This window comes from Camelus ferus, chromosome 6 (genome assembly GCF_009834535.1).
Source record: "Camelus ferus isolate YT-003-E chromosome 6, BCGSAC_Cfer_1.0, whole genome shotgun sequence".
In the NCBI taxonomy this organism is placed as follows: domain Eukaryota; kingdom Metazoa; phylum Chordata; class Mammalia; order Artiodactyla; family Camelidae; genus Camelus; species Camelus ferus.
Window position 1 is genome coordinate 3,463,741 of NC_045701.1, and position 142,072 is coordinate 3,605,812.

The following is a 142,072-nucleotide window of genomic DNA, read 5'->3' on the forward strand; positions in this document are numbered from 1 at the left end:
CACATCCTGCCTGCCGTCTGCCGCACACCGTGGGGTGTTGCTCCAGGACCTTGCTTCCCTCATCCATTAAACCACTGATGTCTCTGTTGCTGACTCTGGGCTCCTTCTTCAGCCTTGAGGCTGGGTAAGCACAGGGCTGGCAGGCCTGAGGGGTGCAGCCCAACTTCATCCTTAGCATCCTTGAGGTGCTGTTTGCCGGTGACATGGTGCAGCCAGAGCAGCACCCACAGTTCTGGCTGCTCAGCGATGCTTCAGTGTGGAAGCCACCATTGGCTCTTAAGCCTCCAGAGTTTGGAGTAAATGTGGGGCTGGGGCAGGGTGGGGGTAGGTGTGACCGTGAGTATGTCTCTGTGTGTTTCTGACCTGGGTTCTGGTTTTATTTGCCTCTGTCTTTCTCAAGCAGGTCATGCCTGTTACTGAAGACACGGGGAGGGTCGCCACAGGAAGCCCCTGAGCTACTGGTTAGTTTTGGAAGATTAGAACAATGTTTTATTTTGCGTAGCACTTTAAACATCTCCTTTTTGCATCCATCCTCTCATCTGCTTCCCATCACACCTTGTGAGGCAGGCAGACAGATATTTACCTCCATTTTCTCACAGAGAAGATTGCCATGGGAGACTGTCTTCCCCCGCACCCCCCCCCCCCCATTTCCTGGGACCTACTGTTTTCTCAGTCCCGGCCAGGGGCTATAGGACGGGTAAGACAAAGGCTTTGGCTGGGGAGGGAAGCTTCTAGTCTGAGAGGAAAGCCAAGCCACAGGGATAAGAGTAACAGCTAGCAGACCATTTGAAACCAGGTGTGGTGACTTAAAATCACCACGGTAAGAGACTGGAAAGGGAGAGTCTGCATCTTTTCCTTTTCCAAAATAGTATTAAAATCAGCTTGTTGAGTGCCATGAAAATTCCTCTTGAAGCAATAGAAAAACTGGAGAGAAAGTAAACAGAAAAGTAGATTGGAGATAGAAGCAGAAATTAGTGAGGAAGGAAAAGATACGCTGGAGTGGAAGATAAAACTCCAAAGGTAGTTCTCTGAAAAAGAAAAATAATAAAATGGAGCACAAGATTTATAAGATCAGAAAAATAGAAGGGATAAATGATGTTGGGAATGAAAAAAGGGACATAGCAGTAGAGATACCAGAGACTTAAAACAGACTATGATGCCCAACTGTGTGCCAATAAATTTTAAAACTGCAGAAAATATATTATCTATGTACCCGTATTTCTCTTAGACTGACTCAAGAAAAAAAAAATAGAAAACCTGAATGTCTATAACTAATAAAGACATAAATCCCTAGCAAAGGGTCAGGCCTAGAGTGAAATTTTACCATTTGCAACAACATGGATAGACTTGGAGGGGGTTATGCTTAGTGAAATAAGTCAGTCAGAGAGAGACAAATACTGTGTGTTATCACTTATATGTGGAATCTAAAAAATAAAGCAAACAATTAATATAACAAAACAGAAACAGACTCACATACAAACTAGTGGTTACCAGTGGGGCGAGGGAAGCGGGGAGGGGCGATGTAGGAGCAGGGAATTAAGAGATTCAAGCTAGTATGTATAGAATAAATAAGCAACAAGGATACACTGGACAGCATGGGGAATATAGCCAACATTTTATTAATAACTTTAAATGCAGTATAATCTACAAAAATGTTGAGTCACTAAGTACACCTGAAACTAATATAATATTGTAAATCAACTATCTTAATTAAAGAAAATGATATGACCGAGTTCGGCTTTGCAGTGGACTGAATATTTGTGTTCCTCCCACGAGTTTCCTATATTGAAACCCTAATTCCGATGTGATGGTTTAAGAGATGGGGTCTCTGGGAGTAATTAAACTGTAAGGGTGAAGCCCTCATGGATCGGATTAGTGCCCTTGCGAGAGGAGGCCACGGTGCTGTAAGGACACAAGTCAGCTAGCTCTTTGAAACCTGGGAGGGAGGGCCCTTACCAGAACCAGAATCACGTTGGCACCCTGATCTCAGACTTAGAGCCTCCAGCACTGTGAGAAATAAATTTCTGTTGTTTTGAGTCACCCCGCTTATGCTATTTTGTCACAGCAGCCTGAGCTTATCCTAGGAAAGCAAGATTGGCTTAACATTTGTAAATCAATCAATGCCATTCACCACATTAACTATTTAAAAGAGAAAAGGTATATATAATCATCCTAATAGATGCAGTAAAAACTTAGTAAACTGAGAGTATAAGCAAACATCTGATAAAAAAACACCACGAGAAAAATACTCAATGGAGGAGCATTTAAAAGCAGTCCCTTTAGCAGGGGAGGGTATAGCTCAGTGGTAGAGCATGTGCTCAGTGCGCATGAGGTCCTGGGTTCAATCCCCAGTACCTCCATTAAAAAAAATTAATGAATAACACTAACTATCTCCCCCAACAAGAAGCAGTCTAAAGTCAGGCATAAGATAAAGAGGTTCTAGTTCGCATTGTATTTAATACCAACACTGTATTTGCTAACTGCTCAAAAAATAAAAGAAAAATGTATAAATGTCAGAAATGTAGAGGTGAAAAAATTGTGTAGACAGAAAGTTCAAAATAACCTATATACAAATTATTAGAGTTAATGAGAGAGTCAAGTAAGGTTGCCAGATATGAGATCCTATACAAGAGTCAACTGCATTTCTATGTAACAGGAGTGCACAGTTAGGAAATGAAATTTTAAAAATTAACAAAAGGTGCAAGATCTTTAGTAGAATATTTTAACATGTTATTGAATAATAAAGAAGACCTAAACATATGGAGAGACAAATCATGTCCATGAGTAAGATGAAATTCAATTCTAATTATATACAGATTAAATTCAGATCCAATAGGGATTTTCATGGAAATCAACAAGGCAAGTCTAAACATTTTCGGAAGAACAAAGGATACCACTTACTCCTGAAAAGAAAACCAATGAGAGGGACTAATCCTACAAGATTTCAAGTCTTATTACAAACCCAAAGTTATTAGAATGTGTGATATTAGCTCAGGGATAGATAAATTAGAGCCATGGAACAGAACAGAAAGCACAAAATGTTTATGGCATTGATTGTGGTGATGGTTTCACAAGTCTGTACTTAACTCCAAACTCATCAAGCTGCGCTCATTAAATACCAGTCAATAAATAGCGCTGGATGATTGTCAATCATTGGGGAGGGGGCGGCAGTTACATAATGATCCATACTTCACCCTGTTTACAAAAATTCAGTTCCGGATAAATCAAGGATTTAAATATGAAAGGCGTAACTTTAAAAAATAAAGAATTCCTTTAATAACGTGAGATAGTGAATTTATTAAATAAAACACACAAAAAGTACAAATCAGAATAGAGATCAATCTGACAACCTTGGAAGTAAGACCAGTTCACCAGGAGACCCTATAAAAATGGACAGGGAAGCCATAATCTGGGAGGTGAGTGCAACCATATAACTAACAGAATTACTAAAGTCTTCAGAGTCTGGCATGTGTAAAAAAATTATAATTACGTAGAAAAGGGCAACGGGGCAAAATACAAGTACAGGCATTTCATAGAAGAGAAACCATGAATGATAAAAAAAAAAAACTCAAAAAAAAATGTTCAACCTCATTAGCAATCAGGAATATACAATAAAACTACTGTAAGATATCATTTTATGATTACTAGATGGGCAAAAACTAAAGTCTGAGCATACCCAGGGCCAATAAGGACGAGAAGCAATGGAAACATGCACACAGGCCATTGGTGGAAATGGAAATAGATACATCCTTTTTAGGGGAAATTACACCCGGCTACCCTAGGTATCTGCAATTTTATTCCACACTTGCCTTACACAAGCTCAGAAGAAAAGAAAAACCTATATTCGTGAAAGAACAAGATTTGTAAACGCTCACCTGTAGGTGTACTACAACACTAAAATAATTGGTTAGCTTTATGTTAACAAGTTGAAACAAGATTACTTGAAACTTTCTTTTCTGGAAAAAAAAAAAAGCAAAGCTTTAAGCTGTAAAAGTTGCACTATTAGATATGACATATTATGTCTTATTTTTGAACACTTCTAAGTAGCCTTACCGAAGCAAGGCCTCAAAAAATTAGCTTAAGACTCAGAGTTGTTCCTCTCCACGGAAATCTTTAGTAAAAGGCGAAAGATTTATACGATCTGAAGAGAAACCAGAGTATATCAGAAACCTTTGTAACACAAACCTCGGGTAACAGAAACTCCTAGAACACTGATAGTGGCTAGTTAACAACAACATCCGGTGCCTGAACAAAAATTTCTTGATTACTCTGTAAATAAAGGATCTAACTTGAGAAAACTTAAGTTAGAAGAAAAATTTTAATTTTGCCATTTTAAACTTGTACTGTGTGCAGTGCACTGTGGGTATGCAAATACAGAGAGTACGCGTCCTCAAGTAAAGAACTTGATATTCGTGCAGTGCCTCTGCGTCACCATTAAGGGGCGAAGCGGAGGATTGGCTGCCTGGGATCTAAACGCCGGACTGAGCAGCGACTAAGGTTTTTTGTTTTGTGCATTTGTACGTCTGAGTTTGATTTCTGTTAAAGACTGTGTTATTAAATTGAAAAAAAAAACCAAGCAAGTAAGTGATTGACACAAAATTGAAGACGTTGGTTCCTCTCTTCGGTGGAGTGAGGGCGTTCAGGGGGTTTTTAAAAGTTTGACAATTTCCTTTTTCTTAAGCTGCGTGGTGGGCGCGCGGCTGTTCTGTCTGTTTTGTACGGTGCACGGCCAGAATGTACACTCTAGGATATTCTGCCGTTGGAGAAAATTTTGTAGCAGTGTCCTGTTTAAAACTGGAGCTTGCGCGCTCGGTCTCAGGTTTCCTGCTTCACCTGATGCTACTTTTGGAGATGAAATCCTGTATTCCAGTTTCAGACTTCGGGTCTCATCCTATGTTTTTAAAATGAGCTGTGTAGTCTCTGAGACGCTCAGATACCGGCTCTGACCAGCCTACGCAGCCTCCTCCTTAAGGATTGTGGGAACAGAACCAAGAAAGGAAACTGCGGCTTTTTTTTTTTTTTTTTTTTTCTGGCGGCTTGTGTAAATATTCCACTTCCAACCTTGACACCGTCTCTGAACTGACACGTTTGTTTTTCATTTTGCTCGTTCTTTTGCGAACAAGTCGATCATGTTTGACATATACTTGAGTTAAACTTGCCTAATATATATTTAAAACAGCTTTTGGGGATATAATCCACTTACCATACAACTCACCTATTTAAAGTGTACAATTCAATCGTTTTTAGCGTAGTCATAGTTTTAGCAGTCATCACCACCACGGTCTAATTTTAGAATATTTTCATCACCCCTAGAGTAATCTCTGTACCCGATAGCATTTCTTACCCATCCCCCATCCCCCAGCCTCTGCCAAACTCTAACCTACTTTCTGTCTCTAAAGCGCCTATTCTGGACATTTCATATAAATGGAAGCAAACAACCTGTGGGTTTTTGTGTCCGGCTTCCTTCAATGAGCATAATGGTTGCAGGATTCATTCACACATACATTTGTTTTAATACTATTGAATTCTTGCTGTATTTCACCATGTAATCGGCAGTTAAGAGACCCACGGAGATGTGGCGTTCCTGCCCTATGATGATAGCTTGACCTCACAGGGCTTGGCCAGAGGCTAAGGCACTGAGGGGACGTGAAAGGAGCAACTCTCTGAACACCTTAAAGAGTGTTTCCGTGCTCCTAGGGTAGGGAACCTTTGGTCAGCTTCATTCTGGAAGGGATCCTGGGCAGCTTTCACTGATTGGAGAACCACAAGGAAGGTTAACTTTGGCTTTTAGCCATTCCAGACTCCATAGAACATCATGGAGTTTCCAGGTCTTCTCAATCCAAAGCCTGGACTTACTTCTGATTGTAAATATGGGGTTTGAGGGGCCGGTATAATTTCATTGTTTACTGTGTCTGCTACTTCCACTTCTGGCAATAATTCATACTATTATGTAATATAAGACATACCTAAAAAATATAAGACATAAAAACCTTTATTGGAATTTTTTGATTGAAATTGTGATTTATTCTTGTCTTCTTCCTGACTAAAGGGAAAGTTTACTACACTTTATGGTGCACGTGGTGCTTGTTCCAGGGTTTTGGTTGGTATTTTTCATTGTTAGGCAGATGTTAAAGTTTATATATATCTATGTATCTGTATCTATATCTAATGAATGGATATTTGAGTTTATTAAATTTTTTTCTGCATTCATGGGATTATTATCGAATGGGTTTTTTGTTTTTGTTTTTTGGGTCTTTTTTGCTCTAGTCTCTTCCAGTGGAGGTCTACGTTAAGAGATTAATGTTAAATCAGTCTTACCCGTTCTTACGGATTGCTCTCTGGTTCCTATTTGTCGTGTGGCCGGATCCCAGAGGCCACAGCTAGGAGTGGCAGGTCTGAGCGTTCGAACACCTGACCCTTCCATATTCTGCAGTGGAGGGAGCTGCTCGAGGCTCTTGTTTCTTGCTCGTTTTTCCTGCAGCCTCTATGTTGGCCACAAGGCGGGGGGGACTGCTTCCCTTTAGTGCTCAACTCCTGCTACAAGGCTCACATCTTTTAAGGTCAGGGATTCTAACGTCTTGCTCTCAGACCTCAGCGAAAGAATTTTGAAAATCTATTCCTTTTGCACATTTTAAAGATCATTACAGCTTTCGTAAGATAACTAGCGATACGATACGTTTAAATAGATGTAAAGGATGAATATTGTGCATTGTAAATATTGATAGTCTAAATTGTTACATCACTTTAAATTGTAACCAGCGGAAGATAAATACCCAAGGAATTTGATACCAACCATCATAATTTTTAAAAAGTTTTTACATAATTCCTTTTGCTTCTTGACCTTGTTTTTCCACTTCCATTTCCCCAAGAAGTTAATAGAATTGTATTTTTATACCTGAAAGTATTTTATTGATCATCCAATCGTATTTTTCTATGACAAAATAAGTACATCAATTGAATTTTAAAACTTTTTTCACATCTTTTGAACTTAAATTTTATGCACTAATGTTTTTCTTGTGGATTGACATTACAATTATTAGCACATGCTTGGTCAATACAACATAAATATATTGCAAATATTGATAATTATTAAACCTACAAGTGTCATTTTACTGGAACTGCATCTCTTGATTAGATGGATGCATATTACTTATTGCTAGAGAAGACAAGGTTTAGTTTCAATGCTTTTTATTCCCATTTTTATAGCTGTGACCTAAGAAACATTTTCCCATAAATCAATAGATGGAAAGGGTTTCAACAGCGTCACTCACTACTGCACTACTGTTACCAAAATGAACTTGGGTCCACTCATCCATGCGTAGTAAAGCCAGTCCACTGACACGTGGTTGTGGTGAAGAAAGAGTGCAGTGCTTATTGCAGGGCGCCAAACAAGGAGTCCAGGAGGCTAAGGCTCAAAAGACCTGAACTCCCCAAGGCTTTCAGGGAAAGGTTTTAAAAGACAGGGTGAGGGAGAGGGTTGCCGAGTATGTGATCAGCTCATGGACATTCTTCTGACTGGCTGGTGGTGAGGTATTGGGAGTCAACATCATGAACCTGGTTCCAACTTTCCTACTTGCTTGTGGGCAGCATGCAGTTAACTTCTTCCACGTGCTGGGGCTGTCAGTATCTGCAAAAGAGTTCAAAGACTATGGCTCAGAATATTATTTGCAGCTCTTGGGGAGGAACTAAAGGTCCTTGACTTTATTTAATGGCTAAACTATTCTTTTGTTTTGCTTGACTGTTTTCCTTTGTTCCTGCATTCTCTCACTTCTCTGATTAAGTTTATTCTTTGGAACTCAGGGAAGGCCTAGAAGGCTAAAGTTTTTCTACAAACAAGAGGCAGGCAGAGGACATGACGGTGTCTGTCCTGGGAAGGCCCCGTAGGGTCCTACTGGGTTATACAACCATATAATGAACTATTAGATGTTAGTGGTCTAAGTCCTCTTTAAATTCTGTTGTAAGAACAGATTTGGAATTCTTTAACTTTACAAAGGAATTTGTTGTCCAGACTCATCCTCTTCTTCACAATAGATGCAAATATTTAAAACTGACATTTTTGGGGAGCCCAGAAAGTTTTTATATCCTCCAATCTGGATTTCTTTAGGGTGCACCTGGGTAAGCTTTAGGATGGATGACAGGAAAACCTTTATTTTGCAAAGTAGAAAGACAGCCAGTAAAAGGGAGGCAGGAAAGGAGTCCTCTGTGGCTCTCCCGAAATCAAACATTCACCCTGGCCACTGCTCCTTATGCCCCGGGCTCAGCCCAGTCTCCCTGCGGAAGTGAGGTGGTTCGGTGATTCCTGCCTTGGGGTGTGGCTTCTTGCCTAAGGGAGCAGTGATGGGAATGACTGTGTTCTGTGCTGTCCAAAATGGCAGCCACAGCTCACATGCGACTGTTGAGGGCTTGAAATGTGGCTAGTGCCTCTGAGAACTGAATGTTTTATATTATTTAGTTTTAATTTATTAAATGTAAATAGCCAACAAGGCTAGAGACTACCGTATATTGGACAGTGCAGAGCTAGGGATGCAGCAGTGTCCTGGGCTTGGTTTTTCACTTGACCAAAGGACTGGATTGTTGGGTTTTTCTCTCACAGGGACGAGGAGACAGGAATCAAGGAATCTGCAGTTAGGTCAAAGCATCCCTAATCTATAGCCCCCACCTGCATGACCTCCCCCTGCTCCATACTCCAGTATGGAGGACCCCAAAGGCAAATCTTGAGACATTTGAAAGCAAAATCTTAAAGCAATTTGAAGAATTATTGGGGCTGAACGGCAACATGGATGGTGATCCCAGATCCACTCCTCTGACCTTGTGCCCTGCACCACTCTGAGCATCCATTTCTTCTGGGGTTATATGAATTGTTTTGTCCTGGCTGTCAGCCTTGGAGGGAAACAACCCAAGAAGGAGAAAGTGGGCAGGAGCTATCGTCCAAGGAGAGACAAGGCAGCTGAGCCTGCAGGTCAGGACAAAAGCAGTCCAAAGTGCTCTGGGTCTGTAAATGGTCAGGAGAGCACATTTTGTGGCTTCCTACATGGAGTGATTATGAGGGTGAAACTCGGTGGTGAAGGTGAATGTAGTGGTTAATTTTATATATCAACTTGACCAGCTAAAGGATGCCCAGATAGCTGATAAAACATTATTTCTGGGTGTGTCTGTGAGGGTGTTTCTGGACGAGATTAGCACTGAATGATTAGAGTGCCAATGCTGTGGGCATCATACAATCCATGGAGGGCCCAAACAGAACAAAAATGGTGCTGGAAGGCAAATTAACTCACTCCGCTGGAGCGGGGACATCCATCTTCTCCCGTCCTTGGACTGTGGCACTCCTGGTTGTGAGCCTTGGGCCTTGGACCCAGACTGACTTATACCACTGGCTCCCCAGGTTCTCAGGTCTTAAGGTTTGAATTGGACCCCACTGGTTTCTGGGCCTCTAATTTGAGGACAGCAGATCATGGGACCTCTTACGCCTCCATAACTGCAGGAGCCAATCCCTTATAGTAAATCTCTTTCTATACAGCCCATTGGTTCTGTTTCTCTGGAGAGCCCTAAGACAGTGGCCCTCCTGTTAAATTCTCTGAGGGAGGAAGGAGAGTAGCCTTTATGTGCAGAAAAGTTACAAACTTCTTACAAACTCTTCCCAAAATAAATAGGATCAAATGCTAAACAATCAGCAACTCCAACAAATTAGTGGCTCAAAAAAAGGGAGCATAAAATCCTCAATTTTAAGTAAGATTACTTTCCCTGAAGCAAAGCCTAAAATAAAGTGTATGGGGAAAATAATGTAAAACATCTCAATAATTACACTCTCACTTCTAGAAATTCTAACATTCTGGAAAAATCTGTTGGGTTAAATAGACCATAGCATTGAAATCAAAGTCAGCTGTTCTTATTAATGGCGTTTCTAAAACAAAAATTTTGTACCATATATTGCTACACTTATTCTCAAGCTCAAAAACAGAAAAAGAACCAACCGTTTAAAAAGCAGATGAAATCTCAACATAACAGTTCTTAACGTTGGGTAAAGTATACTAACAAAAAAGCTCAAAAATTAACAAAGCCAAACTGCTAACCACATATACAATACACCAGCAGTAACTACTTAAACTTTATATCTTTCTTTAACACAACATATGTAGCCTTGTCGAAACAAGGCCTCAAAAAATTGGTATAAAACTCAGAATTGTTCCTCTCCACGGAAATCTTTAGTAAAAGGCGAAAGATTTATGCGATCTGAAGAGAAACCAGAGTATACTTCGTCAGTTCCTTAGCTCCGTATTCTAGTAACTACAACTCCTACTGCACTGATGGTGGCTATTTAGCCCAAGAGTTACTGCCTGAAGAAATTTATTCAAGGAATTCTGAAAATAATATTATCATCCTTATAAAAGTCAAATAAGAAAGAGATTTTTTTTTTTTAAAAACTGGAAAACAATTATGCTACTTGCAGTGTATTGTGGGTATGCAAATGAGACCCGAATAATCGGCCTTTGGACTCCGGAAATACCTTGGTTAGTATTCAAACAGTGCCCTGGGGCCACCTTTCAGTGGCGAAGGAGCAGCTTGGCTGCCAGGGATCTAAACTCTGTCCTGGTCAATTAAAGACATTCTGATTTTACCTATTCGTATATTGGGACTTTGACTATGATTTCTTTTAAATAAAGGAATTTCTCTGATAGTTGGGGCCGGGGGCAGGCCATGAGGATACCAAAGTAATTGTTAATATAAAATCCAGGATATCTCTTAAATATTCTGTACTTTTTGTGGCTCCTGTAGATTTTTTAAATTACAATTTATAATTGAGTATTGCTGATATATAGTGATGGAGTTGAGTTTTATTTATTGCTCTTGGATTCAGCAGTCTTAAACTCCAGTTCTAACAGTTTATAGATTCTGCTGGATGTTGTAGGTACACAAGCATATTACCTGAAAATGACAACTTTGTTTTTTTCCTTATACGTCTTGTACTTTTCACTATTTCTTTCTCTTGTTTTACTTATCTGGCTGGGAACTCCGATAGAGACATTGAACTTGAGACCATAGTGGCTATCTTTTTCTTGTTCTAGCCATTGCTTTCTCTGGACCACTGGTAAGTGCAAAGTTTATTCTAGACGGGCAGGGCTTCGTGGTCAGGCATCTGTGCAGCTACATTGGGCCCTGTGCCCTTAAGGCCCTGGCTCTGCTGTTGCCTTCATGAAGTTCTTAATTTTTGAACAAAGATCCTGCGTGTTCATTTTGTACTGGGCTTCAAAAATTATCTCTTAGGTCACTGTTTTGATTAAGCCAGTTGCATTCTATTCCTAGTATACTGCATTTTTTTTCTTGCAGTATAGGTGGACATTGAGATAATCATGTTTTCCCTTTTAATATATTAATGTGGAAAATTAAACTCATCGGTTCTCTATCATAAATTATCTCTGCATTTATATCCTAAACTCAATTTAGCAATAATGTATTTTTAAAATTTTATTTTTAATTTTTTTGTAGGGGACAGGTAATTCGATTTATTTACTTATTTTTTTAATGGGGGTTCTGGGGATTGAACCCAGGACCTCGTGCATGCTAAGCATGCCCTCTACAACTGAGCTATACCTTATCCCCCCATTATGTATTTTTAAATAGACTTTCTTTTTTAGAAAAGTTTTAAACATACAGAAGAATTGTGAAGATAATGCAGAGAGTTCGTGTGTACCCCACACCCAGTTACCCCAGTCATTAGCGTGGTGTTATTAATATGGTATATTTGTTATAGTTAATGAATGAATAGATCATTGCTTATTCAGATTTCCTTAGTTTTTATCTACTGTCCTTTTTTCTGTTCAAGGATCCTACCCATGATAGTACACTATATTTAGTTATCCTGTCTCCTTAGGTTCCTCTGCGCTCTAAGTTTCTTAGAGTTTCCTGGTCTTGATAATTCTGACAGTTTTGAGGCATACTGATATTTTATAGAATTTCTCTCTATTGTGATTTGTGTGATGTTTTTCTCATGATCAGACTAGAGTAGTGTGTTTTTCAGAGGAAGGCCGTTTTCATCATCTCATTTCAAAGATACATACAATCAACATGATTTATCACTGTTGAAATGATGACATTAATCACCTCCAGAGAAGGCAGATAGGGTAGAGTTTGAACCAGTCACCAATGACCAATGATTTGATCAACCATTCCTAAGTAATGAAGCCTCCATAAGAAAAAACCCCAAAAGGATGGGGTTCAGAGAGCTTTGAGGTTGGTGAACACATGGGGATGGAGGGAGAATGATGTGTCCAGAAAGAGCATGGAAGCTCTGTGCCTTTTCCCACATACTTGCTCTAATCATCTCTTTCATCTGGCCGTTCCTGAGTTATGTCCTTTTATACTCTAGTAAGTAAAGTTTTTCTGAATTCTGTGAGCCACTCTAGCAAATTAATCAAATCCAAGGTGGGGGACATGGGAACCTCCATTTTATAACCAGTTGGTCAGAAGCATGCATGACAACTGGACTTGTGATTGCAACAAAAAATTATGAGACATGCAAAGAATCAGGAAAGTATTACCCATACACTGGGAAAAAAGCAGTCAATAAAAAATTTCCTGTGAAAGCAACCAGATGTTAGTTTTAATAGGCAAAGCCTTCAAAGTAGCCACTATAAATATGTTCAAGGAACTAAAGGAACCCATGATTAAAGAAGTAAAGGAAGGAATGAGGACAATGTCACATCACATTGAGAATATTTTATTGATAGAAATGAGATAGAAATTATTAAAAAAAGAAAAATCAAAATGCTGGAGTTAAAAAGTACAATAATTGAAGTGAAAAATTCACTAGAGGGCTCAGCAGTAAATGTAAACTGACAGAGGAGAGAGCCAGCAAACTTGAAGATAGCTTGATAGAGATTATGTGATCCAATGAACAAAGAGGAAAACAATGAGGAATTAACGGAGCGTCAGAGAAATATGGGACACCATTAAACACATCAACATATGTGTAACGAGAGTACCAGAAGGAGAGAAGAGAAAAAGTAACAGAAAAAAATATTTGAAGAAATAACATTGGAAAACTTCCCAAATTATAGAAAAACAATCATTTACACATACAGGAAGTCCAATGAATTCCAAATAGAATACATTCAAGGAGCGCCACAAATACATCATCCTTAAAATTACAAAAGACAAAGACAAAGAGGGAATCTTGGAAGCAGCAAGAGTATAACAACTCATCACTTACTCATAATAGCCCAAATGACCATTCACTGATGAATGAGGTGGCATACCCATGGCATACTATTCAGCCATAAAAAAGAATAAAGTGCTGATACATGCTGCAACATAGATGAACCTTGAAAGCATTATACTAAGTGAAAAGAACAAGTCACAAAACACCATATATTGTATGATTGCATTTGTATGAAATGTCCAGAATAGGCAAACCTAAAGACCGAAAGCAGTGTAATGGTTATTTAGGGCTAGGGTAGATGAGAGTATAGGGTGGTGATAGCCTAAGTATATAGGGTTTCTATTTGATGTGATGAAAATGTTTGAAGTTGACTGCAGTGATGATTGCATGTATATGTGAATATACTCAAAATTACTAAGTTTTACATTTCAAATGTGAATCGTATGGGCTGTGGATTATATCTCAATAAAGTTGCTTAAAAAAAAAACAACACAGTGACAAGATTCTAGATAACCCAGTTTGCTTTCAAATGTTCTCAGACTCTGAGAGTTGTACCCCTGGAACATGGGTTTTATCACTACGATTCTCATTTCATGTGTGAGAAAACATACTAAGTGAAGCAAATTTCGAGGCCAAGGAGCTGGCCTGATCCAAGAGCCCACAGTGAAGAAGAGGTGGAATGAGGGATGGTTCCCAGGTCATTTGCACCTGCTGCTGTGAGCTCTGCCTTTCTGGGCCTGAGCTTCGCAGCTGTGTTAGGGTTCCTGGGTCCCATGAGGCCCCCAGGACTTTGGGGGCATTAGGGGCCTTGTCTGAGGCCAAAAGGCTCTCAGACACTCTTTGATGCTTCTGGACCAGTCCAGGACTCACAGCAATGAGAGGATGATGGGGACTCCCGGAAGCAGCCAGCCCTCATTGTCTGGCCTGGGAACCTTTGTGGGCGCTGGGCTTCTTCCAAAAGTCATACGTACAATCCAACAGCAGGGACCACTTCTCCTCTGAGGCTAGGGTCCTGCTCAGCTTGGATGCAGACGGTAGGGAAGTTCCACTCTCCGAGGATGCTGGAGTGTGGAGGTGTGGGCAGGGTACTGAGGGGCTTCTTGGTGTGGGAATTAGCAATGGCCTATGCTTAGGTTTCTATGTGACCATGAGGCCAAAATGTGGGGTTTTCTTTAATGAGGTTGTGAGTTGGAAGAGGGGATGGGATTCTAGTCCCTTCCCTCCAGCAAAGTTAGGTCAGTCTCCCCTCTGCCCTCCCCCATTACTTGTATCTCCAGCCTCCCTCCAGGGCCCCAAAGGAGGATCTTGGCACGTATTATCTGAGACGCCAGAGACTTAAGCAATGCAGAGAATGCTGAGGCTGAACGGCTGAGGAAAGGTCTTTTGGTTTTCAAAATCTCAGATTCACACCATCTGGCTGTGGGACTTTGGGCAATCATGGCAGCTCTTAGTTTCCTTGTGTGTTAAATAGCTTCTTCCGCACAGCCTATTTTGGAGGGAAGCGAGTCAAGAGGGAGGCAGTAGGTAGGAGCAATTCCCCAGGAGAGCCAAGTAGGCTCAGCCCGCGGAGCTGTGACAAAGGCAAGTCCAAGAGCGGGTCGAAAGGGCGCCTGGGTCAGCGTCTACTCGCCGCTTCCGTGAGGACGGTCCGCCGCGGCGTGGCGGATTCCGCGGGGGCCGCTCACCTTGCAGCGGGGGACCACTTGGGTGGGGACGGGCGGACACACCCTGCGCCCGGGATGGGGCGGGGGCGGGGGCGGGCGCGGGAAGGGGCGGGCCCTCGCCGCGCTGGGCGGAGTGCGAGGCCGCGCCGGGCGCGCGGCGGCGGGGAGGGCTGGTAGGCCCCGGCGCGCGGCGGGGCGCGGGAGTTCCTCCGGCGGGGAGCGCACGGCCAGCGGACGCGCACGGCTGGCAGGACGCAGGCAGCGCCGAGGGCAGCCGCGCGAGCGCCGGGGCTTCGGCGGCGCGGGCCAGAGGTGGGGCAGGAAGGCCGGCGCCGCGCCGCAGCCTCGCCCGGAGCGGGGAGGGAGCTTGGCCTGCCGTCCTCGCTGGAGGGGTGCCCCCACCCAGGCACCTACAGAGGACACGTGTCAGTACGTTGTCGTCTCATCCCGTGTCACAGCCCCTCGCCCAGGCCTGGGATTCCCCGGTCCGCCCGGCCTATTATCCCCAGGCCCAACCCTCCGCGCTGACCCGGGATCCGGGCCGGGTCCCTCTCCTCAAACGGCGCGTCTCCCTGGGCAGGGAGCGGCCCGGCGCCCGCCGAAGACATCCCCCAGCACGTTCTCACCCCTGTCATCTCGTCCCTCTGCCTAGCCCGCCCCACGCCTGGGAACCCCGGCCCCCTCTGGCCCATTGTCCCCGGGCCCAGCCCAGCGCTGACCGCAGGCTCAGCCCCATCCCCTGTCCGACGCGTCTCCCGCGGCAACGCGCCGCGACCCGGGATGCAGCCCGCGAGCTGGGCGGCGGTCAGGGAGGCGGCGGGCCGCGACGTGCTGGCCGCCGACCTCCGCTGCAGCTTCTTCGCCTCGGCCCTGCAGAGCTACAAGCGCGACTCCGTGCTGCGGCCCTTCCCCGCGTCCTATGCCCGCCACGACTGCAAGGACTTTGAGGCCCTGGTGAGTGTGCTGTCCCCCGGCGCTGTCCACGGCCACGTTCTGTCCCAGGCCATGTTGCCTGTGGAATTCGCGTTAGTGAACGTGCCAGCGCCTAGACTTGACATTCCCAGCCTGGCCTTGGGGAAGGTTTCCAGGAGCTAAGAACACTCCCGGCACCCTAATGTTGACCCTCCCAAGGGACTTGATGGCTGCCTCTTGTTAATACAAGTGACTCCCAGGGGTGAAGTGAGAAATTCAACAGTTGCACAGGCCTCCACAACGTTTTCTAGTGTGGCCAACAAGAGGATGTTGATAAGAATCAACTTATTCTGCTAAATAGGAAGTTATCTATCCCTTTGCAAATAATTCGACACCAGAAATCCCCAAAGCCAGCTGGACCTCTATCTTCAGATGAGGTAACATGTGGGCAGTACTGCTATAAATTATAACATACGGACAGTACACAAGTGAGCTGTTATTTCTCTGATGATTCAGGACGCACTTAATTTCTTGCAGAGTTCACATCAGGGTCAACATTCCAGATATCAGTTAACTTTGTAATCTAAATGGAATTACCTAGAAAAATGTAACTTAAAAGTTGATTCTGTAAGAAATACAAAATTGAAAGCCTGTAATCATTATAGTCATTAAAGTCAGAATTAGTACTCAATGACTTTCAGAGAAAACTCCAGGCCTACTTGGTTTCATTGGTGAGTTCTACCGATCACTGAGGGAGTAAGTAATTTCAGTTTTATACAAATTCTTCCAGTGTTGAAAAATAGGTTAGTGTAATCTGATACTAAATCTCATAAGGATGATAGAAGAAAAGAAAATTATAGGCCAGTGTCACTCAAGAGTATGAATATGGAAATTCTCCATAAAAAATTAGGATCCTGAATCTAGCAGTATATGAAAAGAATACTTCTTATTAATAGGTTGGGTTTATCCCAGGAATGCAAAATTAGTTCAACATTAGAAAATGTCTTAATGTTATGAACCACACTAACAGAATGTTAATCGTGTTTAGAATTAACATGTTTAGAATTATCTCTGATGAGGTGGGCAGTGTTGGGTTCCCTCTTTGCTATCACTCAGAAGGTCAAGGGACAATGGCCCAGCCTCCTGGCCCCTACCTGGTCCATTGCAGCTTAAGCAAGGGATGTGTCGAGAGCATCTGAGGCCTTGACCACAGTGCGCAGGGGTTTCAGGGACAGGGAGTAGGAGGTCGGAGAAAGAGGGAAACAGACTGACTTCCCCTGTGGTTTGTTCTGCAGGTTTAGATACTCAATTTTGTGAGTTTGTGGTATCAGAGCATTGGGGATGTAACTTCCTCCAGTTTTGTCAATGGATATTTATGGAGCGCCTGCTCTGGACCAGGTGCTAAGGATACAGAATGAAAGACTCAAGGGGAGGTTAACAGTCTGCTCAGCTATAGTAGGGAGTAAGCCCTTTATCTACAACATGGAAGCCCAGAGCAGGGACCCCAGCCCTTGGCGGTGGGCTGGAATCGGGGAGCACTGACCAGGGGTAGTTATGATGCCATGCTGAGTCCCTAGGAACATGGAGGATTTCAAGGAGCAGAGAATAGGAAACGGGTATTTCAGGAGGATGGCAGGATAGTCAGAAAACCAGGAGCTCACTGAGAAGGACAAGTCTATACTTTAGGGTGGCTTTCGTGGGGAACAGGAAGAGATGAGGACAGCCGGAGCAAGGAGGGCTGGCCATGTCCTGCTAAGATGTGTGGATTTTATCTGTGGGTTGGGGAGGGCATTGGTGATGTCCAGGGTGCATTTCTGAAAGACCCCTGTGGTGGCAAGGGTATAGAGAGGCAGTAGACAGAGGAAGAGAGATTGGGGTCAGAGGGACCAAACTCACTAGAGATGATGCCCCACCACGTGCTTTATTAATTTTTGCCAAGAAATATCCAAATGGACTAGAATGCTCAGTGTGTTCTCTTTCTGCTGGAAGGTCGTCTTGGGAAACAGAAGTCAGGTTTATTTGATGAATATGGGATAAATGCAAAAGGAGCTTTGGAATTGTTTCGATTTTTTTCATGCTTTTGAAAAATTTTGTTTTAATTACACAAGTAATATTTAAGTATATTCTTGTTACAAAAAATCCAAGTGATACGAATAAGTACCAGCGCCCCTGATAGAGCTCACCCCATCCCACATCCCTCCCCATAGGTATCAGTGCCCTCAGTTTGGGGCATACCCTTCCTCCCATACCTGTACTCCCTAAGGAGAGTGTCAGCAATCCGGGTGGCCCCGAATAGCCACCTGCTCTGTAGGGACAGGCTGTCCCGTGCACAGGGCTCATGGTGCCAGTTTTAGACAGTGCACACTTTCTCTCGGGGGCCACTGGAGAAACACAGACAGATTCTTACCACCCCATCCTGTTGCCATATTCCTTACTGGACACCGTTGTTAGGGAAACTAGCCCAGGCCGCACAGATTCTTGGCTGTCTGTAGCCATGGCTTTCAGGGGCACTTTCTGAGAAGGCGGCTCAGCGGGCAGGGCCTGGCACGGCCTCTGGGGGCATGCGCACGTTCTTAGGTAAACACACTTCAGGTTTCATTTTACCACATGTTACATGAGTTACAGAAAAGCTGCAGAGATCTTGGCATCTGAAACTGTCTCTCTGACTCAAAGGTTAACTTTTAAAAGGGAATCATATCTGGACTCAGCCTTCGGGATCATTTTGTGGTTCCCTGAAGGAGGAAGGTACGGAGCTGTTTAAAATGTTTCTCATTTTCATTTGTTGAGCTAAAAGCACTTGGAAGTAATGTAAAACAGTGTATCGTTCTCAGCCATTTAAAATTAATTTTCTCCACACTGTGAGGTGTCACAACACACCTGTAGCACATGTGTTGCAGTTTCCAAAAATCAGAGCTCTGGCTTGAAGTACTTTCTGGACTGTTGCTTTCCTGAGACTGCCCACCGCTGAACCATGCTCTGGGCTGTCACTTGACTCTGGCTTTATTCTGTCCCAGCTCCCAAAGTCCCAGATCGTCTCTCAGGTGCCATGTTTTGAGAACATTTCTTTTCTGAGTCAGCACTTCGATTTCACTCTAGGAGTTCTTTGTATTCGCAGTGTCTGGCCTGGGACCAGGTACTTTTCAGATGTTTGAGGAATCAAATTGGGTATGTGCTGATTGGCCAGGCTGAGCGTTTCTGACCTTGTTCCTTGGGACAAGGGTTGGCTGAGCTCTTATCAGGTCAGGGAATCTGTAGCATTCTGGGAATGTCCTATAGCCCTCATCTTCGGCCCCCCCAAGCTTCAGGTTGAGCTAGCCCAGTTCACATTCCTGAGTCACAACACAGAATCTTGTTACTGGTGTCACAGCTGTAAGGATTTTTTGTTTTGTTTTTCCCCTAGGACGCACCATGCCCTGGTTCTCCATTAGCTTGCAGCCCCTATCTGGGGATGGGAGGCGGGGTAGGAATGGCTCCTTTGTATTAATTCCTGCCCATGGCCACCCAGAGCATGGTTGAGGACCAGCAGCATCAGCATCACCTGGGCACTGACCTGCCAATCAAGATCTGCACGTTAACGAGGTCCCTGGGTGCTGGTGTGCAGAGTGAAACCTGAGAAGCACTGCATCTGGCCCGTCCTATTCCCACGTACTGTTTTGGGGCCGAACTGCTCTAGTTGACTTTTCCTGGTTCTGGTCTCTGGGTTGCACTGCCTAGACAAGCTGACTCCTCAGTGTCTGGGTTAAAATGTGAGTAAGCTGCTTACCTGACCCCAGGGCCTGCCTGTCCTCCCCAAGCCATCCCGTTCTTTGTACAGACAGACTCTCCTTCATCCCTCAAGATGCAGCTGGAACCTCATCTTATCCTGTGCCTCCACTTCCTTCCTCTGGGTTCCTACACAGTTTTAACAAATTTGCTCTTATAAATAATGCTCTGGTAAACATCCTTCTACCTTAATCATTGTTTACATTGCTAGTTATTTTCTTGAAATAAATTCCAAAAGGTGAAATTGCTGGCTCAAAAGCTAGTGAACCTTTCTAAGGAAGACTTTTGATGCTTATTTCCAGACTGGAAATGGAATGTTAACATTTGCTGGGGAGATCATTCTTTATAAGGGTTTCAACCTCGGCTTGCATAGAGCTTTCCTTGGGAAGCTTTGGAAGATACTGACATCTGGTCTTGACCCCGAGAGATTCTGGTTTAATTGGTCTGAGGTGGAGCCTGGGCATTGGGGGTTTTTTGTTTATTTGCAGAGCATACGTAGTTTAAAATTTTTCCTACTGATTGATTTGATCATTTTCATGGGTGCTTGGTACCCACCTGCTGGTTAGTGAGGGAATGGTAACAATCAGATTCAGTCTAGTCAATAAGGGACCTTTAGGGACATTCTTGTATCTCAATGTACAATTCTCAGTCTCTTGGATTACCTTTTTATTCTCAAAGATGGCATTTGAGGAGTGGGAGCGAAAAAGTATACAGACATAGGTATGTGATGTGACCGTCGTTGGGTATGTGACTAGAAAGATGTCTCAGCATAAGGGAGGGTGATGTGGAACCCAGGGTGGGTCAACCTCCCAGTAAAAGCTATTTTCTCCCTTCCCAGCTGTCCCAGGAATGCCGGCCTTTCCTCAGCAGGTTGGGTCGCAGTAGAGAGGGAGATCTGAATAACAGTAACAGTAATATAGTACCTTACACTTGCACAATAGCAATGGTACTTAGTACTTGCCTATTCTGAGCTTTTTTTTTTCACATGTAACTCAGTTAATCTTCCTAACAACTCAGCAGTTACCATCTCCATCACCATCAGCCAATCAGTATATGTGCTGGTGGTAGACCGACCACCCTCCAGCCCCCAGGTGATGCTGGCGTGTAGTCAGGGTGGAGAATCACCCCTTTAGAGGGTTCCCATGGTGATGCTTTTTATGTAGAGGACTCTTATAAAGTAGACTCTCACTCCCATTCTATTTTAGTAAATCTGGATTTTCATACCTTAGGTTTGTGCAAAGCAAGGTAGGTGTACCTGGATGTAGCGGTGTAACTGTGCCATCCGTCTTTCCCACCGTCATCTCAGCAGCCCACCCCACTGTTCCAGGTGCCACTCTATCAGGTCCCAGAGGTTGGAGACCTTGGCTGTGCCTTTGGATCACTTCCTTCTAGCACCTCCACCCATGGCTAGTAATTACAACCTCTGGCATCTTCCTAGGCAGGAATTTTTTTCAGATGTTCTTTCCTGCTGCCAGCCCTTCTAGGACAACATTGCTTAACATCTAAACCTGAGTATCCCCACCTTTTCCTGGTGATAAGAATCACCTGTGTCAAGTTCCCTAACCAGAGATTCTTGGGCTGCTGCCCCAGGAGATTGTGATCTGGATGGTTGCAAAGTCTCCACTGGGCTGATTTGAAGCAGGGAAATTGAATTGTCTCCTTCTGAGGTCATTGGCCCTCTCTCTTCTCTGCTAGCCCCCTGCTGGTTCCCTGGCCTTGGCTTCTCAGTCACCCTAACCACCTCTTTCCTGAGACTTTCTTTCTCGAACCCCTGTGACCGCCCGGCACTGCCCACCACTCAGAACTTGCCCAGGCTCAACAGCCACTTCTGCAACTGAATGCTTCCCTACTGCTCAGAGCAGGGGCTGTGAAGTGTGGCCTGTGGGATGACTGGTTTTGTTTGCCCTCTTATCTTTTAGAAATTGGGAAATTTTTAAAAAAAAAATGCAGCTTGCTGATTTCTTTTAAAAACAAAGGCTCCCCAGCCTGGGTGGAGGTTGCCCTTGGGCAGAAAGCAGCTGGAGCTAGGGGTTGGTGGCTGGGCCCTTTGCTAGGCCAGGGGTCTCCAGTTCAGCAGAGTCCTCACCACTCTTTCCTAGACAACCTCTTACTCATTTCCATCACCTCTCTGGCCTTGGGAGCATTTGAACCCCGGATGACCCTTTGGGACTGTTCACTGCGTCTTTGTGACACTCTTTCCCACTGGGAATGCTCTCTCTCTCTGCTTCTTAAACTCCCCCCGTCACTTCAGGGCCCACTCCCATCCTTGCTTCCGTAAACCCTTCCCTCTGCCTTCCCCCGAGCCCCCAGAAATGCCTGCCTTCTTCCTAAACACTTTCTCCTCAATCTGTTGATAAATGCGCTCCACTATCATGAACTGTGGCTCGTAAGTCTTGTCTAGATGGAGAGCTTTCTGTCTCCTGACGCTGCTCCGTACTGCGCATGGCATCCATCTTTCTCCCTGCCTTTGACAGGGCTTGGGCACAGCCAGTGGCTGTCCTTCTTGCGTAATTCAGGAAACATGCCCGAAGCTTCCCAAGCAGCCTCTTAAAGTTCACCTGGAATTGCTCTTTTGGGTTAAAATACGCAGTCCACTACTAAATTTCTCCACTGATTTGGTAGGAGAGCATCACAGAGAATGGACTCGAGCACAGGGGAGGAGAGACCACCTGGCTTCATGTCCCTGCCCTGCCACTGAATAGCTGTGTGCCCCTAGGCAAGGTACTTAACTCACCAAGCTTCAGTGTATCCATCTTTATTTTTATTTGGAAATTTAAAAATTTATTGAGGTATGACTGATTTACAATATTATATAAATTTCAGGTGATTAAGTGATAACATACAGTATTTGTCTTTCTCTGTCTGACTTATTTCATCCTCCAAGTACATCCATGTTGTTTCAAATGGCCACATTTCATTTTTTATGACTGAGTAGTATTCCACAGCACGCGCACGTGTGTGTGTGTGTGTGTGTGTGTGTATACACACACCTGTCTTATTTATCCATTCATCTGTTGATGGGACCTAGGTTGCTTCTATATCTTGGCTATTGTAAACAACACTGCTATGAATATTGGGGTGCACGTATCCTTTCAAGTCAGTGTTTTCATTTTCTTCAGATGCATACCCAGGAGTGGTAGGTAGCTAGGTAGATGCTAGCCATTCTGACAGCTGTGAGGCGATATCTCATTGTAGTTTTGATTTGCATTTCTCTGACAATCACCTTTAAAACAGGCTGTCGTGAGGAAAATGAGACGCTGCTTGTGCAGCATTTAGCCCAGTGCCTGGCACATAAGGCCTCAGCAAATAGTGGCTGTTACTATCTCATTCCGAACTTCATGCCAGACTCCAGGCTGGCCTCTGGGGCTCTGGGATAAGTAAGATGTGGGTGGCCCTCAGGGAGTGTTTGTCCCAAGCAGATTTGAGATGGCTCCAGAGAGTCAAGTAGCAGTGTAGGATTCTGCACTGAGCACCAGGGGAGCGCAGAGGTCGTGTGTGGTCAGGGAGAGGGGAGATGGCCTTGCAGACTGAATATCATGCTGGGCAGCTGCAGAAGCACAGTGGAGGAGAGACATAGTGCATCGGGGGAGCAACGTGATGGAGCAGGTGGGAAGTTTTGTAGCCAGAGGTGCTGTTAGGCCGACGCTAGACGAGATTCTGAAGGGCTTTGTTAAGGGGAGGGTTGCTAGATAAGCAGGTAAAAAATATAGGCCACCTACTTAAATTTCCGTTTCAGAGAAGCAACAAATAATTGCTTTAGTACAAGTATGCCCTAAATATTGCATGGGTTATACTTATCTTTAAAAAATTGTTGCTTATCTGAAATTCAGATTTTTTTTTTTGAAACTCCAATATAACTGAGCAGACTATTTTATCTGGCAACCCTACTTGGGTGCCTGGACCTCAAAAAGCCCTGCTCAAATGCAGAAAGGTTTTGGTCATAAGAGGAAGAATCCTGTTAACTTTTTGTAGCAGATTAATTTTTTCAGAGTAGCTTGAAAAGTGAAATGGGACACGGGGGAGGTCAGTGGAGGGGTTAAGAGTGGGGACAAAGAGGGCAGCCCAGCAGGACACACTGGGGGCCCTGGAAGAGGCCTGGCCCCAGGGGAGCTCAGGTGAGGATTGGGCCCAGCTCAGTGTAGGGAGGGCTCTCTCCCACTTTCACAGACGGAAGCCCTGAGAGGGGCCTGGCTTGGCTGGCGGTCCCTTTGTGGGGCTCCCTGTGCCTCGGTCTGGGCTGTTGACAAAGGCTGTGGCTCGCAGGTGGGATTGGAAAGCAGTGATGGAAACAGTGGTCATGGGAGAGAGAACTCTGCTCTGGCCCTGGCATCACACGTGTGGACCAGGAGTAGAAAAGAGGGTCAGGGGAGGCTGAGGTGTACCTGAGGGGACACCATTTGGAATACAACTCCAGGTACCGTTAGTGGCTCCGTGATTCCTATAGAACAGAGGCCAGAGTCCCCGAGAGGGTACAAGGCCCTTCACAGGCTGATCCCAAATCACCGTCTTGCTCCTGCTCCTCCTGGCAACCCCTCCCCCAGACTCTAGGCTCCAGCCACACCCAACTGTCTGCAGTTAATGACAACAACCATCATGGCAGTCCCACTAACTTAACACCTTCCTGTGCTCTAAGCTCTGGACTACTTTGTTTATTCTTTAATTTTTTTGAGGGAGGGGAGAGGAGGTAATTACATTTATTAATTTTTAGAGGAGGTACTGAGGGGGAGGGGATTGAACCCAGGACCTTGTGCATGCTAAGCATGCGCTCTACCGCTTGAGCTATACCCTCCCCCCTGTACTGCTTTAGTTTGATTAATCTTCACAGAGAGCCCATGAAGTGGCTATTGATATTATCCCAATTATGTGTTTGAGGAAACTGAGATAGAAGAGGTCAACTCAGCCAGGTCACACAGCTAGTAAGGGGTGGACCTGGGCCCCCTGGAAGGAGAGCCCACACAGTTAACCACCTCGCCATCCATCCACGTCCCTGTCTACACGCTGCACTTCTGTGCCCTTGTATGTCAAGCCCGGTCACAAGCACCTGCCCCTGCAAAGCCTGTCCTCACCACCCCCTTTTCTCCCAGCCCCTACGCAACACGCGTCCCGCCTGGTCCCCTTAGTAGTTTGTATCCATCGTTGTTACAACAATGAGTAGTTTTAAGTCATAATTATTTACCTTTCTGCCTCCCCACTGTGTAGCAGCAACACACGTGGAGCATCTACACACCCCTGTTTTTTAATTGGATCCTCCCTGATGGCCCACAAGGCATATAGAGATAGTATTATCAGAAGTCTGAGGCTATTGGCTGAGTCTTGGAAAATACAGACAGGAATAAAGCAGCCCTGAGATATTTCTGACTTTCAGTTACAGGGTTAAGAAATAAAGCCCCTTTCCATCCCCACAGTTGGCAACAGTGAAATTTCTAGAAACATGGAAAAGAACCACTGGTATTCATGAAGTACCAACTATATCCCTAGCAAAGGTGTGTCTTGGCCAGGGAGAAATGCAAATAAGAAGAAAGGAAATAGACATGCAGCATATAGACCAGGCCCTGTGATTCTGTTACCTTCTCTAATCTTCCCGACAACCTGGAAGGAGATGGTAGGGTTCCCGTGTTAGGAGATTGAGGCTCAGCCAGGTCTAGTGCTTTGCCTAAGGAGCAGGGATTTAGACCAAGGTCTGTCCACTCTTTCCTCTACATCCAGGAAACAGGAGAATTTGAAAAACGCAAGATAGTCCTTGGTCTCCAGGAGTCCTGTCTACTCGGGGGAGAGGGTACTGAGGCTGAGTGCTTTAGGGGTCTGGAGGACAGGGGTTGCCTGGCTTGGTAGAGGTGGGGGAAGGGGCATTCCAGGGGCCAGAGTGAGCCAAGTTTGGAGGAGGTATGTTCACAGATGGCACCAGTCTGCAGTGGCGTTTTAAATGCCATGCTGCAGAGATTTAATTTCTAGCCACTTTTAATTTCTAAGCAGAAGCTCCAAATACCTTGTAAGCTATCTGTTAGTCTAGGTACCCAGTCCCTTATCAGAAGTCCTGGCACCAAATGTGTTTCAAAATTCAGACTGAAATCAGGAAGCTCTGGGACGATCACAGCTCACAGCAGGGTGTGTTGTTTCTGCTGAAGTCCTTGCTGTGGTCCACAGAGAGGTCCAGGAGCTCGTCTTTGCCCCTAATAGTGACAACTCAGGTGTAAGAAGATGAGATTCACATGGGATGGAGCAGGAACTGCTCTGGTCTAATGAAGCCCCACATTCCAGGGACAGAGGCAGGTCCCTCTAGTAAGAACACCACAGATCTAGCTGCCAGGGTCCTTACAAAAAGTCACTCGGAAGCCTCAAACCATGGATCCCCCACTTACGGTTTCTTCCAGTCCAGATGTAGTTGACCATGCTGGGTCATCTTTACCATAAGCAATGTTGCCTGGTTATGTAGGTAGTTGCTTTAGTACCTTTGTCTGGTCTCAAGGGAACAGGCTAACAGGAAGTCAGTTAACTCATGCTGAAGGAAAAAGGCTTTGGTAGCCCTTTGCTCACACGTGTATATACCAGGTATGTGGTAACATCTGCACCATCCCTGCAGCAAAATGTATCAGTAGTAACACAAAGTGGGATAAATAAAGATTAAACGAACCTCACATCGGTTCAGGTCAGGTTTTGTACCAATTCAGTTACAGAACAACCTTTCAGTGTTCAGAGCGTTTGGAGCTGGCCATTATTGGAAAAAGATCCTAAACTTGTGAATTTCCCTCCTAAGAAATCCCCTGAAACATGAAAGAAGTGCAAGTTGCCTGCCTCACCACTAGAGGGCACCTGGTTATTATCATTTTGTCCAGGATCCTTGCTAATGGAGGTTTTTCCTCACTCCAGCTTGCAGATGCTAGCAAGTTACCCAACCTGAACGAACTGCTTCAGTCCTCCGGAGACAAAGACAAATGGGCCTGGGACCTGGTGAGCTGGATTTTGTCCTCAAAGGTCCTGACAATTCACAGTGCAGGGAAGTCAAAGGTGAGACTTTTTGGTCTGTAGGATCACAGAGTCTGAGCACTGAAAGGCTCTGGAATATCTTTATGCAGCGGAATGATCTGGGCAGCTTGTTGAAAATGCGGATTCCTGGACCTCATCCCCAGAGATTCTGATTCTCTGTCTAGAGTGGGGCCCAGGAACTTGCACACTGGTGGTGCAAAGCCGTGTTCTCCCTCGTACTAGCTGTGCAACGTTGAGCAGGTTACTGGGTGTACGTCATTACCTCAGTCTCCTCATCTGTAAAATGGGGATAATAATAGAGAATTAAATAGATTTTCTCACTTAGAACAATGACTAAGGACTCAGTGAATGTTGGGTATCACAGGCACCCCAGGTAATTCTGGTAAGGGTGGACCCTCGACCACAGCTTAAGAAACACTGACCTCATCAAGCGGTCAGGAAACAGAGAGGCAGAACCCGAAGGGGTGGAAATCCTCAGACTCTGGGTTCAAATCCCAGTCCTATCTGTTGTTATTGAGTCTTCTTCTCCCCACTTGTAAGTTGAGAACATTGACAGTTACCTCAGAAGGGAGCTGTAACAGAATATGTGTCATCCCCCCAGTACAGTTTCTGGCACAGGCCAGACATTCCATGATTTGGTTTCCCTTGCCTTGCTGGGATCTCCCAGGCACAGGCTGGGCTGACAAGGGTCAGATTGTAGGACCGGCAGATCCCTAATCTGGTGTTCTTTCCTCTAAGCAGCAGCAGGGGTTTTGACTCTACTGAACTTCACTTAATTAATCAATTTTAATCTAAGAGCATTTGATGTTATAAGTTCCTGCTAAAGACAAAAATCCTCCCTAAGTGGTATAAAATTTGGTATCTTGCTTTCTGGTGTCAGGGACACCCTCCGTCTGCACTGGATGGTAAGGTAAAGAGCTCTGGAGTGCGAGTCAGGAGACCCGTATTCAGGTCCAGGCTGGGCTGCTAACTCCTAGATGATCTCTGGGTTTTACTTTTGTCATTTGTTAAATTGAAATTTATTCATTCATTTATTCATTCTTCATGAGGGCATCAAGTGCCTACTAGATGTTGGGTGCTATATGTAAAGTAGATAAGGCAATAGCTACTTGACTTTTGATGATAGGCCAGTTAAATTCCCTTCAAATACTGAGTGTTGGGACCCAGGATTATCAGCTTTTTATTGTGCCCAAGTAAGGACAGTCTAACTTGTATCATAATTTTTAAAGGATGTTTTAATACAAAAAAAGGAGGATGGTCCTGACCTCAGACTAAAGGACAGTTCTTCCAAAGAAGGGCTCATGGCATCCTTACATCCATATAAAAGTATTTGTTAAATTGCCGTTATTTTTGTCATTTAATCACAACCCGGAGAAAACTTTACCACAGACTGGCTTTGGTCTGTGATTTACTGTTTGGAAGTCTTGGAGATGGTGTGCTCTCTACCCTGAAGAGGATTATTACCCTTTAGGAAGGAGCTTACCCTTCTGTATCAGTTAGCTTTTGCTTCATAACAAACCATCCCCCAAATCTACTGGCTTAAAACAATATTGATTGCTTCTCATGATTCTGTAGGTTGGATTGGGTGGTTCTTCTGGGTGGGGCTGGCTCACCTGGGGCTGATCCAGGGTAGCCTCCCTTACATATCTGGGATGGCTGCTGTGGTTGGGGCCTTCCTCTATGAGGCTGTCATCCTGTAGAAGGCTAGCAGGGCTTGTGAAGGGCTCCCAGCAGCCGACGAGGAAGGCCAAGCCCTTTTCAAGTCTCTGCCATGTTTACCAAGGTCCCATTAGCCAAAGGAAGTCACATGGCCAAGCCCGGATTTAAGGGGTAGAGAAATAGATTCCATCTCTTGATAGAATCTTGGTGGAATTCCACTTGCAAATTCACATTGCAGAGGGGTGAGTGGACAGGAATGGGAGGAAAAAGTTGTGGCCATTTTTGTAATTTATCATACCTTTCTACCTCTCAAAATTTTTGTCAAGATGGAATGCAGGAAATAGATGTGAAAGTGTTGGGAAAATTAGAAGTGATCTTTAGTTAGAAGGAGCAATTCACGCTTCTCAGTTAGCCTACTGGAGGGAAAAACATTAGGGAAAAGCAGTGTTGAGTTATAAGCTCTGAGCTTGTTTATAAGTTGTTTTTATTCCCAGGAAACCGTTTGTCCTCATGAGCGGGACCCACAGGAGTTAAGCCCAGGGCTTTAGGAGGCCATTTTGGCAGCACATTTTACCAGCTTCTCAAATAAAATTGTGACTTCCTGCATGTTCTCAAGTTTGAAAAGATCCAGAAGCTGACTGGTGCCCCTCACACGCCTGTCCCCGTACCGGACTTCCTGTTTGAAATCGAGTACTCTGACCCAGCCAACGCCAAATTTTATGAGACCAAAGGAGAACGAGATCTAATCTACGCCTTCCACGGGAGCCGCCTAGAAAACTTCCATTCCATCATCCACAATGGCCTGCACTGCCACCTGAACAAGGTGGGGCCCAAGTCTGCCGACTTGGGGCACAGAGCTGGTGGGGTGGGGGTGGGTGGGTTGGCCAAGGCCTCGCCACTCAAAGTGTGGTCTGCAGACCAGCAGCAGCAGCATCGCCTGAGAGCCTGTAAAAATGCAGAATCCTGGGCCCACCTGGACCTTCTGAATCAGAACCTTCAGTTTAACAAGATCTCCAGGTGATTTCTATACTGATTACCGTTTGAGAAGCATCAGTTTAAAGATGGTTCCCAGCCTTGGCCACACGTTTAGAGTCACTTGGGGAGCTATTAAAAATCCCAATGCCTGGCTGCGTCCCTGTCTGATTACATCAGAATCTCTGCCAATGGGGCCCAGGCATCAGTATGCTGTCAGAGGTCACCAGGTGATCCTAATGAGTGGCCAGCCCGTGCTCCTCAGCATGGTCCCTGGACCAGTGGCGTCTGCATCCCTGGGAGCTTGTTGGACCTGTGGCATCTCAGGCCCACGCCAGAACACCTGATCAGAAATCACCCTTTAACAAGCTCCCGGGTGATTTATATGCATGTTGAAGTTTGAGAAGCACTGGCCTAGGGGGCAGTCCAATAGAGTTGGCCCCTGGAGAAATTGAGGGATGTGCCAAGGAGAGGTCCTTTTCCTCCCTCCTTGAGCTCCTTTCCTCCCTTTTTTAGGAGCCAAAACGGTGTCAACCACCCATTCTTTGCAGGCATTTATTTTGCCCCTCAGTGAAGCGTAGGAAGAAGAGTACAGACGAGCCAAAAAGACTACCTTTGCAGCTCTGCCATCCTTGGCAAATTTACTTAATCTCCCAGAGCCAGTGTCCTCATCTGTAAAACGGGACACTGTTCCCCACCTTCTGGTATCCCGAGAGGACTGAAACCGTTCATGTATGCAAAAGGCTCTTCCTGTACTTAAGTACTGAGGAAGCAGTGGCTGCTTTTAGAGGATGGAGAGGGAACTTGGCGTGGCTGGAGGGCTGAGCTTTTCCGCCAGCGGTGCCAGCCTCTGCCTCGTCTGTGGGGCTGGCTCCACCAACCGTGGACCCAGTGTGGCTGATGTAGCCCGAGGCTGGAGAGACTTTTCCGACACGACTGCAGCTAATTAGCACAGTTGGGTTTTGCTGAGGATGACGGGCTTGGTTACACTGGCTCTCAGCTTATTATTGCGGCCAGGCTACTGGAATCCAGGGGGCCTCTGCTTTACCCCAGAGCCGGCCTGGAGAAGTTGCCTGCGGATGACAGCCTTGTCACCAGACCTTCACTTCAGTGCCCGAGGGAGTTTGCTGCTTAGAAGCATCTCATCCGAGTCCTTTGGAGATGTGGATGCTCTTCTGGCCTCTGACTGGGTTTTCAGTGAGGGGCTTTACTTGAGGGAGCCTCCCTGCCAGTTGAAGCTATGAGATTGTGTTCGTTTAGAGATAACGCCAAGTTTCTCGCTGTGGTCCTCCGCTGCTTAAGGCTCTTGAGTCTAGGGAACGGTGTATACATGGCAGGCATCAGCAGAGAATGGATGTGGGGTCAGATGAGAGGACATCCGGTGTGCTTGGAAAAGATCTGTGTCAGCTTTTGAGACAGGGGGACACTGTGTAAAAAGGCCAAGCCAAAGCTTATCTCATTTCCCCTAAGCTTCACTGACCCGGCTTAGAATTGGGGAAGCCTGGTGCCACTGATTAAGACATTTCTCAGTTCCCAAGTGGAGAATGTTCAGTGAGCTTTTTGAGTCCATTCATCGTCTTAAGATACTGACACTGTGGCCCAAGGATAACAATTGAATTTCAACTTGTATCAAATTCCACCCACCGGTAGTAGCTACCTCGTGTGTCGTGTTGAGAAGGATTCTGAGTCAGTATAAGTGCCACGATTGACATTTTTATGTCGGCATCACGGTTGACTGTTGATGTCTGCCATGGGCAAAGGGTGTGTTTACTGTGCCCACTGTAGCCTCAACGTGCAGGTATTTTACCTGAGATTCTCTCGGCTGGCATGCTTCCTTGTGGAGGACACCAAGTTAGCACCTACCACCAGGGACCTGCCTCCTAGAATTTTGGACATTTGCTTGGTCAACACCAACACAAAGAGTGCAGCTTACCCTGCCCCTCATGTAGACCTGCCTTATTTGGTTCCAGTTTCTGTCTGAGAGCTTTGTTTCTTTTCCAAGTAGTGACTCAGATGACTTCTCCCACTCAGGTGCGACCCCTCCCGGTACATAAGGGCATAACTTTGCTTCTGCAAGCCCGTCTGTGTCACCATGCTTAGCACATTCATGCAGCAGGAATTACCGCCGGGCTGTGACATGAGAGCCGGTGATGGAGTGCCCGCTGTGTCACGTGCCAGGCGTTCTGCATAGTGCTTTGTGTGTGTCAACTCACCGGGCCCTCACCGGGCCCTCACCCACGACCTTGTTATCGCCACTTGTAGATACAGAAACCGAGACCCCAAGAGTTTATACAGCTGGCTACCTTGTCAGAGGCATAGGCACGATTCAAACTTGGACTCATACCTATGTTTTTCTTTCTCAGCCGCTGGAACTACTAGTTTGCCAGGTTAGTCAGCCACATCCCAGTCAGTTAACTGCTGTCAGCTTGGAATGTGTTCTGTAATAACCCTGTGACGATGTCATGTCATTATTTGACGTTATGCCTTTTGCTGGGGAAAAAAGGGGCTTGACGATTTTATGTTAACATATATATATATAAATCTGTTGAAGAAAGACCTGTGTTGTCTTGCTGCTCCAGCTCCGCGTTCATACAGCCCTTTTTCTCTTCTGTTGACCTCTGCCGTTCCAGACATCCTTGTTTGGGGAAGGGACCTACCTCACCAGTGACTTGAGCCTGGCCCTCATTTATAGCCCCCATGGCCACGGGTGGCAGCGCAGCCTCCTCGGCCCCATCCTTAGCTGCGTGGCCGTGTGCGAGGTCATTGACCATCCAGACGTCAAGTGCCAAACGAAGAAGAAGGGTGAGTGAGCATTTGGCCCAGACCCAGGCTGCCGGCCTCTGAGTGTCAGGCTCTTGCCTTTGGCCCAGCTGTTGGGTGGAGCGTGCGTTGCACACCAATGGGTGGGCTGCGTCCAAAGCAACGTAGAACAAGGCATAAGTTACTCAAGGAGTAAGTCGTCTCCTTAGGGCCTGAACACACAATGGAAAGGACATCCCTTACTACAAGGTAGTCGGGAGGGCCGGGTGAGGGTGCTGATGAGGTCCTCGGGGGCAGCTCAGAGGAAGGAGCAATCCCGGTGGGTCCAAGCGCTCTGACAAAGCATTGGGCTGGAGGAGATGAAAACGAGTATGTGAGGCCAGAGCACAAGCTCCTCGAAGACAGAAACTGGGTCTCATTCATTCTTGGGCACCTGGTGTCAGCACGGAGACATTCAACATACATTTGCTAAACTGAAGGTAAAGATGTGGGTCCACACCCCGTCCCTCCAGGCTGTCTGCTGTGTGCTGGAGCCCCCGGAGGATGTGAGGGGCATCTGAGGCCATGGGAGTAAATCCCGGGCTCTCCAGGGAGCGGATGACGAGTGGGCCGCCTCAGTCCACTCCCTGGATATGTCCCTTACGTCTTCGCCCTGTGCGACCCCCTCTTCGGCCTTTAGAGGCAGAAGAGTCACAGAACTGTGGTTCTAATCCCCAGAGCTGGCCTGTGGGTTGCACTGAGAAAAGGAGAATTGAGAAAACCGTCTGTTCCTGGCGCTAATGTAAAACAACTGGAATCCCGAGGATCGAGCCCAGGTCTGACGCCACTCTCCCAAAGCAGAGCGTGTGAACGTTCGCATTTATGATTCCTGGGAAGTGTGCTTCCAGGGTGACATTAAACATCGGGACAGAACCTCCCAGAGTCTGCTGTTATGCAGCTTTGGTCTCTTGTGGTTTTTTGTTGTTGTTTTTTGGTTCTTTTTGGTAAAGCTCATGTTATTAAAAGAAAAGGTTTTGTTTTGTTTTGTTTTGTTTTTTAAACAAGTCTTGGTACAAAGGGTGAGAGATAAGTGTTCTAAGAAGCTCAAATCCAGGATGGTTAATTTAAAATGCCTGCTAAAAGGCTCGTTTCAGACCAAGTCCTGTTTCCAGTCTCATGCTGTTTTTTTGTCATGGCCGTCAATCTGCTTCTTCCCTCTGCTTTCCCTACTCAGTTTTGTTTTGTGTTTTCTCTTGTATCCCTTATATTTTCCTGTTCCTTTTTCCCTCTTTCTGTTGTTTTTTTTTTTTTTTTTAGGGGGAGGTAATCAGGCTTATTTTTTATTTATATTTGGAGGAGGTACTGGAGATGGAACCCAGGACCTCGTGCATGCTAAGCATGTGCTCTACCACTGAGCTATACCCTTCCCCCTTTCTGTCCTATTTTTCAGTCCTGCTTCACGTACACACACGGGGCTTCTCCAACCTCAGGACCAGGAGGCTTGACCTGTTCCTGTTCAAATTTTGCTGCTTTTATTATTGAGTTTTTCCCCTGTGAAGTTGTGCTTTCTCTCCTTTTTCAGATTCCAAGGAGATAGACCGCAGGAGAGCGAGAATCAAGCACAGTGAAGGGGGCGACATCCCTCCCAAGTACTTTGTGGTCACCAACAACCAGCTCCTGCGAGTCAAGTACCTGCTGGTGTACGCACAGAAGCAGCCCAAGAGGTGAGAGGGACAGTCCCCGCGTGGGTCCAGGAGGACGACTGAAGGCTGGGCTCTTAGTTACCAGCACCCCGTCTCCCCCAGCCGTAGACGTCAGCATGTACAAAGTGTATAAAGCTCTCTGCTCTATGTGAGGGGTATGAGGTGATGAATACAGGTCGAATGAAGTGTGGTCCTGGCCCGAAGACTGTATATTCTAGTGAAGAAGAGCTTTGTTAACACAAATAACTTGAGGGACTGAATGAGGCCAAACTGGTTGCCACAAACTGTGAAGCCCCTCAGCTGCCCAGGTTTCTGAAACCCACTGACTGGGGCAGGGCAGTGCCTGGGTCTGGCTGGGATTATGTGCTGCCCAGCTCAGTCACTTCCCACAGTGGCTGTCGGACCTCCCCCTGCTCCTCTCTGGCCCTGAGATGCCTCATCGTTATCCCTAAAATGAGTGTGTTGAGCCCAACAGCAGACGAGGCCCCTCAGCTCCTAAGGACCGTGGTGGATTTGCCACCCCGTCTCAGCAGTGTGGTGCTGGGGGCTGTGGCAGGGCTCTCCAGGTTTGGGGGTCACTTTGGGATCTTGCTGCATTGTTGAGGTCGATGGTAGAGTTCCTCGTGGGGCTGAGCAGCAGGTGAGCAGGTAAGACAGGAGTGGGTTATTTTTAATTCTCTTGACTCCTCCTCATACACACCAGTGGTTTCCACGCTCCAGGATTTAATAAACCAGTAAAATCCTCCCTCTCTTAAATCTGGGAAATCTGTACACGGTTCCTGAGTTTGGGGGACATTATCCTTTGGTCTGAAATCATCTGGCTTTTTCTACTTGAAAATTCCATTCCTTTCCCACTCCTTCCTGGAGTGTCTCTTCAGTGCACACTTGGATGGCTTAGATCATCTCCCAGCGGGCTGGAGAGGATTTCCCTCACGCAGAACGATATCTGTACATGTCTGAAAGTGAAAAGCCTTCTGCTAAATACCTTGCCATCTGCTGCCATCTGGTCAGACACCCTTAACGAGGTCATTCTTCTGGATACCAAAGCCTCGCTTAAGAAAAGATGGGTTATAAAAGGTACAAGAGGGGCTATAAAAAAAAAGATCAGGATGAGCTCATTGCATAGCTGTCTTTGTACATTTAAAAAATGTTCTGGTGAAAGGCGTGTCAGCACCAGGGCAAACAGCCCCAGACTTTTTGAGCAAAGGAGCACGCACGAAGCTTCATTTCATGGCTCACCCAGAGGATGAAATTCATCATTTCATCTCCTCTGAGCCAGGAGTTGTTGCATACACTTAAAAAAATGTTTTTCTCTTTGTGCCAACATCATTCTTTCTTCCTCCTGAAGCAGGGCTTCAAGCCAGCTCTCCTGGGTTTCCAGCCATTGGTTTACGGTCATGATATCCCTGTATCTGCTGCTGCTGCTCATAGTGAGTGTCATCAACTCCTCAGCTTTCCAACACTTTTGGAATCGTGCAAAGTGATAATCTTTCTGGGCCTGGTGTAGGGGCCACCTCAACCACGTGCCTTAGGACAGCTCGTCCCGTACCTCCCGTGTCCCACATCCAGCCAGGCTGAGCCTGGGGGCCGGTTGGGGACCACAGGACAACGTTCACATGCCATAAATGTATCAATTGCCTTTGATGATGCTCTCAGCCATGCTCTGGTCAACAGGGGCTGCTGGCCCCTCACTCTTAGGTTTTGGGGGAGATATCCTGTCTGCTCCTTCCTAAACAAGTCTTAGGGAGGTGGCTTTTTTTTTTTTTTTTTTTTTTTTTTTGCCAGGGCCAAAGGAGAAGGTCCTGCTGCATTTAAAAACAAAGTGTCCAAGCTGTCAGTGGGATGTTTACAATCGCTTCTGGCGGACGTTGGCCCTTTCTCTAATGCCTTCTGGAAGGCGGAAAATGTGTAGTGGGGACTATAAATCACTAGGCAGTTGCCTTGTTTTGACTTGAGACACCCAAGAGGAACAGTCATGTTTCTCATAAAAATTGGTGGGATCGTTTTGAATTCCTTCAGGCTTTGTATGTGAGTGCAAAACACTTTTCACAGTTTTCTCAAATCAACAAACAGCGTTCTGCTGCAGCTGTAACCCCTCCGCCCCAATCACGGATGAGAAAGGAAGGAGTCAGAGACCTGAAGAAAAAATACGAACTTAACAATGAGCAACTCAAGTCGTCTTTTTCTAAAAATTACCAACTGCTGATGACAGCTGAAACGGAACCAAATGTTTGTTTTCTGATTTTTTTTTTAATATATATAGCTATTTGACAAATTCGTCTTTGCGAGCTGAGTAAAAGGGGAAATTTCTAAACCTAGAGCACCATTTGGCCAATGTCCGTGGCCTCTTTCCTAGCTCTATTTTAGAGAAAAGGACTTGAGCTGCAGGCCTGCCTCCTGCTCTCGTTCTCACGAAGCTGCCTTGATCGCGGCCTGTCGGCCACAGTGCCACACTGCAGGCCTTCTCCTCTGGGCGGCGGCCTTTGAGATACAGGCCTCCCTTAGTGTGCCACAGATGTGTGTGGCCTGAGCCTCCCTCACAGGGGTCACAGGGCTCTGGGACTCAGCCTGGGCTTTAGATGTGCAGGAAAAGCCTCTGACTGCCCAGAGAGGGCGGTTCCACCTGCTGTATCCTCTGCCCCTCCTTCCTGCCCCGTGTCAGCCCTCACAGAGCCCTGTCTGATTTAGGGGGGAGATTTCTGTAGAGAAGGTGGAAAGTCATATTTCTGTAATTTGTAAAGTTGCGAAAAAGCCACTATCGTGGTTTTTACATTGAATATTGGAACATTTCAAAAATAATAAAGGTATTTTCCTAATTTCCAAGTTGCCTTTGTGACTGCTTTCAGCCTCAGCATGAGACCGCTGTGTATTCATTGCTGTGAGAACTCATCCTCTCTTCCTACCTTGTTCAAGGTGGCTGTTTGCTGGACAGTGTTTATCTCCAGGATATCTGTAGGCATTGGATTTCTAGTCACTGATTTACCAAATATGAGCACCTACAGCGTGCCAGGCACTAGAAATAGGAGCAGGCTCAGGTCAAAATGCCCCTGCCCTCACGGAGCTGACAGTCTAGCCAGGTGGGCAGGTGGACAGACATGCTCCAGGAGTGAGGCGGCATTATGTGGTATTATAATGGAATTTTGGAAAATACTTGGCAAGGAATCTTAACATGGTCTGGGGTCAGGAAATGTGGAGGCAAACCATGCAGCAATGCAAGGCACCTTCCACGTACTGATTTCTTTAATCCTTACAACAGATAAGAAAGGCAAGTCCCAGAGAATAGCTTGCCCAAGGTTACATGGCTAGAAGTGGCAGAGCTGGGAGGTGACCCTGGCAGACTGGTTTCAGGGTCATTTTCATAACTACCATGCTGTCCAGCCCCTTGGGCGTCCCAGGAAAGGTGATGTTGAACTGAAACCTGAAAGAACAGTCGGTGTGAGGCTAAGAGGTGCAGGGGAGTTTCAGGCAGTGAAAACGGCACACGCAAAGACCTACAGTTCCTGCTGGAGAAGCTAAAAGTAGGATGGTCATGAAGGAAGAGGCTGTGGTGAGAGGTGGGCGGGGGCCAGATCATAAAAGACCTTAAAAGCTGTGGGCTGGGGAAAGCCCTTAGGTTTCAAGCAAAGAAGTGATGTGATCAGATTTGGTTCACAGAAAAATCGTTCTGGCTGGTGGTTGGAGAATGGATTTAGGGTTATTTTGAGGATTAAGAGAACTGACAGTTAAAACAGCCCAGCACAGAGCAAGTAGCTGATATGTTTCAGCTGCTATTATTATTCTCATTATTACTTGCTTTTTAATGGCCCAGCAGAGGAGAAGAGCATGCAGAGGAGAGCGAGCAGCAAGTCCCAGGGACAGCTGAACAGTGAGGTGTCACAGAAGTGAAAAAGGACATGGAAAGACTTGATGAGCAATGTCAAACACTGCCAAGCAATCAGGATTGTTCCTGAGAAGCGTCTATTGGGTTTACTGAGTTGGAGATCATTGGTGAACTTGGCCAGAGCAGTTTCAGCAGAGTTCAGTGGAGGGGATGCAGGCAGAGTCCACCTGCACAGGCGTGAAATATTGTGTGCAGTTTCCAGGGGTTCTCATGCAATATTTATTTAAAACCCAATGCCCTTTTTCTGAGGTTACACACACACACACACACACACACAGAAAAGAGGCAATGCAATACCTGATATGACTGTGGGGCAGGTGCGGGGCTTATGAGGGGGGACTTGAGGACGGATGAAGAATGGTCCTGTCTTCCAGGAGCTGCCTGGCCAGTGGGGGCCATCGGACAGGTACATTTTGATATGGGGGGAGGAAATCTCTGGAGCCTAGAGGGTTGGCATGGACAGGAGGGAAGACTAGGACAGGGCCATATTGTGACTTCCACGAGCCCTGGGCACTTTATCTTTTATACTTTATGACTGTGTTGGTATAAATATGAATGCATTACTATTATGTACCAAAATGTTTTCTTCCACTTAAAAGCTCATTTTCCCCCCTTCTAATCTTAAATGGAAGAAAAACATTTTTGTAATGAAGACTTCAGGCCCTGTGCCTACTCTGCCGAGTGGATGAGACAGCCCTGGACTGGGGTTATAGGAGACAGTGTGAGATCCCTGGGTACCTGGGGATGGAGAGACAGGAAGGAGACAAACCCTGAAGACTTAGTTCTATTTTGCACCAATCCCACATCTAAGGCAGACCCCATAGACCAACCAGCTCAGGAAAGGGCAAAATTGGGTTCTGGGTGTTGAGAGCTCAGTGGTTCATGCTGCAGACACCTTCACGGAGGAGGAAGCATTAGTCTCTTTGCTGACAAACTCCCTGTGGACCAAGAGCTTACCAGGCAGCTGATGGCAGAGGAGACCAGATGGTGGTTCAGGTGGAGCCACCTCACATTGGAGCCCCAGCTGCCTTGGTCTTGTCAAAGCAACCCCATCAGCCTTCTGTCACTAGTGTCACTGTCAGGGGCACAGTTTTGGGAGGTGGCAAGTGGACAGGCTAGGCTGGGAAGTGCCAAGAATCTCATGAGCTGTCAGCTTCCACCACAAAAGGAAGGATTTTACCCTGTGGGCTTTTGGATAAGTGTGCATGTGTGTGTGAGAGATGTGGTTCACTATTGTTTCTGATTAATTCATTTTATTATACACTGATTGCCTGTAAAACCAGGGGTGGGTGGGGAGGTTGTGATTTTAAAAGCCCAATTCAGATCTTTCTCTTTAGAACATGGCCCATGCATCTGAGCCCATTCCTGCCCAGGAGGTTTGTGTTGGCTTGGAATCAGCCATATTCACCCTCCCCATTGCCATGGTGATTCTTGGTAGGGGATGGGGTGGGGGCTGGATTCAGCTCCCCATAAAAAACCCAGGACTAGGTCCCTTCCACAGCCCCCACCAGTCTTTCCCTCCACTTCCCTCCTCTCCACCCTGCCCCACCTCGTGAGTTTTCCATCTCTTGGCCTTTGTTTGTTTTTACTTTTGTGAGTCTCTCCCCTGGATGAGATGGGTTTCTGTTTGTTTCCAAACTGTCTGGGGCTATGCACCATGGAGACAGTGTCCTGGCCTGCCTCTAGCCCTGATCTGGTTAGAATAAGCCCCTCTCCTGTGCATGAATCTCCAACCCGACATTTGGAACATCCAAAACAAATCATGACATTCTGAAATAAGATAGAAACCACCATCTCCACCCACTCCTGCTGGCACTCTTATCCACCTGGAAAGGATTTTGAGAAAATTTCCAGTGTTCTACTGCAGTGCCCACATAGTACAGCCCTGAGAAGGGGAAGCAGCATTCACTGAATACCTACTGTATACCAGCCACTGGAACAGACTTTGCTTGTATTAAAAATCTGATGGTGAAGGTGACATTTCCTGCACTAAAACTCAACTGCAATGCTTAAGGGCAGGGCCCAGATCATGTTAGTATCTAAATAAACCTGAGCATCTAAGATATGGCGGATACTCAGGAAAAGTTTGTTGAGTGAATAAATGAAAGTATGCAAGAAACTTCCTTGCCATAGTAGAGAGAAATGGCTAAATGTCAGCAAAGGTGACTGAAGTCAGACTTGAGAAAAAATTCACTGGCAAGCCAGTGTGGATGGGTGGGGGTTTCAGAGAAGGTGTGGACATTTGTTGCTTGATTTTAGGAAGTCTCTTTTGCTCTCTGTCACCAAAAATATGTTTTGGGAGTCGAGTCCGGTGGACAGGACAGAGTCTTTTAAAAGTTTTATTGAAAAGGCCCAGACTTAAAATACAAATGGTTCTGAGAGAGATGAAACTATTGATTTGATGTTTATTCATACACAAGTGTAAATGACTGATGATGAAGCCTTTCCTAAGAACAGGTATTGGTAGGAGTTTTGAAGGTGGTGATGGTGTAGGGGAGGTAGTGGTGAGAGAGAATCACTGGAGATTCAAAGGTAGGTGGAGCTTTGACCATGTGACAGCAGATGGGGAGAGGGCTGAGGCCACTAGAGTCAGTCTCCCTGCCCCAGTGAAAACAGCCATGTAGTGCTGACAGGCCTTTCCAGCCCTGGCAACATTGTTCATTTCAGTCAAACTGCCTGCTAGCGGTCAGGAAGAAGGCCAAGTCAGTCTGAATTCCTGGGAAGTATGGTTTGCAGACCGGTTTAAAGATGTAGTTTTACCATTCGTAAGGTAAGTCCAGGCTGTCCCAAATGGGCCCATAACACAGAGGTTTGGACCCACTGATTTCCTGTGTTTGACATCTATTGTTCTTGTCGCCCCCAGTCTATTCTCTATCCTGGTACCTACCAGTGCTCCTCTGTGGGGAACCAGCCTCTCTGCGCTGTCGCTGGATCTCGCTAAAGCCGACCGCCCCTCCCCCCACCCCAGGCGGTGAAGCAGTGGCTCAGGCCGGAGCCAATCAGTGAGTCACATCCTCCCCTCTGCCTCAGTGATTGGTTCCGGCATGAGCATGTGACCCAATCAGAATCCACAAGGAGACTTGCTGGGGCTGCTGAGAAAGAGAGTGGCTTTCCTCTTGCTGCCATCTTTGCTGCCGCGTGAAGCCGCAGACTGACGCCAGCATGGTGGAAAGCAGAGCCAAGAGAGGAAGAGAAACAGTCCTGGTGGTGGTGTTTGAGTACTGAATCCAGTAGTGCCTAAAGCCAGACTAATCACTTAAGTGACAGATAAATTCCTCTTTATTAACAGAGTTTAAATTGGATCTTGTTGTGAGTAAAAAAGGAGGGGGGAGTCAATAACTTAACACCCATTGTCATCCCGATGTTCCATTATTTTTGGTGTAAACATTTTATTAAATATAGAAATATGAGGTTTTGCAGACGAGTGAGTCTGGATTGATGAAGTTTGACTGTTTTCACCCCTGGGCTCTAACCACAAGGTCACTCAAACCCGTGCAAAATGAGAATTGGGCAAAACACCCAAAAAACCAGCATGTTCTGGGGCCTTCTGTAGCCTCAGCATCAAGGTGCTTCCTTGGGTCACCTTGGTCTCCTCCCTAAAGTCTTCTGGCCTGGGGTGTCCCAGAGCACTCAGGTAGAGCAGCAATAGGTGGATGTGACCAGGTTGGGGTGTTATAAACTACACTGGAGGGTTCTGGCCTTCAGGAAAACCGGAGGTTGGGTCTGTAGCAGTAGAAGGAGTGAGGGAGAAAGGCATTACCATTTATCGTGCCTCCTGTATGACAGGCATATTGAAAGAATTATTTCACCCTCACAATATCCTTTCAAGGCAGATCTATCACCTTTATTTTACAGGAGAAAAAAAGGCTTGGAGAGGTAACTGCCCAAGATGAAAAGGCCTGAAAGAGGCAGAGCCAAAGCTGACCCTAGAGCTGAAATCATAAGAAAAACAGGTAAATGCAAGGCTGAGCAAAAAGGATCTGGGCTGGTGGTGTTGGGAGGCTGGAGTGAGCAGTCCCAGTCCCAAGGCGTGCCAGATGAGCTCCCTTCCCAGGCCAAGACTCTTAGCTCTGCCATGTCTCATAAGCAGGGGTACCTGGATGCTGAAAGTGGGACCACGGAAAGTCCTCCCCCCACCCCCCCGACACCCACATTATTAATGAGAGCTCTGGGCTCAGCTCCATCTGCCTTTCCAGTCCCTTCACTGCAGACCCGGGAGGTGAGCTCAGAGGCGCACATGGCACTGAGTGTGGGGCAGGGAGGGGTGGCCTCTCCCTTCCATCCCCACTGCCTGCTCAGAGCTTGGGTCATCAGCCTGTTCTGATTAAGTTGACTTTTTCTAGGCCTTGCATCCAGGGGCTGCCAGCAGCCAATCCCCCTGATTGTCTGAGATGTTCCCGACATCAGAGAATAAACAGTCTCTCCTGTCCAGCCAGCTGCGCTGAGCAGCATTCCTGTCTCTCAGCCCGCTCAGCTGGGTGGGGCTGCAGCCCTGTGTCCACCTCCAGCAGAGGCCTTGGGGACCTGGTGGATGGCTGGAAGGGGGAGGGGAGGTGGCCATCTGTCTTCAGACCGCACAGGACATTCCTGTGCCTGCATCTCCATTTTGCTCCAGTGCCAGCACCTCAGCCTCAACCACTCCTGGCACAAGCTCTGTGTTTACTATAATGATTCTGTGACTTAAGAAGAGGTCAACACCAGGCCACCGTCCCTGGGTTTGGAGCCCCTTCACCCTTGCCCAGGGGCTGCCCAGGGAATTTGAGACTCCTACATCATTCTAGCTACATCTGAAGGCATCACACCCATGTGGCTTATTTTACAGCGGTGGATGCAGCGAGTCAGCTTAGAAGTGGGACTAGACCCTGGGTCTTTCTTGCAATCCACTACCTTGAGATGCTGTGGCTAGAATGACGTGAGCGGCTCTGAATGAGAGGGGCGGCCCCTGTTTTTGGAGAGGAACAGAGGTGTTTTCATCCTACGCCTGTTTTGGAGATCAGGCTTGTGGCCGAGCTATTTCCTGAGGAAGCAAGGCCTCTGGAAAAGCACTGTTCACCAGCCCCTCCTAAATCATCCTGTTGGAAGTAGAGCTGGGGCAGCAGGACCTGAGTGGGGCTGTGCTACCGTCCAGAGCCCAGTGCCCAGTCTAGGCTTGGCCAGGCTGTGGGAGGTGGCCACAGCCGGAGGGCAGATTACTTGGGAAGGGGGAGCCCCCCCAGCACACACCATCTGCTTCTCTACCCTAGGGCTCTGGCCTGGGACTGCGGGGGAGGAGAAAGAACAGCCTTTCTCAGCCAGTCTGCAGAAGGAATTCCTCTAGGAGCCCCTCTGGCCGCAGACAGGAGGGGGAGGGAGACAGACAGTGTGGGAGCCCAGGGCAGCCAGGGGGTCTCTGTGGACAGGTGGCTCACTCTCAGTCTGTCTTGGGCCTATGGCTTTGCTTAGCTGCATGTGTCAGTGTGGATTCGTGTGGCTGTTCTGTGTTTGTATGTGTAGGTGGCTGCATTTCTGGCTGGAGTTGGGTTCAGTGGGAAAGTTGTCCTTCTGTGTTTGTCTGCATGTGTGAGCTCATATATGTGGGTATCTTCAAGGCAAAGTGTGGGCTTCTGTGTCTTGGCATAGATGAGTGGGTCTACACCTGACTACATGTGTCTGTGGGAGTACACATGTGAGCATTTAGGTTATTTTGGTGTGAACATACACCTGTCTTTGTAGATGTGACTTTAAGCATGTGTGTCTTTGGGAGTGTGGGCATTTATTTGTCAATATGTTAGTGAGTCTCTGAAAGCATGTATACTTGTCTGTTTATATTTGTGCAGAAGGATTCATTCACTCAATCTTTGATTCATTCTTAAAGTGATTTGCTTATTTACTAACAGACATCTTTAAAGTGCTTGCGCTGTGACCGGCCCCACACTGGGCACTGGGAATTTAGAGACGTGTCTCAGGCAGCTTCTAACACTTGAAAGACCCAGGGCAAGAGTACAAATGAGGGCTTATATCCATATGTCTAAATATTTAAATGTTATATAAAAGTCAGAACAACAAACTGCTAAATAAAAGACTCAGTCCTAATACCTGGAGGGCTGGGTTTGATTTTAAATTCCTAACTCCTCCAAGTTTTGTGCTGGAGCTCAGCAACACAGAACGAGTGGCTGCTTCCTCTCCTTCCCCATCTCGGCTCCATCCTGTACCTCGAGGGGACTTGCCTGCATGTGTGACTCCTCACATGTGTCCAAACTCCATGCATGCACTCCACCCCTGGGCCGCCCTTTGGATCTAGGGGTGCCCATAGCATTGGCAGAGTCTGCCCAAATGGCTCCAAGAAGGAAATCATGGGGTCCCATGTACCTAGAATGGGCTGTGGGCTCCTGGTGGACCTATCTTTTTGACCCCAGGGACTTCTCACCGTGTGGGGTGCAGTGTGACCATCTAAAAAGTAGATCCCGTGTAAGGGCCCTTCTTGCTTGTTTCCTTGTGGAGCTATGTCTCTGCATGTCTGGCTGTGTGGATGTCTGGGTATGGCTATGTATGTGTTTCTCTGTTCATCTTTGTCTTGTCTTCTAGAGGGCAGAGCCCACAGGGTTTCTCCCACTCTTCCCTCACCTGGCTTGACTTAGGCTATGAGACAGGCTGGGGTGGTGGGAGGAACACTGATCTAAGTCTGAGTCTCTGTCGTGTGCTCAGCTCAAACGCTCTGTGATCTGGCCTCAGTTTCCTAATCTGTAGAATAGAGGGCGGTATGGCCAAGTCTTTAATTTACAGGCCTTGCTTGGTTTACAGAAGGAGTAATTGATTCCCTGAGTTAATTTCTCAGTGTTCAAATTGGGAATGCCTAATTGTAGAAGGTCTGGGTTCAGACAGAACCAGGTTTGAATCCCAGCTCTGCCATATATGAGTTGTGCCTCCTTTGGAGTTACTTAATCTCCCTCGGTGTTGTGAGGATTAAATAAAATAACACATGTAAGCATCATACAGGGCTCACAATAGATGTTCAATAAACATTAACTTCTGTCCTGATCTGAGGTCTTTCCAGCTTTCATACCTTACAAATTCTGGGTTAGTAGACATGTTGACTAGTTGAATCATTGGAACCACATGTTTAGGGAGTTCTGGAGCTGTGTTCGTTGGGGGGGCGGGGGATAGGGACAGTTGGGTGAGAAAGTCTGTCTCTTTCTTCAGTGCCTCTAGGAAGCTGCCAACCCAGATCTGTGTGTGAGCCACTCCCTCCACCACATTCTCTGATGTGGACCCTTGACATTTTCGCAGTCTTTCGTAAAGCACTATGAAACACAGATTCAATGCCCTCTTCTGACGTGATTCTGCCCCGAGCCCATCCCTGGTGCTGCAAGATGCTGAGCTAAGTAGGATCAGGTCACAGGGAGGAGCTGGGTCAGGTAAGGCTCCCTGACATGTCTGGGCCTGTCTGAGCAGCCCCAGTAGTGGGCAGATCCTGCTAGGCAGAGGGAGGGCATCTGTCTTCCATGATTGATACTCCTGGGAGGGCATCACTGCTCCTGGAGCAAGTGGCCTTTGGGTCCTGGAGCACTGGGGAGACTGAGGAGACCTCCATAACCCCTGTCTCCTCAAGTCTTCTTGAATGGCTAAGTTCCAGCAGGAATAACACAAGAGAGTTGGGGGAGAGCAGGTGACAGCGCCTCTCAGCCAGGGCGGTTGGGGGTGACCATCTTGGGAATCCCCTGGAGCCTGTGAAAACTGGCAGCTCTTAGGCTCTCCTGAAATATCCCTGACCCGCAGGGAATGAGGGAGGGGTCTAGGGCCTAGCCAGGGTTGCTGAGTTGAGAAATGCTCTGACTGTGACCTCAGGGTGGCTGAGGCCCTGAGAGAGGCCTTCAAGGAGAGGGTCTACCCTTGAGGTCATGCTGACCATCCCTCTGACCTTCCCCACACACGGGTGACTGAGACTTGGTTTGATGTTCTCCATCTCCAGGGATTACAGGGGAAGTGCGAGCAACTAAACCTGCAAAAGGCCTTCTGAGAGTCATTGTGATCTCCCCTCACCATCGCTGGGTTGCTCTGTTTGGGGCCAGAACTGGGAATTTTCCTCTTTAAAAAAAAAAAAATTGAAAACAAGGGCACAAGTGGGTTGAGTCCAAAGAAATTTGTTTAAGGAAATTTCTGCTTCATGCTGGCTAGGACAGGGAATGTCTGGTCAAAGAGCTGCTGACGGCCAGGGTCTCTGTGAGTAAACAGACCGCCTCCGACGGCTGCCCTGAGCTCATTTCCCTCGGCCGTGTGTGAAGAGGATGATGTCACTGGAGCAGGGCCTCCTGGTCATGGAGTCTGCCAGTGAGCAGGATGGGGGCTCAGTGATTGTTGGTGGCCTGGGTGCTGCTGCTCAGTTATTGCAAACAGCTGCCTCCCTCACCAGAGGTTCTGACACCCTCCTACACGTACTCATCTGTGATGAGCGTCCAGCCACATCCCTGACCCCACAGCCAGGGTGTTCCTGGGGAAACTTTGGATTAACTGTGAAGTCTCCAGCTTCTGTTCGAGGCCTCTTCCTCACCCAGAGAGCCGGGACCCCTCTGGTCTATGGAGAGGGACACCTAGGATGGGTTCAGTTGCACTGAGTGGCTCCCAGAACCACAGGCCCACGTCCTACCCCCATGGAGAGCACCACTGCCTGTCTGCTGGGGCCAGACAGCCAGGTTCAGTAGGGGAGTTTCCATGAGCAGAGGGCCCAGGTCAGGGGAGGTTGGGAGGTGGGGTGGAGAAGAGGCCACAAAGCCCTCTCTGTGTCTTCTGCACAGGCTCTTAAGCACAGCAGACACCAGGTAAGGTTTTTATGGGGTTTGGAAGCCCTGCAGCAGAGTTGTGGAGGATCAGCTGCCAGAGATTGGGTCAAGCTCTGTAGCCTTACCCCTGTTTACCCTGTACCACCCTTGCTTCACCTCCTGGCTGGGCAATTGGGAGCAATGAGCCTCCAAGTAGACAGGTGGCCAGAAGCTTTCAAGGGTAGGCCTTGGCTTTTCATTTCTTTGTGGCCCCCAGAATCCAGGGCTGACTTCACAGGGGACTCTTCAGTCACACAGACCTACCCCACAGGGGGAGTTGTCAGTTGATTTTGACAAAGGTGCCAAGGCAACTTTGGGAAAAAAAATAGCCTGTCAACAAATGGTGCTGGAACAACTGGATATCTGTGTGTGGGAAAAATATGAACCTCTACCCTCACCTCATACCATACACAAAAATTAATTCAAAATGGATCACAAACCTAAATGTAAGAGCAAAAACTATAAAACTTCTAAAAGAAAACATGGGAGAAAATATAACTTTGGGTTGGATAAAGTTCTCAGATATGACCCCAAAATTGCTAATAAAAGAAAAAGGTGATAAACCAGACTTCAGTAAATTTAAAACTTCTGTTCTCTGTAAGATACCACTAGGAAAATGAAAAGATGGTCACCATTGGGAGAAAATATTGGTAATACATATGTCCAACAGAGGACTTGTATCTAGAAAATATTTTTTAAAAACCTTTTTATAGACCTAGAATACATGGAGAAAGAATTTGTATCTGGAATATTTTTTAAAATATGCAGCTCAATAGGAATACAGAAAAAAATCCAAATTTTTTCAATATGAGCACAACTTGAAAAGACACTTCTCCAAAGAAGATATACAAATAGCAAATGTGAACATGAAAACATGCTCCTTGGTTATCAGGGAACTGTAAGTGAAAATACAATTACACATCCACTTTTAGGAAAGCTAAAATTAAAAGACTGATCTTACCAAGTGTTGAAAAGCATGTGAAACATATATATACATAAAATATTATAACACTCCTGCCCTGCTGGTGGGACTGTAAAATAGTGTAAACACTTTGGGAAACATTTTGGCAATTTCTCAAAAAGTTAAACAAACATCTCCCCCTTGATTACTCTTCTAGGTATTTACCCAAGAGAGATGACAGCTTAATTCCACACAAAGTCCTATATGTGAATGTTTATAACACCTTTATATATAATATCTAAAAGCTGAAAACAACCCAAATGTACATCATCAAATGAATGGTTAAACAAACTGTGGCACATCCATACAATGGAATACTACTCAACAATAAAAGGAACAAATTACTGATATAGTGAAAAACATGGAGAAATCTCAAAATAAGCCATATAAAAGAGAGTATATAGTATACTGTTCAATTTATATACAAATTCTAGAAAATGTAAACTAGTCTATAGTGACAGAAGACAGATCAGTTGCTGCCTGGGGATGGGAGGTAGGGGAGGGAGGGTTCAATTTCAAAGGAGCATGAGGAACCTTTTTAGGGCAATAGGTATGTTCTTTATCGTACTGATGATTTCATGGAGGTATACATATGTCATAACTTGTCCACTTTAAGTATATAGTTACTTGTATGTTGACTGTACCTCAATACAGTTATTTAAGAAACTACAACCTGATCTAATTTTTTAAACTCACTCTGGCTACTGTAAGGAGAAGGGACAGGAGAGGGGATAAGAGTAGAAGCTGGGGGTTGTTAGGAGGCTGGTGCAGTCATCTGGGTAAGAGATGCTGGTGGCTGTAGTGAACATGGAAAGGAAGAGGAGTGGACAGATTTGAGAAATATTTTGAGACCTAAACAACAAGACTTACTAGCAGACTTACAAGATATGAGGGAAATAGAGAAATAAATCTAGGATGGCTACCATCTACTTCCAACTTAAGTGGATGGGGATGCCTGGCCGGGAAAATTTGGGGATGGAGGTGGGAGTGGACCAGAGTCTTCTTTTCATCTGCATGAAAAGATGGCTGAACTTCATGTGAAGACCCTAGGTGGAGATAAAATTTGGAGGATATTAGCAAATAAATGGCCTTTTAAGGCCACGTGAAGGGATGAGCTCACATAGAATAGACAAAGAAGTCTGAAAATGGAGCCTTGGGCGTTCCAACACTTGGAGGTTCCCTGAAGGAGCCACTAAAGCTCAGCAGGAAGGAACAACTAAAGAAGTCCTCAACTCTATTAATTTCTTTTGGTTGCTCTAACAAATTACCACAAACTGGTGGCTTAAAACAACCAGAAAGAAATTTATTCTCTCAGTTCTGGAGGGCGTAATTTCACAATCACATCACTGGGCTGAAATCAAGGCATCAGCAGGGCCGCATTCTTTCTGGAGGCTCCAGCTTCTGACAGCTGTTGGCATTCCTTGACCTGTAGCCTCATCACTTCAGTCTCTGTCTCTATCACTCCCCATTACTTCCTCCTCTTCTGTCCATGTCAAATCTCCCTCTGTCTCACTCTTTTAAGAATATTTGTCATAGGATTTAGGGACCACCCAGAAAATCAAGGATGATCTACTCTTCTCCAGATCCTTAACTAAATTATGTTCATATATGACTTTTTTTCCCCCAAATAAGGTGACATTCTCAGGTTCTGGGGATTAGCATGTGGACATATCTTTTGGAGGCCACTATACCACTGTACCAACTGACTGGCAGACTAAAGTGACTAATTGAGTAATGCAAAATGGCAGGACTTCCTGCCTGGGAAGAGGGACCAAAGAGGTCAAATACAGGGTGCAGGAGCCTAGCCTAGAGACACAGAGCCTAGCCTGCTGTGGCCTGGGCATGTGTGGGTGAGTCTCATGGAGAGGGGGAGTGCTGCAGACAAGAGTCTCCCAGTCCTTCCAGACCTGACTCAGCATCTGGCAGGGGCCACCCACACAGGAGCCAAAGTGATTTTTAGATGACAGATATGTTCATATCACTCTCCAATGAGTTACCCTTCAGCAGCTTTCTGCAGCTTTAAGGCCCGAAACTAATATTCTCACTTGGCCTGAAAAATCTGGGAGCCTGGCCCCAGCCCACCACTGCAGCCTTGTCTTACACCACCCTTCCCTGCTATCTGCCTCCAGACACACTGGCTGCCCCTCAGGCTACCTCGCCTCCTGCCCTAGGGCCATGGCCTAAGGTTCCCTCTGCCTAGAAGGCTTTCCCTCAGCTACTTTCATGGAATTAGCATCCACTCATGCTTCAGATCTCAACCCAGATGTCTTCTCTTCTTCAGGGAATTCATCCTTGGGTCCCTGGTCCAGGTCATACAAATGTGTAATACAGTTTCTCATGGTGGCTCCCTGTACTCATCTTCCAGAGCACTGTCAAAGTTTACAATTGTGTACATGTTTGTAATATTATTTTATTAGCATTTATCTCCACCACTAGACTGTAAGTACCATAAGGGCAGGATTTGTGTAACTCACCCAGTCTGTTGCAAGAGCCTTGTCCAGTGCTTGGCACACAGAAGGGACGTGTGGTGGTCTTAAAACATGTCTGCACATTTTTTGATACTCTTCCCATCAAGACGTAGAAGAAGTCCTCAACTCTATTGACCTCCCGTTAAATGCGGACTGGTCTAATAACAGAATGTGGCAGAAACAATACAGTGAGATATCGAGGCCTAGGCCGTGGAAGGTAATATGGTTTCCTCCTGGTGTGCTCTCTTCCTGAATCCTCCCTTTCAGTACTCAGCTGCTATGCTGCGAGGATGCCCAAGTCACGTAGGGAGGACACACATAGGTGCCCTGTCAGCTAAAGGCCCCTCTGAAAACTTAGCCTACAGCCACTATCAACTGCCAGACATGCACTGAGGGAGGCTTTGAGATGATTCCAGCCTCAGCTGACATCTGATTACAACCACATGACAAACCCTGAGTGAGAATTACCTCGCTGAGCCCAGTTACTCTTAGAGCCATGAGAGATGAGAAAATGAATGATTGCTGTTATTATTGTATAAGTCACTAAGTTTGGGGATGATTTGTTATGTAGCAGTAGACAGTAGGAACAGGATCCAATAAATACTCACTGAATGAGTAAATGTGGAGAGGTCTGGTTGACAGAATACTGCCTATGCTTTAGTCTGTGTAAGTGCTGGTTGACAACTGTCAAGTTTCTCCTTCCCTAAGAGGCCCCGGAGACCCTGGAAGACCCAATTCAGAAACTCAAAGGTCTGTACCCCTCATACTCACCCAAGAGAAGGCTCTTGGAAACTCTGCTCAGGGCAGAGAACATGGCGTGGCCAACAAAAGTTAACTTTGGCAGGAACCTCAGAGAGCATTCACATCATTGGAGAGTCTTAATCTAGGGCCCGTGCATGGTTTCAGGGGAGCAAAAACATAGATTTCCTCTGTGTGTATTTTTCTGGGGAGAGGGTCTCTAGGCTCTAATTTTTATCAAATTTTTTTAAGGCCTGTGTCTCCCAAGTGTTAAAAATCACTGATTTAGCACAACATTCTCAATTTCTAGGTTACGAAACAGAACAGTTCATTTCTGGTAATAAGGTAGACGAGGTACACTAAATAAGCTTCCTTCTGCAAACAATTCTGGATAAGATGAAAAAACCAACTTTGTAAAAATACTCTGATGAGCTGGCAAGAAAGTGAGGAATACTCAGGCCAAGAAACTTAAGAATCCGGAGAGGTAAGTTGAGCTATTTTATTCATTCATTTGTTTATACCGTGGATATATATAGATAGATCACGAGATCTACCCTCAACAAAATTTTAAGTGTACAGCACAGTATGGTTAACTATGAGCACAGTGTTGTACAGGGTAGATCCCTAGGACTTTTTCATCTCAGACAACTGAAACTTTATTATTTTTATTTTTTAACTCAGTAAACTTGAACTTGGTCTCATAGGGGTGGGGTGATTTGAGAGAAACCAGTAGTGTACTAGTAAATGACTCTCCAGCAAAACAAAGTACCCTGTTTTTGTGTTTGCTGATTTCCATGGGGTAAATACTCCCACCATGACCAGTTTCAAGCTCCTGATGATACCAAGAGGGCAGGCGCAATTCCTAGATATTTGGTGGTTCTGTGCTGGTAGGAGCCAGTTCCAGCACACGACTGAGAGACACTCAAGGTGGGAAGTCTAATAAGACCTTCCCCACGAAAGATTGGGACTTTAGAGAATGATTAACCAGAGAGAAGCACCACCACCTCCAAACAGACGGAAGAGAAAAATTCCCACCTTTATTTCCCTCTTCTCAGGAGAGAGTAAAATAGCCCCTGCAAATTCAGAACTATACGCTCTACCTATGTCATTTGAAGCCCAAATGCACACTACTTAGATGGTCTGAAAAATGTCAATCCAGCATTTAATTTAAAATGGGCTCACTCTGGTAACACCATAAGCATCTGGTAAATCAAATGCAAACAAACACTCCTGGAAAAAACCTCTCCATCCCAAGCCTCAAGGATTCCCACAGAGGAAGCTCCAAAGAAATAAGTAGCTCCTAGTTGAAAATTACAAAACACTCAAGGAAACCACAGATGGTGAAAATAAATCTGCATAGACTCAGATATTAGAATTATCAAATAGTATAAAATAACTGTTTATAATGCTGAAAGAGTAGAAAAGAGGCTTGAAAATTTAAGCAGGGAACAAGAGACTCTGAAGAAGGACCAAGTATATTTGAACAAGAAATAGGGTGTCCCTCTAGAAATTTAAATTATCACAACGAAATCTACAAATTCAAAGGTTGTGTTTAATGGAAGTTTATACACAACTGACTCTATCAGACACAATAAAATTAGAACTGGAAGATAGACCTGGAGAAATTCTCTAAAATGAAGCACAGAGAAATTTTTTAAAAAATGATAAATATGAAAGAGTAGTTAAAAGACATGGAGGATAAAGTGAAATGGTCCAAAATACATATAATCAGAGGTTCCAGAAGGAGAGGAGAGAGATTATGGGACAGAAGTAATATTTGACTAGTTAGTGACTGAGACTTATCCAGAAATCCATCAATTCATACATTCAAGAATCTCAGTAAATCCTACAAAGAATCAATAACAAGAAATCTACAAGTAGACACATAGTGCAAATGCAGATTACCAAAGACAGAAAGTGTTAAGAACAGATTGTTTTCAAGGTAGTGACAATTAGACTAAAACAGCTGATTTCTTAATAGCTGGAAGATCGTAGAATTATATTTTCATTGTGCTGAGAGAAAGTGACTTTCAACCAAACATTCTAAAACCAATGAAAAGATATTTTAAGAGTAAGAAAAAATAATGACATGATGAGATGACAAAAGCTGTATTTGCCACCAGCAGAAAGAAAGTGATGGAGTGAAAGACAAGAAGAAATGCAGAGCAGAGAAAGTGGTACCTACATGAGTTAAAGCAAATATTGTATAAACAATACTAACAATGTCTTGTAAACTTAAAGATAAAATTCAAAGACATAAAAGCAGTGGTATATGAGCTAAAAGAGCGGTGATTAGAATTAGTTCCAAGTTCCTTTTTTATTTAAGAAAGATTTAAAGATACTGATTAACTTTAGGCTTAGACAAAATGTGCATATTAAAGTTTCTAGTATAATCACTAAGAATAGCAAAGAAAAGGTATAATTTGCAAACTAATAAAGAGAAAAATGAGAAAAAATAATCAAGAAAGCAGGAAAGAACAGAAAAAGAAATCAAGAAAAGGCAGGGAGAATACAAAATAATAGGGTAGAAATATATGTATACACACATAAATATATAAATAAATATATAAATGTATATATCAGCATTTTAATAAATGTGAATGGACTAAATGGTTCAGTTAAAAGAAGGCTGCCAAACTAGACAAGGCAAATGTATCCAGCTATAAGCAGTTTACTTACTTATTTTTGTGGAGGTACTGGGGATTGAACCCAGGACCTCATGCATGCCAAGCACGCACTCTACCAGTTTAGCTATACCCTCCCCCAGCTTTTAGTATTTTTATGGGTGGGAATTTTAGTCTCATTTTATAGATTAGGAAGCTTGAGAGACTTGGAGAGGTTAAATAACTGGGATAAGGTGCTCCTCCTCAGAAATCTTTAATGTCAAACTCCACTGCCTAACACAGTCTTCGACAATCCTACTTGTGGACAACCTTAATGCCCCTTAACTTTTTTTTAACTTCCTGGAGACCTCTGGTCCAGTCTTTTCGCCCCTTCTCATCAGGCTTCCTCCTTTCCCAGCCTGAACCTCTGGAGGGTCATTTGAATCCTTCCCTCCCCAGTAGCTCTGATTCACTTGCTCCCCTGTCTTCCCAGGCTCAGCCTGTCCTTGAATCATGCATAGAGCCCACCTTTTCTGCTCCTGAGATTGGCTGGCCTGCTGAGCCCTGCTCCAGAAAGATGCCCATCTCTACAAATTCTCCCAGTTCCTGAATCCCATTCCCCTCATGAATTCTGGGATCTTGCCCTAGATCTATAAAACTGTGTTCTCTTAGCTCCTTCTCCTTAGGCCAAGAACTTGCTCAAGTCTCTTCCATTCTACAAAGGATCCTCTCGTCCTCTTTCTGGCCACCGTGTAACCCTTCATTCCTCTCCCCATCCAAGTTTCTCCAAAGAGTAATTAACAATGTCTCCACTTCCTCACCTCCTGTCCTTCCTCATTCTTTGTAGGCTGGCTTCAGCCCCCAACACCCCCCTGAAACTTCTCTTTCTAACATGATTCAGAATCTAATTATCAAGTCCAATAGGTATTTTTTCAGTCTTATAACCTGGGCTCCCCAGGCTTTAATAGCCTTAGGATATAAATGGAGCTACATGAATAAAAATGAAACAGTAAGCACCAATTCCACCTGTTGTTTGCATCCCCCTGCTGAGGTGGGTGAGGAGCCCCTCTAGCCCCTGCAAAGTCCACCCACATATTTCTGACAGTCCTCAGGTCATTGATCCTGTGGACTCACAAGCAGCCTGATCCAGTAGGCAGGCCAATGGCCCTACCTTTCCCTGCCTTGACTGAGTCAAAGAGCCCTTCTGAGGCCAAAGCTGGAAGGCTACCACTATGGAGGGGGAAATGTTTCTCTTTGCTTGGTGAGTTCCCAAAGTGGATTTGTTTGCTCTTTGAAGTCCTTTTTATTTTTTTCATTACACTAGCTCCCTTGGTGGGTCTCAGACATGAATGAGTCCAGTGGGCCAGATTAGGAGGTGAATCTGAATGCAGACTCAGAAGTGAACTCAAATTCGTCATCCTCCCACTCCCCTGCTTCCCCCTGGCACTAAAGCGTCTCCTCTGGGTCAAGTTCATAACTTGAGTTATTCCCTCAGTGAAGCAGGCCTTGCTGCTTGGCTACCCAATGGCCATTCCCCCTTCCTTTTGCTTAACAGCCCCCTGACCTTTCCTGGGCATCCACTCTCCTCTGAGAATGACTTTAGGGGACGTAGGGCCTAGCCCCATGGGGAGAGTCACCATTAGTCTATTGTCATCAAAGTTGTCCCAGTTCCTCCAGCTTGGGATTGTTTTAAGCATGGAATTCTTCTAAATCTTGTCCCATTTCCCTGAGGCTGAAAAACTGAGACTCATGTTTATTAAGTTCAAACAATGTCTTCAAGGTAAAAGCTGATCTCATTGCTTAGAGTCCATTGCCCCTAAATTCTAGCTTTTGTTTCTGTCTGGCCTGAGTAGTCCTTACTTCATTGCCAGCCAGTATGGGTTTTCACACAAAATTGCACTCCTTCTTGGCTTGTTCCCCTTCCCCTACTATCCTGATTCTTCTTCTCCCTTACCAGTTTCTTCTGGGGACATTTCTTTACTAAGTCACTTACGTGTGAATCTTCATCTCAGGACTTTCTTCTGGGAGAACCTGACTTCGACCTACAGCATGGGTTCCTTTGTGAATCCGATGAAAGTTATGGACCCTGTGCCCAGAAAAATATACATACATATGTTTAAAATGTTATACCTTTTGCTCTCCCCCCCCCCACCATCTGTGGGCCCAAGATTAAGAATTCTGGACACAATGATCTTTGGGGAACCTCCATACCTAACTTTGCCGTGTTCTCTGTCCTGGGTGGGTCTGAGCTGAGCTTTGAGTTTATGAATTGGGGCTTTCAGGAGTGGGGCATCCAACATCCCTTTGTAAATTTCTTTTCTGTTTAATTAGTCAGCATCAGTTTCTGTTGCTCTCAACTAAGAATCTTTCTTCCTTCTTTTTTTTTTTTTTCCCAATAGTTCAGGGAGGTAATTAGGTTTATTTATTCTTAGAGGAGGTGTTGGGTATTGAACCCAGGACTTCACGCATGCTAAGCAGGTGCTCAACCACTTGAGCTATACTCTCCCTCCTCAACTAAGAATCTTGGCAGAGACACTGCCACGTGCTGCATCTTCCAGCACCTCCTGACTCCTCATTAGCAAAACCTCCACACATACTCATTTTGCTGATGCTGTCTTCCTTGCCCAGAGTGCCCTTCCTCTTCCTTTTTGTCTAATTGCCATTCATTTTTTATACTCAGCTATCATAACACCTCCTCCACGAAGCCTTCCCTGAGACTCACTGTTGGGAAGATGTCCCAGAGGGACCCCAAGACAGGTGGCCCACACCAACCCATGCAGTGGTCTCATCGTTTTGCAGGGTCCATCTCCCTATCTATGGGGTAAGTTCCTCAAAGGTTGGGGCTGTGCTTTATTGTTTTCTATACCCCCAGCACCTATCTCAGGGCCTGGTACATAGCAGAAGCTCAAAGTATTTGCAGGAGGAATAAATGAATACAGGCAGTTTATGGTGGAGACAGGGTTTAATTCTCTACCTTAGACAGCAGGGCGAGGGGGCAGACTTGTTGAGACTGGAGTTTTTCCTAACTCATAGTCCCCTGTTCCCCCTGCTGAGGCTGTGGATGCTTCTCTGGAGGCCACAGCCCAGCTCCAGTGTCCCAGAGCCTCACTGTGCCCCAGTGCCTACCTTAACATGCCTTCAGTTGGAAAATGAACCTGAGCAGGATGGCACTCCCTGAGGTGGTGGTCGTGGCCTCTGTTCTTCCTGGGCTTCCCTCTGGTGGGGCCCAGTCTGGCAGCTAAACCGTCCTCTCCTCCTTCCTGACTTCTGTGCTGGACCCCCACACCTCACTCCCCATACCTCCTTCCCTCCCTCTCCCTCCCTCCAGCCAGGAGCCTAGGACCTGGGCTGTGAGTAAAGCCCTGAACAGGGTCTCCAGCGACCAGAGGTGCTGAGGACCAGCAGCCTCCTCTCCCCATGGCCGAGGTCTCCCAGGGTGGTCTAGCCCCCTGGCCTGTGTCCTGCCCCACTGCAAACCTGGGCGGGGAGGCTGAGGGCTCTGGCCTTGGTCGGGGAAGTTGGACTGTGGCTGTGCCGCCCCCTGGAGAGAACCCCTCCTCCTGCCTTTGTCCAAGGCCAGGCGCATGGGGCCCAGGCGCTGGGGGGTGAGCGTGGCCACTGTGAGAAGTGTGTTATTTCCACCCGCCCCCCACCCCTCCCCAGGCGCCTGACTCTCCAGCTGTTTTCTTCCTCTGGGCTGTGGAACCTTCTGCAGATCCTCTCCCAGGACGAGGAAAGCAGATGTCGCTCTTCCCCAGCAGGCCCCTGAACACCCTCCCCCTCTCCCCACAGGGCACCTGGCTCTCTCCCTGCTTAATTCTCCAGTGACTGCTGCCCTTCACTGCAGCTCGGGGGTCGGGAGCAGGGTGACCTTGGCCCCCAGCTCCACTCTCTGGGCTCAGGGCCTGTGTCTGGAGAAGGGAGGCTCGGTTCCCCTGGGGAGGACCTGGCTGCCCAGCAGAGGGGTCACCAGGCAGGTTTGCTGGGGCCTGGCCTGTGTCTGAGGAGGCTGGGGGCTCAGAGGCCTCTGTCTGCAGGCAGGACTGGCTTGGAAAGTCACAGGGCACACGTGCAGGGCCCCTCGCCAGCATTTTTGAAGTGCTTTCTCTCCACCCGGATATATTCAGGAAAATGGGGTGCAGTGCCTTCCCTCATCAAAGCAGCAGTGGCACCTGTCAAGAGTCCCTTTAGAACGCGCCTTCCTTCCCCATCAGAGCAGTGGGTCTCAGCTGCGAGAGAGCATCACCTGAGAGCTTTTAAAATCTACCGATGCCCAGGCCGCACCCACACCAGTTAAATCAGCATTACCAAGGGTGGGCGCGGCAGGGTGTGTTTTAAAGCTCCCAGATGATGTGAATGTGCAGCATTTGGGCGTCACAAGGACCCTGAAAGAGGTTGCTATCATCATCCTCACTGTATAGGCGGGGACCTTGGGCTCAGAGAAGTGAAGCCACCTGACCGGGGTCAGAGGGCAAGTGGGAAGCGTGGGACTGGAGTTCTAGAGGGGCCAGGACAAGCAGGTGGTGCCCTTCTGGCAGTGGATCTGGGCTTCAAGTGGGGCTTCGAGTGGGACCACGAGGCCTCAGACCAGCCCGGGAGCTCGTCTCCTCGGGCTGGGGAAACATTTCTGCCACCTCTTTCTCCAAAGTGCTGGGCTGGGCCTCCTTTAAGCCCCAGAATGAGGTGGGTCACCTCCACTCACCCTGCCCGGTTCCTCTCACTGGAAAGGCGCGCCCTTTGGTCAAGGGGAGGACGCATTTTTGAGGTGAAATACTGTATAACAGCCAGGAACGGAAAATATTAAAAGCCCCTGGGCGCCAGCAAGGTTCGCGCCAGGGCCAGAAAGTTCAGGAGAAAAGGAGGAAGTCTCCCTGTGGTGGAGGCCCTGGGGTGGGGCGGAATCAGCCAGGCAGTCCACACCCTGTATCCCAGGCTGCCTCCATCTTCAGGGTTAGAACAAGCCTTGCCTGGGCCTGGGGAAGGTCCCAGGGTGGTGACCCCAAGAGGAAAGCCCCACGGGTGTATTAGGTTTGATTTACCCTGCACTGCAGAGGGCATGGTGGGCGTAGGGGAGTGGGCCATTGAGGGGGCAATATCTTACTGGGCGCATGGGAGGCCAGGCCAGCCCAGTCCACAGACAGGTTCTGAACATCCCAGGTGCTGGGATGCTGAGGGTATGAGACATGATCCCTGTCCTCTAGGGGTTTCACCATAGAGATGGGGCAGGCAAGAACACAGACAATCTAAATAGAATGTGCTGAATGCTCTGCTGGAGGCGTGCATAGGACACAGGGCTCTTAGAAGACAGGAGAAGGGCAGTTAGCTCAGTGCAGGGCTACAAGGAAGGGTTCCTGGAGGAGGTGATACAGACTGAGTCTTGCTTACAAATAGATATTGTAAGAATGTTCACAAAGCTGGAGTATGGGTACCTGCCCTTAGGAGCCTATCTCTGTGTGTTTGGAAATCAAACACAGAGATCTAAGCATAGGGACCCATTCTCCCTGTGGGGCCCCTGCCATCTCTCCCTTTCCCTCTGACTGTCACATGCACACCACGGTACAGACACACTTGTAGTCACAGACAGTTACACTCAAACACATACACGTGGCCAAGGTAGTGGAGAATGTACTTGCATTCTTCTGGGGAGAGAGCTGTTCCTGTAAGCGAAAGGCTTTAATAAGAGCTGGAGGTAGAAGATGAGGCCCCTGGTAAGCTGGGGATCTGCAGGGAGGCGGGTGTTAGAGGCTGGGAGAGCTGCTCTGCTGAAAACAGGAAGAGGGGTCTGGAGGGAGGTTTAAGGAGCAGTGGTGGCGGGGGAAGAGGAGGGAGCTCTGGAGCCTCACCCTCTTGTTTTACTGTGGAGGAAACTGAGGTCCAGAGAGGGAAAGCAAAACGCCTAAGGTGACATTATACTTGGGGATCAGAGCTGAGTGCAGGCACACACGCGTCACAACGTGCCCACTCAGGCTTGCACGCTCCCTCTTGCACAGCCACACATGCTACACACTTGCAGAGGAGGCACACAGGCTGGGCTGAGCAGCTGGTTCAGCCTGCTTGTCTGCTTCCCTCTCCCACTGCAGCCCTCGGATCCTGAGGCCCATAGTGGGAAGCAGAACATTCAGGAACTTGGGGTCAGGCTGACTGTGGGTCTGCTCTGAGCATCCCCTGGAGGCTAACCTGAAGCAGGACAGGAGGTTCATTCCCAGGACTGACTCAGGGCTGCCCAGGTGTCAGGGGTCAGGGCTGGGGCTGCATCCTCAAGGGAGGATGTCTCAGTGTCTCAGGGCAGAGCCAGTGGCTTCACATCTCAGTGAGATGCCAGGGAGCCTACTGGAGGCAGACAGGAGCCTAGATGTGGCAGGAGACTTGGGCTCCACCCTGGCTCTCTCCCTCCTTCCATGAATGGCCTTGGGAAGCCCCTTCCCCTCTCAGGGATCGACAAATTTATGACATTGAGCCAGGTGCTGGGGCGGCAGAGATAAAACACAGCCCTTGCCTTTTAGAAGCTCACAGTCCAGTGAGGGAAGACAGCATTTCCAGGTGGAACAAAGAGCTCTTCAACTCAGGGTGAGACTAATTGGGAAATGGTGAGACTGGGGCCAGGGCAGCTCAGAGGGTGGAGAGAGCTGTGGGCTGGAGAGCTCAGGGCATGTGTCTGCCTGTTTGAGATATGAGGATAAGCTCCCGTATTGTGCTTGTAACCTTGAGGGTGCCACCACACCCCAGATCCCCTCCTAGGCATAATTGCACATCCATCGCTCCCTACTTAGGGAAGCACTGTTATTGTGGTATTTGGCTGGGAGTGGCCACTGATTGGCTCAGACTGAGTGTCCGACCTAAACCCAGGCCATCCATCCACTGGCAGTTGACTGGTGGAGCAGGGCTTCTTGGGAAAGGCTCCACCCACTAGCTGAGCCAATCAGAATGACTCCTGGTGGAACGTGAACTAGGAAAATGCAGGAGATGGACCCACGAGGAGCAAGGGGCAAGCGGGGCTGCTCCATAGAAGCAGATACACCACAGACTCCTGACTTCGGCATCTTTACAAGCCTCTTTTTTTCCAGAATGGCCTGAGTGAGTCATGGTTCTTGTTCTCTGAAGTGCATAACCAGTTAAGGAGCCCCCTCACATCCCTGGCATGCCAGAGAGCAGCCAGCTCTCTCCTCCATCCTGCATGAGAGGCCACTGTGAGAAATTGGAAGAGCAGAAGATGGGAAATTAGGAGACTCAGCCTGGGTTTGAGCCTGACTCAAGTTCCTAAGCTTCCCCAAGAGCCAGGTCTTGGCAGAAGTCTGTTACACCTTGCACAGAGTGCTTTCTCCTTCACTGGTTACGATCAGGCGCAAATGAAAATCCACAGCAACTCTGACAGATGAAAGCAGCCAGAAAAGCAAAGGCAGCTGCTGCCTCCTCAGGGCATCCTCCCGCTGTTTGATGGAGGCTGATTAGTTGGGTGTAGAGGATCCAAAACCTCTCTGGCCAAGGGGTCTCAGGAGAGATATGAGAGTCTTTGGAAAGGAGGGGCAGTTCTGGACCCAGAAATGTGCTTGACAGTCTTAGTCTCCTGGGGCAGTTCTTAGCAGACTCGTGTGAGTCCTAGGGAGAGCAGAGGGGCTATATGTAAAAGCTAACATCACTGTTCCCCTGAAAAATCTGTCTTATTTGGGCATACGCAGTCCTGTTTTGAGATCAGGCAAGAGAGGCATTTTTTCCTGCTATGCTTCTGACCTTTGTGCATGGAAAAAGCTCTAGGGTGCTGGCACCAATGCCTTGAAGACCCACTGTTTAAAAAAAAAAAAAAAGGCAGGGGGAAGCTGGTCAATGGAGAAAAACAAGTCTTTTCAACAAATAGTGCAGAAACAATTGGACATCCACATGCAAAAAAAATGAACCTTGCACCATGTGCAAAAACTAGTTAAAAATTAATCCTAGACCTACTGGAAAAACTGAAAAAATTCCTAGAGAAAACATGAAAGAAAATCTTTGTGACCATGGGCTAGGCAAAAATTTTTAGATCCAACACTAAAAGCACAAATCCGTGAAATTAAAAATTGATAAATTGAACTTCATCAAAATTAAGAACATCTGCTCTCCCAAAGACACTGTTAAGAAAATGAAAAGACAAGCTACAGACTGGGAAAAAGATACTTTCAAAACACATATCTGATAAAGGACTTGTACCTAGAGTATATTAAATTCACTCAAAATTCAATAGTGAGAAAACAATAACCTAATTACAAAATGGGCAAAATATTTGAACAGACACATCATCAGAGAAGACATAGGAATGGTACATAAGAGTATGAAAAGCTGCTCGACATCACTGGTTACCAGGGAAACGCAAATTAAAACAAGACACTTTACAACCGTCAGAAAGGCTAAAACAGCCAAACGCGGACCTTTGACAGTATCAAGTGTTGACGAGCGCGCTGAGCAGCTGCAACTCTTGTTTTGCTGGTTGGAATGTAAGTGGTGCAATCACTCTGGGAAACAGTCTGGCAGTTTCTTATAAAGTTAAGCATACATTTAATGAACAAGCTAACAATCGCACACCTAGATGTTTATGCAAAAGACATGAAAAACATGTTTACACAAAAATCTGTACGCGAATATTTATAGCTAAAATGTAATTGCTAAAACCTGTAGACGTCCCACATGTCCTTTAGCTGGTGAATGGATGAGTAAATTGTGGCACATCCGTAGCATAGAATATTACTCGGCAATAACAAGGAACGAACTACTGACAGGTGCAACAACACGGGTGATTATACTTAGTGATAAATGAAAGAAAGCAGACTTAAAATGCTTGTTACCAAAGGATTCCTTTTATAGGACAGTCTCAAAAAAGGCAGAATGACAGGGAAAGAGAATAGATCCGTGATTTTCGGCAGCTGGGGGTGGAAGGAGTGGCTGACCACCAAGGGAACTACTGAGGTGATGGAAGTATTTTTTATCTTGATAGTGATGGTGGTTACATGATTGTTTGCATTTGTCAAAAATCATAGGACTGTCCACTCAAAAGGGTGGATTTAACAAAATGAAAATTATGCTTCAATTTAAAAAAATTGTGGGATTCAAATTCCTTCTTCCCTTTCTTCGCCTTCCCTGTCACTGACCAACATTCTGTCCTGAAAGCTCTTGGTCTCCTTGGGGGGAAGAAATGCCCCAATTCAGCCACCCTGAACACTGCTTTGCTTCTGGGGGCAAAAAGTCAACCCACTAAGAATGGTCTCTGCGGCCTATGTGTCTCTTTCGCTCCATCCCAGCCTGTCTGGCTAAGCCTGCTCACCAAGGCCTTTCTAATGTCTGTTTCCCCTTCCCTGCCTGCTCACCCTGGCCATCTGGAGTCCGAAATCCTTACAGCTCAGGCGTCGTGTGATTGAATGATTCTGCTTGGATAGAGGGAGGCTCCTCACACTCAGTTTTCCACAGCACTAGCCCATTAAACAGCCACATGTCCCGGGGACATGCGGCCAGAGTGACCGCCCCCATCACTGCCGCAGGCTCTTCTGGGCTGCCGGCATCTTGGTCAGAGCTGAAGCCACACCACACCCAGAGCCACCTGGGGCCTCTCAGGGGAACCATAGAAAGAGTCCTCGGGTCACCGGCAGCAAGTGGCAGAGTCTGGTAGATGCACTGGGGCAAGCTTGCTGAACAGCAAGGGTGAACACACCATGCCGAGTGTGACTAGTCAAGGAGGGGAGTGTGAACACTCCCTGGTAAGTGCTCACCCCCTAATCCTATGCAAAATCACGAATGTGGGTGTTGCTGAGAAACACAGGGAGGCACCGTGGGGATGCCATGATGTCCACATATGGAATAGTGTCACTGGTGTGTGTAGTAAACACTGCAATGTCCCTGGGTGGGAGCAAACTATGGCAGTGTGGTGAAGGCACTATGGTGACTTTGAGCGTGGCATGACAAGCTGGGGGAACAGCGTGGCAACATAGCAGGAATACCCCCGTCAGTGGGGAAAACACTGGGGCTTCTGGGTGTGTGAGCACATTGTGGTAAGCCAGGTGAACACTAGAGATGCCGTGGGTGAACACAGGCTGTGACCATGCTGAGTACACCATAGGGACAGTGAGGTGGCCTCTTTTTTTAAGCTTTTGGAGCATTCTGTGATGACCGCAGTGAGCATATTACACAAGGTGGAGGGCTGTACCGGATGTGTTTTGGGGTATCTGCCAGACCATGGCCCATTCTCAGGGAGTGTGCTCCCACCTACAACCTGGGCGGAGTAAGCACACCCTTACAAGAGCAGGTGCTGACCTGCAGGCGACAGTGTGCGCAGCAACCAGCGTGGCATGCGTAGTTCCGAAGTTTTCTTTCTCTTTCTTCCATTTTCTAAGCTGGAGTTGTTATTAAAGTTGTTCAGTTTTGCTCACCTCTTCGGGGATGTGTTGATGTGGTTACGGGGTAAGGGGGAGTCATACATGGTGAGTTTGCAACAGAACAAAGTGGGGTCGGGGGGAGGGTATAGCTCTAGTGGTAGAGCACATGCTTAGCACGCATGAGGTCCTGGGTTCAATCCCCAGCACCTCCTCTAAAAATAAATAAATAAATAAATAAACCTAATTACCTCCCCTCCAAAATGAAATAAATAAATTTAAAAATTAATGTATAAAAAAGCAAAGGGAGGACGAATGCTGAGGTTGATAGCTATTAAAGTGGTCTCGACATCAAAACTCAACGGGTGGTATCAAGGTTAGTAGTTAGACATTTCGGCATGACTCCTACTAGGAACGGGGTACTTATGTTCGTGGTTGTATTTTTAGTGGGTACATGTCATTTTTTGCTTCCTAGCATCCATTCTTCCTGCTTCTGGTGACAGCACCACAATTTTCCTTTGGGAGAAATCAGTCCATCTGATCCCAGTGGGATGACCTACCCCTAGCTTCAGAAATGGGCCAATCAGAGCTTTCCATCCCCACGGTTACAGGGACGGGGTCAGGAATAGGCCAATGAGAGCCCTTCCCAGGACCTTTCCTGGAACAATGAGGGAAGAGACAAGCTTTTTCCATTGGATGTTCAAGATTTGCTGGAAGGGGGTCTGGAGCTTCTGAAAGATACTACATGGGATCAGTGTCTGTTCCAGTTACTGTTGCTGTGTAACAAACTACCTCAAATCTTAGTGGCTTAAACATTAATCATTTTTATCATATCCCCTGAATTCTGTAGGTCAGGATTTCATTTAAGGCTTGACTGGGCAATTCTACTTTTTATAACCTTGATTTGAGACCACTCAGTGGCACTCATCTGGTAGATGAGATGGTTTAGTCCGGAGGGTCCAATACAGCTACACTCACATGATTGGTGCCTTGGTGGTAAGGGCTGGAAGGCTGGGCTCAGCTGAGACGCCTCACCAGAACACCTACACCAGGCCTCTCCAGTGTAGGGAGAGCTGCAAAGAATTTCTGGCCATATTTAATCCACCACAGTATGACAGCTGGATTATGTTAGATGGGGACATTTTTGAAATTAATGTGTATATAGGAAGCAGGATGTGTGTGCCAGGCAGGCAAAGCCAGAGTGTTCTAGCATGTTCTCACTGAAGAGCATATGATTGGAGAGGGATATCCACAGTGGGTCCTCTGAGCTGAGGGTGCCCCATGACAAGGTCTGTACTAGATCACGGATTCCCAGGGGGCAACTCTGAGTTGAAGGCTTGCTGTGTCTGAGTGACTTCACCTTTCTGAGCCTCGGTTTTTTTCCTCTGTAAAATGAGCATGATCATCCCAGCCTCGCAGATCAGCTGTGAGGCTGAGGATGCGATGACCATGAATGTGCTTTGTAAATGACAGCACGCTCTCCACATAGGACTGAACATTGTCATCTGAGATCTGAGAAGGAATAGTTGAGGTGGGCCTGGGTGGTCAGAGAGGGCAGGAAGGAAGAGACCGAGATGGAGCATTGAAAGATGGGGACATTCACACAGGTGGGGAGGCAGGGCTGTGTTTCAACATGGGCAGCTGAAGAATAAAACTATAAAAGCATTGAGTTGGAAAAGTGACAGACTGTATCTGGGACAGGGAGGAGAGCGACAAGGTCAGAGAATAAGCTCTCCCACTGCTGGAGACTCTGGGTCTCTAGGCTCCCATACGCACTGGGTCAGCAGCCCCTGAGGGTCACTCAAAGCTGCACTTAAGTCCTCCAGTCTCCAGGAATCATCCATGGCCTGTCCCTACCGAGGCCTGCAAAGGCCCCTGTGGCCACGGGGGGGCGATCATGGGAGCATGGGAGAGTGGTCAGAGAGAGAGAGACAGAACACCTTCCTCTGGAGCCACTAGCATTAGGTCAGACCCCTCCCAGTATTCCCAAGCTTCTGTTCCCTCAGCAGGGTGGGGACCCCTGGCCATAGGCTTGGGTCACAGATGGCCTGGCTAAACTGGGCTCCAAGCCCCTCGATCCCCTGGATAGGGGTGGGGGTGATTGATGGGTTTCCAGTGTGTTCCAGGCAGGGGTTTGGAGCTGCTGCAGACTAGCCTGGCCTGCAGAAGCCCCAGATGGCCACTCGTGGCTGAGGCTGACCCATCTAGGCCAGGCCCTGGACAGTCCAGATCTCTGGCCACCTCCCAAGTCCTGACTGTCCTAAGATCCTGGCTGCAGAGAGCAGCAGCCTCTCCCTCAAAGGAGTCCTGAGAGCAGGGGATGGGAGTGGGCTCAGATTCCAGCCCTGCGCAGCTTACAGCTCAGTCCCACCTGGGGACAGGAAGGGATTCTTTGATGGGGGGAGGTGGGAGGAGATGAGGAAGAGGGGCACCGATGGCTGGGTCACACAATCAGCACACAGGGATTCTAGCTTATGGTTACTCAGCCCTGTGCCAACCGTGACAATACCCTCTGGCCATTTGGGGCCGGGTAAGTGGGGGCCTCAGTGTGAGTTCTGGGCAATGAGACCCAGGCAGGAATCGTGGCCTGAAGGGCTTTACTTTGCCAAGCCCTCCCCACATAGGCTTCCCTGTCTCCCACACCGGAGAAGAGAGGGGTGCAACTGGGGGGCTGGGGAGGCCTCCTTCACACACCCTGGGGTTCCATGGAGAGGAGGCGTTGGAAAAGAGCAGATCACCCTGACCTTGACCTCTGATCCTATGGTTTACCTGCACCCACTTTCCTCTCCTGTCTACCTGGTTCTCCTTAGCCAGCCTCGGTGGGCACGTGGCTTCCCTGGCCTGCCTCCTGATCTCTGGCAGCAGGACTTTTTGGAGCTGTCATTCTTTCCTTTCTCTCCTCCCTGCAGTGTTTGTTGTCAGCATCTTACCAAACCTCGCAAGAGCCAGTGGGGGCCTGGGCGCTTGCTCAGTCCAGACTCCTGTTGCACAGGTGGGGACACTGATGTCCAGGGTCACTTGGGTTGTTACATGTCTAAGATCACACATCAGAGTTAGCAACAGAGCCAGGACTAGGCTTTTGACTCCCAAGATCCTGTTTTTTGCCTGTCCTTTGAACAGACTATTGTGGCTCAGCCTCTGTCTGTCTGTCTTCCTGCCTGCCTGTCTGTCCTTGGACCAGCAGAGTTCTTATGGGCTTCACTCAGTTCAGACTTTGCCTTCAAAACTATGGCTGGAGCTGCTTCATGGCTTGGCTCTGACAATACATGAACCAGACTTGGTCTAGCTACAGGATCTAGGGCTAAGAGCTGGGGGCCAGGAAGGAGACCAGGTTCCAGGAGAAAAAGCAAGCCAGCTCTGTGCCCCACATCTGCTTAAGGGCTGTCACCGCGCAGCATCTTTCCTCTACCCATCCACCTGTCCCCCATCAGCTCCTGTCCAGGGTGACGCTCAGAGAAACAGAGCTCCTCAACCCTTGCTCACACACACACACACACACGTTCACACAAAGAGAAAGACACGGACAGCATATACACAGGCGTATACATACAGAGAAAAGCACACACACACACACAAGCACATACAGCTCTCTGGATGAGGGTCTGCACTTCCATCCAAGACTATTTCCTCTGAAAGCATGGACATGTCACCTCCCTCTGGCATCTCAGTATCCAGCCTAGAGCCTGCCCGTTCTGGGAGCTCAATGAAGGTGTGTGGAAAGAGTGAGCTGACACTGGTGCGGAGGGCCACAAGGGCCAGGCCTCTGCCGCCAGGCCCGGGCATGAGGCAGAAGGCCCAGCCTGGGCCATGTGAGCCTGGGACGTGAGGCAGACCTTGGCAACTTCTGCTGTCTCCCTAGTTCACTCTCTCCTCATCTTCTGCCTCCAGCTGGGACTATCTCCTTGTGTGGTCCATGAACCAGCCCCCTCAGAATCACCTGGGAGCCTATTAGAAATGCAAGGTCTTGGGCCTCACCTCAGACCTACTGAACTAGAAAGTCTGGGTGCGGGGCCCAGCATCTGGTTTAACAAGCCCTCCAGAGGATTCTAATGCATGCTGAAATTACAGAGCTGTTGCCTATGACGGCAGGCAGACTCATGCCGGGAGGGAGGAGGGAGAAGTCTGGAAAGACAGGCAGCTGCTTGCGCCACCTATGGGTAGGGCTGCCGTCCATCGCTGGTGGGTGCCCATACCTGAAGTCAGACACGCTCACACACGCATATGTATGAGCATCTGGCAGGACCACAGAGAATCCACATGCAAGGGCTCCTCTGGGGTCCAGTGGGTACAGGCAGGTACCCAAATGGAAGTAGGAAGGGGTAGGGAAGAACTGTTCTCATCTCTGCCCCTCATTCCTCTGTCCCTTGTCCCTTCGGACGTTCCCCGAGTGTTCCCTCAGAGGCCAGAGAAGCTAAGGCATTGCCCAACTCAGATCAGGCACTCCCAGCTGAGAGGCCAGGTGACCTGTGTGCCTAAGAGAGTCTGGGGTATGTGCTAAGGCCAGCAAAATTTTTTCTCTGTATGGGCGGGCCAGGGCCAGGGGAATGCAGGGGATCAGCAAGCAAAGCTTAGGCAAGAGCATACCACCCCCTGAGCCCTGAAATGCTGCCCAGATGTAGAATTCCCCTCGGCCCCTTCCCAGGGCTGCTCCCAGCGCCCACCCCGCCTCCCCACCCATCCCTCTGCTCTGGCAGTTGGAGCCCCAGGCAGCTGCCCACCTGGCCCCTCCCCAGGCCCTGTGGCATCTCCCTCTGAGGATCTGGAAGTGAGATCCGGACCTCTGGAGGCTGCAGGGGATGTGGGGAGGGGAGTGGGAGGCTGAGCTTCCTCAGGCTCAGATCTGGTTTCACTGCTGCTTCCCGTGGCGCGCTGCCACGGGCTGAGCCACCAGCTGTGCTATATAAGGCCCGGTGGCCGGACCGCTGGAGAGAGGAAGACGTGGACCCCCCAGCTGAAGAGTCCCGCTCAGGACACGGTGAGCCCCACTCCTGCTCTCCTCAGCCCATCCCTGCACCCCACTGCCCGGCTCAGCTCTTCCTGCCCTCCCCTGATCACCCTGCATCTTCCCCTTCCTGCTTTGGAGTTCTCTCTTTTCCCTCTTTAGCCCACAGTCTTCTCCCTCCTCCACCTGGGGTCAGGGACCCTCAGATGGTCCCAGGCAGGAGCTCTGTACCTCTGGGCGCTGTGCTTGTTTCCTGCGGTCAGCCAGTCTTCTTTGTCCGAGAGCTCTGAGGTCCACGGGATGGGGAGTCTCACCAGCAGAGCATATGCTGAGGAAACTTCACTGGGCTGCCAGATGGGAAATGGTTTTTCCATAAGGTGCCTCAGCCACCTTGGCCTCCCAGACAGTCCCTGGATGGGTCCTGGACTGAATGCTGTGCATGTCCGCGGAGCCTGCAGCTCTGCTCAGAGCCCGGGAGCCTGGGGTAGGATACGCAAGGGCTGGAGACCTTGGGGACCCTGGTGCTCCGTCCCCTTGGCTGAGAAACAGGTGGTGACGGAATTAGTGGGCTTAGAGCTGCATGGTCTGCAGGGTGGGATTGCTCTGTTCCCTTGGGACAGCTAAGTGCTTTTGAATCTTTCTTCCAGAAAGGAGGGATCTCCCTTTTCCCACCACACCCTGGACTTTGGAGGTTGAAGGAAACCACTTTCGAATCTCCGGGAACTGGTCAGATTCTGGGTTGGCCAGAGCTCTGGGGAGAGAGAACACTGAGCAGGAGCCTGGACCACTCCCTACGGGTCCTTGCTCTATTGCCTCTCCCTGCTCCTGCAGCCCCCAACCCGTGCTTCAGCAGTTACTGGGGGGCCCTGGCCTCTCCCAGTGCACGCCCCCTGCTCTCCCTAGCAGGCTCCTGGCTGTGTAACTCCCAGCCAGGCCCCAAACAAACAGGCCAGAAATGTGTTCCAGCTGCAGCCTGTGCACATCTGGGAATGTGTTCATGGAGGTGGTGTGTCTGAAGCATCTGCACCCTCCATCCTGCCTGCCCTGTGAGGGGCCGCTGCTGTTGGGGTGGGGGCTGCACAGCTAATATGTAGCCCTGTTGTGTAACAGCGTGAATCCCACCAAAGGGCAGTAAATCATGCCCCCAGGCCCAGGTCTGGGAAGTCCTTGGCTGCTGGGGGTGAGCCCAGGCCCCTCCTCATTGGCAAGGAACTTCCTCACTCCTACTCCCCCGTAAGTCCCACCTCAATGTGGGGCCCTGGCACCTGGACCCAGGATTTGAATCCAGGTCTGCTTCATTTGAACTCAGATTCTGACTCTGCATCTCCCAAGCTGCCCAGATTTGCAACTTGGGCAGATGTCACCTCTCACAAGACTTCATTCTGTCCCCTTCACCCTTGATAGGTCAAGAAATAGTTCTGCTCAAGCCCTATTGGATGTGGAACCTAACGAGCTTTGTTTCTTTGCAGGTCATTGATCTGAGAAACTTCTCAGGGGACCACATTCCAGGGACAACTGAGCTCTGAAGGAACCCTTGCTCATCTCCTGCCACCTTCCTCATGGGACCTGGGGGAAAGATGGTGGGGACCAAGGCCTGGGTCTCCTTCTTCCTGGTCCTGGAGGTCACCTCTGTGTTGGGTACAGGCTGAGTATCTACTATCTCCCAAATCCCCTGCTTCCATACTGAAGTCACATCTGGTCTGGGAGCCAACTCTGCTTCTGCCTTAAGCCACAGCAGTGGCACTCAGACCTGAGGCTGGTTTGTCTATTTATTCATAATTTACACCCTGTTTGTTTTCCTAGAGGATTTGAGATGGTTCCCAATATTAAAACTCACAGAACAGAACTTTTTAAATGAGGAGAGGGATAAACTGTCACTGAGAAGGAGGAAAAAAGATAAGAGGGTCACCGCTGCCCCTGAGTGCTATTTTTAGCTCTGAGCTCCCTGATAGCCAAAGCAAAAGGGAGTCACAAGGGATCGCTGCGTTTTCACAAGCAGATTTGGGATTTGATCTGGTTTCAGCTTCATGAAAATTCATTTAGACCCTGTAGCCAAATTTCACAGAGACACTAGAACCCTTTCTGGTCTCCTTGTCCTCTGACCTCTGTTGTCTGGTGACACTGAGTTCTCAAGGGAACAGGTAGAGAGAATTTGCCTGGTGGGCTCCCTGAGGTGTCTAAACATCAGAGCTCACAGCACTACCCCAAACACCCTCTGTCTCGCATCTCCCCTTCCTTTCCTGATTTCTAACCGCATATTCAGGTAAAGCAAAAAAAAAAAAAAAGCTCAAAATCCTCCCTTAAAGCTGCACGCACTGCAGGCTTTGTGAGCACAGATGCAGGAACAAAGGCTGTCTCGGCATCAGGCCAAACCCTGTGCGTGCCCACCTCCCGCCTTGCTCTTTCTACCCTGACAGCTGCTGGTGACGAAGATGATTAACATTCAGCTGTCTGAGGGGAAATCAGAGAAGTTTGATTAAAAGAGCTCCTATCACCCCAATTAAGCAGCATAGAGAATTCTGATCTAACTCCTCACATGAGAGTTAATTGCCTTTCAAAGCTTTTGCAGCCCTCCGCTCTCTTTTCTCCCTCCCATCTTGGAGCCCCCAGCCCAGCCACAGGTGGAGTGGGGCTGGAAGCTAGCTGCCTGTGGCCTGAGGTCCCTGTCCCAATTCTCAGCCAGACTCCAGCAGCCTGAGGTCAGAAAATTGAGAGCCACTCCTCCAATTAGGCCACATCAGCCCTTTAGGGGAGGGTAGACTCCCAAAGCCAAACTTCGCCCGGAGAAGGGAAATGGACGTCTACTGTCCAGGCCTTGAGCTAAGAAGAACTGCTAACACTGAGTGCTAGGCATTGTTCTAAGTGGATTTTATGAATGAGCTTATTTAATCCCCATAATCCTCTGAGAGTGGAACTATTATCATCCTCACTTTATGATGAGGGAACAGGGGCCATATGAGTTAAGTATCTGGCCCGGGGTCACACAGTCAGAAAGTGCGGGCTCTGTCTTTGTATACTTCAGAGGTATTTACTTGTGTTATCTCTTGGAATCCTCATGCCAACTGGACCACTGCCTGTGTGGTGGAAATTCATATCTCCATTTTACAGATGAGGAAAGTAAGGTTTCAATCCACCGAAGAGGACAGGCCCAGACCCTGAAATAGGAACCCCAGCCCACTGGCTGCCCGGCAGCATCTGATGAGCCATTTCTAGAACAAAAGCAAAAAGAGAATCACCATTTGTTGAACATGCACCGCATGCCTGGTCCCTTTACCTTCCCTAAGTGGCAGAGTGAGGATTTGAACTTATGCCCAGTGCTTATGCTCCACCCCTCAACATCACACTGCTTCCTTACGTCTTGAGGGACTGGTAACAGGACCCTAACAGTCTTGGCCCCTCACTTCTCCTCCTGGCCTTCAGGGAGACAGATGTTGCTCACTCAGTCGGTGAGAAGAGTCCAGCCTGGGAAGAGGACCTCCAGCATCTTTGCCAAGCCTGCTGACCCCCTGGATGGTAAGTTGTGGCTGAAGGAGGGGAGGGGTCAGGAGGGGGGCTCTTTACTGAGCTTGCTAAGAGAATCTCTGCAGCCAGGGAACAATGTCAGTGTTCCACAGAAACCCACTTTTAGAAGGCATTTGGCCTACATCTATGTCCAGGCAGAGGGACCAAGTATATAGGGCAGCTCAGAATCACGAAGCTGCCTGATATATTCCAGGAATGCTGTAGGGCTTGCTGGGGCCAGAGCACAGAATGACAGGGAAAGAGCGGGGAGGTGAGGATGGAGAGATAGCAGGGGGAGGCGCACCAGCATCTGAATGCCTGGCTGAGGGGGTTAAAGCCGGGAGTGATGTGGGCCAATCCACAAGGAGAAAGCTCACCCTGACGCAGTATCGAAGATGGGTGGGGATGGGGTGAGGGGAAGCTGGAGGTAGAGAGACGAGGCAGGAAGTTACTGACCTGGTACAGCAGGCTGCTGAGAACTTTAACAGAGCCTTTGGCAGTAGGCTGTGCAGAAAGGTAAGAGATTGGAGAGATGCTGGAGAGAGAGATGCAATGGGGCCTGAGACCAGTGAGGGTTGGGTGAGAGGTTTCAGGGATGACTCCCCGGGGTGGAGCTCACCTGGGGCTCTAGGGCCCGGCTCCCCTCCTACCTGGCTCTGTCTCTCAGGTCCTGGGGAGTGGACAACATGGTTCAACATCGACCACCCAGGTGGGCAGGGCGACTACGAGCGGCTGGATGCCATTCGCTTCTACTATGGGGACCGGGTGTGCGCTCGGCCCCTGCGGCTAGAGGCTCGGACCACCAGCTGGACACCCGCAGGCAGCACTGGCCAGGTGGTCCATAGCAGCCCCCTTGAGGGCTTCTGGTGCCTCAACAGGGAGCAGCGGCCGGGCCAGAACTGCTCCAATTACACTGTGCGCTTCCTCTGCCCTCTAGGTGAGCTCGCATGGCCCCCACCCCCTCTGTCCCAGCAGCCTGGGCACTGGGAGAGGCCAGGACCTGCCTGGGGCCCCGGGAGCTCTGGACATCACACGCTTCGCCTCCGTAATAACCCATTAGCGTCATGAGAACCATAATCTTCCCATGAGTGTTCTGTGTTTTGGGGTGATTTCCTTTCAGTCCACTTTATTTATGTGGCATGGTGGTGAAGACCTCAGACTTTGGAGTCAGGCTGCTTGGTTTCAATCCTGTACCTGCCCTCTCTACTCTTTTCCTTAGGCAGGTTCTCTGAAGCTTTCTGAGCCTCAGGTTTCTCACATGTAGACCATGGGTAATATTAGCAAATCTTCTTGGGGGTTTTTGTGAGGATTCAATGAGATAATGAAAGTAGAGGGCTTAATGCAGGTGAATGTTCACTAAGTGTTACTTTCTATTTTAGTTCCTCTGGGCCATACACTGTGCTAGTTATCTGCATGACTGAACTTTAACAACTGACTTGTGAGGAATCTCCATTGTGACAAGTTATTCCAGGTTCAGAGAGGTTAGGTAACTTCTTGGGACGACACAGCCGATAAGTGGAAGGCTGGGATTTAAACCCACGCCTGTGTTTGCAGAGTCCAAGAGTCGGTGCTCTTTCCGACCTCTCTCCCCACTCTGGGTAATTCTGAGCCAGCTGCAGGCCCGCCCGCTTCTTGGATGCGCACGCTCCCCTCCTGGGCCTCCGCCAGTGCACAGGGCCTGATCCTGTAGCGGGTCTTTAGTAGGAGCTCAGGCTGGACGGGGTCTCCTGGGCGAGGTCTCAGGCCCCTGTTCTCACACATAGACCTCAGGCCAGAGGTGAAGACCGTGCAGAAGGGGGCTTGATGTAATTGAGGCCCCAGGCCCTGGCTTCCCAGGGGGCCCTTCTGGAGGAGCACGGGGTTGTTTCAACACTGGTGGAGGGTAAGATGGTGCTACCCCTGCACATCCTAGGACAGCACAGCGAAGTCCCAGCGCTCGGCCAAGAAGTCCCTCTCAGGGCCACCCCAGCCCATTCAGTATCTTTGTGAAAACTAGAGACGCTACCTCCTCAAGACTCTTAACTTCCATCTGTTGGAAAAGTTATCACAGGAAATATAAATATCAGTGACATCGATGACATAAACAGAGGCCTTGCTCTCTGAGAAAAAACAGCCTTAGGGTCAGATTTCCTGACAGAATCCCCTTGGGAGGGAAGTCAGACCGTCTGCTGATCCTGCTTTGCAGGATCCCTGCGCCGAAACACACAGGGCATCTGGAGCCCGTGGTCCCCCTGGAGCAAGTGTTCTGCTGCCTGTGGTCATGCTGGGGTCCAGACACGATCACGTACCTGCTTGGCGGAGTCGGTGTCACTGTGCGATGAGGTTGCTGAGGAGGGCCGGCTCTGCATGGATCAGTCCTGTACAGGTACCTCCTCTGCTCCTGGTACTGGGCAGGGCATGGGGCTGAGCCTGGAATAGGTTGGTGGGTCAGACCAAGACAGATTCATTCATTCATTTGTCCATTAAGTGTTAACTGAGCATCTATTATGTGCTCTGATGGTGGGGGTGTAGAGGATAATATGGGAGCACAGAGCAAGGTCAATTATTATAGCTTAGGGGAATCAAGGAAGGCTTCCTAGAGGAAGTGTCCTGAGCTAAGTCTTGAAGGATGAGTAGGAATTAGTCATGCAAACTGATAGGGAAGGGTAACAAAGGCCTAAGGAGGAGAAGAAGCATGTGTGAGTACACAGACTGGGACATGGCTGAAGGAGGACCAGAATTCATATAAGCCCTCCTGATGTGCCCCTTTCTTCCACAGCCTGTGACCTGACCTGCCCCATGGGCCAGGTGAACGCTGACTGTGACGCCTGCATGTGCCAGGACTTCGTGCTGCATGGGGCTATCTCCCTCCCTGGGGGTGCCCCAGCCTCAGGGGCTACTGTCTACCTGCTGACCAAGACACCTAAGCTACTGACTCAGACGGACAGCAGCGGAAGATTCCGAGTCCCTGGCTTGTGTCCCGATGGCAAAAGCATTCTGAAGATCACAAAGACCAAGTTTGCCCCCATCAAGCTGACAGTGCCCAAGACTAGACTGAAGGCAGCCACCATCAAGGCAGAGTTCATTAGGGCAGGTACTTAAGTTCTCTGGGATAAGGCTGGGGAGGATGGCTGGACTTTTAAATAAAGGGATTACTGTGTTAACAGCTGGCTTCCCAGCTTGCACAGAGTAAAACTCAAAACTCCACAAGTTTCAACATTATATGCCCCTCCTCCATTGTTTCTCTTCTCTCTTCTCCTATTACAGTCCCCTCTGCCCCCACTGGGTCACTCTACTCCAGACGCAATGGCCTCCTATCTGTTCTTCAAACATATTGGCACATTCCTGGCTCAGGGCCTTTGCACTTGCTATATACTCTGCTTAGAGTGTTCTTCCCCCAGATATTGGCATGTATGTATTCTTTCCTGGTAACCTTATGAAACAGTCAATTATAATACAGTGAAATATTTAGAGGTCACAGAGAGAGAAGCGAGGGGAATTCAGAAACAGTGCAGAGTGGCCAAAAAATTCTGCTGGAGTCAGCAGAGCAGGAATATCACACTATTCAAAACAGCTAGCTCTGTCTCAGAGGCAGTGATTGGAAATCTTGTCTGGCACAAGGTCCCATTGGTTCTCCCCTGCCTCACCTAAATGCTACTTAAGAGGCCACGGGAGCAGGTCCCAGGCTGAACGGATGGAAGGTATAAACTCCATTCTGGACCATTTCCCTTATTAGGACCATTAGAGAGGGGCTGGTAGCGGCTGTGAAGCATACAATTTTAACACATGTCAAAGAATCTTAGGGAGCAAGGCTCTGGAGAACCTGTCACAAAGAGAAACCAAAACACCATTTCTCATCTTTTGTCTCAGAGACTCCATACATTGTGATGAACCCTGAGACAAAAGCACGGAAAGCTGGGCAGAGCGTGTCCCTGTGCTGTAAGGCCACAGGGAAGCCCAGACCAGACAAGTTTTTCTGGTGAGTATTCTGCCAGCTACCTGGCCCAACTGTCCTCCTGAAAACCAGCGCTTTCTTGCATTGGGTCTGGGCTTATTAGTTATGACAATAACCAACAGAATAAAGTTACAAATAAGGCCTTGGTGTGGAGCCCAGAAACGAGCACTTGCCAGTGGGAGGCAGCAGGGTTGAGGTCACCCAGACAACCAGTAAGCCGTGTTGTCCTGTTGAAGCTGGTGTCCTCACAGAGCATCCTGGGCTTGGGGTCCTGTCTTGCATGTCAGGACGCAGAACAAGGGTCTCCTGTCCTTTGCCCCAAGGGGGGCAAACAAGGTCAGAGTCCCCAGTGGCTGTGAGTCTTTTGTTCCCCTTTTATTTTCCCTTAATGGAGGTGCCGGGGATGGATCCCAGGACCTCGTGCATGCCAAGCTCACGCTCTATCACTGAGCTATACACCCCCACCCACTGTGAGTCCTTTACCCTTCACAAACATTTCACAGCCATTATCTGGTTTGACCTTCTCAACAATTCTGTGGCGTCAGCTAGGAATCACTGCTCCCGCTTCGTAGAACGGGAAGCTGAATCTCAGAGGTGAAATGATTTGTTTCAGGGTCTACAGCCCATTAGTGGTGGAACTGAGACTCAGAATCAAGTCCCCTGACTCCCAGGCCAGTCACTGCTCTGGGATGAGCTGAGTCAGTGGTGGTGCTGGCATCTGCACGGACCCATCCACCATCTGCCTTGCTCCTGGCACTTCCCGCTCAGGCTGTCCCTCTCCATCCCTTGCAGGTACCACAACAACACGCTGCTGGACCCCTCCCTCTACAAGCACGAGAGCAAGCTGGTGCTGAGGAACCTGCGGCGGGACCAGGCTGGGGCGTACTTCTGCAAGGCCCAGAGCGACGCTGGGGCTGCAAAGTCTCATGTCGCCCAGCTGACTGTCATAGGTAAGCCTGTCAGGGCCCCTGGGGAACCCCTGCCCCAGGGCTGGGGAGCACCCCAGTGGGCATAACTGGGCAGTAAAAACTTGGGTTCCTCTGTGCTGTGCTTCCTGGGACACAGAGATGGCACAGACGTCCATTCTGCCCTCACACAGCTGCCACTCCAGGAGGGGTGAAGAAATGTAAATATGAGACAAATCGATAAAGATAGAAAAATGCAGCTAAAACAAGAATTAGGGGCCTTGGACTCTATAGATGAAAGACAGAGGCCTTCCGGGTGGGAGTGGCCAAGAATGGTTGCTTGAGCCTTACATAGCGGTTCTCAGCCTTGGCTGCCCACTGGGGTCACCTATTGAATTTTTAAAATTTCTGATGACTGAGTCTTACCTCCAGCAAGTCTCATTTCATTGGTTTGGGATGTGGCCTGGGCACGCACAGGTTAAAACTCCCCGAGGTGATTCTAATTTGTAGCCAATGTTTGGAAGTTCTGGTCTTAAAGAATAGCCAGGGTCAGTCTGTACAGAGATGGGGGGCGTTCCAGACCAAGGGGCCAGCCTGAGCAAAGGGGTAGAGGTAGGAACCTGGTTAGGGGGTGGGTGGTTATAGCTCAAGTGGTAGAGTTCTTGCTTAGAATGCACGAGGTCCTGGGTTCAATTCCCGGTACCTCCACCAAAAAAACCAAATAAACAATCCTAATTACCTCTCCCCTTACAACCTCCCCACAAAAAAAAAAAAAAAAAAAAAAAAAAAAAAAGAAGAAGAAGTAGGAAACTGAGGGGGCTTTACAAGAAAGAGTGACCTGATTAGAGCTGGCTTCCAGAAGTGATCTGGAGGAGAAAAGCCCTGGAGGCCAAGACCAGTCAGGAACCTGTACTTAGACAGTGAGGGGGAAGGAGGATATCTTAGCAGTTGGCCTAAACAAAACCAAACCAGAGGGAGAGAAAATTTTGTTGGGAGGATTCTGGAATATTTCACAGACTCCAGGAAAGTTGAGTGACACACATCAGGACAGACAGGACACAGGACACTTGGATCCTGGTAGAGGAGATGTGGAGCCCCATCAGCAGTGGGTCCCAGGTCCTTATACCAATGCTCCCCGTTTGTCTCAGTTATTGCTCATACTTTAAATTTTTAGTATTTTAAATTTAAAAAATAGTTTCACTATTGTGACATTCAATTTATAGATAACTACATGTAATTTCTAAATATATATGCACATAGCCCTAATAACATAAAAGGGAAATACAAAGAAAATAATTTCAATACAAAATAGTATGTATTTCAATACGTACATGCTTTGGCATAATGACACAAGAGTGCCAACCAAGAGATCGGACAATCGCACTTGCATCCAGCCACCATGCATGTGACAGCTACAAACCCTGATGGGTACAGGGGCATCATTTCACATTCCATGGGCAGTGTCGTAGGTACGTCACTTTTCTGAGACAAGAAGCAATTCTTGGTATTTTTGCAAGCTAAACCAAGTACAGTCTTAACTTGATTTATACAGTAGTTATATTCTTGAAAAATTCAACATATGGTAAAACCATGTAGACAATACCAGGCAAAAATAAAAGAAAAACAAACCAAAAAATGAAAAAAACTAAAAGAAAAAATACCAGGCTCAGGTCATTTTAAACAAATTTTCCACCTACATGGATGTCTGGTAGGATATGTGAAAGTCAAACAGGATGCAGAAAAGTGCCTTATGTGGGCCATGCTGGGCGCTGTGGGAAACACAGCAGTGGTGCCCCCGCCCACTCTAAGCCAGGAGCACTCCCAATTTTGGTGGTAACTCAAACACCCTCACAAATTTTCAATACCCCTCCAAAAAGAACTATTACACGAGTGGTCTCAGCAACCGACTCTGCTTCCCCATGTGTCAGATGGGATCAGTCACAGCTGTTCTTCCTCAGAGGAGTTCCGTGAGAACTGGGGTCATGGATACGCAAGTGCCTTGAAAACCCTAACACACAGCAGAGAGGTGAGGGTGAGGTCCCCTTTGTACAGGATAGGAACTTACATTTAATATCCACACTATTTCCCTCCATAGCCCCTGATGAGGCTCCTTGCAACCCAATCCCCGAGAGCTACCTTATCCAGCTGCCCCATGATTGCTTCCAGAATGCCACCAACTCCTTCTACTATGACGTGGGCCATTGCCCGGTCAAGACCTGTGCAGGGCAGCAGGATAACGGGATCAGGTGCCGGGATGCTGTGGAGAACTGCTGTGGGATCTCTAAAACAGAGGAGAGGGAGATCCAGTGCAGTGGGTACACGCTGCCCACCAAGGTGGCCAAGGAGTGCAGCTGCCAGCGGTGTACGGAGACCAGGAGTATTGTGCGGGGCCGTGTCAGCGCTGCTGACAATGGGGAGCCCATGCGCTTTGGCCACGTGTACCTGGGGAACAACCGTGTGAGCATGACTGGCTATAAGGGCACATTCACCCTCCATGTTCCCCAGGACACTGAGAGGCTGGTGCTCACATTTGTGGACAGGATGCAGAAATTCGTCAACACCACCAAAGTGCTGCCCTTCAATAAGAAGGGAAGTGCAGTGTTCCATGAGATCAAGATGCTTCGGCGGAAAGAGCCCATCACCTTGGAGGCCATGGAAACCAACATTATCCCCTTGGGGGATGTAGCTGGTGAAGACCCTGTGGCTGAGCTGGAGATCCCATCCAAGAGTTTCTACAGGCAGAACGGGGAGCCCTACACAGGAAGAGTAGAGGCCAGTGTGACCTTCCTGGATCCCCGGAATATTTCCACAGCCACCGCTGCGCAGAGCGACCTGAACTTCATCAATGATGAAGGAGATACCTTCCCACTTCGGACATACGGCATGTTCTCTGTGGACTTCAGAGATGAGGCCACCTCAGAGTCCCTTAATGTTGGTAAAGTGAAGGTCCACCTAGACTCAACCCAGGTCAAGATGCCAGAGCACGTGTCTATGATGAAACTCTGGTCACTCAACCCAGACACAGGGCTGTGGGAGGAGGAAAGTGACTTCAAATTTGAAAGCCAGAGGCGGAACAAAAGGGAAGACAGAACCTTCCTGGTGGGTAACATGGAGATCCGAGAGAGGAGGCTCTTTAACCTGGATGTCCCCGAAAGCAGGAGGTGCTTCATCAAGGTGAGGGCCTACCGGAGTGAGCGGTTCTTGCCCAGTGAGCAGATCCAGGGGGTCGTGGTGTCTGCGATCAATCTGGAGCCCAGGGCTGGCTTCTCCTCCAATCCCAGGGCCTGGGGCCGCTTTGACAGCGTCCTCACTGGCCCCAATGGGGCCTGTGTGCCTGCCTTCTGTGATGACCAGTCCCCTGATGCCTACTCCGCCTACGTCTTGGCCAGCCTGGCTGGGGAAGAACTGGAAGCAGTGGAGTCTGCTCCTAAGTTCAACCCAAATGCAATTGGCGTTCCTCAGCCCTACCTCAACAAGCTCAAGTACCGGCGGACAGACCACGAGGACCCACAGATTAAGAAGACAGCTTTCCAGATCAGCATGGCCAAGCCAAGGCCCAACTCAGCCGAGGAGAGCAATGGGCCCATCTATGCCTTTGAGAACCTCCAGGCATGTGAGGATGCACCGCCCAGTGCAGCCCACTTCCGGTTCTACCAGATTGAGGGGGATCGGTATGACTACAACACGGTCCCTTTCAATGAGTTTGACCCCATGAGCTGGACTGAAGACTACCTGGCATGGTGGCCCAAGCCAATGGAGTTCAGGGCCTGCTACATCAAGGTGAAGATTGTGGGGTCACAGGAGGTGAACGTGCGATCTCGCAACATGGGGGGCACCCACCGGCAGACAGTGGGGAAGCTGTACGGAATCCGGGATGTGAAGAGCACACGTGACAGGGATCAGCCCAATGTCTCTTCTGCCTGTTTGGAGTTCAAGTGCAGCGGGATGCTCTATGACCAGGACCGCGTGGACCGCACACTAGTGAAGATCATCCCCCAGGGCAGCTGCCGTCGAACCAGCGTAAACCCCATGCTGCATGAGTACCTGGTCAACCACCTTCCATTGGCGGTCAACAATGACACCAGTGCATACACCATGCTGGCGCCCCTGGACCCCCTGGGCCATAACTATGGCATCTACACTGTCACTGACCAGGACCCTCGCACGGCCAAGGAGATTGCACTTGGCCGGTGCTTTGATGGCACATCTGATGGCTCCTCCAGAGTCATGAAGAGCAATGTGGGAGTGGCCCTCACCTTTAACTGCGTAGAGAGGCAGGTGGGCCGTCAGAGCGCCTTCCAGTACCTTGAAAGCACCCCGGCCCGGCCGTCCCCTGCAAGCACTGTCAGCGGAAGAGCGCCCTCCAGGAGGCAGCGGGCAAGTAGGGGTGGCCAGCGCCAGTGGCTCGGAGGGGTGGCCTCTCCGGGGTTTCCTGGGGTTGCTCAGCAGCCTCTGAGCAACTGAGGCTTGTGGTACTTCTCGTCTCTCCCTCCTCATGTGACAGCCATTGTGAGACTGACGCCCAAACTGTCACTCGGTTAATTTAAGCCCATCTGTTCTGGTGCAACTTGCTTGTTTTTCCTTCATGCCTTTACTTACTGTCCTTGTCCCATGATACAGACTGGCACGCAGCCTCCAAAGTGTCAAAATCAAGCCCCTTTGTCCTGTTCTTACAAGAAACACAAGAAATTGGCCATTGGCAAACTCTGTGGCTTTGACCGTTCTTCATTCAGTGCCATTGATGGAAATGTCCTTCCTTTTCTTTTCTTTTCTTTTTTTTTTTTTTTTTGTGATTTTGCCCACAAAAAAAAAATGGTAATCTGATGTTGAAGATTAAATAACCAATATAAAGCATATTTCTTGTCCTTGCTCCACAGGACGTAAGCAAGGCCTCCATCACAGTTCATACTTATAAAAGGTGGTGAAATAAAGGAATAAACTACGATATTATTACTTGAAATGTAAATAACTTATTTATTTCTTTGCTGATTCTGCAACTCTAGTGCAAGTTTAATGTTACAATGTTGAATATAGGGTAATCGTAGTTCCTCTGCCAAGTCTGGAAAAAAACATCTCCTGCTATCCTTGACTGCACTAGGTTGCTAATTATATTAGTGTGTTTCCCTTTATATTCGCTTTTGTTCTTGCTAGAAACCCAGTGTGGCCCAGAACAGATGTCAATAAATGCACATTTTGTACTTGATTTTGAGGCCACTGTCCTGTCTATAAACTATGAAAGTGAGCCAACTGCTCAGAGGGACAGAGGGGTCTTTGGAAAGTGGTCACAAGGTGGCGTGAGGCTTCACACCACCCACCCCCAAGTTACAGGGCTGGGTGACTAGGCACACACTCTAGTGATCAAGTTTGTTCTCATGGGTCACATTTTCCATTTGCAGAGAAGAACAGAGATTCTTGGAGTCTGAGCATGTTCTGGGCCCCTGAACAAAGCTGAAAACATGTCCTGATTTTTTTCTTTCTTTCTTTCTTCTTTCTTCTTTTTCGAGGGGGCGGGAGGAGGGGGGAGGGAGGCTCCTTGAAAGGAAGGAAGTGGAGGAAGGGAGGAGGGCGAGGAGATGGGAGGGGAAGGGAGAAGGAAATGGGCGTAGTTATTCTTACTCATCCTTCTCCTTCCTTCCCTTCCTTCTCCTTCCTTCCTTCTTCTTTCTTTTCTTTCTTCTTTCTTCTTCTTTCTTTCTTCTTTCTTTCTTTCTTTCTTTCCTTTCTTTCCCTTTCCTTTCTTTCCTTTCTCCTTTCTTTGACTGGGGAGCTTATACAATGGCTTGGCCCAGGGTCCGGCAAACTGGCCAAGTGGTCCTTCAGCCACCCCCCGCAGCCTGCCGACTTCTCCAGCTGGGCTGGCTGAACTCACTCCAAAGTGATGGGATTTTTCTTTTTTATTCCAAGCTCTTCTAAACACGCTCAGCTTTTCCAGACTCTAGATATCTGTTGTGTGTAACAGCCTCTGTCCCTTGAGTAAAGTGACGAGTCCAAATGGACAAAGTTTTGTTTTTGGAAAAGGTGTTTGGTTTAAAATAGTAAATCAAAGGCCACTGGATGTTGCCAGAGTGACCTTGGAGGCTTCAACAGCCCGGGTGGTAGGGTGTGGGGTTGAGTGAGATGCACTGACTGCCTCTTTCCCAACCCCTCCAGGATCTATTAGGAAAGAGGCCAAGGGGGTTGGGGGCAGAGAGGGCACCGCTTACAGTTAGAACAAAAAGCTGCCCTTGATCCCCTGGCTGGCACAGTGAAGCTCTTTTTGGCCACCTCTGGTCCAGCCTGGATTTGTACTCTTGGCTTAGCATCTGCCTAGCTCCCAGGGATTTTCTTCATAATCAATTAGAAATATCTCTGGCTAAGCACCTATCCCTATGACCTATAAGACAGTGAGCATATGCAGGGCTGGGGCCTGGTGGCCTTGTGATTGCTCCTTGACCCACCTTCAGACTGCACTTCCCAGGGAGTAGCTCCCACTGACTGATCGGGAGGGCTTGACTGCCCCTGCCAAGGGGTCAGTGGTCAGCTCTCTGTAGCACAGATGCCTCGCTGCTTCAGGAGCGAGTGGGTGCTGCTTCATCCTGACCATCCAGGTCCCTTCAAACTCACCAAAAGAGGCCGCTGGGAAAGGTGGGCTGACTAGGCTCCTAGCCCATGGCCTTCCCTTTCTGTTCTCCGTTGAGGGCTTGAATAAATGGACTCCAGCAGGCAGCGGCTGGTACTTGACTTTTTTCCTCACTCATCAAATATTTATTGAGTGCCTATTCTATGCAAAGCCACGTGTGCAAGTAGACAGGCCTTCATGAGTATATAACATATACTACACATCGTGGCACCAGACTTCAATGGGGTGGTGGTCAGAGGAGGCAACATTTAATTAGAAGTCTGAATGATACCTAGGAGCTGGCTTGCTGAAGGTGTGACTGTTAGGAGCAAGGGACACAAGAAGACACAGCTTATGCAAAATCAGGGGGTGGAGGCTGGGAGGGGAATAACTCTCTTTTAGATAAGGAAACACTGTTGAGTTGAGCTCATCACATCTAATTTCTAAGTGTCTTGCATCCAAAGACAGCTGTGCTCCCTGCTGTTCATAATCAATTAGAAATATCTCTGGCTAAGCACCCCATCCCCATGTGTGACTTCGGTCATTTTCCTCACCTATAAATGAAGGGGTTGGTTGTACACCTAAAACTAATACAATGTTATACGTAAATTATACCTCCATTATAAGTAAATAGGAAAAAATTTAAATGAAAGAGTTGGTCTAGTTTAGAATTTAAACCATCTCTAAAGTACTTTCCATGATTTTCAGTGAGGCTAAGAGCACAGTTTCCACGATGCCTTTGCTTTACCCAATAGCTGATGATTCACCGGGTGTTCCCTTCCCCTGTGGAAACTCTGCACACCGGATGGACAAAGCGTTCACTTCAGAAAAGCCCCAGGGTTTTGATCTTAGCCTGCTGTACCCTGGCTGATAACCCAGTTACTGAGGGTGAGCTGTAAGAAGATGGACCCCAGATGGCAGGGAGGAAGGGCACAGGTAGGAAGAGAGAGGGACCAATCAGGCTGCTTCTGCTTCCAACCACGGAATTTCTCCAGGCAGAATGCTCTCTACAGTTTGGAGAGCTCTAGCCGCTGGATTGATAGAGAAAAATGTCACCAATATCTCAGGACAAGGACAGAGTCTTGGAAGACTGAGAGGATTTAGATAAGCCAAGATGGAGGCAGCGCAGGACAAGAGTTTCAGGCAGAGGGACTGGAGTTTCAGGCAAGGAGCAGAGGTGGGACTGCACACTGGAAGGCTTCTGGTTACAAGTTACAGAGGTGCCAACAGACATCAGGAAAGGCCAGAACCCAAAACTATAAAGTCATCAGAATTTAGGCCATCAATCTCTGGTTTTCCCCTCAAGTTAATTAGGACATAGCAATTTGGTAAATTATATTTTTGTAAGTAGAAGTGAAACATTTATATTTCTCTCTATCTGATGCTTCCAGAAATTGGAAACTGTTAGGTTCCCAGCAGCTTTACTGGGCAAAGAAAGAAGACTACTTCCTAACAGGTGTAGGAGTCTCGAGATATTTGGGGGATCTTAAAAGGAGAAGAATTCACCCAAATCTATAGATATCGTAGGCAGAGTCTATGACAAGCCCTTGGCATGGCTTTCATGCCCTTGAGAGGTCTTTTAAAAGTTCAATCTGAGATTCCTTGTAAAAATTTCCAGCACAGCCAACTTAAAAGAGCCTGTGTGATCAGTTATACTTATGTAAATAATCAGGCCACGTTTACTGAAACCTGGTTTACTTTGCAAACAAATTAGTCTTAATTTGACTATACTTGGTAGAAATGAGAGTAATTTTAGAGAGAAAAAATTATGTTTCAGTGGATATTAAATTCTAGTTTTGTTAATTGAGGTCTATATTTATTGCCAAAGACTCACTACTCAGATGGCTCCTTGTTGCTCATGCTACATAATTGTGAAGTTTGTTTCTGAAGCTTATCATAGTAACCTATCTTTGGATGAAGATCAGATGTGCCCTGACCTGCAACCAGGAGATTATGCATACTGGAAAAGACATCAGATAAAGGACTCCTTACAGCCACGTTGAAAGGGACCAAATCAGGCCTCCTCTCCTCAATCAGCTGCAACTCCTGTTTCTGACTCCTGATTTTGACTAACTAAGACCAACACTACCTATGAGACCAGGACAAGAAGATGACATCTGAAGTAGACAGCTGACACAAGCTGCTGGACCAGGCCTGTACGCTAATTACTTAGACAATTGCTCACACTTTTTGCTTATGATCCAAATGTATTTCTTCCTGGGGCCCAATCATTTGTAAGTTTCAAAAAAAAAAAAAAATCTATCCAATTACTGGGTTGTGGCCAGTTGCCATGTCTAGTACTCCTAGGTTACCTTGATGGAGTTCTCCTCTCCAAGGCTTTAATTGGATTGACCTTAGCAATTTTATTTTGCTGTCTGTCTGGGAGCTGTCTGGCCTTTGAGGCACAATTTCTCATCATCAATTTGGTAGCCTAATTCAGAAAAGAGATACAATATGAACAACTTTCTGAGGACAGTGCAGTGGATTGGATGTGTGCTGCTTCAGAGTGTAGCTCCCCAAGGAGTTACCCTTGGGTTGGTTGACTATGTTACATGTCTCTGACAGTCTAAAAAGGTTGTGGGTGCTCGGTGTACAAGATGATCAGTTTTTATATCGTGTGTCCCCGGATAAGCAGTATTTACTTGTTGGTTGTAGTGGGCTTCCCCTGTAGGACCGCTGCAAGTCATGAGGATTGACCCTCAGTCACCTGACAACACCTTGTGGCTAGAAGAATCAGATGTCACTTGTTCTTTGGAGCTGAACTAATTGTCCTTCATTTCAAAATAGCAAATGTTTTGTTCACACCATGTACCAACCTTTTTTTTTTTAATTTAAGCCAAATTTAATAGAAACCCAGCCATCTATGTTTCCCTGGGCCTCCTGCCCCAAACCCCCCAGGTCCCTGCCTAGGAAATTCACCAGTGGGTGCCCCTTAAGACTCCAAGTCTTAAGTAAAAACAGCTTGAATAAAATTTAGGGCATCATCACTTAATAGCAATGAGGTCCAGATATCAGGAGAACTCACCAGAACACCTAAGGAGTACCGAGAAGACAGAGGGGCTCAATGGGTCTATGCTGGTACCAAGTGCCAGTCTAGGGGTAGACTCCAAGTGTCCTCTGGAGAGTATCTCTGCTATCCTGCCAGCTGCACCACGAATATGTCGATGAAAAAAATTAATTAATAGTTGATCTAAGAAGGAAGTGGAAAATTTCATTCAAGCCAACCTGAGGATTATAACCTGGGAGTCTTTCAGAAAGCTGCGAGGACTGTTCTGCCTGTTAAAGGTCAAAACAGTTATATAAGTTTTAGAGACGAAGGTTTACACGTCAAACGATGTATTACTGATGTTTATACAATCCAGATCTACATGTTCAAAGCATGGTTCACGGGTCATTGCGGCCCCTTAAAAGATAAGAAGGAAGGTTACCTCCTAAGTCGTTGTGACCTTTTATGAGATTAAAAAGGAATGTTATCTCCTAAGAAGGGCTAGTTACGCAGATGCACAATACATACTAAAGGGGAGGAAGGAGGCCCAAACAGGCAGAGAAAATTTTTATTTAAATTTCGTCAAGTCTGAATTTTATTTCGTTGTTGACAGTTTAACTCAGACTTGCTCTACGTGCTCTATTTCTCAAACTGTCTCTCTGACTCCGTTTCCCTCTCTTTCTAAGCCCCTCTCTCTAGTCAGTGTGTTTTTCAGTCTCCCTCTCACTATGTGGTCTCTTTTCTCTGCAGGAACCCCTGGTTTCTTTGCAGATCAGCTTTCTCTGTTCCCCAGCGTTCACAGAAGAGGTGGCCATCTCTTCAAACTAATGAAGAGCCCTGATGGAAGCCTGGATTCCTTGGAGAATCTGATTGGCTCATTTTGAATTGGGGCCCCACCTCTAGACCAATCAACAGTGGCCATAGTGGGGAGTAGGGTATAAAGAGCAGCCTTATTATACAGTCATGGTTGTGAGGGAGGTGGTGCAATTCTCAGCGTTGAGAAGACGCCCCAGAGGTGAATACTTCAGTAGGACAGTGAGCAGATCATTGTGGGTGTGTGTTCAGGCCATTGAAGGTGGCTGTTCTCTTGCTTTCTGTCCATCCCCTGCTCATCCAGGCCCTGCTTCACTCTCATGACTATCCAATCCTCTTAATTATAGGGCTTAATTAGTAACTATCTACATGCTTGCCCACTGCCCCAGCTGCTGGTTTCCCTGCAATGAGTCAACCTGACTTTGATTCCTCCTGTACATGGTACCTCCTTCTCCCCTGAGTAGCGAAGATTGCTGCGGTGTCCATACAAGGTGGGGTGTAGCTCCAGGACCCTTTGTTTTGGCCGCGTAAGATCCCCTGTCCAACAAACTGTTAATGTCTCTGTCACTGTCTCCAGGCTCTTGAGGCTGGGTTACTACAAGGCTTGCCGTCCGACAGTGAGTTTACTGGGAGTTTAGTTTTTCATGACCAAGTATCAGGGGACATTAGATACATCAGATGAGATCTATGTGGTACCCATTCTTTGAAATCTGTCCTATTACTTCGTGACCTAGTACTTGGTCAACTTTTGTAGCTTCTATGTGCAATTAAAAAAAAATATATATATATATGGTTTCTAATCATTGGGTGCAGGGCTCTATATAAGACCATTAACTGATACTTGTTTAGTTCCATAAATAAGAAGTGTGTTGAAATCATCCATTAGATGATGCACATCTCAGTTTCTCCCTGTGAGTCTTCTATTTGGCTTTATATATTTTGAGGCTATTTTAATAGATGCTCATTATGTATTGAAGTGTCATGCCTTCTTGTAAGTTGAATCTTTTATTATGTAGTTATGTTCTTTGTTCCCGTAATGTTTTGTGTGTGTGTGTGTCTTAAAGCCTATTTTGTCTAATAATATAGCTCCCAACTTTCTTTTGGTTAGTATTTGCTCAGAATGTCTTTTTTATCTTTTTTACTTTTAAGCTGATGTGTCTTTTTAAAGATATTTCTTGTAAATAGCATTATAGCTGAATATTAGCTTATTTTATTCAAACTTACAATCTGCTTTTTAGTGATTCAAGTGAATACTACATATGGTGCGTACAATTACATTTGGACTTGTTTTTACCATTTACCTGGTGGATTTTTAAAAAATCACTTTTATTGTCAACTTTTGGATTGACTAATATTTTTCTTATTCCAGTTTTGTTTCCTTATATTGATTTGAGTTTTATACTTTTTCTATTCTTTTAGTGCCTTCTCTTTAATTTTTATCATACATACTACTTCCAACAAAATCAAAAGTAAACAGTATCAGTTAAACCCCCTCAAACAATAATTCCTTTTTTTGCCCTTCAAAATATTTATTATTTTATACAATGTTTATTTAGATATATTTACATGTTTATCACTTCAAGCCTTGCTTTTAAAGTAATTTTTCTTCTTTCTAAAGAATATCTTCTAGAAATATTTTTGTGAAGGGCCATTGTTGGTAGAACTATCAGGTTTTAAAATGGAAATATAATTCATATAACATAAAATTCACCATTTTAAAGTATACAATTTAATGGCTTTAAAAACACAAAGTTGTAAAAACCACCATCACTGTCTATTTCTAGAATATTCTCATCCCAGAAAGAAACTCCATACCCATTAGCAGTCACTCTATCCCTCCTCCCCCAAGGCCCTGGCAACTACTTTATCTTTATGGATTAGCCTATTCTGGACATTTCATATAAATGCTGTCCTACAATATGCACTGGCTCTTTTCATGTTTTCATGGTTCATCCATATTGTGGCATTCATTGCTGTGCCATTACTTTGTATGGCTGAATAGTATTCCATTGTATGGATGTGCCATGTTTTATCTATTAATCAGTTGATGAACATTTGAGTTATGTCCATTTTTTGCTGGTTTTGAATAATGTTGCTATGAACATTCCTGGACAGGTTTTAGTATGAACATATCTTTTCAATTCTCTTGGTATTACAAGAGTGGAATTGCTAGGTCCTGTGGTCATATAGTAAATCTATGTTTAACTTTTGAGAAACTGCAAAATCATTTTCCATAGCAGCTGTATCATTTTACATTCCCACCAGCACTATATGAGGGTTCTAATTTCTCTACATCCTTGTCGCCTCTTGGGTATTTCCTGCTTTTTTGAGTTACAGCCATCTAGTATGTGTGAAGTCACATCCACTATTTTGATTTGCATTTTCCTAATGGCTAGTGATGTTGAGCATCATTTTTACCTACTTTTTGGTCATTTGTATATCTTATTTGGAGTAATGTTTATTCAAATCCTTTGCTCATTGTCTTAATCCATTTGGGCTGCTATAAAAAAATATCAAAGACGGGGTGGCTTATAAACAACAGAAATGTATTTCTTACAGTTTTGGAGGTTGAGAAGCCCAAGATCAAGGTGCGGATATATTTAGTGTCTGGTGAGGGTCCACTTCCTGGTTCATAGATGCAAGGTGGGCAGGGCAAGAGAGCTCTCTGGAGTCTCTGTTTTAAGGGCACTAATCCCACTAATTAAGGCTCCATCCTTATGACCTAATCACCTCCCAATTATCCCACCTCCTAATACCATCACACTAAGGATTAGGTTTCAACATATGAATTTTGGGAGGACACAGATGTTCAGTCTGTAGCACCCCCTTTTTAAAATTGGGTTGTCTTTTTACTGTTGAGTTGTAAGAGTCCTTTATATATTCTGAATACTAGGCCCTTATCAATGCTTGATTTGCAAATATTTATTCTATAGGTCCTATTTCCACTTTATTGGTTGTGTCCTTTGAAGCACAAGTTTTTAATTTTGATAAGGTCCAATTTACTTATTTGTTTTTGGTTGCTTATGTTTTTGGTGTTGTATCTAGGAAACTGTTGCCTAACTCAAGGTCAGGAACTTTCATCTCTATTTTCTTCTAAGAGTTTTTATAGTGTTAGCATTTGCATTTAGGCCTTTGATTCACTTTGAGTTAATTATGTATTCGTATATAGGTAGAGATCCAACTTCATTTGTATGTGGACATCCAGTTGACTCAGCACCACCTGATGAAGCTTCTTCCTCCCACTGTATGGGTTTGGTACTTGTTGGAAATTGACTATAAAAGTGAGGGTTTGTTTCTGGATTCTCAATTCTATTCTCTTGCTCTGTATGTTTCCTCTAATGACAGTATCACTCTGTCTCAATTACTGTAGCTTTGTAGTAAGTTTTGAAACCAAGAAGTGTGTCTTCCAACTTTGTTCTATCAGTTTCTATTACCTGAAAATGTCTTTTTTTGTCCTAATGCTTGAAGATAGTTTTGCCACTACACAAATATTAACTCAATTTATCCATATTTTACCAATTATATTTTTCATCTCAAAAGGTTTTTGTTGTGGTGGTTCTTTTTCAAAACTGTATGGTCATTTTTTGGTTTGGGTTTTTTTTTTTTTTTTTTAATATGGTCACTTTTGATAGCCTTCAACTGCTTGCTCACTTTAAAAACAATTCTTGAATTTGCTTTTGATTCTTTAAAACATTTTATATGACAAATTTCCATCCTTTATAGTAACATAAGAGTTTTCATGCAAGTTCTTGGAAGTTTTTATACCTTTTAAAAGCCTAACATTGCAATAGAAAGTTTATTTCACCCAAGAGGATCTAACAGTGAGCCCTGCAGAGTAGAGCACCGTGGTCAAATGCGTGACTCTAGAACCAGACTACCTGGCTTCAAATATGGGTTCTTTTACTTTTTGACAGTGCAGTCTTGGACAAGTTATTTAACCTCTGTGTGCTTCAGTTTCCTCAACTATAAACCTGAAGAAATAATATGTACCTCATGAGGCTATTATGAGGATCAGTTGAACATATGTATGAACACAGTATATGTTAGTAACTAAAGGTTTGTACCTCTTAATCCCCTTCACCTACTTTCCCCACCCCGTTGAACACCCTCCCTTCTGGTAACCACCCATTTGTTCTCTGCATCTATGAGTCTGTCTTCTTACTGAGTTCTTGCATCTATTTGTCTGTTTCCTCCCTTTTTGTCAGGCTCTTAGACAAGAACCCTTTGGCTGCTGTTAACATGCCTGCTTCCAGCACCTCTTTCTAATTTACTTACTCATAGGAAGGGGGTCCATATGCCCAAATCAATGCTTTAAGTGAGTAAATAGACAGTGAGATTCTGAAGGCTCAGGTATGAGCAAAGCTCATGAACTGTGAATTGCCAACTTTGCAACATCTATTTTGGTGGCTCAGAAGCTTTTCTCTTCATTTCTTCTTATTGACTAATTTACCAGTGGGTACTACTTTACACACAAAGCCCAGTGGATGCTTGTGTATAATAAATATTGCTTGCAAGTATAAATGATTACAATTGTTACTGAAGCATAAATATCTCTCATTTTCCAATATCATGGCTAATGCAAGTTAATTGCAAATTGTAAAGGACTTATAAACCAAGGGTCCATATCCTCTCTCTTTCATCTCTCTTTCTCAATTTTGCATTTGAAATCAAGCAAGCTCCTTCCAGTGCCAAGGTACAATGGAACAGGCTGATGTCATCAACAAGTTGGCCAGGAAGTACATAAAAAAGGAATTTTTTACAAGCCTAAAAGGAAAGCCATAAATAACAGCATTGTACAGTAAAAAAAAAAACAAAAACTTTATTTATTAAGAACCTACTTGGTACTAAGGGTCATAGAATCATTTATTCTTCACATTAACCAAAGGAGGTCAACAGCACTCCAATTTATAGTTGGAAAAACAGGCTTATAAAGTTAAGTAACTGGCCAGAATACACACTGATAAGTGACCCAGCTAGGATCCACACACCAGTCCTCCACCCGACATCTGTGCCCTTTAGAAAATACTAAACAAGAAGGGTGGGTATAACTCAGTGGTGGAGTATATATTTAGCATGTGTGAGGTCCTGGGTTCAATTTCCAGTACCTCTATAAAAAAATTTTTTTTCTTAAAAAAAAAACAAAAAACTAAGCAAGTATTTCCTAGCACTGTCTTCAAGATCTGGTACACCAAAAGCTAATGGATTAGCTTTAAAAACCCTTCACCTACCCTATCGCCCCTCTACCCTATGGATTCAGAGGGAAGCCATGGTGAGTTAGTGCCATCTGCTGACCACCTCCCTGAATATCAGGGTAACGGACTGCTCCCTAATTGAGGATAAGGTAGTGTTGGTGGAGGGGCACTTGTGCTATCTCAGGTCACCACCAGTTCCCAAGGCCAGGCCCGGGAGGATGGTGAGCATCTTCCTGTAGAACTCTTGGTCTCCCTACAATACCAAGGCTGGGCAGTGACTCACTGAGGGAGAAGGTGGTGGTAATTAGAAGGAGCCTTAAAAAAAGGCCTTGAGAAACCAAGGTGTAGGTTTTTACCACCACAGTGAAAACAGTCTTTATTCATTTTTGCAAATAAACCTTAGCATCTCCTGATTCTAGTATTCTAGCAATATAGATTCCTGAACCCCATTCCAGACTATTTTATCAAACCATTTAGGGGAAGGGCCTAGGCATATTTTAACAAACACACTAGGTCAATCTTAAAAGAAGGAAGGATAGGGGCAAGGGTCGTCACTGCCTTAATAAAATGGCAGTGTTTGAGTCCCTGTTGTGAGATATTTCTGAGTAGGGAGTAGAGCTTCTGCAGACCCCTAAAATCTTACCAACTTTTGGAGGAAGGCATAGGGAAGTAACAGAAACAGTAGTGGAGATTATTAGGGTGTGAATCCTGGTTCTGCTGGACTCTTTGGCAAGTCACTTAAACTCTCTGTGTCTTTTCTCAGCTGCAAAACCAGAGGGCAGATAATGACAGCACCTCACTGGATTGCTGTGAGAATCAGATGAGAAGCTGGCTGTGAAAGCACTTGTAAAATTCCATATGATGTTGTTAGTATTACTTTGAGTTTCATACTACCTACAGACGTAGTCTTTATTTTTTTCTGTCTTTATCTTTTAAAATATAAATGTTGAGTTCCTGTTATGTGCCTGGCAGGATCAATGTCTACTGATCTGAAGGATCAGTGTTCAGCCATGAAAAAAAAGTCTTTATTCAGAAGATACAGTGATTCTCAACAGAATTGTGCTCTCTGAGAGGCTGTACCAGAATCTCTGGTGAAGGAGAAGGTAAGATTTTTCCGTTTATCAAAAGGAGTCTTGGCTTAAAAAATGAAAATATTAAAAAACAGAGTTTTTAAAATTAGGAGACTTGGGCTCTAGTTCTCTTTTTGTTTCTGGCTTATGGTGTGACCTTGATCAAGTCCCTGCCTTTTTATAGGCCTGTTTCTTTATCTGAATAATCCAGTGCTATATTGGATGACTTGCTGACTCTAACCTATAAAAATACTTTTCACTTAGCAACTCACAATGTTCACAATCCTGGGAGGTAGAATCGAGTATAAAACATAGGCATTGTACTTTTAGCTATGTAGTTCACAAAAAGTAAGTAACTCAAGATGAGGAGTCAACTCAAGTGAAACTGCTTGAGCTGGAAAACTGCATTTGACTTTCCTTTTTAAGCACCATCAGCCTATGCAGAAGAGAGATAAAAGTCGGTGTGATGTGGAAGTATTTTCTTCCAAAAAGCTGATAAGACCACGGAGTATTTGCCATCACTTTCCCGACAGAGGATTCATTTTATCAAAGAGAAAATCTCAATCGACTCTGCTTCCAGATCCAGAACTTGAGGGGTGGCCTGACAGGAACCTGACCAGAGGTTACCCATGAAGTGCCAAGTGAGAGAGAAGGGTCCTAGCGTGCATTTGTGTAGTGCCCCATTGCTCTTTGCCCAAACACACACTAAACTCTGCTCCATCTCATGGCTACCTGGCCATACTCGGGAGCAAAGACACTGTCCCAACCTGTGATTTTCATGTCAGGGAATGTACGCTTATAAAACTGAACATGCTCCTTTGTCAAATAGACAAGTGGTTCATGAAAAGTGATCTTTTACATGTGAATCCTTTCCAACACAGATGTTATTTAAACTTGACATTCCTCTGTGCTCAAATACCAAACGGAAGTCTTGGTATATCCCCATGGTACCAATTCCCCACTTTGAATTACACTATAAGATTTACACCACCAAAGAGCCTAGCACAAAGTTAGAGTCCCAATCCAGGTTTGTTGGGTACTGACCTTAACAATCCAGGTATATTGACCAACAGAGCATAGTTTTGGGGTGATGCATTTGAAACTACCAAATTCTTGTTGCCTGTGTGATGAAACCACTACCAGTCTGATGCCAAAGCCACCTGACCCTTGCTCACATCTGAGAAAAAGTTAAACTGAGTTGTGTACAGCTCCCTTTGTTTTGTACTTTCTAGGACAAAGTCTACACTCTGTTAATGAGGCATTTCCTGAGAATTCCTTCTGGGACACTCAATTAGTTGGATTAACCACTGTATAAATTTGTAGAATTTGTGTCTATTAACAACTTTTGTCAATTATAATTTTTTTCTGATTATATGTCAGATTTTCTGGAGACACCATCCCAGCTTTCTGCCAAGCAAAAGTATTGTTGGAAGGTAAGTATTGACTGAATTTCTACTGTGTATTCAGCCCACGTATATAATGAAATACCTGCCTTCAAAGAGATCAGAGTCCAATTGGGAATACAGGCTAAATACACAAAACATCAGCCCATAAATAAAATTAAATGCTCAGTTGCCATGGGAATGATATGAAGATATATTACAAAACAATATAGTGGTATTACCATGTCATCATACCAGTGGCACATATTTTTGTTTTACTTACTGTCTTATCTTTCCCTACTAGAATGGAAGCCCCATGACTGAAACTTTTTTTTTTTTTTTTTTTTGGTTTAGTGCGATTTCCTCAGTGCCTGGCATGTAATTGGTGCTTAATAAATATTTATTGACTGAATGAGTGAGAAGTCAAGTGCTTAGAAGTGACAGAAAGGGAAAGCTCCGTGGAGTGTCCCCAGATGAGCCTTGGCTTAATTATGATTTTTTTTGGCTTGCTTTATATCAATCTGTAGATTTTAGCAAACAACTTCTTTGTTTCTATAATAATAAGAAAATGTGTGTATAATTGAAATAGAAGGTGGTGTGAAATGAAAGAAATTTAAATTGGGTGTTTCAGTCCATGAGACCTGCTTAGCTTAAGGCTAAAAGAGGTTTGACCTAGAATCAGTAGTTTTCAAACACGGTTTTACAGCAGAACAACTATATTTTCAAACAAAACCTCAATAAATGAAACAGATAAAAGCAGAGCTGCTCTGGTTGACTTTGGGGTGGCTCAGAGGAAGGGGAGACAGGGAGGTCCTCCCTCTTAGTCCCCTCAACTTCGCAAAAGACCTATGGCTTCTGAGGGATTCTAGGAACACAGTGTGAACTTTAGAGTCTCTCCTCTCTCAAAATTCTGTTAGTGAAGGCAGCTGAATAGGACCTGGACTCCCTCCTGGACTTTGTCACTTTAAGCTGAGGGAGTACCAGGAGTCAGCTCCTGGAGACACAAACAACACATGTGACCTGGGCCAAGGCCGATGCCCCTTCTCATGGCCAGACCCAGGGAACTAGAAGCCACATTTCTCTGATCAAAGATGGATTAGGGTTAAATAACTCGATTGTGGCTTGCATTAGCGCTCCCCTCCCCACCAGACCCTCCCGCCGGCTCAGAACTAAAGGTATCCAAGATCACTTGACAATTTCTCTGGGCTTTGGAGTTGATTAGAATCTTATTCACAAAGTAAATACTCAGGCTGGTGCCAACCCGGATGGGAAAAGAATCTGTTTCATTTCTCAACATCCTCCACCTTGTCAGCTAGCTGGTTGATCTGCTTTAGATATCCAGAGAGGAACCAGCCACACAGACAGATGTCCAAGGGTAACAGAAAAGAGTTTAATGAAGGAACTACTAACCAGGGTGTGGTCAAGTTTAAGGGAACCGACAAAGGGTTGTAAAGCACCGAGGGGCTAGCAACGTCTGGAAGAGTCATCACCCCTAGGCTTGAAAGAACAAGTTAAAGAGAGTTGTCATGCAACAGTTGTTGCTCAGGTTAACTTGGTAAAAATTCCACTTCCATGTTACAAGAGAAGTAACTAAAGATAAGGAAAAGATAAGGAACACAGGATGTTTAATCCCCGGGAGAAGGAACTTATTTAATTGGCGGCTTTCAAGACTCCTCCTGAGGCCGGCTAAGCCATATGTCTCACGTTGAAATTCCCTGCCACCAGTCGAAAATGACCAGTTTACTGCGACAAGTTGGGACTACAACTCCCAGCACGCACTTCTCCGCTTCTACCCCACCCCCAAACTTTTCAACACTAGGCTTAAAGGAACTTCCCGAAGAATTGTATGCAGGGACTTGTAGTTCTCCATTTGGGGTCGGCCGTCCGCCTTAGCGCGCTCATTGGAGCCCGGGTCGCCGCCCCCTTCCCCTCGGCGCACATCGGTGTCTCACGCACGCACACGCCGCGCGTGCCCACGCCCCCTCCCTAGCCCTACGACGCAGGCGCGCGCACGCTCCTCGGGCCCGATAGGCGGGGAGGGGGGCGGGGGGAGGAGTAGGGGGAGGGTGGGGGGGCTAGGTGTCTATTGAGTAGACGGCAGTGGGGCACTAAGAGCGCGAAGGCCTTGCTGCCAGGCGCGTGAACTCTGTACTGGGCCTACAGCCGGCAGGAGGTTCTGGAACCAAGCCAGAGAACCCTGCGAGTAGGAGTCGACCGCCGAGACCCGGAGGGCAGCAGGGGGCGAAGCCCCGGCCTAGGCCCCGCGGAGATGTCCGGCTGCGGCGCCTGTACTTGCGGCGCGACGGCCGCGCGTCTCATCAGCTCCTCGCTCGCTTCCGCGCAAAGAGGTAACGAAGTAGTCCCTCACCTGAGCCATTGACCCCGGAGGGTCCCGGCCGACGGTGGGGACCGCGGGGAGGGCAAGAGGCCTATACTATCTCTCCGGGGTGTGAGGGGATGCATGGCGCTTCGCTTCCTCCCCGCCCTTTCCCCCTTGGGATGGGGCTCTGCCAACCTCTGGAGCAGCTGTTTCTCAAATTTGAGGTGAACCCCTTGTGCTCCTCCGCCCGCGTGCTTTCAGGCCTTCTGACTTTGGGGCTAGAATGGGGCCGCTTCGCAGAAACCCCTAAAGAGGCACGAAATGCTCCGTTCGTTAAAAAGTGTCCCCAGACCCCACTCGGAACTCCGCCGGGGGCTGCCGCCTGCCCTGCCTGCGGCTCCTCTTCCAGAGCCCGGCAGGGTTCCCCTCGGGCCTGCGGAGGGCTGGGGGAAGGGCTCGGCTGAGGGGCTGCCACTGTTGGGGGTCCCGCGGGGCGAGGAGCCGGCCGTCCCGGACGCAGGCCGCGCGGGACCCGTCGTGTCACACACAGTCATTGTGCGGTCGCTTATGCCGGGACAGAAAGGGGACTCGCAGTACTTGTCGGGACCCGCAGGAAAGCGCCCGAGGAAATGGAAATTCCCGCAGAAGTTGTTTTTGAAATACTTCGGCGTCTCAGCAGCCGTTTGCCGGTTTTCCTAACTTGACAGTCCCAAATAGTTTTTTTAAGAGTGGCGCTTGTTTACATTTCTGTTTATCAGGAGCTGTGCAAGACTGGCACCCCAGCCAAGAGATTCCGGAAAAGAAACCATTTTTTCCCCCCTAAATCTATGAATATCAGACAGCGAGGCTAGATCCTGTTAGAATCACTAACTTGTAGACAAAATTCGTTTCATTTTGAATTATCCTCTTATGCCCTCTGGATGAAAAAACACCATCTTTTCCAATTTTTTGCTTCATTGTGAAATCCTCACCATTTACTAAATGTGTATTTTCTGACAGTTATTTCACAAAGAGGGATTACAAGAAGTAGTGTGGGCAGAAGCATTTTGTAAAATGGTACATAAATATAAAGGAGTGAATTTAGTCCCAAGACACTGTTAAACCTGAGCAAGTAGCTGTCCCTGTTCCAGGAATTTGAGTTGCAAACAATTGAAAGTGACAGATATTTAAATTAAGTTGTTTGACATATTTGTTGAGAATCTACTGTGTGTCAGGTCCTGTTTAAGTGCTGGAGAGGGAGCGGTGAGCAAGTCCTTACCTTCGAGTTTACATCTAGTGGAGTTGACAATACCGTTTCTGGTCGTTTATAAGGTATATGTGTGTTCTCTTTGGTCAGGAAAGACTTCTTTGACAAAGCTCTTCATCTCTTCCTATCATTTGTCCCTGGAAACTGAATTATAAGAGGCGTGCAGTTATTTCTTTATTTTTCTTTTCAAAACAACTACTGCTTTAAAAATTAAATCTATCGTGAGGTAGATAAACATAAATTAATGGCTTATTTAGGAATTACCTATTTGTTTTTCAGTTAATATAAGTTGGCTAGAGGTTTTCAGAAACACCAAACCGTAACTTCCACTGTAAGGGAGTAAATTAAGCTTAAAATATGAGACATTATCCAATATCACTATAGAATTTAATATTTTTACATGATACTAAAACAGCAACTAGCTTTCACATTGATTTAAGACTTTTCCAAGGCTGGTGGGAATGCAGTTTGGTGCAGCCATTGTGGAAAACAGTATGGAGATTCCTCAAAAGGCTGAAAATAGACTTACCATATGATCCAGTAGTTCCACTTCTGGGCATGTATCCAGAGGAAACCTTAATTCAAAAAGACACCTGCCTCCCAAAGTTCAAAGTAGCACTGTTTACAATAGCCAAGACATGAAAACAACCTACATGTCGATCGACAGATGACTGGATAAAGAAGTTGTGGTATATTTATACAATGGAATACTACTCAGCCATAATAAAATAAAATAATGCCATTTGCAGCAACATGGATGGCCCTGGAGAATGTCATTCTAAGCAAAGTAAGCCAGAAAGAGAAAGAAAAATACCACATGGTATCACTCATATGTGGAATCTAAAACAAAAAAGACAAATGAACTTGTTTACAAAACAGAAACAGACTCACAGACATAGAAAAAAGCAAACTTATGGCTACCAGAGGGGAAGAGGATGGGAAGGGATAAGTTGGGAGTTTGAGATTTACAGATACTGACTGGTATATATAAAAGAGATAAAACAAGTTTATACTGTATAGCATAGGGAACTATATTAAATATCTTGTAGTAATTATGGTTTAAAAGAATATGAAAATGAATATATGTATGTTCCTATATGACTGAAGCATTGTGCTGTACACCAGAAATTGACACAACATTGTAAACTGACTCTACTTCAATTAAAAAAAAAAAAAAACCAAAAAACAAAGACTTTACCAAGGCTTAATTACATGAAATGTTTTTCCATGGTAGAAACTCTTAAAGTATATGTGAATCTACAAGAATATAGAGATACTTTCTTTAAGGATTTAAGAACCTCCAGGATGGTTCTTTTTCCTTAGGATTCCCAAAAAGAGGAAGAAAGATGAAAGATAGAAAAATCAGAATTGAACTTTAGTTAGTTTATTATTCTTATAAACAGTAGAGTTAACAATTTCAGCAACGTTAATTTAAATAAATAAGAATTTCATTAATATAATCTTCTAATAAATTATACAATGAATTAAGAATAAAAGGGGAGATTTCAGAGCTCTGAAATACAGTGGTATTCTCTGTTTCTGTTGGCTTGTCTGTCATGTTAGACTTTAAAAATTTTTAACAGTATTTTGAAAGATTATTTGCTAAATTGTTGTACTAGACACTGAACCGATTTTCTTTTCCTGATGGGCTGTATGTATCCAATTTAATGTAGTTCTCCTCACTATTCCCTTTGAATATGAAGCCTACAGTAAAGTAAAAATTTAAAAATTTTTTTCTACTTGAATTCTGGCTTTCAATATTGATGTATAGTTTTAAAAATGTACTTTGCGTATATAACAGTCAGTTTGCAGTCTAAATATGTATATTCAGAAATGCTTGATTGCATTTCCAAGTGACTAGGTCTGAATTTGGCCTTGTGCAAGAATTTTGGGATCCTGTGTAACTCCCTTGATTTCTGGATGCTTTCTGTCCTTGTCCATTTGCAAGGGTGTCACTTCATGTGGGTGTAAATGAAAATTGAAGATGCTCAAACATGTTGGTTGGCGTCCATAATTTTTATGATAGTTACATAATCTGCCTACCTTAATAGTTTTTAGTTAGATTTTAGTTACCTCCCTCCCTCCATATCTCCCTCTCTCCCTTTCCCTCTCTTGTAGTTAAATCCAGTACAAATTAAATAAGACAAAATGTGTAAATGTTAGAGCATCTTTATTTCTGGAATTGCAGACTATTTCCTAATCAGCATTTCTCTTTTCTTGGTGAAAACCTATCCAACATTTTTAAACTTGAGGAAAGCGCTCATAGTAGTGATGTTATTTTTCTTTATTAAGAAGTATTCAGAATTGTTGAGACAGTAACTTGGGCATAAAATGAAAATTTGAGATTAAAAAGCAGTAAGCATCTAGTAAGTTGCCAGTATTGTTTGTGAGTTTTTGTTGAGTTTTTTTTCCAATTTATGTTAGAGGTTAGAGGCCAAGTGTTCAAGTGGGCATTTAACCTGATTTGCCATTTCATCAGTTATTATATACTTAACTATTGTCACTACAAATAGCTAATTTTTAATTTTCATTAGTTCTTTTGCTGTATTTCTAAAATGCAAATTAAAGATAGGTTTATCTTTTAAGCTGAATCATTTGTATATTTTTGGAGAATGCTTAGTTCAAGATTGAATATAGGAAGTCAAATACTTAAAAATAGAAAAAATTACTCTAGTTTTTTTTTTTTACATTTTTTATTGAGTTACAGTCATTTTACAATGTTGTATCAAATTCCAGTGTAGAGCACAATTTTTCAGTTATACATGAACATACATATATTCATTGTCAGTTTGTTTTTTTTTTTGCTGTGAGCTAACTCTTCTAGTTTTCAATAGTCCTAAAATCATTGTACCTTATTCTAATACTTTTTTTTTTAAAAACAGCTGCTCTGAAGCTCAGAGCTTTATTCATATGACAAAAGTTTTGTAAATGGTTTAACTTTTTAACTGTCTTCTGTCGTTGTTGCCAAGTAGTCTTTTGAAATATACTTTACAGAAATACTTCCCATTTTTGGCTTTTAGGGTGCTTTGTTTTGCTGATATCTCAAAATATTGTTTATATTTTCCACTACTTTGAAATCATGGTACTTATTTAAAAAGCTGTTAGATCTTATATAATCTTGTTAGTTAAGAAGCATATTTTTATAATATTTTGATAACTTCTTCAGTATAATTGGTTTCCTCTGTTATGTATTTTATTCTATACATTTAAAAACATTATTCTGAATAGGCTTCACCAGTCTGGCAAAGGGGTTCATGGCACAAAAAGGGTTTAAAAACTCCTGATTGGTTTCATGCAATGATTTCTATAATATAATAATATATAATAAATAATAACAAATGAGGATGTCAGATGATTAGTGAATGACTGTTCATTTTTTTTTTAGTAAAGTGGCTTTAAAAAGTGTGGTCCCAAGACCAGCAACAGCATGATTACCTGGAATCTTGTTAGAAATACATTCTTGGGTCCCACCTCACACCTTCTGAATCAGAACCAGGGAAGATCCCCTGTAGTCTGTGCTTTAACAAGCCCTCAAGGTGATTCTAATGCATGCCCAAGTTTGGGAACCGATGGTTTAGTATTTATAGCATCTTGTTGGTATAGCCCATAGATTATAGAATGTTAAAATAGCACTACAGTACCATACCAGCAGGGCGAGCAAAGAAATTTTTAAATTTAGAAGTTTCAATGACATGAACATTTTTAGATAGTATTTTCTGTGATGACTGTATGGTTGCGTTGGCTTCATACATTACTTGTTATTTAAGGTGAAGGACTTAACTTTTCTTTCTATCAAGTAGATGTTAAAAGGATCATGCTCGTAATTTTTATTTCTCTTATTAAATTCCCAAAGGTAATTACTTTTTAGCTTATTTTCTAATAATACTAGATGCTGTGAATTGTTGAACACTATTTTAAAAAATGTATTTTATTGTAGGTGGGGCTAAAACATTGTATGTGATAACTTCAAGGCTAAGTATTGTTCTAAATAATCCAAGTACAAATAACCTCACATAAAGCTTGTTATAATTGTAGTTTTCTTTGTGAATACATCGTAATGGTTCAATTAAAAGGTAACACTTGTTACATAGATTATAATTATTTATTGTATCATGCTGCCTTTGATATAAATTTACTACGGATGTTTTTGAACATTCTTGATTTTCTATGGATGTTTTTGAACATTCTTGATTTTATCTATCCCTCTTCCCCATTACTTTTTTTTTTGACTTGCTTTTTAGATGGACAGTCTTTAAATCACAATATGTCCTTGGAAAAACATTAATGTTAAGCTTCAAATTTGTGAACTACCTTAGATCTCATTCTAATGAGAGTAATGGCTATCATCATTTGCTGTAAGAAATGGAAATGTTATACTTGAGAAAATTTGAATTGTCTTTTGAAAACATTGCTTAGTAGGAAAACATCAAATGTCGTTTTTTTTTTCCTCATTAATATTTAAACTTAGTAGTGTTAAGCAAAATTTTACAGTCTTCGGATTGGGGCCAGGGTGTCATAAACCTTAATCCTTTTTTGGTGTTCTTTGTAAATTTATATAGAAATGAGACAGTTTGCTTCCTCTTATTTGTATCTTTCCTAAGTAGTTTGGTGGCTTCATTTTTGTACTTTGTGAAACTGGAGATGGCTTACCATGATAAGTAAATAAATAAACTACTTGTTCTAACAGTGTCCAGAATTGTGTTGGAAAATGGGAGTTAGCAAAACAGCAAATTATATAGCTAAGCAACTGTTTTTGAATTATTTGAAGTACATAACTTTCAACCAGTTTTTGCATTTGGATACAATATATACACATGTGCATGATCTCTTAAAAGCTCTTAATAGGTGTAGAAATAAAAATTTAAATCCTGAGTTGAGAATTTTGCAGGGAATAAAATGAGAGAGGCAGAATCAGTTTCTTAAATTTATTTAACTATTAACTTTACCCCTCCCCACTTTTGCTTGTTTATTACCTTCTAACAGCACTCAGGTAAACCGCTTGGAAATTTCCTTCTTGGCGATTCATTAATGTACTTTAGCTTATGCAAGGTTCTGAGTAACCCTACAATACTGAAATCTATGGAATTTTGTTTAACCTACAACCATTCAATTTTCTCGTGTAGAGAACACTCTTTTAAAGACACAGTTTGGGAAACGCTGCCTCACAGTATATAGTATGGCTTTTTTGCCATTGACTGTAATTTATTTGGGGGCTTATTTTGCATTTATAGAGAAAAAGCAGGGGTCAGCAAACAGTGACTCTGTGGACCAAATCTGGCCACACTCATTTGCTTACATATTGTTTACATTTACTTTCAGGTTACAGAGAGAGTAGTTGAGACTGAGACTACATACATGGCCACAAAGCTGAAAATACTTACTATCCTGGTCCTTTACAAAAAAAGTCTTCCAGCTAAGTCAGTGATCAACCTATATCCTTTTTAAGAATTTTGACTTCAAATATGGCAAAAGGTTAAAATGTTTGAAAGCAGGATAGTGGTTACACAGTCTGTTTTATTGAATTATATTTATTTTTTCTATAGGATTGAAATATTTCATTTAAACATGTGTTTTAATGAACAGCACATAACTTTTCAAGGAACATTTGAAATTTGTTGCCATTGTTGCACATATTATCCCCATATAACCAAAGAGACAAATAAGAGTTCAATTGTTTACTCTCATTGATAGAAATAATATAAGAAGTATAAGAATATAGGGCATAAATGGTCTTTTTCCCCTGCAGATGAGATAGATGCTGAACTACTTATCTCTCAGACTTTGGAAGAGCCACTCATTGTTCTGACCTGGGTGGTCGCTCCTCACTTCCAAAGCACAGGTCTGGCCTATTTTTGAGGATGGTGTTACCAGTTTGTACTACTGCTGTGAAAACTATAGCTTTTTCAACCTCCTCTATGCTTAAGGAATTTTTGTTTCCAGGGGATTTATTGAAGGCATGTTAATATTTGATGTGTGAACTAAATAAATTTCATTATCTTTTCAGGTATTTCTTGTGGTCGCATTCATATACCCATCTTAGGAAGGCTTGGGGCGTTTGAAACTCAGCTTCTACGAAGAGCTCCTTTTAGAGCCTTTACAGAAACACCAGCATACTTTGCCTCAAAAGATGGAATGAGTAAAGATGGCTCTGGAGATGGAAATAAGGTATTTTATCTTTATTGGCATCCATACATATATTTGACTTCCCTCATTTAAACAATTGATTATAGTAATAGCACTCTGTATTTTATTGGTTTATATGTTTTCTGTAGGAAATGTGAAATAAATAAAATGATCTAAAAAATTTTATGTAATTTTATTTTGTGTTTCAGTCTGAACCATAAAGTAGTTTGATAAGCATTGCACTTAGTAAGCAGTAGTTAAAATTTCTAACAACCCAAAGCAGTAAAGAAGCTTCATTAAATAATCTATGTAGTTAGTCTGTGATAGTTGGATTAGGAATAGCCATCATTTTCTGCTTCCACACAGCTCTCAAAACTCAGGCTAGTATTAGCCTTACTTCATCCTCTACCTGAAACTCTTGGATATCTGTATGACTTAATGTTGGGCTGCTCTCTAGCTAGCAAGTAGGCAATTGGTGATTGTATTGGGTCAGTGAATTATCAGGTTTTTTTAAATTATGTGTATTTGACTAACACTTGAGTTAATAATATGTGTGAGAGACAAAATGCTAGGTGATTTCATACCCACACTTAATTCTAAAAATGACTCTAAAGTAGGTAAAATTATCCCTATTCTAGAGATGATAAAAGTTGGATTCAAGAAAGTTAAGTCACTACTTGCCATGATTAATAACTCCTGATTCAATTTCTTTAAAATGTAGTTTTTTACGTATAGTAACTTTTTTTCCTAGAGCTTATTGACTGTCATTGAAAGAAAGCTAATTGTTATGCACTCTGGCATATACCATGGAAGGAAGGAGTACTGTAAATACGTGTTTACTAGAAATTATATTTTTTTTTATAACCAGTGATCATAGAGATTTAAATTATACTAATAATTCTATTCTAGAAACTGTAAAGATTAGAAGATTGATTATAAACAGTAGAGTTTATATTTGAGTTATATGGTGGTTGCCTGAAAGTAATAATTGACACTTTATTTTTTTCTCCTCCACGAACATTAGAAATCAGCAAGTGAGGGAAGCAGTAAGAAATCAGGCTCTGGGAATTCTGGGAAAGGTGGAAACCAGCTTCGCTGTCCTAAATGTGGCGACTTATGCACACATGTAGAGACTTTCGTGTGTAAGTATTACTTCTACTGTTATTTTTTTCCCTGCCTTTTATATAAATCATTAATTGCGTAGAAATATATAAATTATATAAAGCAGAATTATTTTCTTCCTGAGCTTACATGACTCTCTGTTATGTTCACCAGATACTAAAAATCCCCAAGACTAGTTAGTAATACTTTGTACTATCGTGTAAGAGAAAATTTAAGAAAACTATTTACTTCTTTATTTTGCTTACATGTGTTTATATAAAATTTGGATTTTGTGAGTTTTTATGTAGTAACCATTAAGCTGTAGGAGAAGCAAGGCTTATTTATTTTGTATTTATTACTTCATTCTTCAAATACCTATTAAGCATCTCATATAGCTAGAGAAGTCAGACATTCAAATATGAAGGTATTTTCCATCTCTGTATACTAATCAGGGGAGCTAAGCCCTCAATTTTAGGAAGTCTCTGATAGTGATTAGTGATTTAAACACTAGAGAAGGAAGAAATCAACAGTTCTATTTTTGCTGTTAGTGTCAGTGACTCTTTCTGAATTGCAGAGATGCTACTGCTGATACTTGATGAATCAGATAACTAATTTTCTACATGATTAGAATTAATGGTAGTGATTCAAGAGTACTTTGCACTACTGTGTCAGCATGGTACATGCAATACAGTCCAATTGTGAAAAGGTTGATGGTCAGGTTTGGCAGAAGTTTTGGTTTCTAATGACTAGTTGGAGAGGATTCTTTGTATTCTAACCCAAATATTGAGACTTCAGTTACAGTTTCACATTTATCATTAATGTTAATTGGTCACTATATGGAAAAGTGTTACAAGTAGCGTGTCTTTACAGCTTTGAAGAGACTTTTAAAATGTTTCCATTCTGTAGCTGGAATGTTGAGGTTCTCTTTGTGGTTGTGCCTAGTAGGAGATCAAAGAGAAGAATCAGTCAATGAAAATTTAGATTGCAGCATAAGATGAAAGTAGTAGACCTGGATGATATAATTTCTAAGTAACATTTGCTATTAACAAATTTCATGCTATATAATAAAATTTCAGTAAGTCTGAGGATTGCTCAGTTCATACTGGCAGTGTTGTATTGCATTTATTTTAATCAAGAAATTTTCCTCTTTTTTTTCCCCAAAGAAAGATTTCCACCTTTATTAGGCCTATAATTCTACTCTTCTTGGAGTAGAAAAGGAAAGAAACTAACATTTAATAAATGCCAGTATATGTAATTTTATTCTTGCAGTCTTATTTTTGTTAGGACAGAGAATATCCTCATTTTTATAAATGAAGAAGCTGAAGTTGAATAAGTTTCAGTAAATCATCCAAGGTCACAGAGCAGTGAAGATTTCCTGTTTAGAAGTTCCTTTCCTATTCAGAAATTCCTAAGTGATACCTTTCTACCAACGGGAATTGTTTCGGGATAAACTAGGTCTTCCTGAGATTAAATTTTTCTCTTATACAATGTTTTCAACTTCCCAGATTGTATAAGTCAGTGAGGGTGATTGTTAAACATACAGATTCCCACCTTCCCATTAAGATTATCTAGATGTTTGAAAACAATTATAGGTATGTTACATGTATGACTGAAACATTATGCTGTACACCAGGAATTGATGCACCATTGGAAACTGACTATACTTCAGTAAAAAATAAAAAAAGATTATCTAGATGTTGGATGGGGTCCTAGAATCTGATATTTAACGAGACCAACTGTGAAAAACACTATAGTTTAGTGTTATCTAATCAACTCAAGGCTGTTTGGAATTCTAATTAGGGAGGGGTAAGTGGGAGTAGAGAATGTGGAAGAAAAGAGTAAAAGAAGAGTACATACTTATACATAATTTAGTAAACAAATACCTGTTAAATCAGACGGTGCTCAGCTGAGACCATACACAGATGAGCATGACACTGTCCCTGTCGTCTGGAGCTTTGCTACGCAGGAGTAGGAGGCCCCAGCAGTGTGTTGAGGCCCTCTTCCCTTGGTTTTGCTGGTCCATAATAAAAGTCTCTTCAGAATACATCCCTTTTGAATACTGAGGATCTTCTGTGTCTGCTCATTGAAAATTGGGTCATCCTAGTTCTAAAGAGTTTTGTTTGAATCTGCATCTCTTTAGTTAATACTTCATAAACATCTTTTTATATGATTTTTGGTCCTTTGTAATCTTTTGTTTAGGCCTGTTTAGGTAATTATCTACTTTTTCATCATTTAAAATTATTTTTAATTACCTGAGAAATACATGTGTATATCTCCCTTTGTTAAAAAAGTAGAACGTTATAGTAATGCTAAAGATATATTTCTGTAATGTATCTTCATCAAACATGTAACTTTTAAGAAGCATAAGTGATTTAATAGTGTTCATATTTTTGCAGATTGCTTTTTTTCAATTCAGCAATGTTTTGAGAGCTAAGTATGTTAATACATACAAGTCTAGTCCTTTCCTTTTTAAAATTTTAAATTTTTTATTGAGCTATCATTCGTATATCATACAATTCACCCTTTCAAAGGGTACATTGCAGAGTTTTTAGTATATTCATGAAGTTGTACAATCATCACCAGTATCTAATTCCAAGACATTTTCATCACCCCAGAAAGAAACCCCATACCCCTTGGCAGTCACTTTCCACCCTTTCCTTTCCCAGTCTTGGCAACCGTTAACCTACTTGCAGTCTCTATGGATTTGTCTATTCTGGATATTTCACATAAATAGAATTATACATTATGTGACATTTTCTGTCTGGCTTTTTTCACTTAATGTGTTTTCAAGGTGATCTGTGTTATATTATGTATCAATACTTTATTGCTTTTTATGGCTGAATAGTGTTCCATTGCTTATTCATTCATCAGTTGATGGACATTTGAGTTATTTCTGCTTGTTGGCTAATATAAATAATGCTACTACGGACATTTGTTTATAAGTTTTTGTGTGTACATGTGTTTTTACTTTTCTTGCATATATGCTTAGGAATGGAATTGCTGGGTGAAATGGTAACTCTTTATTTAGCTTTTTAAGGAACTGCCAGACTTTTACACCGTGGCTGTACCATTTTACAACTTAGCTAATGAAGGGTTCCAATTTTTCCACATCCTCTTCAACATTTATGTTTTTTTTATTGTACCCACCATAGGGATATGAAATGGTATTTTATCATGGTTTTGGTTTATGTTTTCCTAATGAATAAAGATGTTAAGTGTCTTTTCATGTGCTCATTGACCCTTTGTATATCTTCTTTGGAAAAAAGACTTTAAATTTTTTGTCCATTGTTAAATTGTTTTTTTTTTCTATTGTTGAGTTATAAGAGTTCTTCATATATTCTGAGTACTAGACCCTTATCTAGATAGGTGATTTGCAAATATTTTTTCTCATTCTGGGGGTAGTTATTTGCTTTTAAATACTGATACCAGGAGTCAGCAAACTTTTCTATAAAGGCCAAATAATAAATATTTTAGACTTTGTGGGACACATGGTCCCTGGTGTGACTTTTCTCCTTTGCTGTTATAGTGTGAAAGCAACCACAGACAATGTAAATGAATGGGGATGGCTTTGTTCCAATGATATTTTGTATATGGGTGCTGAAACATACAACTTTCAGTGTCATTTTTTTCTCAGATGTAAAAACTATTCTTAGCTCACTGATCTTGCTGTACGTACTTTATCTCACAAGTAATTTGTAATCATTTTTATTTTTTTTTATAGTATTACTCTTGCTTGACTAACTTTGTTGAAATAAAATACCATTTTTATAGACACTGTTACGAATATAGAGAAGATCATTAGAAATTGAAATAAGAATAATACCTAAGATTGTTGATCACAAGGATATATACTATTTCTTTCATTTTCCCCTGCTCATTTGAAGAATAACTTGTCAAGGATGATTAGTTCATCTACTTTTATTTAAGGTAGAGTCTTAAGTAGTGGTTAAGTAGTAGTAGTAGGTAGTTTTTATTTTTTTGTGTCTAATACTTTTTGAAAGCTTACTATAATTGTATGTCTCATAGGTTAGGAATAAACTTTTCTGCAATGGCTTAGGGATTTTATTTTGGACACTGAAACTTGTTCAAAAGTGTGAAGAACTTTCATTTAAACAAATATCCTGAAAAAGTTCTTACTAAGGTAGTCTTTCTCACTACCAGTGAGGTATCACCTCACCAGTAAGAATGGCCATCATTCAGAAGTCCACAAATGATAAATACTGGAGAGGGTATGGAGAACAGGGAACCCTCCTACACTGCTAGTGGGTATGTAGTTTGGTGCAGCCATTATGGAAGACAGTATGGAGACTCCTCAAAAGACTAAAAATAGACTTACCACATGATCCAGCAGTCCTACTCCTGGGCATGTATCCAGAGGGAACTCTTAATTCAAAAAGATACATGCACCCCAGTATTCACAGCAGCACTATTTACAGCAGCCAAGACATGAAAGCAACCTAAATGTCCATCGACAGATGACTTGATAAAGAAGTTGTGATATATTTATACAATGGAATACTACTCAGCCATGAAAAGAATAAAATAATGCCATTTGCAGCAACATGGATGGACCTGGAGATCGTTATTCTAAGTGAAGTAACCAGAAAGAGAAAGAAAAATACCATATGATACCTCTCATATGTGGAATCTTAGAGGAAAAAGAGGGCATCTACAAAACAGAAAGAGACTAACAGACATAGTAAACAAACTTTTTTTAAAAACACCTTTATTGTGGTATGGTTCCTGTAAACTACACATATTTCAGATATACAATTTAATGAATTTTGATAGATGTATACACCCATGAAACCACCACAATTAAGATAGCTAATATTTCCAACATTCCCCAAGAGGTGCAATTTTTGAATTCTCAGTTTATTCCTTCCCACCGTCTTTAACCGCTGGTAACTAAAAGTTTGTTCTCTATGTCTGTGAGTCTGTTTCTGTTTTGTAGATAAATTCATTTGTGTTTTTTTTTTTTAAGATTCTACATATAAGTAATATCATATGGCCTTTTTTTGCTCTGGCTTACTTCATTTAGAATGACTATCTCTAGGTCTATCCATGTTGCTGCAGAAGGCATCATTTTATTCTTTTTTATGGCTGAGTAGTGTTATATATATATATATATATATGGATATGTATGGAGATATATGGAGATAGATATATGTGTGTGTGTGTGTGTGTGTACATCTGTACACACCTTCTTTATCCAGTCATCTGTTGATGGACATTTAGGTTGCTTCCATGTCTTGGCTATTGTAAACAGTGCTGCTGTGAACATTGAGGTGCATGTATCTTTTCGAATTAGAGTTCCCTCTGGATATATGTCCAGAAGTGGGATTGCTGGATCATGTGGTGTGTCTATTTTTAGTTTTTTGAGGAACTTCCATACTGTCCTCCATAGTGGCTGCACCAATTTACTTTCTCACCAAGTAAACAATCTTACGGTTACTAGGGGAAAGGGATGGGAAGGGATAAATTTGGCAGTTAAAGATTTGCAAATATTAACTACTATATATAAAAATAAACAGATTTCTTCTGTATAGCATAGGGAACCATATTCAATATCTTGTAATAACCTTTTATGAAAATGAATATATATATGTATGATTGGGACATTATGCTGTACACCAGAAATTGATACATGGTAACTAACTACACTTCAATTTTAAAAAAAGGTAGTCTTTCTGTTGTTGGTAATACTATACATGCAGGTTTATTGGAATCAGTATTCTGTTTATAAAGAAATACAGGATGTGTGTAGTAATCGTTTAAAGGAAAGAGGTTTTTTAAAATCCCCTTATAATTTAACAGAATTAGATTTTTGCCCCTTGGTTTTAAGAGTAAAAAATACGCATTGCAATGTTTGTTTTTCTGACAGTGAAACTAAATCCTTGAACTTGGGTATATGTTGAACATGTTTCAGTGTAAAAGTGTATTGCAGATATTCAGGTAGAATTTAAGCAACTCTTCAGCTAAGCAAAGAGGAATGTTATTTTGTCAGTGTTTAATCTCTTTCCCTTTGACCTAATTTCTTCAAAGAAATATTTTGTTCTTGTGTTCCTAGGCCAGATTTTCCCGTCACACAGCCTAAACTAGATCAGAGGCTTCTTTGCCCTTTAATCCTTGCCCTGTTTACCATCAGTAACAATTATAAGCTGGTGCCTCATCATGAAATAAAGACACTGTCTTTCCCATTGATGGAAAATGGTGATAATGTATTTGGGTTTGTGTTAATTAGAGGTACTTGGAATAGCTTGATCTTTAGGGAAGCACTTTTTTTTAATAGGTGATCGATAAATAGAATAGATGAATGATCCCTTGTCTCGTTTAAAATTTGTGACTGGAATTTGTCTAAAATGTATTTTTGATTGGCCTTGTGTTTAAGAACAGACATCTAAGAATTAAATTGATTGAATCAATAGTTAAATTTATTTTTTTTAATGTGACATTGTTTTTTAAAAATTTGGATTTTTTTTTTTGGAAGATTGAGATGTGCTTGCCAATGCAGTTTTTCCTTTAATCTGTATATAGGTAGTTTTAGTTTTCCCAAAGGAGAGAGATTCCTATAGTTTTAAAAATTCTTTTTCTTTGCCTTTTTTATTTGTTTAGTTAGGTTATACAAAGGTAACCCAAAAATGTATTACCTAGACTTGCCAACGTGTGACTAATTCCTATGTATCTTTTGCACTGTATCTGTTAATAGTCTGTAGTCTAATAGTCTAATAGTCTAATATGGGATTCTCTTCCCATGCTGCTTTCTGAGGTCCCTGGTTACCATTGATAGGATTAGGTTTAGAGAAGTTTAAGAATATATGTTCATATGTCTGAATCCTAAATGAGAGAAAAGAAGAAATCAGCTTTGGTTTAAACACAGGGTGCCCGTAGCTGAAGCCTTGGCATTGAGAAACCCTTTTTACCTTCACTTAACTCCCCTTGTGTTATTTTCAAAAGCTGTATGATTAATACAATATTGAATTAATAATTCAGTATGACTGAGAATATTGTTATTTTGTTTCTTAGTGGTTTTTAGGTCAAAGAAATAGGAATTAGTGAAGTAGTTAAAGTTGAAAATAAAGAAGGTATGATTTTATATATTTACCAAGTCAAGGTTTTAAAAATTCTTACAGGTTTGAAAAGAACCTTAAGAATATAGTTTTTAGGGATTAAAATTGATTTTTCTTTCAACTTTTGTATATGTTTATAATTTTTTGTAATAAAATATTGGAAAAATAGAATAATTTACTTGTACTTTGCTTTTTTCACAGTTTATTTGTCCAAGTATTTCAATAAAATAATTACTTAATATAGTGTTAGAGTTTAGAACTTAATTTTTAAAATTTAGTGAATGGGGAAGTTGAAAGGATTTCAACCAATCTTTTCTGTAGATGAAGTCTATTACAAGTGAAAGAACCTAGTTGAAATGAGCAAAATGTAGTTATCTGAACTCATCTTTATCATTTATCTAGGTGTAAACTAGGCTGTTTATTGTGGCTTGTGAAGTGAACTACAAGCATTCTGTCAAGTACACGGTTTTCATTTTCAGTGAATCTTTAAGGTTAAACACAATTTGATTTATTTTTCTCTGCTGACCTTTCTTTTACAGCATCTACCCGTTTTGTGAAGTGTGAAAAATGTCATCATTTTTTTGTTGTGCTATCAGAAGCAGACTCAAAGAAAAGCGTAATTAAAGAACCTGAATCAGCAGCAGAGGCTGTAAAATTGGCATTCCAACAGAGGCCGCCTCCTCCCCCCAAGAAGGTATAGCTCCAAGCTCAGCCTTACAAGCATTTTATCTTGAAAACATTTTATTGCTTCCCTCTCTCCAGTTTACATTAAATCTTAATACTAGTATCTAAATAAGTATTATAAGTTCTTAATATGGACTATATCTTGCTGAATTGTTATCGATATTTGATACTTGAAATTTAGGTGTGGAGTCCATTGCTGTTTTCCTGTGTCATGATGACTGTATTCAGTTATAATGAAATATAGTTGATGATGATTAAAGTGGTATTAATACTAAATAAATCTAGTGCTCACTTCAGCAGCACATACTCTGAAAATACTAAATAAATCTAAAATGATATCCTTAAAATAGAGCAACTATGGATTTATTTTTATTAGTTTGGGCCTGTAATACCAACCTGCAGCTTTTCATCCTTAGATTAATCTACTTTATGGTAGAACAGCTTCAGGCTAACAATAAAAGCACGCAGTTTTTTTCATAACCAATGTGCCAGGGCTCTCCTGTATAGCACTCTGGCTTGTGGTATGGGCTTTTTCTAGGAGTCTCAGACAGATTGTGATTTGTCCGTAAGAAACACAGCAGAGTGTACCACCAGCTCCACTGGGTCGTTGTCGTGCGCTTTCTGAGAAGGAGGAGCCCTGCTCCTGGGCTGTGTGCCCTCTGTTCTGGCCATACATCAGATAGTTGCACACTTAGTTATTTCTCACCTATGTCTGCCTCAGTGTGGCTTTCTTCTACTGTTTAGATGCTAGTGTATTTGTCTCTAATTCCAAATGTGCTGTGGCAGATTTAATAATTCACGGGTATAATTTGTGAGGAATGGCAATTTTTAAACTCTGTAATAAAATGCATAGAGTCAACAACTAAGGAATTTGTCGTGTAAAGATAATATAGTAGAAAATATAGCGAATTTGTGTAGACTTTAGACATCTGAGTCAAAGTTGTAGAAAATGAATAAGCAATTTTTTGCTTATAAATAATAAATAAAAAAGCTATTTTAAGGAGTTAGTGAATATTAACAGTTAATTTCTGTTTACTAAAAGTTGAAGGAATTCACCCCAGGTTCGAAACTGTAGGCAGTATCCAACTTTCAAATAAAGCTTTAGTTTCTACCAAGAATAGGTCTTTTAGATTGCCATGTAGATAAATGCATAGCTTTAAAGTGAATATCTGAGAAAAAGTTAAATTTTTGAGTATTAAAACATTTATACTGGTGATTTAACTTTTTATTATACTGCCTATTTTGAAAAAGGTAATTTTATATATTATCTTTGTGAAGAATATTATTCGTATGATTGTGAAAGGTGTAGAAAGGATTTTTTAAAGTAATTTACATTAATGATAATAACTTTATACCCGTGGTAGCAAGTGGAGGTGTTCTAAGTGACTTTAATATTAACTTTCAAAAATTAGGATTAATGACATTGTTTATAGAATAGAAACTGGCATAACACTATAAGAGTACAACGATACCTTTTTAAGCTAAAGAGCAAATAAACTGTGTTTTTGTTCCTTTAGGGTTCGGGGCCTCTGTATCATTGCTACCTGGTGTATCATGCCCCTGGCATTTTGTTTTGATGAGTCTTTGTTCAAATTTTAAACTGTAAGCAAATGAGCTCAGTATATGACTTTTTAATGTGTATTTTTGTGATAGCTCATAGTAAATTATTAATATGTAATCATTTTTCAGATTTATAACTACCTCGACAAGTACGTTGTTGGCCAGTCATTTGCTAAGAAGGTGCTTTCAGTTGCTGTGTACAATCATTATAAAAGAATATATAATAATATCCCAGCTAATTTGAGACAGCAAGCAGAGGTTGAGAAGCAAACATCATTAACTCCTAGAGGTTAGTGTTTTGATAATTGACCAAAATAGAGATTACTGTGCCTAGAGTGCAACTCCTTGCTTTTGTCTTAAAATACTTTTAGTATAGTATAACATTTTTCAAAATGCAGGTCACTTCCCATTAGTGGCTCATGAAATCATTTTGGTATGTTGCCAATAGCATTTTTAAAAGAAAGTAAGTGTCAGTAGAAATTACCAGAGTACTTAAAAACTTGTAGTTAAGTATTGTTTCTTAAAACTTTTGTTTTCAGTTTTATGAGCTTGGGTTCTTAATCACACAGTAAAATGTATCTCTCAACAAGTGTCTTAGTGAAAAATGAAAGTCACTGGGGTACAGATTGAGACATCATTTTTGAATTGTAGACTTCACTACAACTAGCTCCCCATGACTGGATCATTGCAGTGCTCTGTACAACTCTGAGTTCTTCTCTTTTGGGTTCAAGATACAGAATTTAATTTGCTTAAGGCAGAGGTATATGGAGATGATAATTTACAGAACATATCCAGCACTCTTTCCTTTTTGGGCCCTAGCTACAGAGTGCAAGGTTAAGGGCAAATTTGTAAGTGACTCAAAGTATAATTCTTGTTAATGATGGATTCTAACATACCAGTATACTGTGTAATCTCAATGTACCGTGGACAGTAACGTGTGTTATATTAGTATAATTTTATTTTAAAAATGTGAATATTAATCATTTGAAGTGTTTTTGTTTGGTTGGTTTTTTTGGTCAAGGAGCTATGGTTTCTTACTTAGTCCTACATACAGCCTATTGTTTTAAATTCTTTTAGTCATCATTTTACAATTTAAAGCTTTTTTATTGTTTGTGGGGGGAGTAGGTAATTAGGTTTATTTATTTATTTTTAGAGGAGGTACTGGGGATTGAACCCAGGACCTTATGCATGCTAGGCATGCGCTCTATCAGTTGAGCTGTACCCTCCCCCCCATCATTTTACAATTTGAAGGAGTTCTGCTAACTACTTTTCGTATTGAATTACTTTTAGTAGCTACTATATATATAACTAATTGGCTCAATGAAGACACTTGTTCACTGGTTGAACCTACTGCAAAATAGTTACGTAGTAGTATCAGTTACTTTATTTTTAGAAAGTGAAAATCACAATAACTAATGGAAGACTTGGAACCTTCATTTTTCTAAGGTCCAATAGCACTGTTTAGTCATGGAGCAAAATGATTTTTTCTGATTCCTTTAGTCAGCAAATCAATAGTTAGGCTGTTCTAGGTGCTGGAAAGCCAATGGGTATATGGTATTTATAGTATGAAGGATTTAAACTCTTACTGAAGACTTACATTATTGCTACTCTTTTCTTATAAATATCAACTTTGTATTTGACAAGTGTGAATATTAGCGACTGGACAGCCATCATTAAGCATGTTTGGGTTTTTTTAATTTAGAAAAGCGTTAGCAAATAAATTTGTTAATAATGTGAAAAGCTAAAAAAACGTTAATGAACATAGTCTTTAAATATATTTGGAAGAGGGGAAGAAGTGGGATGCTCCTTGTTTGTTCCCCTAAACTAAACAGATATATATTTTCATGTTGCCATTTTCATCCTCTTTCTTAGAGTTAGAAATAAGAAGACGAGAGGATGAGTACAGATTTACAAGTAAGTGACCTCTCCTCAGGTCCTCCTCTGTAATCATTCTTCCTTTTGAGATTAACCTCAGTGAAGTATGTCAGCAGTAGTAACAGTAGACATGCATTTGCTTGTGTTTTACCCAAAAAGATACTATATATTATCTAAAGCTATTTATCGGACATGGTATATATAACTTTGGAACAGTTTTGTTCATAGCTAATTTGTGTAGTTTGTAGATGTTGGGTTATTTTAGATATGTGATTTAATCTTTTCTGTTGTGATATTTCTTAAAAGCATAATGTGGAGAGATAAAAAGTATTATATATAGTTTTCCTTTGTAAATATAGATCTGCATATTAATGGGAGTTGTATTTTTAAAAATCCATAGCTTGAGTTTTATATCCTTTTTTTAACCATACAATTAGAGTTGGCCTACTTATAAGTGACAGATTTTGGGAGAGGCAGATTATCTTCCAGCTATTCTTTGCCAGGAACCACACTGTTTATTTTTTGGTGTTTGTGAAACATAGTATATAGACTTGCAAATTCTAAATAAGCCCCAACTCACTGTTGCCAGCCCTAGATTGCCCCATAAACATCAGATGGTCTGATGGAAGTTGTGAAAGGACCTGGGACACTAAGGCTAATGGCCATTATGATATCTTGCACCCATTTCTTTGGAGGTGGATATAGTTGCTACACAGAGGGTAAAGGTTTCAATGGTGTCATAAAAAGATTCACATGGCCTTTTGTATTCCAGTAACTGTAGTAACAAACAAAAGAAGACAATAGATAAGCCAGCATGAACATTTTTCATTTAAAAGTTTGATAATTTTACATTTGCCTTTGAACCAAGTGGTATTATATATCGACTTTTTGAGGTGTCCTGTATATTCAGGGTGAGCCATGAGAACATAACTTGTATACCAGCTCTGGAATGAGATTTATTACATGTAATAAAATGTGCTGTCAATACTATATTCATAAATTTGAGCAGATGGCTAGTGAAACTGCTATGAATTAGTAAAGTCTATAGTGAATATTTTGAAACAAATATCATAAGTGTAGTGATGTTTTTAATGTATGTAGTGATTTAATGTAATTTAAATGTTAGCAAGTAACAGTATTTAAGAACTTAGGTAAAAAGCGAGTTGTAATTATATTATTGATTGACTTGGAAATTAATATTTTGAGAGTTTAAATAGAATTAATTTTCATGTATAGTTTAGTTTTGTCCTATGTGGGATTTTAAGTTCTAAAGTTAGGGCATTAGGCCAAAATCATATATAATCAAAATATTCTTGAAAGTTCCTTTGGAAATCACATGTTAGAGATCAGCGTGTATCTCTTTAACATGTTAAGACTGAGGGTTTTTTCCATTATCATTGGAACATAATGTTTTTCTTAAGTTAAACACTAAATTAAATAGTTGGCTTGTGCTTAAGGGCCATATTATTCAGATAGTTAAACAGTTGGAAAATATTAATTCTAATAGCAGGTGCTTCTAAAGCACTTAGAAAGCTATCTCCCAGGCACTGTTGTAAGTGTTTTACATGTGTACATACTCATTTAATCTTGCCCAAACCTGTGAGATAGAAACTAGTCTTTACATCACCATGTTAACTATAAGAAAACTGAAGCACAGAAATTTAAAGTAGTTTGCCTAGGGCCATATAGCTGATGAGCTCCACCCAGCCAACTGAGCTAGCCTACTTGCTCATGGTCCTTCTCATTATAGAGAACTGCTTATGCGGTGAGAGAGATGCAAGAACAGAGACAACTCAAAGAACAGGAAGTTTATCTCAAGTTTATCCTGAGGCATATTTTCATAAAATGGAATGGAATACATCATTTGTTTTGTATTCTTTTAATTGTTCCTCTTTATTAAACTTAAATCATAGAGTAAGTTAAATATGTGTCTCATGTGATTGCATTGTAGTTAATATGCTTCTTGCAATTTTGTTCAAGTTATTCACCTAAATCATTTTTTCCCCATTGGGTAGACCTACACTTGAGCCAAGCACCTTTTATATTGTCACAATTCCTAACTAGATTTTGCTGAAATTTAAATTTTGTGTGTGTGCATGTGTATGTGCTAGAGACAACTAGCTAACTGAACTCATATAGAAGACTGCATTTTTTGCCTCATGTGGATTATAATGAGACATAGCATTTATTAGAAACAACCTAAAAATAAACCCAGAAAATACAAGCAACTATGTTATAAGCACAGATACCTTAAATGCTGAGAGCCAGAAGCAGTATCTATTTGAAAATTTGACTAATTGAAAAGACTATTGGGATTCTTTCCTTCAGCCAAGAGAGGGAATAAGATTTTTTTTAAGGGACCCAACTGATAAAATGTTAGTTCATGAGCAATGTCAATCCCATCTAGTTAAGATTATGTCTCCAATAAAGGGACTAGAAAGATCCAGTTGAGATTCTGTAAAATCAGAAATTCAGACAGGGCCAGGGATAGTGACTCTTTGCATAGTTGGTTTCTCTGGTAGACCCACAGGATCATTTTTAGATGTGGAGGAGACTGTAGAGGTCATATGTCTCAGTATTTTCACTTTATAGGTAAGGAACCAGGCCCAGTAAAGCTAAGTGACTTGCCATGGTCTTACAACACAATGATAGAACCGAGAGTAGAACCCAAGTTCCCTATTTTTCAGGTCAGTGTTTTCCCCTTTCTCTACAGCCCTGATTCTTTTCCTTTGTACTGAAAAAAATAATACACCTTTGTTTGTCTTTCAAAGTGTCTCCAAATCAATTGTGTTTTGTTTTTACACTTTACAAAGATGTGTTTGAAATTGATAGGATGGGTATTATTGCCATCTTATGGATTAGGACACAGAAACACCAAGTTTATATGACTTGCTCAAGATTATAGCTAGCTATTTAGAGACAAAGACCAAAGCTAAAGCTTCCTGACTCGTAGCACTGTTCTATTATACTGCCTTCTTTTGAGTGAAAGGGCATTCTTCATACAGGTTTGTATAAATAAGGAGGGTAAAAAGAATGCATTTCTTTGCTTGGGATTCCCTGAATAATCATTATGTATTGTACATTTGTCACTAGATAAGTTGAGGTTTTCTTCCTTTTTAGGTAAGAAAGACAGTATTTAAATTTTTTCTCAATAAGTGGTTTGAGATGTAGGGTTTATTGGGCATTTTTTCAAATGAAGCTCTGGTAAATTCCTTTGGCTTTTTTTTTTTTTTTTTTTTTTCAGAATTGCTTCAGATTGCTGGAATTAGCCCACATGGTAATGCTTTAGGAGCATCAATGCAGCAACAGGTAAATCAACAAATACCTCAGGAAAAACGAGGAGGTGAAGTATTAGATTCTTCCCACGATGACATAAAACTTGAAAAGAGCAATATTTTGCTGCTTGGACCAACTGGGTCAGGTAAATAACTTCCTGGGAAAATTTACTACTCATTTAAAACATAGGATATAAATAATTTTGTAACCTGTGTCTTGTGATTGGGGGGGTTCTGGCTTCTAAGAAGAAAATCTAAGACCAATCTTATAGATACATTACCAGAATGTATACAAGGCTTCAGGCTGAACTTGAGACATTGGTATTGCCCTTTAGACCTTGACAGGAATAATAAAAATAATGTACCATTAGATCTAAATAATGGTATGGAAAAGATGTAACCATAATTTTTTTATTACATACTATTCAGATTTATTTTGCATTTCTGTAGAGAAATCGTACATCAATATTTTTAGTAAAGTTTCGGTTACTGGTTCTACTTGTAGGTAAAACTCTGCTGGCACAAACTCTAGCTAAATGCCTTGATGTCCCTTTCGCTATCTGTGACTGTACGACTTTGACTCAGGCTGGATATGTAGGTGAAGATATTGAATCTGTGATTGCCAAACTGCTCCAGGATGCCAACTATAATGTAGAAAAAGCACAACAAGGTATGTTTTCAGCACAGCTTGTCTGTCCACAGATGTAGTCCCCAAATGTAGGGAAGCAGTCTAGTAGTAAGAGATAATATAATTCTTAATTTTGAGTCAAAGAGTAAAATTCTATAATTACATAAAAGTAGCTGTGTTAAACATTTTCTAGCATACTGAATAAGGGCCACAAAACTTGCTTTGCCTTATTGATAAGATGGCTAGTAGGGTGAAAATAGGCCAGATTACTATTCTGTTAGATTTTTAATACTATCATTGTTTTTCCTGTTCTGATTCTCCTCCAGACTCCTAATGCTGGTGTTGGGATGGGGAGGGGATAAGGCAAGAGAGTACCAGATGAATATAGAAACAGATGAGCCTGTTGACCTGCAGGATGTCATAGATGCTACATTTCTCCTTTCCCCATCTCTTATCTGTCCTTGTTTTCGTGAAGAACTTGACAGCCTCCTCTCTAGCTTCCTTTAAGACAAGGATGTAGATGGGAGAGAGTAAGCTAAAGTTTTGCTAGCACAGGCACTGTATCTACCTCCTGTTTTCACTCTATAGCTCTATCTCAGCTTCCTAGAATAAGGAACCTCAAAACATTAGTGAGGTAGATAACTGTGGTCATACCCATAGTTCGTTATCATACCCAAATGATATTCTGTGGAGTAAATTATAAAACATTTGTACAAAATGACGAGTGGAAAAAGTAGCAGTATATTTTTATAATATTAAGCCATTGCATATGTTAAATGTGAAAGATTGAATAACCTTGCTCTCTAGCTACCTAGTCTTTTAAAGCTGAGATTGTCTTGTGTATATCTTTTTCATGTTATAAATAGAATCCTCCTTAAATTATAGGAATTGTCTTTCTGGATGAAGTAGATAAAATTGGCAGTGTGCCAGGCATTCATCAGTTACGGGATGTAGGTGGAGAAGGCGTTCAGCAAGTAAGCAGTTGAATATTTTGTTCAAGCCCACTAAAAGGAAGGGAATACATCAACCTCCCAAATATTGTACGTTTGGTTTCACATTCAATTAGATTGTTTTGTTTATTTCTCCCACCCCAAAACTCCACATACCATTTAGTTCAGCTAAGAGAAAGCTGTTGGTGATTTTAAATACCAAATTTCCTTTGTTAAGAAATTAAAAAGTCTTTAAAGAACAGAAAAAAAATTGAAGTTTAGTTTTTGTTGGTTTTATTCCTCAAAGGCCCAATTAAACATTTCTAGAGGACTCTTAAAGTTCTGGTTCCAACTATACATAAATGAACTACGTACAAGTATCTTACTGTATGCGCTTAGTTAGAAGGTAAAATAGTGTTTTATTCCTTGTAGAGTCATAAGTCATAATGATCTTTGGTCAACCTGACCTTTTACTGGTAACTAATTATGACATAAACTGCAGGGTAAGGAAAATTGCTTTTAATTTTTTTGACCAGAGAGAGGTGCAATCACACTTATAAAATATGCTGCATAATTTCTCATAAAGGCATCTCAATAAAAGTATTCTCAAAGTTTAACACTAGGAGTAGAACAGAATTTTAATTTACATGAAATACAAATCTTCAAATATTTTCAAATTCTGAATGTTCCCACCATGGTTGGGTAACATCTTACAGAGTCATATTTCTCTTTATGTCAGAATTATGTCCTTACCATCAAAAACAACCTCTCAGGTTAATGGTAACAGTTTCCTGAATACATAAGGAGTCCAGTAACTATTCCAAATAAGTTTATGAATTATCGATGTGATTTGCACTTTAGTTGTGGAAATGTGGGAGGTTTCTTCATTTATGCTCATTGACCATAACCACATATTATTTTCCCCATTGAGTCCCGTAATCTTAAGTATAATAAATAATACACTTACATGATTATTCCATAAATCATTCATTTTTTATTTAGGGCTTATTAAAACTACTAGAAGGCACGATAGTCAATGTTCCAGAAAAGAATTCCCGTAAGCTACGTGGAGAAACAGTACAAGTTGATACAACAAACATCCTGTTTGTTGCATCTGGTGCCTTCAATGGTTTGGACAGAATCATCAGCAGGAGAAAAAATGAAAAGGTAAGTTTTTCTGAGAGGTTACTAGTAGAGAGAGCATTTTTAGTTACAGAAGATGGACCCTCAGTTTCTAACCTCATATCTGCTGGCCGCCAGCGGTGGATTTTTAAGAGTTAGGTTTTCTTAGATTATACCAGAAATATATTCCTAGTTATTTTTTAAAATCTCGGAGTAGTAAATTGGAAAATTTCTAAATATCATCTGTATATGAGCATTTTTAAAATATAACTTGACGATTTTGATTTTATATTTCACTTAAGGGATTCTTCTGTTATTTGAGGTAGCTGCTGAATCAGTAAAATATATATTCATTCATTTCTCTTGCCCAATTCACTGGAGCCCAGTAAAGAGCTTGTCTCCATTGCCCCATCCTTAGAGTCAATTGTAGATCACTGCTCACTTTCACAGATGGAGGAAAGCCCAAGGGTGTATATAAATAGAGAAATTATGCTAGCAAGCCTGCTTGTAACCCCTCAAGCTGAGTTGTGATCTCATCTAGTTTTACAGATGTTTCTTAAACATTCTTCTAAGCCTTGATTTTAACTATTTTAACTGGAACTTATTTCTTCATATCCTCAAGGTCTATGCCCAGTAGCTATTTGTTGGTACATTTGATTGATTACAATAAAATGTAATGCCAACATAGTTCTTGCCCCCAAAGTGCCTATTTTCCATGTTTTTCTGTTTTACGTAATAGCTAGCCACAAATGATCTCTTTTATATATTATTTTCTATTTAAATGAATATATCATGGATCCACTTTTTTCTGTATTGCTTGCTTTAAGTCTCGTTGGCCTTGCATGCACTAGTTTAAGTAGCAGTAATAGTTAAAAAAAAAAAAAAAAACAGCGCTGCTAATGGGAGGGTTGCCTGTGGTAATTCTTCTGCGTAACCCAGATGAGAAAACTCTTGTACAAGTACTGAGCCATGTAGTGCTCTTATTCCTCAGTGCCTGGCCTTACTCAGTGTGGATAAGGTTAGATTTTAATTTTTCATAGTAGTTAATTTATGTTTTTCTTGCTTTTGAAATTCTGCATAAACTAGCCTAACAAATTAGAAAGAAGAAATTATTTCTTTGCATGTGTGCACGTGAGAGAGATGAGGGGAAGAGAAAGAGAAACAACTTAATATTTGAAATTTGCAACCAAATGCAGGGACCATGTTCTGATATTTATTTATAATTCATACTTCCAAAAAGAATTTGAAGCTAGAAACTTGTAGAAAAGAACAATTAAAAGTAATGTTAGAAAAGAGATCAGAAACATATAGAAGGAAGGTTTAGGTCATAGTTTCAACTTAATGGAAATTGTCACTCCATTTAGCTTCAAACTTCTTAATGGAAAATAGGGAGAAATAGTGAGCTGGTTTTTATTGCCTGAAAGAGGAAGGGTATTATGTCTTTATGAGACATAAAGATTTAAAAACAGTTTGTCACATAGATTTTTATGAAAAGAAAATAGAAACATAAGAGAGTCTTCAGCAGTGATTTTATAAAGGATTAAACACATCCATTTGGCTGTTGTTTTTATCAAACCTTGTTGAAAACCAGGGGTACAATATTAAGTAATATATTCTAACCATATCAAACTGCTTGCAGTCCTAAGTTTTATTCCTATTGCGTTTGCTCATGCCCCTCCCTGCCTCAGTCTGGTTGGCAAACACTTGTTTATCTTCTAAGGCTCAGTCTGTTAAAAAAAAATTAGGCGACTCCTCTGTGAAGGCTTTCTTGATCACCTCCTACCCTCCCTCCCTAGTATGTGCCTGTTTTCCTCCTTTCCACTGCCAGGGTTTCCTGCACAGTTGTCCTTCATTACACCTATGATACTTTAATATCCTCGTGTGTTCTCACTGTAAATAAGCCCCGTTAAGGTAAGGGCTGTCTTCAGGTCTGTATCCTCAGTGTTTTACAATAATGGTTAATAAATGTTTATATATATATGTGTGTGTGTGTGTGCGCGCATATATGTTTGTATTACCATATGTGCTTACATGTGTATACAGTAAATGCTTAATAAGTATTTATTGAATGAAAGGTATTTTGTTTTCTGATACACTAACTGTCCGCATACAAAGCTTAGAGACTCAGGAATGGATTTTTAACTTAGGCTGTTTTTTCACATACCATGTAACTTTTCTTGTACTTTTGACAAGCTGTATGACATATCAAAATTAAACTTTCTGACAGTTGTCTGGAGTATGGTTCTTTTATATTGACTGAAGCAAGATCCATACACCTTGGATACCCAACCTTTTACAGCCAAGTTACCATTTTTGTTTTGTATAATCTTTAAATGTTGTTCTTTATAAAATCTAAATTATTCTAACTCATAGGGTAATGTATATAACCCCAAATCATGATTTTAATAGAATGCTTAGCAATGACTTAAGACATTTGTCGGTAATTTCCTTATAAGGCTGCTTATTCCATAGACCCTACTCCTGTTTAGAGTATTATAAAATTGACTCTGGTTATAAAAAAATTATAGCCTCCATTTTCACAGTTCTTACACATTTTGGAAACCACACTAGTCTAGAGGTCTTAAAAATCCTGCAACATTATTATCTGAGTTTAAGGGACTTCCCTTCACAGTTCTTACTTACCTACTTTTACTAGAATTCAGTCTTTGAAAATTGGTTAGGTTTTGAATTCTGAAGGCAGATAGACCTGAGTTCGAATTCTGGCTTTACCACTTAGAGCAGCAACAGCTTAGTCAAGGTACTCAGCCCCTCTAAGCCTGTTTTCTTCATTGTAAAATATGAATGATAGTAGACCTTCTTCAGTGGCAAAGATCATATGAGATATGCATGCAAAATGCTTAGCATGATGCAGCTTCATTCTGCTGTTTGTAATATCTGTCTTTTCTTTGGCAGTATCTTGGATTTGGAACACCATCTAATCTGGGAAAAGGTAGAAGGGCAGCAGCTGCTGCAGACCTTGCCAACCGAAGTGGAGAATCAAATACTCACCAAGACATTGAAGAAAAAGACCGTTTATTACGTCATGTAGAAGCCAGAGATCTCATTGAATTTGGCATGATTCCTGAGTTTGTGGGACGGTTGCCTGTGGTAGTTCCTTTGCATAGCCTAGACGAGAAGACACTTGTGCAAATACTAACTGAGCCACGTAATGCTGTTATCCCTCAGTACCAGGCCTTATTCAGCATGGATAAGGTTAGATTTTTATTTTTTATGATTTATGAGGTTTTTTGCTATTTTGAAACTCTGTATGTATCAGCCTAACAAGTTAAAAAGCAGTACTCCGCATCTGGAATACCAGCCTATTCTTCACTAGATACGGATCTGTTCATCTAGGAATCACAGAAGGCACATTGTGTTATATTAGACACTTAACAGTTAGCTGTATTTTTTTCTTCATTAAAACTGACATTGTAGCTTTTAAAACCCAAGGGTATATATAAATGAGAGAGAAATTATGCTAGCAGCCTGCCTGTAACCCCTCTAGCCAGGCACACAGGATTGTCTTTTTAGCCTTGATATTCTAAATGCTTCCATTGTGACATACTTTGTATACTTTTTTCTAAAGTTAGCTCTCACACCTACTTCTCTGCAGCCAGACCTGGAGATCACTTTAACCCACACAACCAATCAGATAGCAGATGTTTTGGGTTTTATGAACTTAGTGTCTTGAAATACCAGTCTCTCTGTGGCCACTGTCCCTACCTCAAGGCAAGCCCATTTATAATTCTTCACGTTTACCTGTGCCTTTACTTCCTACTTGATCTCCCTATCTCAAGTCTGTCTCTGACCACTGCCACCAAAATATCATTGTCTTCCATTTCCAGAATGGATCTTTTTAAAATTATTAGACACAGTGCCCAGCAAGTAGATATTAAGTTCTTAATAAATATTTATTGAGTGAATAAACACAAAGCTAATTATTTTACTCCCCTCCTTAAAATCCTCCAGTGGGCCCCTAGCCTTATTTAGGTGCCCCCACTCTAATGCTCTCTTAGCACTGTGTGCAAACACTATGCTGTAAATGCTGTTTTGTTAATTTGTCACCACCCAATAGACTTCAGATTCTTGAGGGCAAAGGTGATGTCTGATTCATCATTTAGTCTCTAATATATAAACACATAGAGGTTCAATAAATGTTGAACGAAGTCCTAGAAAATACGTGTTAATCTAGAAAACCTCTTTAGAGACTGAGGACAAACTTGTGATTCATACTGATACCTTCTCATAGGTTAACTGTTACAAATGCTTTCTGAAGGCAAGGTTCTAAAGCACCATGAGAGATAATTACCTCACTTAAATTTTACATTTTCTGCAGGTGGAAATTAATAACCAAAAGTTTAATACCAAGATCTTGTGAAGTCTAATGTTCCAAAGTATTTTGTTTTTTGGGGGGGGTGGTTGGTGTATTAAATTCTCAGTAATTTTTAAAATCTGGTAATTTAGAGAGGCTTGTCTAAAGTTTTATCTTTGTTCCATAGGATGAGTTGGTAACGCTCTTTAAAATGAATGTTTTCCAGAAAGAAAGTGATAACCTAAAAATGCCTCAGTCTGAAAAGGAATAGTGTCAATCAGAACATGAAGATTCTGACCCCATGTTTCTAAGTATTAGTGAATCAGTGTACTTAACTCTCTGAAACTTATATCTTTATCTGTAAAGTCAGGGCATTGGTCTCTTTTTGTTCTAAAAAGACCAGTAATAGTGGTAGGTAGTAATTGTTAATAGATCAAATGCTGTATGGTTATATTACAAAAGTAAGATTAAGTATTATCTGAGCTATTTCTTTTGAATATATTTGTAGTGTGAACTGAATGTTACTGAAGATGCTTTGAAAGCTATAGCCAGACTGGCACTAGAACGAAAAACAGGTGCACGAGGCCTTCGGTCCATAATGGTAAGTTGGCATTAGTATACAAAAAACTAGATTATTTCTTGGTCTGAATTTCAAGAATATTAAACTTACATGTCTTTTGTTTGGAAATACATGCAGAGAATTAGCCTAACATTTTTTTGTGATTTTGTTTTTTTGTTTGTTTTGGTCGCAGTAGATTATATTTTTCTTCTTTCTAAAAACTAACTTTAAAGGTGTTCGTAACAGAGGACATACACATAATATAATTAAAGAAATAGAGGAAATCAGGATTGTGGGAAGGAGAATTTCAGAAAAGTCCGCATAGGCCTTTTGACTAAGCCCCAGAGCACCTTCTCAGACTCATTGAAATCTTTTTTTTTTTAATTCTTAATTTTAATGAAATGTAGTCAGTTTACAATGTTAGTTTCAAGTGTACAGCAAAGCAATTCAGTTATACATATACATACATATATATGTGTGTGTGTGTGTATATTTAGATTCTTTTCTGTTATAGCTCTTACATTATAAGAAATTGTATATCATTCCCTGTGCTATACAGTAGGTCCTTGTTGTTTATCTGTTTTATGTAATAGTAATATCTGTTAATCCCAAACTCCTAATTCATCCCTTCCCTCCCTTTCCCCACTGGTAACTACAGTTTGTTTTCTGTGTCTGTGAGACTAACTGAGATCTTAATTCTTGTTTGTTTGAAAATAAATTGTAGATACCATGACATTTTACCCCTGAATTGTTCAGTATGGTATGAACTCACTTTTAATTTTGTTACAAATCCTAGAGACCAGCCTACTTTCAGCCACCACCCACTCTCTTAGCGTTCTCTCCCTGCCTACAGCTATGGCTGTACAGTGGGTTACCATTTCCCTACATGCTCCCCAAACAAACAAACACATGTTCCTGTTCTCTTTTAAGGATTTCACTGCTGAATATTACCTCTCTCATAAAAAGTAGGACTTTCTGATTAGATCTACACATTCATCACAGACAGTTTGAGATTATAGTCTCTCTTTTTTTGTGTGTTTTGTTATTTTTTAAATTAATTCTTAAAAATTGAAGTGTAATTGATGTTCAGTGTTGTGTTAGTTTCAGGTGTACAGCAGAGTGATTCAGTTATACATATCTATTCTTTTTCAGATTCTTTTCCATTGTAGGTTATTACAGGGTTTTATAGTTCCCTGTGCTCTGCAGTAGGTCCTTGTTGTTGAGATTATATTCTTTAATGAAGGTCTGGACTTCAGGTGTTAATGACAGATTTATAAACATGCAAACTAGAAGAATAAATAATATAGTGGATATTTTTTTCCAGCAAATTTGGTGTACTCAACCAGTATTTTCCTTAAGATGGAATATAATCCAGCCCCTACTCGTAGGCAAAACTAGTTTTCTTTAGTAAATAACTTTAGATCTACTGCAGCACTTGAGACAAATACTGTTTGAAGTCATAGCTTGGTAGAGATGATTTAGGATTAAATCATTTCCAAATTAAGGATAGTAATCCTCCTTAATTGGTCCTCCTTTGGTCATAGCGTATATCAGATGCTTCTGAGTAATATCTAAGTCTCATACAAAATGAAAGTAGTCTTTTTGTATGTGCATAGTGACCCACGTAGGCAGAACTACAAATAGCCTTCCCTTATAGAGTCATTTCTCTCTGAATTTAGTTAGAAGCTATTTTAATATGAAGAATATGAAAGCTTTTACATTGACTTTTTCAACATTCAGTTCCTGGTGCATAATAGGGACTCAGTAATACTTGCTGAGTTAATGAATTTGATTGATAACCTGTAGAATACAAGTACTGTGTATGTAACCTCAGTTTCCCATGTAACTCATTACTTTATCATTTTAGGAAAAGCTGTTACTAGAACCAATGTTCGAAGTCCCTAATTCTGATATAGTATGTGTGGAAGTTGACAAGGAAGTAGTAGAAGGAAAGAAGGAACCAGGATACATCCGGTAAAGTGTATTGTCAAACTAGAACAGATGTAAAACTTAAAATCCGCTCTTTATTGCTACAGTCTATTGGTTGTCATAAAATTCATAAAGGAAGCAATTATCTCAAATTTTCTGTACAAAATTCTTTAATTTTGCTTATAAAATAATATTTTGAATCTTTCTGAAAATTGATCTTCAAAATTAGCCTCCACTTTTTTCTCTTAAGGATGAAGTATCAAAAAAGACATAAAAGTAATCCAAATGAAGAGATTCTAATGAACCTTCCTGCTAATTTTGTAATTTGTGAATGACTTGTTTCATGTCTTTCATAAGACCAAAACTTTGTTGACAGAATTTGTCATATCTTATCAGTTGACAAATTTGACGTATCTTTGATTGCTTTATATAACTATTCTAGGGGTCAGCAGGCTTTCCTGTACAGGGCTAAATACTTCAGGGCCATACAATCCTTATTGTAGCTACTCAGCAGTGTCCTCATAGCTTGATAGCAGCCAGACAATCCATAAATGAATGAGCATGTCTGTGTTCAAATAAATCTTAATTTACAAAAACAGATGATAGGCTTTGTTTGGCCTGCAGGTTGTAGTTTAGTGACTGCAATCTATTCAGTAAATATTTATTAAACAGGGCTTGACTTTAATGTTACCTACACAAAAATTAGGTTTCTATCACAAAGTGCATTATGTTTTGTTTATCTTCTAAGATAACTTATGAGATGACTGGTTTTGAACAACGTTGCTTATTCAAAGAGACATAATCTTTTACTGTTGTTTGATACTAATAGAAAGGAATTGTGATGGTTTGACCATAATTTTCACTAATTTGAGTCATATTGGTTTGGTCAGAAGCTTTCAACTTCTTTGCCATTGATAGATGCTAAATGTTAAAGATTTGGGTTGAAATAATAGATTCTACTTTTTTGGTGAAGAAATGGATTTATTTTTAAGCCTTCATAATGGTAGCCTCGTTGTTGATTTATTTCAGTAAAACTTTTATTAGGGAAAATGTTAGAAAAATTACTTGCAACTTTTGGTTGTGTGCTCTAAATGTCTCCTGTATGTTATCAGTAAGCAATCTTAATGTTAAAGGTGCTCTTAATATTTTCTTTCTTTGGGTAGCTTGTGGATTAATTTATTATTTTGTTATTAATTTGTTATTTATTTTTTGAGAAGTTGTGTTTACCCATAGTTCTTTTTTTTAAAAAAAACGCATGGCTTTTCATTATAGGGCTCCAACAAAAGAATCCTCTGAAGAAGAGTATGACTCTGGAGTTGAAGAAGAAGGGTGGCCTCGCCAAGCAGATGCTGCAAATAGCTAAACTATCAGACTTCTGTCCTGTATATAAAGTTTTCCTTCTTTTGTTTAGGATCGTAACTGTCTCAGCAGTCTGACATTAAAAACATTGGATCTGTCTTGGATATCACACATGGTCAGAAGCTTTTAGGATAAAATTCAGATCATGTATATTATGTAACATCACATTGATTTATACAGAGGACATTACGTGGACTTTAATGACACAGTGTTCAGAGATAAAATGTACATTATTTTCGTTCGGTTTTTTAAAAATATGCTTTAACAAAATTCTTAGGAGTTCTTTTAAGCAATGCAGATGTTGCAGTAACTGTGGATTTTACAATAATGTTACTCTACAAATGGGAAAATAAATTCTTTAAAATTGAAGATTGAGATTCAATTCTTTAGTTTAATCTTCTCTACCCATACTTGTTTCCTGAAAATATTTGAATTTTATTCATCTTAAAAATTAGAACAAGTAGTTTCCAAGTAGTCAGAAATTTCATGGAAAAAGTACCCTGAAGAACCGTGTTTTGATGACTTGTTTAGTTGTATACTTACACATGACACTAACTTCCCAATTGGTACTATAAAAAGGCCATTCTCTTACTGACTTGTCTGATTTATTTGCCATTTTTGATCCATTTTCGTACCATAAGTGAGCAGATGGAACTGAAGTCTGCCTTAAATCTTCAGAGAAAGACTACATCTAATTCTAAATGTAGCTAGCATGCAGCATCAGTCATAGTGACAGCCATGTGCTGAGGTAAATAAAACATCCCAATGTTGTACACTTCCCAAAGTACCTAGCTAGTTTTCTGTTTTGTTTTTTTTGCTGGATATTTGTCCAATTCTTTGGCTTCATAGAACGTTAGAAAATCTATGCTTTGCTATCAGCAGAAGTGAAGTGTTCATACTAAAATATAAGTTATTAACTTTGATTATATAACAGAACTAAACAGTGGGGGAAATTTGGGGGCTTAACGATGAAAATTATTTTATTTGATTCCATGTATATTAAAATATTTAGGTACCTTTTAAGTTTTTTTTCTTTCCTTCTGTGTTGATGGAAGTTTCTGTACTATTCATTCAGTTCAGCCTCATTTGAAATTGTTTAAATGAGAGTACATTTAAATACTTGTTTTCAATTTTTGGCTTATAAACGCTTGAGTTTTCCTTTTAGCCCCTTTTTCCTAGGAAAAGAACCTTAAGCTATTAGCAAATTCTAAATCTTGTTGATGAAGAGTTGGACTTTCTGTGAAGTAATAAGAGACATAAGGTAACTACTTATGGCTGGGGTAGGACCAGAAATGCACTTTTGCAAAGTGTTTAAGCCTGGTTGCTCTAGTATGGAACAGAAACAGGTATCCTTCTTGGTCGCCCTAGCAATGGTTAAAATTCTCCTTAGGAAGTCTTTCATATTATAACTGTTCACTGTCTTTTTCTTACAGCCTCATGTTCCTTTTTGTAGAGTGAAAATTGGAGTAGCAACTAAATATATTAAGGGTACTTGTCCTGAAATAGACTGGGAGACATTTTAGTCACAACAAGTTACATTTGGTTTTGGAAGTTGTTAACAAAGCATAATCGATGTTTTTAAATTAAACACAACTGAGTATAACTACGATTTGTATCTTGAAACTTGTTTTGGCATTTGAATAAAACAAAAGGATTAAACGAAGGCCATTGTAGTGGTGTATCCATAATAACAGTACCATTTTTAAAAGGATGCAGATATCTGAGCTGCTTTAGTCTAGTGATTGGTTGATCCTTGACACTTTTATATTCCTCTAATAAATTCTAGTTGTAGATTCCACAGACAAAATGTCTGTTATTAAGGTTTATGTTAAACATTGATTGAAAACCCTTACTGAAATATCCTACATGGGCCCCACACTAGTAAGCTTTCCAAGAAGCACAGTAGTCTAGTAGAGGAAGCAAACACAAACATCAGTACATTATAACAATAGAAGTGAGATGCCAGGTATGGTGGCACAAAAAGGTGGTAGCCCAGATGGATCTGGAAGAACAAGTAGGAATTTGTCAGAAAGGAATAATGAAAATTAAATAAAAATCTCAAGAAATGTGATGCAACTAGGGAGCTTTAGGAGTTGAGAAACAGGCAACATATGACTTAAATATTACTCCTCTGACACGAACGTTGAATATGTTCTCTCCCCTCTACATCCAACTTTGCCTTTCATTAAGAAACCAAATGATGGAACCATCAAACCTATAAAACTATACGTGCTTCAGCACCCAACCTTTCTCTCCAATTACAGCTGAAGGATCCCTTTAATCAAAACTCAATCCCTCCACATCATTATGAGGGATCCCATCGTCCCTGTCATTTCTCAAGGCCTTCAGTTATTTTGTTAGTATCGTTACTACGTTATTGGTCTCCTTCCTTCTGAAACATTCCCAGCAGCATCTAAACACTGACTAGAATGTCTTGTCCTATAACAAACCTCCCAAGCTTATTTTTCATTTGTTTGTCTTTCTAACTACTATAGTCCCACTATGGTGAAGGCCATGCCTGTTTTCTTAACTATAACCAGTACCTACCGTAGTGGTTTGGTGTGCCATACATTTATTTTTTTTAGAGAGTATCTTTTATACCAGGTTAAGTTGTACTTTTATGCAAAAAGTAATAGGGAGCTATTAAAACTGCTTTAAGCAGGAAAGTTGGCCATCACTTGATGTGGGTCTTAGATTGTTGGGAAGGGAAGGCTTTGAGGAAAATGGAGGGAAACATGACTGGAGGCCTCCTTGTGGAGATTTCTTCAGCACTTGTCCTCTAACTCCTACCTCATCACTTTTCATCCCACTTTTCTGATCAGTTCTCATTAGCAAACAAAACAAACTCCCTTGAACCCCTAGATGTTGATCTTGCTGTTTCCAGTTCCCTTCCAGACTTTGATTTTGAATGAGGTGAGAAGTTGTTGGAAGGCTTTGCACAGAGGAAAGATAAAATAAGACAATGTTTTAAAAGGCCTCTGGTTGCAGTATAAGTGAACAGACTATAGACGAGCAATGATTGAATAAGGGACACTCGGGCGCATTGTAGTCCTACCAGAAGATGATGGATTAGACTAAGATGATAGCAATGTAAGTGGAAGAGTGGACGGGTAGGTATTTTTGCAAATGTGTCTGCAAAGTGGTATCCCATGTTCTTCAATGGGGAAACTCAATATTATAAAGATGTCTGTTATCCCTATGTTAATTTATAAATTTAATATGCCAATAAGATACCAATAAGTTTTAAAGCTAAACGAGGCAAAGGGATTCTAAAGTTCATGTGTAAAAATACACTGGTAAACAAGCAGAATGATAATGCACACTCATAGTGCTTACTCTGTGTCACTGTTCATTTTAGCACAACTATGAGGTAGATGGTATTATCAGTCCTTCTAGATGATGAAACTCAAGCCTAGAGTGGTAAGTAGCTTTCCCAAAGTCACACAACTAGTAAGTAACAGCCAGGAATTAACCTCAGGTAGATTGGTTCCAGAGCCTCTCCACTTAACACACCAAAAGAAGAATGAGGAGGGACTGCATCTTGTATTTTTAAAATAATGTAAACCTTTAAAAATTTAAGTGTGTACCAGTGTATGACAGATCAATGGAAAAGAATGTAAGGTCTGGAAATAGATCCCCCCCCAAAATACACACACCCACACCCACACATACACATACACACATATATATATGAATTTAGTATTAGAAAAATTAGAAAAAACATGCAATAAATTACATTGAGAACTGAGTATCCATCTAGAAAATAAGTTACATCCATACCTTACCTAATACATTTTAAGATGAAAACTGAAGCCTTTAAATATTACATACAGTATTACATAATTACTTAATATATAAGATATAAGTAATTACTATGTAGAATATTACAAAGAGTTTCTGAGAAATACTAGAAGTCCCTTGGGAAGTGGGGTCAGGCTCTGATTGGTTCTTCTCATGATACAGAGCTGGACTCTTACCCAGGGTATCATCTATTGACTGCTTTTAAAAAGTAAAGATCTAATCATGAGATGCTAGAGCAATTGGATATCCAAAGTTGGGGCGGGGGTTGAGGAGGACACCTCAACCAAAGTCTCACACCTCATACAAAAATTAACTCAAAAATGGATCACAGACTTAAATGTAAACCTATAAAACTTTTAGAAAAAGCACAGGAGAAATTTTTCAGGATCTAGGACAGAGTTCTTAGACTTGCCTCCAAAAGCGTGACCCATAAGAAGAAAGACTCATTAAGTTGGACTTCATAAAAATTAAGGACTTTTGCTCTGAAAAAAAGGACAAACCAAAAAGCATGTTAACAGGATGAAAAGACAAGCTATAAACTGGGAAAAATATGTGCAAACCACATACAAAGGACAAGTATCTAGAGTATAAAACGAACTCACAAATTTCAATAGTAGAAAACCAAACAATCCATTTAGAAAATGGGCAAAAGACATGATCAGACATTTTAATGAGGAGGGCATACATCTGGCAAATCAGCAAATAAAAAGACACTCAACATAACTAGCTGTTAAGGTAGTGTAAATTAAAACCACAATAAAATAACACTACATACCTATCAGGATGTCTAAAATAAAAAATAGTAACACAAAATGCTGATGAGAATGCAGAGAAAAGGGATGATTCATATATCTGGTGGGAATGTACAGTGCTGCAACCACTGTGGAAAACAATTTGGCAGTTTCTTTAAAAACTAAACATTTAACTGGCATATGATCCAGCAATTGTGCTCCTGGGCACTTATTCCAGAGAAATAATGGTTTGTGTTCACACAAAAATCTGTATACAGATGTTTATAGCAGCTTTATTCATGATAGTCCCAAAGTGAAAACAAACCAAATGTCCTTCAGCAGATGAGTAATTAAACAAAGTATGTTTTCATTTTATCCACACCTTTTTTGCACACTTGATTACAATGATAAGGTACACTGATACAACCACCTGGATGTAGTTCCAGAGGATTATGCTGAGTGTGAACAACAAATCCAAGAAGGTTATGTACTATGTGGTTCCATTTATATGACATTCTTGAAAGGACAAAAGTTATAGTAATGGAGACCAGATAGTAGTTGCTAGAGGTTTAGGAAGGAAAGTGGGTGGGACTATAAAAGGGCAAATAAGGGATCCTGAAAGTTTGGAAATGTTCAGTATCTTGACCATCAAGGTCAACATCCTGGCTGTGATATTGTAATACAGCTTTGCAAGATATTACAATTGGGAGAAGTTGGGAGAGTACACAGGATTTTGCTGTACTGTTTATTACAATTGCACATGATCTACAATTATCTCAAAGAGCCTTCCGTTACCCTCCTACTAAAAACTTAAGATATGAGATCCTGGACGCTACGATCTCTGTCCAGCTCCCAGGATCACCAGGCTCCGGTCGGACTTTCTGTACTCTATCCACCCTGGCATTCTGTGAGTTTCCGCAGCAGACCTACTCCTATAGTCTAATAGGGGGCTTTTGTAAATGTTGTTCCCATCTGAACTGTGCCTCCCTCTCTTCCACTATTTAACACATACTTACCCTTCAGGCCTCAGATAAAGTCTCAAACAACATTCCCCAGCCTGCTTAACTCAAATTCTCCTTTAAGCTCCTCTTGCCCCTTTTTCCTCTTTGGTAGTATATATTCACTGTTGCACTTTTGCTTTTTTTTTTTTTTTTTCATTATTACTTGATTAATGAATTTTCTTTACTGGACAGGTAGTTCTACGAGGAGCGGAACTGTCTGTTAGTCTCACTGTAAAGCTGCTAGCTCCGCATTTGGACTGCACTGTAAGGACAATATTCATAAACGGAAGGATTGAATGAACGACCACCATTCGCCGGGCTCTCTGGGTCGGGTGCGTCAAACTGGTGTCGCGCGTGGTACTACGTCATTTCCTCCCGGAAGACACTATCTTGAGGAACCACTCAGATTCCTGTCACTTCTCAGAATCCCTTCGTCGTGGCCATGGCTCTGCCGCCCTTCTTCGCCCCGGGTCGCCCGGGCCCCCCACCCCCGCAGCCGCCGCCTCCCGCTCCCTTCGGCTGTCCGCCCCCGCCGCTACCCTCCTCGGCTTTCCCGCCACCTGTTCCCCAGCGGCCCGGCCCCTTTCCGGGGGCCTCCGCCCCCTTCCTCCAGCCCCCGCTAGCTCTGCAGCCCCGGGGCCCCGGGGAAGTCTCCCGCGGCGGCGGCGGCGGCGGCGGAGCCTTCTATCCGGTGCCACCACCGCCGCTGCCTCCGCCACCGCCACAGTGCCGGCCCTTCCTGGGGACCGATGCCGGTGAGCGCCCGCGGCCGCCGCCTCCAGGCCCGGGGCCGCCCTGGAGCCCGCGCTGGCCTGAAGCGCCGCCGCCGTCCGATGTGCTCGGGGACGCGGTCCTGCAGCGCCTGCGCGACCGGCAGTGGATAGAGGCGGTGTTCGGAACCCCGCGGCGGGCCGGCTGCCCAGTGCCCCCGCGCGCGCCCGCTGGGCCCAGCCTGGGCGAGGTGCGCGCCCGGCTGCGCGGGGCCCTGCGCCTGGTGCGGCGGCTGCGCGACCTCTGCCAGGCCCTGCGCGAGGCCGAGGCCGACGGCCCGGCCTGGGCACAGCTGCATGCGCAGGCCGAGCCGCTGCGCGCCGAGCTGGCCGAGAGACTGCAGCTGCTGACCCAGGCCGCCTATGTGGGCGAGGCGCGGCGGAGGCTGGAGAGGGTCCGGCGCCGCAGGCTGCGGCTTCGCGAGAGGGCCCGGGAACGCGAGGCCGAGCGGGAGGCAGAGGCCGCGCGGGCAGCCGAGCGCGAGCAGGAGATTGACCGCTGGAGGGTCAAGTGCGTGCAGGAGGTGGAGGAGAAGAAACGGGTAAGAACAGCGAGTGCACACGGGGGGAAGGGAGGTAGGGTGTTTGGCACCTGATGGGGCGTGGGCTGTGCGCTGTCATTTCCCAGGTCTAAGCCTCTTTTTTCAAATTCGTAAAATAAAAACACAAGTTGCCTTTCCGACCTCGTATCTCCATAATGGTTGCGTGTTAATGGTGTGTAGTACACAACACAAATGCTTCAGGTGTTCTGCAAAGTTCTCTGAATTCGAAATGTAGGATTACACAGTCGTTTTTCAGGGATGACAGATCTGTCTCCTGCTCCAACGTTCTGTCCACTTGCTAACATTCAACACAAACTAGCATCTGGGTCCTTGGGTCTTGTACTGCCCTAGGTGATTTTAAGAATACAAAATAAAGAGAACTTGGAGTCTTGTCTCGAGGAACATATACCCTAATTAGCTGATGGAGTAAGAGGTGATTTCTCCAGGATTCCTATGTTTACGAGTTTTAAACCACATATTCCCCAGGTTCAACAATGGTGTTTTTGAGCACTTACTGTATACTAGGCACTATGCTTAGGTCCTTACATATGCCAGATCTCGAATTCTTGTCTACCCTGAGAGGTAGACAGTATTAATCCCAGTTTTACAGATTAGGAAATTGAGGCATAGAGAGATTAACTTTCCAACAATCCACACAAGAGGTTTGTGGCAGTTTCACACATTATTTGAGCCCAGATTGTCACATTCTAAAGCTTATTGATCTCAGGTTCTTAAGTTGAGGGCCAGGGTGAAACTGGAAATTGGTCAAATATTTATGGCATTCTCATTACTTTTGAGTGCCTCTAGGGACTCCCTCTCCCCTCCACTCTCCACAACCAGCTGGTGTTTCCTCCCTCTTCCCTGTGTCTGTTACTGCCCTAGAATCTGGTACAACTACCCTCTGAAGTCTATTGACGGCAAGCTTTCTCTTCATGCCTCCAGGAATATATCAGTACTTTAAAGGAAAATACTTGGAGGCAATACCTTAATCCAAGGGATTTTGAGTTGGTTCAACAGACTTAATGAGGGGCCATTATGGCAGACCCAGTGCTGGGTGCTGGAGATAGAGATGAATAGGACATAGTGCTTGTCCTTGAGGGACTTAGAACACTGTTGGGGGAACATGTCTGTATTGCATGGTGTGTATTAGGATTTCAACTATAGGTGCTATAAAGCCCAGAGAAGGAATTTCTAATTCATTAAGGGAAGGTATCAAGGAAGTCTTCCCAGATGATATGGTGATCTTGAACTGAGTCTTGTAGGAAATGTCAGAGCCAGGTGAATGCAACAGGTGCAGTTCCAGAAGAAGGAGTAATACAAGCAAAAGAGTGAAATAGCATGGTGTATCTGTAACAGTGAAATTACAGGCGTTTATTTGCCAGATGGGAAAGAGAGCTTTAGTCAAAAGGGTCCTTCCTGCCACTTACTGTCAGGGTACTTGGAGACAGAGTCCTGTGAGTAGCAACTTGAGGAACCAGGGTTGTTTAGTCTACATGTGAACCAGCTTAAGAAGAGTAAGGTTGGGTCTTCAGATGTTTGAACAGCTGTCATATCAAAGAGATCCTTGGGACCTTAAAGCAGTGGAACATAAACTGTGCTTAAGTTGTCAGTGAGAACGTTATAGAGTTCTGGGCCTTTCCAGCCCCATTCCTTATCTTCCCTGCTAGTCTGAATCTTTGGATCCCCAAGTCTGAATTTTTAACAAGGGAGCCCCAGCTTAACAAGACAAATTGTATATAGATGTTCCTTGGACTACACTTGCAGAAGCTCTGAGGAAGAAACCGAGACAAGAGCCCACATGGAGGCTGCAGAGAAAATAATCCGTTGGCTGAACCAGTGTGGAGGGGAGTTGTGCATGGTCTGGGAAACTGGGATGCAGAGCCAGTAGAGTCTTTCTTAACCCTGGGACTGTCTGGTCCTCTGAAATCTCCCTTCCAAGCAGGGTTTCTCTGCTGAGATAAGTTGTTCCTTATACTAGATCTCATGGCCTCTCTTTGTCCCTCAGGAGCAGGAACTTAAAGCTGCTGCTGATGGTGTCTTATCTGAAGTGAGGAAAAAACAAGCAGACACCAAAAGAATGGTGGACATTCTTCGGGCCTTGGAAAAATTGAGGAAACTCAGGAAAGAGGCTGCAGCAAGGAAAGGTAACTATGGCTTTGCATTTCTTCTTCTGTTCCCCTGTTCCTTCTCTTTCTTTACCCTAGCATCCACCACCCTCTCAAATTTTTGAAGGAAAAATGCTTGATACTTCATTATTTTCACCCAATAGGGTAACTAAACTTGTCAGCAGTACCTCAGAACTTTTGAAGCAGGAAGCCTCAGAAGATGTTTATCCCTGGGTAGCCAAGATTAAAAAGGATGTGGGAACCCACTGCCCTGTCTTCCTCTTGACTCATCATTCCCACCCTAGGCATTCCTGGCTACGCTTTTTGAGTGAGGTTGGCATGGCTGGTCAACTTTGCCCGTATGTTAAGGTGAAAGTTGTCCTTTCTTTACTTGGTACTTCAGAAGGTGTGGAAAACTTAGCATAATCCTTCAGATACATTCCAAACCTGAAACATTGATATTTGAAGAGGTAGGATGGTTGCATGGGGCAAGGAGTGCCCTGCAGACTGCATGGTATGTCACTTTTGGACTCAGAAAACCTCAGTGGTCTCCTCTTGCCTCTAGAGGGAGCACTGGTTTTCTAGAAGCTCCCAGCTGTGCTTTTTGTTTTCCTGTTTGGATCTTTGCTCTTGCCAGTTTGTTTGTCTGGAGAGTCCCGTCTTGGCCATTTTACGCTCTCACTATCCTTCAAAAGTAAATACAGATGCAGCATCCTCCCTCCTTCTCTGATCTGGGCCGAGGTGACCTAACTGCTCCTTCTCATTTGCACCTGGCTTGGGACAACATGCTGCCTTGTTGAGTGGGCTGTCGGCCATACACATTCACCAGGGGTATTTGAGGGTACACAAATTAGCAAGTACCACAATAACAAATAATTTTCCTTGTGCGGTTTAAAATATAACTCCAATTCAGACCCTTAATAAAATTTTGTTGGGACATGTGCATTCAGTCAGGCTCATTCATTAGCTAAGTGATTAGCTTCTGCATGCCAGCCTCCGGACTGGCTGGCTCAGATTCAGTCTCAGAATCAGATGATCCCACAGGGCATTCATGAGTCAGAGGGATGTTTGCATCTACTGGGTCTTCCTATATCTCTTCCTTATAAGAATGCAAAACCTGAGGGCTGCTATTTAATATTCCCCTACTTCATGTCCTCCGTGAAGTGAATGTTCAGTAAACTTTTACCAAGTGAATTTACCAGCATAATTTTTCACTAGTTAGTCTTCCTCACTTTTGTCGAAAAGAAGGAAGAAATTTTAGGAGAAATTATACTCTAAAAATAAGCAGGCTCAGTAGAGTTAACTGACTAGAATGTGAAATGATTTAGTATCTAGTAACTGGTTTTGTTAGATACTTTAAAAAAAACAGAGCAACTTTCTGACTTCTCTCTTTAAGGCGTGTGCATCTCCAAGTAAGTGCTGAGAGAATGAGCTTGGATGTGTAAGAGGGCTATGTTGCAGAATGTCTTATGGGCTAGGCTAGACATCTCACCCATGCTTAAAGCTGAGTGGAAAATCTTCCCAAGGGGAAGATTGCAAGCAGAGAGTGAAACGATGACAAAGATCTGTGCTGGCAGAGCAGAGCAAAGTTTGGGGTTTCTAGGAGTGAGGAAGAAAGAGAGAGACTGATAAGGCTGCTGTAGTCTGGGCAGGGATAATAAGGGAGTGTGAGCTAAGGGTCAGATGGTGAGTTGGGGAACAGTAAGTGGATTTAAGAGATATGAGTAGTGTGTGTATGTGTGTATATCTAATGGGGAACTCAGCATGTGGGAGCTGAAGGAAAACAATGACTCAGGTTCTCACTTAACCTATTGACTGAATGATGATCCATTCTGACTGACTGACCAGCAGATCAGGAGGAGGAACAGGCTTGGGGCTGACGAGTTCAGTTTGAGGCCTGTTGTGTTGGTTGTGCCTGTGGTGCATCCTGGATAAGAGTTCATCAGGATGGACCCGTGAGGAGGAATGACCTTATGGAGATTTTGTAGTGTGAGATGAGGGCCAAAAAGACAAAACCTAGGGAGTGTCAAAATCAAGATGGATAAGGTGAAGGCCACAAAAGAGATCAAGGGAGCTCAGAGAGCTAGGAGGAAAGGACCTTCTGGAAAGTGGTAGATGCTCAGAGAGATTGTGTGATCTTGAGCCTTGGTTTTTCCTCATCTGTAAGAAGGGAAAAAAGTACCTATCCATGGGGATCTTGCGATGATTAAATTAGTAAACATGCAGAAAGTGTTCAAAATAGTCCCGGCATATAGTAAGTACTGTGTAAGTGTTACCTTTTTTTTTTTTTTAGTAATATAAAGATTAAGAAACATCATGGCATCATGGGAATTAGTACCAAATAGATCATTAGTGACCTATGTTAGGTGCATTTCAGTGG

The 142,072-nt window shown here is 43.5% G+C and overlaps 4 protein-coding genes, 2 long non-coding RNA genes and 2 other non-coding genes across 17 annotated transcripts in view; 5 read left to right on the top strand and 3 right to left on the bottom strand.

Moving 5' to 3' along the window:
• Positions 1-4,045: 4,045 nt before the first annotated feature.
• Positions 4,046-4,161, bottom strand: LOC116664611. Its single transcript, XR_004321129.1, has one exon. It is a non-coding gene; the product is annotated as a U5 spliceosomal RNA (small nuclear RNA).
• A 3,012-nt stretch (positions 4,162-7,173) lies between these two features.
• LOC116664059 lies at positions 7,174-68,975 on the bottom strand. Of its 4 annotated transcripts, XR_004320364.1 has the most exons (5): positions 68,501-68,974; positions 54,990-55,082; positions 49,662-49,813; positions 49,100-49,106; positions 40,510-40,523 (listed from the first exon to the last, which is right to left on the bottom strand). It is a non-coding gene; the product is annotated as an uncharacterized LOC116664059 (long non-coding RNA). The 4 variants fall into 4 exon arrangements; XR_004320365.1 differs by lacking the exons at positions 40,510-40,523; positions 49,100-49,106 and adding an exon at positions 7,174-7,627; XR_004320363.1 differs by lacking the exons at positions 40,510-40,523; positions 49,100-49,106 and adding an exon at positions 46,977-48,233 and having other exon boundaries at positions 68,501-68,973.
• On the bottom strand, positions 10,135-10,250 carry LOC116664610. The gene has a single exon (XR_004321128.1). It is a non-coding gene; the product is annotated as a U5 spliceosomal RNA (small nuclear RNA).
• PARP16 (poly(ADP-ribose) polymerase family member 16) lies at positions 14,626-36,371 on the top strand. 5 transcript variants are annotated; one of them, XM_032480941.1, is made up of 7 exons: positions 14,626-14,737; positions 15,473-15,774; positions 26,362-26,499; positions 28,754-28,960; positions 31,740-31,911; positions 33,431-33,572; positions 34,900-36,371. In XM_032480941.1, the coding sequence occupies exons 2-7, from the start codon at positions 15,601-15,603 to the stop codon at positions 35,033-35,035; spliced, it is 969 nt and encodes a 322-aa protein (XP_032336832.1). In that variant the 5' UTR covers positions 14,626-14,737; positions 15,473-15,600; the 3' UTR covers positions 35,036-36,371. The 5 variants fall into 5 exon arrangements, with proteins under 5 accessions (XP_032336832.1, XP_032336830.1, XP_032336831.1 ...); XM_032480939.1 differs by lacking the exon at positions 14,626-14,737 and having other exon boundaries at positions 14,953-15,774; positions 34,900-34,981; positions 35,337-36,371; XM_032480940.1 differs by lacking the exon at positions 14,626-14,737 and having other exon boundaries at positions 14,954-15,774; positions 34,903-34,981; positions 35,337-36,371.
• LOC116664058 lies at positions 16,237-19,670 on the top strand. Its single transcript, XR_004320361.1, has 2 exons — positions 16,237-18,477; positions 19,133-19,670. It is a non-coding gene; the product is annotated as an uncharacterized LOC116664058 (long non-coding RNA).
• Positions 68,104-81,812, top strand: CILP (cartilage intermediate layer protein). 2 transcript variants are annotated; one of them, XM_006184012.3, is made up of 9 exons: positions 68,104-68,302; positions 69,739-69,907; positions 71,690-71,782; positions 72,438-72,707; positions 73,956-74,135; positions 74,529-74,843; positions 75,620-75,728; positions 76,497-76,654; positions 78,705-81,812. In XM_006184012.3, exons 2-9 carry the CDS (start codon positions 69,829-69,831, stop codon positions 81,071-81,073), a joined length of 3,573 nt encoding a protein of 1,190 aa, XP_006184074.1. In that variant the 5' UTR covers positions 68,104-68,302; positions 69,739-69,828; the 3' UTR covers positions 81,074-81,812. The 2 variants fall into 2 exon arrangements, with proteins under 2 accessions (XP_006184074.1, XP_014414140.1); XM_014558654.2 differs by lacking the exon at positions 72,438-72,707 and having other exon boundaries at positions 68,109-68,302.
• A 14,899-nt stretch (positions 81,813-96,711) lies between these two features.
• Positions 96,712-132,405, top strand: CLPX (caseinolytic mitochondrial matrix peptidase chaperone subunit X). Of its 2 annotated transcripts, XM_006184011.3 has the most exons (14): positions 96,712-96,998; positions 104,221-104,381; positions 105,364-105,481; positions 113,050-113,204; positions 114,884-115,043; positions 116,627-116,668; positions 119,874-120,050; positions 120,410-120,574; positions 121,418-121,506; positions 122,464-122,628; positions 125,497-125,796; positions 127,404-127,496; positions 129,322-129,428; positions 130,656-132,405. In XM_006184011.3, exons 1-14 carry the CDS (start codon positions 96,920-96,922, stop codon positions 130,744-130,746), a joined length of 1,902 nt encoding a protein of 633 aa, XP_006184073.1. In that variant the 5' UTR covers positions 96,712-96,919; the 3' UTR covers positions 130,747-132,405. The 2 variants fall into 2 exon arrangements, with proteins under 2 accessions (XP_006184073.1, XP_032336833.1); XM_032480942.1 differs by lacking the exon at positions 116,627-116,668.
• Positions 132,406-136,653: 4,248 nt separating this feature from the next.
• The window catches only part of PDCD7 (programmed cell death 7), a 12,438-nt gene continuing 7,019 nt past the window's right edge, over positions 136,654-142,072 (top strand). The window contains exons 1-2 of the mRNA XM_006184010.2: positions 136,654-137,587; positions 139,593-139,731. Of these exons, the coding sequence (XP_006184072.2) occupies positions 136,718-137,587; positions 139,593-139,731 (1,009 nt within the window). The 5' untranslated portion in view covers positions 136,654-136,717. The remainder of the gene's footprint in view (positions 137,588-139,592; positions 139,732-142,072) is intronic.

What these genes read in the sequence shown, in the direction of transcription:
- PARP16 (XM_032480941.1), top strand. Translation starts at nt 15,601, where the DNA reads ATGCAGCCCGCGAGCTGGGCGGCGGTCAGGGAGGCGGCGGGCCGCGAC. An exon ending in ACAGTGCAGGGAAGTCAAAG is followed by an intron (nt 26,500 to 28,753) that starts GTGAGACTTTTT and finishes CATGTTCTCAAG; the next exon opens with TTTGAAAAGATCCAGAAGCT. An exon ending in TGCACTGCCACCTGAACAAG is followed by an intron (nt 28,961 to 31,739) that starts GTGGGGCCCAAG and finishes CTGCCGTTCCAG; the next exon opens with ACATCCTTGTTTGGGGAAGG.
- CILP (XM_006184012.3), top strand. Translation starts at nt 69,829, where the DNA reads ATGGGACCTGGGGGAAAGATGGTGGGGACCAAGGCCTGGGTCTCCTTC. An exon ending in GGCAGAGTTCATTAGGGCAG is followed by an intron (nt 74,844 to 75,619) that starts GTACTTAAGTTC and finishes CTTTTGTCTCAG; the next exon opens with AGACTCCATACATTGTGATG. An exon ending in CGCCCAGCTGACTGTCATAG is followed by an intron (nt 76,655 to 78,704) that starts GTAAGCCTGTCA and finishes TTCCCTCCATAG; the next exon opens with CCCCTGATGAGGCTCCTTGC.
- CLPX (XM_006184011.3), top strand. Translation starts at nt 96,920, where the DNA reads ATGTCCGGCTGCGGCGCCTGTACTTGCGGCGCGACGGCCGCGCGTCTC. An exon ending in CCTTATTCAGCATGGATAAG is followed by an intron (nt 125,797 to 127,403) that starts GTTAGATTTTTA and finishes ATATATTTGTAG; the next exon opens with TGTGAACTGAATGTTACTGA. An exon ending in AAGGAACCAGGATACATCCG is followed by an intron (nt 129,429 to 130,655) that starts GTAAAGTGTATT and finishes TTTTCATTATAG; the next exon opens with GGCTCCAACAAAAGAATCCT.